This window comes from Dendrobium catenatum, unplaced genomic scaffold (genome assembly GCF_001605985.2).
Source record: "Dendrobium catenatum unplaced genomic scaffold, ASM160598v2 fragScaff_scaffold_719, whole genome shotgun sequence".
NCBI classification, from domain to species: domain Eukaryota; kingdom Viridiplantae; phylum Streptophyta; class Magnoliopsida; order Asparagales; family Orchidaceae; genus Dendrobium; species Dendrobium catenatum.
Window position 1 is genome coordinate 156 of NW_021319181.1, and position 144,179 is coordinate 144,334.

General features: G+C 34.6%; 2 protein-coding genes and 1 long non-coding RNA gene across 9 annotated transcripts; all 3 read left to right on the plus strand.

The window, feature by feature from the left end:
* The first annotated feature begins 4,778 nt into the window (after positions 1 to 4,778).
* On the plus strand, positions 4,779 to 20,039 carry LOC110101757. Of its 6 annotated transcripts, none has more exons than XR_003701270.1 (10): positions 4,779 to 4,887; positions 11,649 to 11,753; positions 11,855 to 11,938; positions 12,019 to 12,114; positions 12,219 to 12,422; positions 14,006 to 14,116; positions 15,916 to 17,002; positions 18,529 to 19,436; positions 19,544 to 19,662; positions 19,767 to 20,039. It is a non-coding gene; the product is annotated as an uncharacterized LOC110101757 (long non-coding RNA). The 6 variants fall into 6 exon arrangements; XR_003701268.1 differs by having other exon boundaries at positions 18,529 to 19,047; positions 19,335 to 19,662; XR_003701271.1 differs by having other exon boundaries at positions 18,529 to 19,047; positions 19,491 to 19,662.
* Positions 20,040 to 30,995: 10,956 nt separating this feature from the next.
* Positions 30,996 to 109,650, plus strand: LOC110101739 (pre-mRNA-splicing factor cwf23). Of its 2 annotated transcripts, XM_020829778.2 has the most exons (12): positions 30,996 to 31,168; positions 31,443 to 31,834; positions 32,076 to 32,413; positions 47,143 to 47,220; positions 47,429 to 47,531; positions 75,896 to 75,984; positions 105,550 to 105,661; positions 107,010 to 107,063; positions 107,317 to 107,365; positions 108,391 to 108,491; positions 108,604 to 108,716; positions 109,191 to 109,650. In XM_020829778.2, the coding sequence occupies exons 2-12, from the start codon at positions 31,472 to 31,474 to the stop codon at positions 109,522 to 109,524; spliced, it is 1,734 nt and encodes a 577-aa protein (XP_020685437.1). In that variant the 5' UTR covers positions 30,996 to 31,168; positions 31,443 to 31,471; the 3' UTR covers positions 109,525 to 109,650. The 2 variants fall into 2 exon arrangements, with proteins under 2 accessions (XP_020685437.1, XP_028552067.1); XM_028696234.1 differs by lacking the exon at positions 30,996 to 31,168 and having other exon boundaries at positions 31,693 to 31,834; positions 32,096 to 32,413.
* A 20,103-nt stretch (positions 109,651 to 129,753) lies between these two features.
* LOC110101764 lies at positions 129,754 to 138,966 on the plus strand. The gene is made up of 2 exons (XM_020829826.2): positions 129,754 to 129,777; positions 138,868 to 138,966. The coding sequence occupies exons 1-2, from the start codon at positions 129,754 to 129,756 to the stop codon at positions 138,964 to 138,966; spliced, it is 123 nt and encodes a 40-aa protein (XP_020685485.2).
* The last annotated feature ends 5,213 nt before the right edge of the window (positions 138,967 to 144,179 follow it).

A 144,179-nucleotide genomic window follows, 5' to 3' on the forward strand; every position in this document is an offset into this window, starting at 1 on the left:
TTATATATGAAAGACACAAAAAAACTATCCAGAAAACTAGAAATTTCAATTTAACCATCAAGGATCATACAGGATGATCACACATCATACGTACGATCAATTCAAAAATTTCTCAGATGATTTTATACACTGATTAGCATATGTAAGAACTAACATCGTATAGTATGATCAATATAAAATTGAACTGATTCAACTAATACAATTTTATACCAACTAATTTCATATTCTGGATAGCATATTGTACAAAGTTAATATCATACAGTATGATATGTTTAACAAAAAAAATGCTTTTTTTGGTACAAAAATAGATTTATCCATTTCGTACTATGGACATCATCTCTACGAACCTAAGATCGTACAGTACGATCAATTCAGAAAATTTTGAGTTCATTCGGGATGGACTAGTACGTAGCCATTTAGTACAATAGATATCGTCTATATGATTATAACTTCTTACAGTACGAACATGACTTAGAAATTTTTTTCCTAACAGGATTCGATTAACTTCATCCTGGAGGAACAATTAATCAAATCACCCTGTATGATCCATGAATGTATAACATGATTAGTTTTAAAAATACAAGTTTTCTACACTCCCCCAGTATGTGTGTGCACGATTATCCAATTACAATCACACTCTCAAAGACTTAAAAAAATATAAAAAATATAGACTTCAATTATAATAAACCCTAATCTAATATGTCTTGAAGTTTTCAGCAATCTGGAGGATGATTTTCCTGAAATATTATTACGCGTAAACAACAAAATAATATTTCTAATATATGTTAGGAGAAATTGTAGTCAATTTAATAAATTTTTGGAATCATAAAAAACACATGATATAAAAACATAGTTATGAGAACCAAGTTGGAACAATCTCTCCATATTAGATAATGACAAAAAAATTATTATTTTAGTCAACATTTAAAATGAATTTTTGCCTTAGCTCCCCCTAAATGAATGACCAATTTAATAATGAGTTCCCATAAAGATAAAAAAAACAACCCTTAAAATTAAAAAGAAACAATAACTACTAAAATAAAAAACAACTCGAACAAAAACACAACTCGAACAAAACATACACACATTCACAATACAACATATACGAACACACAACACACAACATCTAATAAACAATCAAAAATATTAATCATCAAATAATATTATGACTCCCCCTTTTAATAATAATACAAAGGGATGAAAATTTTAAAATGAAAAGTTTTTTTTTTTAAAGATAAATTAAAAGAGTTAACGAAGAGGAAGATTTTAAACTAATTGCACATACAACATTAACTTTCCAATGCTAACAAGAAAAATTCATAGTTCAAATTAAATAACAACTAAGATAAGAAAAGTCAGTCAAGTTCATTTTTCATGTTAGACAAAATATATATATAAATAATTATTACAAAAAGGACAAAATAAAGATTAAGTAGTTTCTACTTTATTAGTGAAGATGATTGTCGATTAAATGGATTTGAATTAGAGATATAATGATAACAGAAAGAACAATACAAATAACTTTTTTTAATTAGCAACATTGCACATCTTTTCAAATGTCAGTTACAGACTTTATGCATCTTTTCTATTTGGGATAATTTTGTGCCTCTTTTCACTTTGTTAACTGTTGCGCATTTTTTCTATTTTTATATGCTTTGTGTATTTTCTTTTTTTTTTTTCAATTTGGTTCAATATCAATAATCTTAATTCAAATTCCACTAATAACAAAAATAAACATATTGATAAAGAAAATAAATATAAATAATACATCTATTTTGCAATAATTATATCAAAATAATACTTGTATATACAAATATGAAATTGATCTCCTAATCTATATCTAGTTATAAATTTAATTTAAATTTTAAAAGATTATATTTTTATAAAAAATTTAATTTATAGGATAAAATAATTCAAAATTTCATTCAAGAGATCAACCACAAATGATTTTTCTAATGAAAGAATTGACATTCCAAGAAATAAAATTTAATACACGTCAACAAAATATTTCATCATTTCATTGATCATTTAAAATACATACACACATTTTTCTTTTCATCATAATCATACATAACATAATCCCATAAACAATACATGAAATCACTAACACACAAGATCACTAAAATTACAGGAATATAAAACAAACACAAATACTCATAAGTAATAACAACAACACAGAAGTATATCTAGTAATTAGAGGGCCTTGATCTGGAGGAGGTGATTGATTAAACATTAAAAAATTACTACTGATCATAGCAACATTCATGTTCACCGAGTTAAACTACCCTCGGATTGAACCCATATCTTAATTATATATAGCATCCTACTGATTTAGCTGATTCATAATTTGATTAAAGTGTTGATCAAAATGAGTTTCCATTCTGTCAAAACGCTGGACCATTTCTTGATAGAAATTCTAGTCAGGTCCAGGTATAGGTACAAGTGCATGAGTAGGAGCTCCCCCTTCTTCCTCATAATCATCTCCCTTAAAGCTTTGATCTCGCCCAAAAAGTGCCCAAAAAGAAGCATCATTAAAGTAAGTAGGGAGTTTAGTGGGAGGATCATTATGGATAAGATTATATCTCATTTCTAAGATATAGGCAACTAGATGCCCTAAAGTCATATTTTTCTTTCTCTTATTATGAGGAAGTCTAATATCATAAAGTTTATAAATAAAATGCATGATAAGTTGGGCTTCATCAAAAGATTTTTCAGTCATTATCAAATAAGTGACTGTGGACGAAAGAGGAGTCATGTTTATGCGATCACTAGCTTTTGGAATAATTAAGGTTCTCATAACATGCTAGATAATCTAAGCATTTTGATTGAGAGTGTAAATATGAGACAAATGACTCACTTGGGCAATACCTCTAAGAGTTTGATTTATTTCAGACTAATGAAAGTCAACTCTAGAGGTTAGGGTGTGTGCTCTTATTCTTTGGGTTCTTAGGTGGAGGAAGTTGTCTAAGTACTCCTTGGTGATTTCTACTCATTGCTTGAAAACATAGGAGGTAATCCTAATGTGGTCCTGATTTACTTTCAGGTTAGCTAGAAAAATTTAGAATGTCTCTTTCTGATAGGTATAGATGATAATCAGGATAAATGAAAGTTGGGTTGAGGCGAATAGGGGCATGATAGAGAAATGGATATCATTCTGAATGAGGAGTCAGGAAGTGGTAATTTTCACAACAAAATATCTATAGAAAGCATCCTCATTCTCTTTGGACAGAAAGTTGCCATCCCTACTAGTTCTAGAGGATGATCCCTTAGAGATGCAGGGTCATTTTCTACTGCTTATCATTTCTAAGATTAGGACTCGAGAAGGTTTGAAAATAAATGAGAAAGTGATGAAAAACTTATCCAAAGACCTTTCAATTTAAAGAAAAATGACCTATCGTACATTACAAAATTGAGATCATACATACTATTACAAAATCGTATGAGACAAAAATAATTTTGTACATGCGAATATATATGGACAAAAAATAAATGGCTTTCTATAAAATGCCATTTATGAGGCATCATTTAGTACAGACTTTTTGACCATATGATCATATAGATGAATATGTATTCATCTAGGATGATCAGAATATTAAAGATCATTTAATAACGATTAGGTTCATCCCCCACAAAAATAGACAACAGGATCGTACAGATAAAATGGGATTTTGTACGTATGATCTAAAATCAATAATTGACATTAATTGGAAAACAGCCCACACTCATACAGATGAAATAACACATATCGTACAGGATGATGACATCATCATATAGTATAAAATTTTATGAAAAAACTAAGTTTTATATTCTTAACTTAGAAACCTACCATGTACATGTTACATAATTCATACAGTATGAAAAAATTTCGTATAGTACGAAAAGAATACTTAGAAAATAAGACATGATTAACAGAAAATCTTTTAAAAACCAATCACTTTAAATCCAATGACATGCAAAACATTGAAAAATAATACCAATGATAAAATACTAAAAGAAAAATTAAACAAAAATAAATAAAGTGAAAACACACAAACATACAAAATCTCACAAACAACCTAAGAAAAATAAACAACACATGATTACATAATAAATCAAGTTTGCATAATTTCAATTTAAACCTTAATATCAATCACACCTAATATGGTCCTTAAAATGCTAAATGTGTCAAAAACCAGTGATTTTGTAAAAATGTCTGCAAGTTGATTATCCATAGCAACATGATGCAATTCATTTTTTCTCTTATCTACATGATCTCTAATGAAGTGATACCTTATGTCTATATTCTAGATTCTAGAATATTGAATAGGATTCTTTGAAATGTATATGGCACTAGTATTATTACAAAAAATCAGAATTATGCTAATAGAAAATCCTAAGTCAATTAATTATTATTTTAATAAATAAAACTCTTGCCACATAACTACCTAAGATAATGTATTATACTTCAGCAGTAGATAGGACTACTGAATTATATTTTCTACTTGGCCAAAAAATTAAAGAGTTCCCTATAAATTAACAAGTTCAAAATATACATTTCCTATCAACCCTACATCCTACAAAATCTTATACTACAAAAAAAAAATTATTTTTAAAGGCATATTATTATGACCCTTTTATTTAAATGCCTTAAGAAATATTTATTACAGCAAATTTTATTTCGTGCTAAGTAACAGTGATTTGGCGTGAGAGGTTTGGCGTGAGGATGAAATCGTGCGATAAGTTATACTTACGGAGCCCGCTTCTTCTTCTTGTTCGCCGCAATCCTGTTCGACTCTTGTTCGCCTCATGTTCGCCTCTTTCACTTTTTCTAAGGTTCTCTATTGCCCGCTTCTTCTTGTTCACTTCTTCTTGTTGTTCTCCTCCTCCAATCGTTGCAGCCCGCGTTAGGTAAAATTCTTTTAATTCCTTTGAATGTCCAATGCCACTGTCTAGGGTTCAGAAATTTTTTTTTTCTTCTTTTGATTTCTAGGGTTCTTGAGATTATCTTCTTTTGATATTTAGGTTCTTAAGATTCTCTCAATTTTGAAACAATCGAATAAAAGGCGATTGTTTGTAATTACTGAAAGGTAAATATTTCATTAATACCCACCCGAATGCTGGTCAGGTAAATATTTCGTTGGTCTTAATACTCATCCGAATGTTGGTATGGTTTTATTTCTCTTAGTTTTCTTGTTCGATTGCTTCCTGTTTATATCAACATGTTGCTTTAGAGTTTATACTTTGCTTTACTTGACTTGATTACAGTTTCATGACATCATTACATTAATTTTTTTTCGCTTACAATTTAAAAATACCCTTACAACTAAAAAAAAAAATTCACTTACAAAGGATGTAAAAATATCCTGGTGGGGATAAACAATTTAAAAATCCCCCGGCTATTACTTTTTATTGAGTTTATGACTTTGAAGGATTTTTTCATCCTCTAATTCAGGGATTCTTCAAATGTTTATATGGGATGGAGAATTTTATTCTTGGTGATTTGGAATATGATCACAATATGCTCTGATATGATACCCAGTCTTGGATCTAGGAATGAGGAGTATGAATGTGGAAGCCCTTCTTCTCTAAACATGGATAAAAAGGGGTATATGTTTCAAGCATCAAGATTATAAGTTTCCTTAGACTTGAATCACTAATAGGTTATAGGATTGGTAATCAAGGCTACAAGGAAGCCTTAATTAGAAAATGAAATGTGGTGTGAAAAATATAATCCTTAAATTATTGGGTTTAAAGGAGTCACTAAATGAGAAATGCTGATTTAAGTTTTCCTTATTTTTGGGTGATCGACCAAATTGCATGAAAATGAGGAATATTGTGTGAAGTAAAACAAAGAGGGGAATTATGATCCAAGGAATTAAAAATAGTATATGAAAGACCAAATAGGAGATGAGACTTGTACACTTCTGCCCTTTCCCTTGTGCTCACACTCTTGATTTGCTTTTTGACATCAATTAATCTTGATTATTATGAGTTATTAAACCATGAACTAAGAAAATCATAAGTTTCTTTGTATGTTATATAACATTGGCACAGTAAAAAAAGAGTTTCTTTTATGTTGTTACTATGTATTTTACATTGTCGATCCCCGCCAAGGTATTTTAGAATTTAAAAATGTCGATACCTGCCAGGGGGCGCTACCCCCTTGGACCCTCGACCATATAATAGTTTAAAAAACCAATTTTGAGAATTTACTGAAATGTTATATTTAAATAGAATCACATTTTGTGCTAATACACTAAATGCAAAAAAAAAAGACTAGCTTACATCCTTTTTCAATTGGGGGTTATAGTCCTAAAATGATTCATAGGATTAGAACCATTATGTAGAGCTCAATACAAGTGATCAAATAAATAAGTGCAACACATAGTGCAAAGCTCAGTATAAGTGACAAATTGAATAAATAGGAGAACTAGCCTCAAGTCACCTATTGATAAGTGCGTACAGTTATGAAATTAAGTTCAAAGATATATGTTTTTTTTTACTTGAAAGTTGTTTTAAGAAACAGTAAGAAAGTAATCACAAACAAAGCCTTAGTTATCATGACATCAAAGGAGACTAATTGTTTATCAGAGCCCAAATATGAATAATCACCAAGGTAAAATAGTTAAGTCAAGCAAAACTACATTTTGAAAGAATTAATCCAAGCATTGAGAGCATAGAGTTCATTTCAGGGATGTGATGAACTAAAAAGAGTTATAATAAGAGCAAATACTCAAGTCTACCTACTTTCTCTCAAAATTTTAGCAAATGAATCTTCCAAATAAATAGGCTAACATACATGTTTTTAAGTTTATGAATATCCAGATTATTGAGATTGAATAGAAGTAACACATTGTTCAATTAATGTGTTCCACCATAATCATCCTTAAAAATCTATTTAAAATTATTTTTTTACAGAATTAAAGAACTTTATAATAATAATGCAATATATTTGACAATAAATAAAAAATCACAATATATAGAACATTCCAATGTTTTAAAGGCTTCATTTTCTACTAAACTAATTACAAAAATTGTGTTAGCGTCTTCTGAATTAACTACGATGATTCAATGATATTTCATTTAAATATTATAAAAATTCCCTTTTTTTCTTAAAAATATTACAACCTAAAAATAAAGGAATCAATCAATAATATAGTTTTAATAATTAATAAATTACATTTTGTATTTCCTTTTATTTATTTGTTTTTTGATAATATAAATAAGGGATAGAGGTTTAATAACAACATCAGATTCGTTAATGAGGAGATCGGGGGATAAGAGAATGATTTCACTCTATAAACTATCTTTGATCGCTAATTTCTTGCTTCCTTCAACAACTTTCCTTTTTCCTTTTTCATTTTTTAAAAGGGTAACTTTGTTGGCTAACTTTCCTCTTTCCTTTTTCCTTTTTCATTTTTTAAACTATCTTTTGATCTTTGATCGCTAAAATTCCAAAAATCTAAATGAATTGTATGGCTAAAATTGTGTACTTTCATGCTTAAATTATAATGATGATTAGGGAGGACCTGAATGCTCAGAGACACAAATTTGAAAGAAAATTTAAATGCAAAAGCATATGTTGAAGCATATCTAGAGAAAGAAATTGAACAACAAAGTAGAAATCCAGCAGGAATCATCAAGAATTTTCAATCCCCTATTTAAAAGACTAGACTATGATTTGCCAAAATTTATTATCAATGTTATTATATAAGATTTTATTTTTTCATGAAGAGTTTTTTTAGTCATTGCTTAATAACTTATTTATTTATAATGCAAATCAAATAGTTTACTTTAAACCCTTTGAATATGCATCCACTAGCTCTCATGATTTCTAATATTCCTTTCTCCTTTCTTATATGAAGGTTATAATATGGAAATGGATAGAAGTTGGATGTATTGTTCGAGGAGTAATATGGTTTTTAAAGGAGTTAAAAACTTTCTAAATTTTGCATTCAATAATGGAAGTTCAAGTGGAATGATATTATGCCCATGTAGAGATTGTGGAAATGGCATTTGTAGGACAAGAGATGATGTTGAAGCTCATTTTCTTTGGAGAGGATTCAAACCTGGATATTACCATTGGACTACTCATGGGGAAACTTCATTTAAAAATGACATTGGATCACATTCTCTCATTGATAATGATGTTAATGATGACATGGAAGGGTTATTAAATGATGCATTTAGGTTTGAAAGTAATACTGCAGATGAACGAGAAGAAATTAATAAACCAAACGTAGTTGCTGCAAAGTTTTACAAGTTCATAAGTGACTCACAACAAGAATTATTTCCCGGATGTAAAAAAGTTTTCAAAACTTGATTTTCTTGTTAGGCTACTTTAGCTTAAATGCCTTGGTAATTGGACTCAAAAATCATTTACTATGTTGCTTGACTTGTTAAGGGAAGCAATTGAAGATATCCGTCTACCAAATTCTTATTACGAGACAAAGAAGATAATTCAGGATTTGGGCTTGAGTTATTAAAAATATGATGCATGTCACAATGATTGCATTTTATATTGGGCTCCTCATGAATTTAAGAATTAATGTGATATTTTTAATGAGTCAAGATGGGTTGCAGAAGATAGCACTTCAAAAGATATATCAAGTAAAAAAAATAAAATGGTTGTAGGAAAAGACATATGGCACTTCCCATTAACATCAAGATTGTAGAGATTATTCATGTCATCTAAGACTGCATCATATATGATTTAGCATAAAGAAGATCGTATAAAAGAAGGTTGCTTGAGGCATCCGACAGACACTCCAGCTTGGCAGCACTTAGACTATTTTTGCTGTATATCCTATAAATGTATGATTGGGTTTAGCATCAGATGGATTTAATCCATTTTGGACAATGAATTAAACTCATAGTACTTGGCCTATTGTATTGATGTCATATAATTTGCCACCTAATTTGTGAATGAAATCACAATACATGATGCTTTCTTTGCTTATTCCTGGGCCAACTCAACCTGGAAATGATATTGATGTTTATTTACAACCACTTGTAGCTGAGTTAAAAGAGTTATGAGAAATTGGTGTGCAGACTTACGATACATGTTCTAAGGAGAATTTTCAAATGTAAGTTTCATTATTATAGACTATAAATGATTTTCCATGTTATTCTAACTTATCAGGTTATAGTATAAAAGGGAAGTTTGCATGCCCTATTTGTCAAGAGAGTACATGTTCTGAGTGGTTACATTCCAGTCATAAAATATGTTATACGGGACATCGGAGATTCTTAGATCATGATCATCCTGATAGAAAAGATAATCGATCTTTTAATGGTTCTGAAGAATATGGGACAATACCAACACCAATTAATGGATCCAAAATTGTTGACATGCTAAGAAATATAAATGTGAAGTTTGGAAACAAAACATCTGCTAATCCTAATTTTCCTTCTAATTAGAAGAAGTTTAGTATATTTTTCAAGTTGCCATATTGGGGAAAAAATCTTTTACGCCATAACTTGGATGTTATGCATATTGAAAAGAATGTATGTGATAAGATTTTGGGTACGTTGTTAGATCTTGATTGAAAGACAAAAGATCATTTGAATGCACATAAAGACATGGAAAAAATGGGAATACGTCCTACATTGAACCCTACTTGTACTTCATATGGACATACTTATTTACCTGCAACATGGTTTACAATGAACAAAAAAGAAAAAGAAATTTTCTGTAAAGTATTGAAAAATATTAAAGTGCCAGATGGATATGCATCTAATATTTCAAGACGAGTGCAAATGAACCCATTGAAAATACTTCGTTTAAAGATCCATGATCATCATATAATAATGCAATAATTGTTTCCATTATGCTTAAGACGAGCCCTGCCTAAGTTAGTTCACTCTCCTTTGATTCATTTAAGATGTTTTTTTCAAGGCTTGTACTCTAAAGTTCTTGTCCCAATTGAGCTTATTAGATTGGAAAAAGAAATTGCAACTACACTTTTCCATCTTAAAAAAATATTTCCTCCTGCTTTTTTTGATATCATGGTGCATTTGACAATTCACTTGGCCACCGAGCCAAGGATTGGGGGTCCTGTATATTATCGTTGGACGTATCCTATTGAGAGGTTAGAAATTATTTAATGTATTATTATTTAATTTATTATATCTAACTTTAATAAAAAAATTATATCATTTATTAAACAATTTTTTTAGATTTTTGGGTAAGTTAAAGTCATATGTTTGAAATAGAAGTCGTCCAGAGGGATCAATTGCAGAAGGTTATATTGCAGAGGAATGTTTAACATTTTGCTCTTTATATTTTGCTGAGCATGTGGAAATAAGGCATAATCAACTTGGAAGAAATGAGTTGGATGAAAATATTTTGAATGAAGGACTTAATATCTTTAATACAAATGGTCAGGCACTTGAAAAAAGATAGGTCAATATCTTCAATGATGACACACTCATAAAAGCACATCGATATGTCCTTTTCAATTGTGAGGAAATAGAGTCATATGTTAGGTAAAAAAAATTAGTTAGAGAATACATATTTTCTTTTTTCTATATAATTATTATTTTTATATTCTTATAAAATTTATGATTATATACAGTGAACATTACACTATAGTTAAAGAAATGATAAGACAAAAAAGGTCTCGCTATGGAGAGCATGAAGCTAAAAGAGTGCACAATGAGGATTTCATTTCTTGGTTTGCTAATAAGGTTAGTGTTATAATGCTAATGTAATTTACATAAGAATTTTTACTGATTACATCTACTTTATTTTAATAGATTGCTTCAATTGATCCATTGAAGGATGATACTATTTCTACTGATTTGAGGAGCTTAGCTAGAGGTCCATCAAAGTTGTCACTCTATACAAGAAATACCTTATAAATGGTTTTAGATTTTATGTTATAGATTTGATGAAAAAAAGAAAAACACAAAATTATGGAGTGATGGTTAAAGCTCTAACTTCAAGCTTTGCAAGTATCAAAGATAAGAGCCCTATTTCAAGTAACTTGACATAGTATGGGATCTTAAAAAATATAATTGAATTGGACTACACAGCAGAGCGAAGAGTTGTTTTATTTGAATGAGATTAGGTTTCTAAAGGGAAAAGACTTAAGGAGGATGAGGATGGCTTCATCTTGACTAATTTTAATAAAATTAAATGACATCAAGAACATTTTGTGCTTGCTTCTCAAGTTCAACAAGTTTTTTTATGTGGAAGATCCTATTGATCCTACATGGTACATTGTTGTTACAACATTTCCAAGAAATGATATTAATAACATTCACATAAGCACGGATGTTGATGACTACTTGCAAAGTAAGACTTCTACTCAACAATATTTTATTGATGATGAAGTTCAATGGACTTGAGATGAAGTTGATGGCATACTACTAGAGTAATTTATTTGTGTAATGTTTATTTTGTAATGTTAGACCTTTTTTTTACTTATATCATTAGATCCTTATATCAATCTAATTACTATGTAACATGTTGTGGTTTTATGTGTTTCTTATGTGTGTTTATCTGAAGGTTGCATTTAGTTTTTATGTGGTGAACCTTATATTTTTTTTGAATATATTACATACTTTATTTTTCTCCATAGATTATGTGAGCAACATGGGAGATAAATTGCATTATTTATCTTATTAAACTTTACTCATGTATATGTTTTATAATGATTTTTAAGAAATGGCACCACACACCAGAACACATGTTAGAAATACAGGATATAGAGAACAAACTGAAGTTGAAATAGATGTTCCAACAAATACCATCGAAAATTATGTTGCAGGTATGCCTCTTATTTAAGATATTATCAAACTTTATATGCTTAGCTTACATTTACATTTATTTTACTTACAAGACTTTAATTTCAATATATTTTTTTCATAGTAGGTACAAGCAATGAGGACCAAAAACAAAAACGAGGTCCAACACATATGTGTAGTATTTGGGGATATCATGATACCCGACATGGTGGAGAATGACTTCTTGTTAATTTTAACAAATATGGACAACCTATTGGACAAAATAAATCATTATTGTCGATTTTTTAGGAACTATTGCTCGGAATGGGAAATCTGCACCTATTGATATAAGAAGTTGGGATCAAATGCCAAAGTCTTTAAAAAAATATGTTAGAAGTTGTTCAGGTATTTATCTTCATAATATGTCTACTTGTTTTGTTTGATTTTAGTTTCATTTATAAAATAACAAAATTCTTTGGATATAATATTAAATATTTTATTTTTTTCAGGAGAAATTTGAGATTACTCGTGCTAGTGATGTATGGGTTCTTCAATCAATTGGGAAGAAATGGAGGAATTGGAAAGCAGACTTTAAATCTTGATATTATGATCCAAATATGCCTACATAATTACAACTATGTAATGTGCCAAGAAGGATACTCAAAGATCAATGGAAAAATCTTCTTTCATATTGGAATTCAGAAGAATCAAAGGTATATTATCATAACTTATAAATTTTAAAGTGTTATTCATATCATATTTTTTATTAATTCGCATTTTGTATTTAGTGTATAAGTGAATGAAATAAAAAGAGTAGGTAAAAAAAGAGTTTGATGCACTTAACTGGAAAAAGGAGTTTCGGTCAAGTGCGTGAAGATCAGGTAAATTATATATATGTTTCTATCAGTGTGTGTGTGTTATACTTAAATTTTGAAGTCAATTATTCTTTTATTTTTATTAATTTTTTAAGGAAAAAAGCATAGGTCACTCACCAACAAGAGTTGAAATGTTTGAAAGGAGTTACACAAAAGAAGGAATTATTAATAATATTGATTCTTGTGAAGCTTTGGTAAGTACTTATAATAAACTATTGCATAATACAAAAATTTATATGAAAGAGTTAATATTCATTATATTTAGGAAAAAATGAAGGAAATAAGAAGTCAAAAATCTCAAATAGAAGATGTTAGAAGAGATGATATTTTCTCAAAGGTTCTTAAAAATGACAAGGTTGGAAGAGTTCGCATGTATGTATTTGGTGTAACTCCTTATGTTGCGTGGGGAGAAATCCCAAATCGAAGTAGCGCTTATCTATTAATAGAAGGTTACAAGGAAGCATTCAAAAAAATGGAAAAACAAGTCCAAGAACAAGGTGAGGTAATTGCTAAAATGAAGTTGGATATGCAAAGTACACAACATGCTACTAATAGCACCTCATTAAGAGCAACTCAATATTCTCAAAATGGTGATGTACACTCTTTCAATGATAGTGCTCATATTCAAGTAAGCAAACTATTTACTTATGAACTTATAGAGCCATATTTTAATCTTTCAAATGTTATTACAAATTTTAGTTAGATCTTCTAAACTTCATATGTATAGGTTGGAACTAAAGTCTCAGTCAAAAGTGTTCTTGATTCTATTAAAATTATGGCAATTGGATATGTTCAAAGTATGGATCCTACACATATGACTGGTAATTATCCATTAGGTCCTAATTGGTGTTCAGTTCATATAAGCATTCCTGTGAATTGGGAAGAACACTTGATTAGATTGTATAGTACTTTAACAACAATTGGACATGCAATTGGAACTTATGTTGCTTGGCCTCAAGCTTTAGTAAGTATTTTTTAATTTTAAATTTTTTTATTAAATAATCAAATTACTTATATTTATGTAATTAATTTAATTCAGGTTGTTCGTGAAGAAGATTAATATACACCATGAAGTATTTCTTATGAGTTCACTTTGATTTGAATAGTCTTACATATACTATAAAATTTGTTTATATATATGTTGATAGAATTTGGTTATACGGTTACTCTTTCTTCATTAGCATTTTTATTTTGCATATTCTTATGTAGTATTGACACATGAAACAAGAATCATTATTAGAAGATGTTTGCAAAAATTTAATTCAGATTGTTCGTAATGGTAATTTTTTACGTTATTTGCTTTCTATTGCATGAAGATTGGGCTTTATGCTAATATTCTTTGATGTTTTCTCATTTGCTTTTTCGATATTCTTTGGATTACTGTTTATGCTATTTCTCAACTGAAAATGTCTAATCCTTAGACACAAATGTGAGTGGAGATGTCTTTTGAGGATCAAGCAGTGAGAGGAATTTGGAGGAAGCTTAAAGTGGAGATCTCTGATGGCTGTGCATTTAAACTATTTTAAGTTTCTGTGAGTTGATAATTCTTCTTTTGTCCAAATTGCTAAAATTTCTATGACTGACCATGATACTTTGGAGAATGGTTTAAATAATACAACAAAATTTTATTATGAGTATGAAAATATCATGGACGATGTTTCTAAGATTGATAATTAAAAAATGGCATCACATTGTTCATTTAGCAAAGTCACAGGAAGTTCTAAATTTTCTGCTTTTAGACATAAAAAAATTTAATAAATCTACCAGGTGGGCATGATTATACTGTAAATCAGCATTCCTAGTATGGAAATTGGAAATGACACTATTGTGAACGTCGAACCTATGTTGCCTTTCTCTTATTCATTGATTTTGATCTGTTACCTTTTTTTTCTGGCATGGATACATGCGTAGACCCAGATTGGTAGGATGGATGTCAGCTGCTCTTATCGGATTAATGGTTTAATATAAGACAGTTGCAATTTTAGGATGATTGTTCAGCCTTCACCTACTTTGTCTTGGATGGTTCTTGCAGTGTTTCTTATAAAGAAAGCTATTATAGTTTAGGAAGTGGACAATGTTAGAATGCTTTGAACCCCCATAATGCATCAAACTATTTCTTAAGTTTTTAATAACTCACCTGGTGATAGATTTAGCTGTTGGTATTTGTTTAAAGTTTATTTTCCAAATTGCCGCTGCATTTGTATTTGGATACAACTTTCTTGCTGCTTTTAAGAAATATCTATGATAGAGGTTTCACAATTAGATCGACTAATGTGGTGATTGTAGAAAATCTATCATCTAACATATCTATAATATCATAGTAGTTTTCAAAAGCTCTACTTTGCCCACAACAAATTTTCAATAAATTTAATGAATGTATGCAGCTGTCCCAAGCCAACCGTCAAATACACTATCTGTTGGTGATGGATCCTCTATTTTTCTGATATGCGTTGTTTGAAAAATATAAGGAGAACTTAAGCTATAGTTTTTAATGTCATTTTCTTATGCTATAAGCTAGTTTCCCCTACAATCATAGGGGATTTTACATGGGATGTGCAGGCGTTCTTCTCCTAACTAATTATTTTTTATAAGTATTTCCTGGAGGGAAAGTATCTGAATTTATTAGTGGAAAGGAACCTAGTGATTTTTCAACAGACCTTTCCTTTGATTTCTCCCATATTTGTTGCTCTTAGAGTTTAACCTGGTGTTTTTCTCCTAGCTACAAATCTTGTTTGTTGAAATGATAATGCTGACAGGTTCAACATTGTTCCTTGTTTTGCTCTACCTGTTCTTCATAATGATTGTCATTTCTAGCTAAGATGTATTGATTAAACACATTATTATTTGTGTTGAGTTCTGAGCTGAAGCATTCTACTTCAAAAATGCGAGGAAATAATGTGTTCAATAGACAAAATGAGAGCTATTGTTTGAACATTGGGATATTGATATTGCAACGTTAGATTTTTGCATTATGGTTCATCATGAGAATTTGTGAGACCGCTAAATTTTGGGCTCATTTTGATTGTAACAAGGATATTGAGGAATGTAAAATTTCATTATATTGTTTCATTTTTCACTCAAATTTGTGTGTACTTTTAAGATTCAAATTCTTCGAGTACGATACAAGTGCTGATTTATAACTTCCAAAAAGGATTCTCATTGTACCATGCTATTAGTTTGGCATGAACATTTGGCTTCAAAATAATCTTGTTTCACCTGGATGGAATTTAAGTCCCTAGTACAAGCTTTGTTATACTATGGAGATTTCTCTGTTTGAGTTTTTGTACGGTTGTGGCTGATTTCTTGGATTTTGTCATTGTTTCCTTTTTAGCTCCATGGTTGCCTTTATTTACGAAGCCTGAGGTTCTTCTGTTGCAAAGGATCGGTTTAATGTCTTTAACTCGACAATGATGAAAGTTGTTATTATTGATCCATTCCCTATGACGACCATTTCTGCAACCAGCTTTTATGGAAGGTAGTTTTTCTGCAACCTGACTTCTAGGAAGGCAGTTTTGGCAACTTTGGGAAATTTTATCTGATGTGCAATTTGGTTTGGTATTTAGTTTGCATCTTTTGCATTTTGAATCCAGCTTAGTTGGTTTTTGTTATTACTTTTTTCACCTATGATTGTGCAGTAGCACTTGTGCCGAGTTAAGTTTTATTAAACTGTTTAGTTGTTGGGAGATATGGTGATTGATTCCTTAGAATGCAGACCATGCTTTAATTTTTTTTTTTTTTTTTTGAAACAGTGGAAAATATACAATCTTAATGCACAAGTGATTTATTGCATGGATGTTATTTGTAACCTAATTTACTTGGGAAGAAAAGCTTCCATGGCTAAAATGTTCACACACAATATTGAGACATATAAAGAACCAAACTGTTTACTGAGAACATTTTATTAAGTAAAAGCCTTCAAATTCTTGCTAGTAGTTGATAGATTATCACTAAAACACCAAATAGGCAGAAATCCCTAGGCCCAAATTGATTTATGATTTCACTAACAAGTAACAATTTATATTGACTGTCTTTGTTTATTGAGATTTATGGATTTAGGTAAACCTTACAGAATATGCTGAGAAACACAAAGCAAACATGTTTTACTTATGGACAAACAGGTAAGTACTTATGTTTGTGCAACACTTTGTTTAGGGTTTTATATTTAAGACTTCTTTATATTTTTATTGAACCAAAAAAATATTTTAGTTGACTATAAAATTGTTGTACTTCTTTTTATTATTTTTCAAATTTTATTCTACTACTCCCTTAATTGTTCCTTCTCAAGCAATTCTTTAGCGGCCTCTGTAATTCAGTCCAAGAAAAGTTCTGATGTTGTTTAAACATGGATATTCCAGCATTTATGTTCAGAGAACTGGATAGAAACGTGATGGTTGTGGAATATTTTTCAAGCATAAAAGGTATATGTACTCTTATTTTGTGCCATATAATACTCTTACTGGTATGTGCAGTATTGTAAATGAGAAATCCAAATAAGTGAGCTTTGTCTCTTTCATGGCTTTTATCTTATTGTTAAAACCATAATTAAATTACTTTTATATTTGGGAGTTGTTCATATTTCAAGCTGCTTTTCAAGAGATACAACTAATAGTCTTAACCATTGGAATCAGGAAGTTCTTTAACATGCCACAAGATCTAATAAAGTTATAGTAGTAATGTTTTGCTTAAAATACGACGGGATTTGTATGAGATGAGTAATTCCTTTCAATATGACCTTTGCTAATTTTTGCCTCTTTAATAATCAGCATTTTGATGCTTATGTGTTTCAGAAGTGTCCCGCAGGTCATATGAACTAGGTGCTTATCAATGCTAAACTTACTTTTCTTTATGTGTTCATTGTAAACAAGATTGCAATAGTGTCCGTTTTTTTTTTTAAATAATTTTTTCTAAAATTTGTGACTAGAATCGTATGCTTCAAAATCTCACTTATTCAAGATATAATCACTGAAACTATTGCTTTCTAATTCAATAGTGCGCATACACAAAATCATATGCATTATCATCCTTTATTAGTGTTTATGTTGTTATATTGTTTATTATTGTTGCTGATTCTTTCAAAATTCAAGGAGCTTGTGACAATTATTTGAAATTAAATAACCTTTATTTTGCAATCACGGGCCTTTTGGAGTGTCACTTATTGCAGGTCATGACGAGAATGGGCCTAGTTTGTAAGTACTTAAATATTTAAGTTCTTTTGCATTGAAACAATGTTTATTTTTGTATCTTCCGTAATATAGGATATTAACTTTCATATTAAAAATTTCACTTTAGCAATGTTTGTGTGACTAGTTCAACTCTCAAGTGAATTTGGAGGCCCCATTTGTTGATTGTTTCTGGATTTTTTTTATTTGATTTGGTGCTTTGCGTGGTTATTTTATGTAGCTAATTTAAGCGCTTAGTTTCACTATTTATTAATTTATTTTTGATCCTCATTATTGGTATCAGGCCCCATCAAGAATATTTGCATGTTTATATTAAGTTGATATTCAATCATTGAACTTATGCCCAAATTGATAAATTTAATTCAAATTCAAATTTTTCTATTGGGTGGCATTATCTAGAAGCGACAAGCCTTAAACTAACTCAAATGCGGTGAGAATAGGTAATTGTTTGCTTGGATAATTCCTATAAGATACATGTCACGATTTAACATGAGAATGTCGGTGAAGTAGAAAATGGTTTGCTAGAACGCTATCCACAAGTGACAAATAATGACACCTATTATGATGTAAAGTAGAAAGAGCTGTTATGCATAAAATTAAATTTTATTTTATTAAGTAGATTTTGGCACTTTAAAAGGGAATAAAAGTGAATTAAATGATGGGATGATTAGTTGAAAATTTAATATCACTTGTTTATTAAAAAAAAAATCAAATGTAAATTTACCCATGAGGCTCTTAATAAAATTTGCAAGTTTAATCTTCAGAATGTGCCACTTGCTTTACTAGTTCAGTTTATGAGGGAGCATCGGTCCGAGTGGGCTGATTCAGGTGTTGATGCTTATTCAGCTGCTTCACTGGGAACAAGTCCTAATTATGTCGTTCCTGGTTTGAGGGTCATTAATGGTTTTTTGGGCAGCCATATCATTATTCCTCTTACTCATACTGTGGAAAATGAAGAGGTCTTGGAAGTTCTAACCATTACATTCCAAATTACATTTGAGAATAGTGCCACAGTATATGATTCCATCAGAATATTGCCACAGTATAATATCCAAGCAATTGAAGATCAGTTTTGACCATTGCATTCCAATTTAAATTTGAGAACCATCTCCGTGAAATGTCACAGCAACGGCTCGACAATATTTTTGAAGTGTTGTGGCCTCAGTCCAACGGGTAGCAATGGCAATTTCTCCCTCTAGACTTTGCAACCAATTAAGAATGAAGCATACTCCTGGTTCACCTGAGGATTACACCCTGTTGTTGTGGATTTCTCGAAGTTACTGGTATGTATCATGAGCTCCACATAATGAAATAGAATTACTCAAAATAGCATTATATTTTGTTAAAACAAAACATTTATGTAAAAAAAATTTATTTAACACAAATCATTAATTTTTTTTGTTGTGCGTCTTTATTCCCTGATTTATGCTTGAATACAGAAGTATTTTATTTATGCTTGAATACAGAAGCACCAATTTGGATTTTGTGTCATTCTTTATAAAGTATGCTGTCTACTTCTCTTATTTATTTCTTAATTATTTTTATTCCATGAATGATATTTTATTACAAGTTTCATACTGGAGTTGAACTCATTAGAACCGATACTCATGCTGGTGAAACTCTGAAATTCCTATGTCACTATCATGATGTAATCATGTGTTGTTCTCTCAAGGTAAGCTTTTTTGTTTGTTTTTTTCTTGTTCTTGAACTCAACTTTCTAACCAAGGTACCATATAAACTCTAAGCATGCTTCTCCCTTGTTCACCTTCGCTAACCAAGTTGGACTTGACCTGCTTGAAACAACTCTCGTTGGCCTCCAAGACATTTCGCTGAAGAAGATACTTGATGACACCAGTTGAAAAGTTCTATGCTCTTGGTTCCCTAAGATAATGCAACAGGTCATCTTTTAGCAACTGAAACTATATTTAAAAAGCTACATTTCAATAGTCTTCATGATTTGATTCATGTTTAAAACTACTTTGTTTCTTTATTCTTGTTGCAGGGCTTTGCCTATCTCCCAAATTGCATCTACATGTAGAGCATGGGGTGCCTGGTGTCCTACGAGCAGGCCATCGCTTGGAAGGTCCTACACGAAGATCTCTTTCTAAGATTAATGAGCTGAATATAAACTAAGATTGGCACTTGTTTTCAATTTTGGTTTTTTTATCTTAATTAACATGAAGAACCAAGCGATGTGTTTGGTGACGATTGTAATATATTGATTATGTACATATATGAAGATTGAAGTAGAATTTATGTTGTATTTAAGGTGGGAAATTTTTGTAATTTTATATTTATGAAATATATTTTTTATTTGTAGAAAAATATCATATGTAAGCTGGCTCTCATATGTACGTGAGATATTTAGAAATTTGATTGGAGATTAATTATTTGTAATCAAAATATTATGATCCAACATAATTAATTGATAATTAAATGTAATTAATATTGTATATATTGAGGCATATAATGATGCTATATTATTAAAAAAATTTCATTAAATTGGTGTTGGAAAATCAAATATCTTTGTGCAACTTAAATGTGCCTTATTATAAAACATATTCCATCAAATAAATGTTTTAGGAAAGTTAGCATATTATGACATATAATATTTGTCATATGTATTAATAAATTCCATCATATGAAGGTGTTAGAAAATCTTGTCTATTAGGACACTTTATAGGTGTCATTGAAGATATTATGCCATCAAAATTATATGTCATGAAAGTTTAGTTTTTAAGGCATATAAGAATGCCCTTAACCCTATGCCAACGGCCACCTAAATGACAGCATTGTTTGATGCCCTAATATATAATGTGCCCTAATAGATACATATTAAGGCACTTTAAGGTGCCTTAAAAGCCATTATTTTTTGTAGTGTACGTACTAATCAGAATATCTAATAATTTCATAAGAAGAGTTGTGCTTAGGATACCAAATCCATAAGTTTTAAGTTCCCAAAAGATATCTCATAATTCTTTTAACTACTATCAAATATGATTTATTTCAATTAGATTGAAATCTAGCACACAAATAAATACTAAATATGATATCTAATCTGCTAGCAGTCAAATAAAGCAATGATCCAATTATTCCTCTAAATTTCTTTTGATCAACAAATTTTCTCTTAGGATCCTTATCTAACTACACTAAGGAACTCATTAATGTAGTCACTGATTTAGCATTATCCATTTCATTATTTTTGAGGATGTCCTCAATATACTTTGGCTGACTAAAAAAAGTTCCTTCCTCATTTAGCTTTATAGTAAAATTAAGAAAATAATTCAAATCTCTCATTAAACTTATCTCAAATTAACTACTCATTATTTTTAAAAAATCATCACAAATTATTTTTTTTATAGATCCAAAATGGATATCATCAACATATATTTAAACAATGAATAAGTCATCTCTTATCCTTTTCAAAAAGAGAGTGGTGTCTACACTTCCTTTCACAAATGATTTCTCTAATAAGAAAGTGTTTAACCTCTCATACCAAGCCATAGGTGCTTGTTTCAGTCCATATAAAGCCTTTTTCAATTTAAATATATGATCAGGGAATTTAGAATTTTCAAAACATGGAGATTGCTCAATATAAACATCCTTTTATATCACCTTATTTAGAAAGGCACTCTTAACATTCATTTGATATAATTTAAAACCTTTAAAACAGGCAAAGGCTAACAAAACCCTAATTACTTTAAGATTGGCTACATGGGAAAAAATTTCTTCAAAATCAATCACTTCGATTTGATTATACCTTGGTCACCAATCTTACCTTATTTTTAATCACAACTCCTGAATCATTAATTTTATTTTTGAACGTCCACTTAGTTCTAACAACACTTTGATCCTTAAGCCTTTCAGTCAATTTCTAAACATCATTTCTTACAAATTGATTTAATTCTTCATAAATGGCTAAATCCTAAAATTCATTTGAAAGTGATTGATTTATATTAATGGGTTCAATTATTGATATAAAAGAAAAATGGTTCACTTGTTTGCTAAGTCCATGCCTACTCCTAACACACTCACTAGGTTCACCTAAAATTAAGTCCTTAGAGTGATTCTTAGAAAATCTACATTCTCTAGGCAAATGGTTTTCTTTTTCAACATCTTTTCTAAATTTATCTTTTCAATTCCTTAAGAGGTATTTTCAATATGATCATCTTCCAATCTTAGCTCTTCCAAAATGTCATATTCATCAAACAATATATGTGTGGTCTCCTCAACTATCAAAGTTCTCTTGTTAAAAACTATAAAAGATTTTCCAACACTAGAATATCCAAGAAAAATTCCTTCATCAGATTTAGGATCATATTTTCCTAAAAGAATTTTATCATTATTGTGAAAGAATACTTTACATATAAAAATATACAAATGTGAAAGATTTGGTATTATACTCTTAAGAAGTTCATAAGGTGTCTTATTCAATATAGATATAATATTCATTCTATTTAGAATATAACAAGTTGTACTAACCGCTTCAACCCAGAAATATTTTGAAAGTGAGTATTCTGCCCACATAGCTCTAATGGCTTTAATTATAATTATATTCTTTCTTTCTACTACTCCATTCTATTGAGGGGTCTTAGGTGTTGAAAAATTGTGATTAATTCCTTTCTCTTTATAAAAAACTATAAATTTCTTATTTTTAAATTCACCTCCATGATTATTTTGAATTGAAAAATCTCACATCCTAATTTCATCTGAATCCAAGTATAAAAATTTATAAATTCCTTAAATGATTCACTCTTATGAAATAAGAATTTAACTCAAGTGAATCTTGAAAAGTCATCAACCCTAACAAATCCAAACACTTTATGTGAGACCTCGTTCCCTTACTGTTCCTCTCTTCACTATTGATATCTGGGGCATCACACTTTACCTCCTAGACTTACAGTACTAACTTGTCAAAAAAGATCTATGTAAATGATTTTTAATGGTTTGCTAGTTCTAAGATTCTTAATGGAATGAAAGGAAGACTTCACATGTTTTCATAATTTATATGCATCACATAGGTGATCCTTAGTAAAGTCTAATTTAGGTATTACTTTAACCAATTCTTTTTAGATAGTTTTCCAAACATTTTTCATGCTTGCATGATAAACTCTCCTATGTCATAATCATGATTCATCAGTAATTATTTTGAGACAAAAGATATTAGAATATTTAATATAATTCAAATTAAGCATGTACACATTATTTTACTTAATTCCATATAAAATATCAATATCATTTTGGCTTATTATGCAGCTAGTGGAAAAAAAATTTATACTATAACTTTTATTACATAGTTGACTAATACTCAATAGTTTTACTTTTAGCCTTCTAACAAAAATATATTTTTAATGAAAAAATTATCCAAATTTCTAATCATGCATGTACCTACCACTTTCCTAATGGTATTATCTCCTAGTGTAACATTGCCTCCATTCCTAGCTTCTAACAATATGAATTGTGTCATATCTCCAGTCATATACTTCAAACATCTATTATCCAGGTACCAAATACTCTCATGAAATCTTATATGAGAGCATTTATATAAGATAATCAAATATTAGTCTTGGGAACCCAAACAAGTTTGGATTCTCCTCTTAGCAAAAATAATCTAGATGTATGCTTGATATAATTTATTTTATACATCTTAGGTCTTCACACTAAATGAGTTTTACTATGAATAATACAAGTGTGTGAGATATGTTCAATTAATCCACAAGAAAATAATTTCACTCTAGGAAAAAAGATTTATTAATCTATATGTATTAAATTGTCCTTTCCTAGGTTTTAACATTTTAGGCTTCTAATTAGGATTAAAAAATTATTCACGTGTGGGTGGTATCCTATTTTCCTCAATTGCTTTCAATTCTACTTAAAAAAATGAGTTAGTGATTTTCAAAATAACATTATCAACTTTCAAGTAGTGTTCTCTACTATCAGATTTATTCATAAATATTTTAAAATCATTTTCAAGTTCAATATGTGATGATTTTAATAGTTCATGCTATTTGTTTAACTAATCAAACTCAACCAATAATTTTATATGATTGCTATCAATCAATGTGTGATCATTCTTAAGGATTTCATGTTCTTTTTGTAATTCTAAAACTTCTATGTTCAACCTAACATGCATCTTTTTGAATTTCCTATATATAGTATTAATTTTTTTTAGAAACATCAAATAACTTTTTGCAAGTTAAGTCACATACATCTTTTCGATCTTACTGATCAAGTTTATCGGCCATCAAACACAAATTAGTGGCTTCCTCATCTACTTCTATTTCTGAAGAATCTGAAGCTGAATATGCCCAAAATGCTCTTTGTAATCTCTTCTTGCCCTTCTTTATATTTCTTTTCTCCTCGACATTCTCCTTTATAGGATTGGCTTTAAGATTCAGGCATTCAGATTTGATATATCCAAGCTTCCTTCATTCATAGCAAATTATATTATTATGAGCCTTAGCATTTTTATTGAACTTATCTTTATTTCATTACTAACGTCTCCTTTGCTTTCTCTTAAAAAAACTTATGAATTGCCTTGTCATTAAGGCAATGCCATCTTCATCCTCATGTTGAGACTGATCACTCTCTGAGTTATCCACTTTCAATGCTATATTTTTCTCCTTTTGCTCACCTGTATCAATTTATCTTTGAGTCTCTCCTTGCTAGTAATCAATTAGTGATCTAAGATGATTGTCAATAGAATAAACATTTAAGTCTTTTGATTATGTTATAATAGTTATCTTTGTATCATAACTAGAAGGCAAATAATAAAGAATTTTATTTACTTTTTAAGACTTTATTAATTCCCTACCTAAAGCCTGCAATGAGGTGATTATTTATGTGGAATGAGTATACATGTCAATGATTGATTCATTAGGTTTCATGCAAAATAGTTCATAATCATATAGTAAATTGTTCATTCTAGATTGTTTCACCTCATTAGTTCCTTCATATGTAATGCAATGCCTATCCCAAATTTCTTTTCCAGTTCTACAAGTTGAGACTCGCATATATTCTTCAAATTTAAGTGCATAAAAAAAGTTGTTTAAATATTTACCGTTTATCTGAGCTAAGTCTTTTTCTTCTACAATCTAGTTAGTAAATAGTGTTTCAGTTATAACTCCATCTATAATTATAGTTGGTGTAGTGTAGCATTCATGTACTAAAATCCACATGCGATAGTCAAGCGATTGAAGAAAAGTAGATGTACGTATTTTCCAAAAATCAAAAGGGATGTTATAAAACAATGGGGGTCTAGTGATCGAATATCCTTCAGGTGTGTTATAGTTTCCAAAAAGTAGCCATGATCATTTTCAAAAAGTTGTCTAAACCTTAATTTTTGAAAGTAAGCTCTAATACCAGTTTTAAGTCCAAATAGGTTGTTAGACCTAAAGTAATTATCCCAAGGCTAACTAAGATGGGGGTGAATTGATTATTTAAAAATCTCTTGAAATTTTTAAAAAAATTATTTTATAATTTTAAGCACAATAAAAATTTTATTAAAATAAAATTTTTAATTATAAAATTGACTAGTAAAAAATGAAAATGTAGTAAAAATAAAAATAGAAGAACACACAAATTTATAATAATTTGGTATAACTTGACCTACGTCCACTCCCTGAAGTTTCCCTCTTCATGCATTACACTATACCAAAGTGACTCTCATTTTGCTCCCACAGCAAGGCGGAGAAGCTCTTATAACTAACCTCTCTTTCACCAATCCCTCGTGTGGCAGAGTACAATCATCCTTTTTCACCATCCTAGTGACTGTAGAGAACCAGCATTCTTTCACACCCTCAAAGTGTCGACATAGTACTTTTATTTTTTTACACCCTCCTAGTATCGATAGAGTACCATCATCCTTTCACACTCTCTTGGTGTCAGTAGAGTACTGATGCTCCTTTGAAATTCTTATTCTAAGAGTCTTCAAGAAAGTATGGAAGAACTTTAAAGAATAAGTAAGAGAAACTCACCGTTGGGCAACCTTGTGAATCCCCTCATAATTTCCTCTTAAGAAATCTCTCACTCTCCAATCACAAGAAAGTCTCCCAAACGCTCACCAAGTGTACTCTCAAAAGAAATTCGCAGTAGGAATATGCAGGAGTCCTATGAGAGTCAGTTTTTAGGACTTTATATATGAAAGACACAAAAACTTCCAAAAAATTAAAAATTTCAGTATGTCCATCAAGGATCGTATGATACGATCGCACATCATACATATGATCAGTTCAAAAATTGCTCGAATGATCCTGTATAATTCGATTTCGTACTTTGATTGGCTTATGTACGAATTGAAATCATACAGTACAATCAGTACAAAATTGAACCAATTTATCCAATACTATTCTATAAGAACTAATTTTTTACTTTGTATAGCATACTGCATAAAATTAATATCGGTTTAATTTAGTACTGTATAGTACGATCTGTTTAACCAAAATCATGTTTCATTTGGTATGAAAATGGACGAGTCCATTTCGTATTCTAGATGTCGTTTGTATGAAACTAAGATCGTATAGTATGATTATTTCAAAAAAAATTCAGTTCGTTCGGGACAGACTAATACGTAGCCATTTCTTACTCTGGATGTCGTCTGTATGAATGTAATTTCGTATAATATGAACATGACTTAGAAAATTTTTCCTGGCATGATTTGATTAATTCCATCCTGGAGGAACATTCGATCAAATCGTCCCGTATGATCCATGATCATACAATATGATTAATTTTAAAAATACAAGTTTTTTTACACTCCCCCAGTGTGTGTGCACGGTTACCCAATTACAATAACATTCTCTCATACTCAAGAAAAATATAAAAAAGTATATACTTCAATTATAATAAATCAAATCTTATCTATATTGAAGTCTTTAGCAATCTAGAGGATGATTTTCGTGCAATGTTAGTACTCACAAATAATAAAAATAATATTTATAATATATGCTAGGAGAAACAGCAGTCAATACAATAAAATATTGGAATCATAGAAAACACATGATATAAAAATATAGTTATGAGAACTAAGTTGCAACACCCTTTAGTTGTGTTTCATAAAGTACAGTTGCAAAAAAGCCTCCCAAATGCAACCTTCGCTGCAATGAGTCACTTCTTCGGTTCGTTTGACGAACCCTTCCTGTCAGATCGGAAGTCGCTTCTTCAATTCCTCGGATGACATTTTAATCGGTTGTAACGATGGGAGCTCACTCGCTCGCAGTGAAGGTATTTCTCCCTTTCTCACACTAAAGGCCTATTTGGATGCATGTAGGAATTAATTTAAGTATAATTTCATAAATCCTCTAAATCCAGAATTATTGAATCTAAAGAGGTTTAAATCCTAAAAACTGTTTTGTAAAAAATATGTTAAATCTTGACAAATCTGGTGAGATTGTTTAGCAATGCTATTCAAGATTTAAGACAATTAACTCATATAACATTTGTGTTTTAAATATGAGTAACTTATTTATTTTATTTTAATTAAAACAAATAAATTATAATTATGAATACTATAATTAGGTTGTTATTTTAATAAGTATTTTACTAATAACTTAGTTAATTATTTTTTTGGGAAGTAATTAGTTATTATTTTAAAAATTATTTTAATTCTAATTATAATGATAACTATCTAATTAATTATTTAATTATAATTTAAAATAATTAATCATTAATTACTTTTTTTATTATTTATTTCATTAATTTTATTTACTATTTTAGTAAAAGTTTAATTAATAATTATTCTTATAATTATTTAATAAATCAATTAAATATTTTATTAATATCTAATTAATTATTTAATATTTATACTATTAAGTATTTATTTAATATTGCCATTGCTTGCCTAGGGTTAGCTTTTCATCTTCTACATTTATTTGTTGTTGTTATGCTTGTGAATTCTTGTGAAGTAGAGTTCTGAATGGGTCCAAACTTCTTCGCCTCCTCCTCTAACGTTTGCCTCCTTCGCTAACATTGTTCTTGTAAGATCAGAAGTCACGTCGGGAGCTAGCCGCAAAGTTAACGATGTTTCTCCCCTTTCGCGCTCTTCTTTAGTCATGATTCTTTTTCGCTCGCGCCACACGAATGCCTTAAATCCATCGAACAGAAGGATTTCATAAATCTGGGATTTACCATGAGAAGAGAGAGTTTTTATCAACCACGACTTTGATTTACTGTGAGATTTGGTTTTGCATTTTTGGTTGTTTGGCTGGATTTAGCTCAAATCCGCCCCAAATCCAGCCTAAGGGGCAGTTTGGCAACAAGTGGGATTTAACTTTAGTGGGATTTAGTAAATCTAGATTTAGTAAATCCTGAGGGTGTTAAATCCTAAAAACTATTCGATATTACAAATGTTAAATCTTGTTAATTCCTGAGAAACTATTTGATAACATATTTAAGAATTTAGGATAATTATGGATTTAAATATAAAGAAAATAATTATAAATTCAAGATATTTGCATACAACATAAAAATACAACTTGAATTCATAGAATGTAACCGAAGAGTGGGGAGGTGTTTTCAAAGCTTAATATGAAGTGTATAAAAAGATATTTAAATACCTAGATGCCAAGCAAGAGTTTGAAAAATACCATGATAGGAATACACTGACCATTTGAAGGAGATCAATCATAACCTCAGAGGGAAGTAAGGCGAAGGATGGGGGAGGATCTAGAGGGACTGGACATCAAGGAACTGCGTGGTCTTAAGCAAAATATGGATTAAGTTTTAAAGCTTGTACATAATAGAAAATATCATAATCAGTACCCAAACTGACACCTTCAAGAAGTTGTAGAACTTGTTGAAACTTGTTCAATATGAATTAGGTTGTTAGACCTAAGCTTATATCCCAGCGGCTAACCAAGAGGGGGGGGGGGTGAATTGGTAAATTAAAAATTATCCCTCTTTTGAAATTTAAACCGAAAATAAATTTAGTGAATTTTTGTAGAAAAAGGTTTTTCAACCACAAATTAAGCGATAAAGTAAAGTAAAAACAAAAGCAGCAGAAAATAAAAAAACACAAGATTTAAAAATAGTTCGATCAGACACGACCTACATCCACTCCCCATAGGCACCCTCTGAGTATTGCACTAATACCACTAGTGACTCTCCTTTTGCACCCATATCAAGGCGGAGAAGCCTTCACAAAAACTATCTTCCACCACTATCCGGTGAGGTAGAGAACCGTCGTCCTTTTATACTCTCCAAGTGTTGGTAGAGAACTATCGTCCTTTTACACTCTCCAAGTATTGACAGAGAATCGTCCATCCTTTTACATTCTCCAAGTGTTGGCAGAGAACCGTCCATCCTTTCACACTCTCCAAGTGTTGGCAGAGAACCGTCCGTCCTTTCACACTCTACAAGTGTGGGCAGAGAACCCTTCGACTGTTCACACTTTCCAAGTGTAGGCAGAGAACCCTTCGTCCTTTCACACTCCACGAGTGTCGGTAGAGAACCGGATCTCCTTGATAGATCTTCCCATGAGAAATCTAGAAGGACGAGAGAAAAGAGTGAAGTAATCAAAAATCACAATTGGAGATTCTTACCTTTGAGAACCAAATGAATCATTCACGCTCCAGTAGTAAGAATCCTCCATCAAACACTCTCTCACACTCTCTCCTTCACTCTCCCTTCAGTTTACACGAAGATAAGTAGGCAAAAATATTACATGATAGTTTTAAGTGGACCTTATATAGGAAAGACATGAAAAACCATCAAAAAAATTGCTGACTTTCAATTTTGTACACAGTCGATTGTCCTGGACGATCGTCAAATTGTCCTGTACGAATAGTGTAAAAATAGTTGCATATGAATCTAATGTATATTGGTATGAACTGACTTCAAACCCGATTATCTTTCCGTACGAACTAAGTTCGTCTTGGGACGAACAGTTATATCAAGGTTTCATTTGGACGAAACTGTAGGACGGTCCCAAATTTTCAAGGAACAGAGGACATCGTCCTGGGATGAAGATGAGTGTTCGTCTGGATGAATAGTTCATGTCATGTGTCCAGAGAACTTCGTCCTGATACGAACAGGATGAATTGTCTAGACTATCAGCACAAAGGAGAATCCAGAGCCAATCGTCCTGGGACGAATTATACACTTCGTTCGGACGATCAATACAAAGTGAGAAATCCAAAGTCCATCGTTTAGAAACTAATGGTACACTTCGTCTGGACGAACAGTTCAAAGTGAGAATCCAGAGCACATCGTCCCTGGATGAATAGGGAAATTCGTCTGGACGATCAGGACTTAGAAAAATTTTCTCACTTCCTGTTCGTTCCATTGCTCTTCCGAGGGAATAACTAACCTGATCGTCCCGTACGATAAATATGATTTTTTAAAGATCTCCCCAAGTGTGTGTATGCTAAGCTACTCAATTACAATCACAATATCTCAAACTCAATAGAATGAAAAATATAGACTTCAATTTACAAACTATGATGTGCTGAATTTGATTTGAATTCCTCAGTAGTCTGGAGTACGATTATCCTGAAATATTAGTCCACACAAGAGCAAAAATAATTCTTCAAAAAAATGTTAGGAGAATATAATACTTAAAACAATAATATTTGGAATCATCAAAATTATACAAGTTGCAAAAATGTAAAACATGCAAATAGCAACTCTCTTAATAGAACTCCCAAGAAACACACCGAAACTTAATGCGCGAAATGGTAGTTGTTGAGGACCATACTTGCTTTGGGTTCGACGAGCAATTATGAGGGCGTTCTTGCCCTCACAAATGAAGGGTCTCACATGTATGCCTTTAGTGTGCAGCCTAGCTAGACAAACCTTCATGAAATGGGATATTGTCTGGATGATCTTCGTCTCGCTTGATATATGCATAGCAAGTGCACGCGAACAAATGCATTGCTCCATGTTCACAAAGATATATGATATTTGTTGTTGACATCCAATTAATGTAGAGCTAACTGTAGCTTGTTGTTATTTAAGATATAATTCTGTGACTAAGTGCTTATGAAACATGCATTAAATGTTTGTCCTAGTAAAAAAAAATCATGATAGGAACTTCTCATAGGGTGTTAATAATTATATAATTAATTAGTTAATTTTTTAAATAATTAATTATTTAACTAATACTTCTATTGATAATTTAATTAATTTTAGTCAATTAATTTATGCACTTATTATACTATTAATTATTTAATTAATTTACATAATTAATAATAATTTAAATTATATTAATTAAGTTAATCAATTACATGTCGTTGCTGTTTGGCTTCGTTGCCTCGCAGGAGGTGTAGTGATTTCCTGAGTCTCTTCTTGGGCTCCTTCGTTTCAGTTCGACTTCGCTCCTTCGACGACTTTTCCTTCCTGTCGCGGTGTTGGATCGGAAGTTACGACATTTTGATCGAAAGCAACAACGGGAGATCGGTGGCTGTGAAGGTAACTTTCTCCCTTTCGCGCTCTTCTTTGGCCAAATCCCGTAAATCCGCCGAACTAAAGGATTTAGTAAATCCGGGCTTTACGGAAACAAGAGGGAAACGCAGGATTTATTCCGCCGATAGATTTACGGGGCGCTCAAATCCCGTTTGGCGGGATTTAGCATAAATCCTGCTCAAATCCTGCATAAATCCTGTTGCCAAACGGCCCCTAAATCCTGCATCAAAAAAGCACCTAAATCTTGCTCAAACCCTGCATAAATTCTGAATTCAAACAGCCCCTTCACCTTGTTCGCATCAAAAAAAGATGGGTAAGGATCGGGACCGCAAACGCAGAAGACGAAGAAGCTTGGAAACCAGTAGCTCCTCCTCCTCTCCCTCTTCTTGCTCTGGCAGCGAAAGCGAGGATGATAAGAAGCGGAGGTCGCGGCGAAGTCATAAGTCGAGTCGGCACCGGGAAAAGAGTAGGCATCGAACAAAGGAAGAGGGCGCCAGAAGAAGCTCACGAAAAAAGAAGTGGAGGCAGCGTGAAAGGTCGCCGAGCAGCGTCAGCGGAGATGTCTCCTTTTCCTCTGGTCATGAATTGTCTGAGCTTAAGGCTATGAAGCCGGAGGCTGTTATTTGTCTTATCTTGGAGAAATTCCCTGATGTTGCCCATGATCTTGAACAGGTATTTCTTTCTTTGTTGTTTTATTTATTTCTCTAGTTGTCTGTGCTAGTGTGTTTTGTTCTTTGGTTTTTGTAGATTTTGATATCAGACTACTCAGGAAGCATAGGACAAATAATGGTTTTACGTCATGTGCATTTTTCAATTACTTTTTTTTTTCTACTTTATTAATGAATTATAAGATAGGTAAAGGTATGCGATTGTGATATACATTTTTCTCTTGATATGCTGTTTTTCATTTCAGCTTTTGCAACTTGTTGACAGCGGACAAGGTGTTGATATAAATGGAATTTCAGACAAGTCATTTGTCAGACTCTTAAAAAAACTTTTCTTGTCCTTGAATCTCAAAGAAAATGGAAAAGGGGTTTTCTCGCTCCCCTCAATGGCAGTGCCTATATTAAAGCTCATTGGATCTCCGTTATGCTCACATATTAAATCCAGAGAAGATCATTCTGCAGTTGCTGGATCACTGAATGGGCAACAAACTTCTCCTTGTAAAAAATCAACTGAGAATCGAGAAATCAATGATCCAGACTTGATAGAACAAGAAGAGAAAGAAGATTATTTGGTTCCTCGTAAAAGGTGATTTTTAACTATAGTAGATCTGATATTATTTCTGTATTATATGGATTGTTAATTGCACTTTTTCATGACAGTGGTAGACTTGTTGCTTGATATTATATTTATTTTACACCTATGCATTTGCCCATCAATATCTATGCGGCTTTCAATGCAAGTTGATCATATAGGTCTTCTGTTACATATTTTTACTATTTCTATGTTGAATTTTTGATGGATTTATTTATTTATTTTGATTACTTTTTTTTCTTTTTATATTATGCTTTTATATTTTGATGTATGAATTGAGGTTGATTTATAGCATTCCAAACCCATATGTGCTTATGTAATTTCAGTTTCTTATAGGAAGTGTTGCTGGCTATGATCTACACATTGATATAAAAAGACCGAAATCCGTTGGAAAATTTAGTAAATGAATTCCATGTCTAGATGCATAATAATAAACATAAACAAAACCTATATATAAATGGGCTACACTCACGAATCAGGATTGCTTGGCACCGTTAATTTCATGTTACAAAGCATTATGAACATGAGAGTGAGAATGAAAATATAAAGAAGATCCAACTCGAGGTGGCATTCACTAAATAAAATTTTATCATATATGGTGAAAAAATCAATAGGAACCTGACGCGTCTTCGAAGTAAAACAAGTAGATAAGAAGAAAAACGCATCAACCAAATATTAGGATTGATTTTTGATTATTTTTTCAACAAAAAATGAAAGATACATTTGATCTACTATTTGAGAGATAGATCGACTCTCTCACAAACCTTAGGCACAGCTAGGAACAAGTCCAAAGAAAAACTACAACATACACAATCACATGATGAAAATAAAACCACCCAATTAACTCTAATATAAACATTCCTACTTCCCTCCCAAATCTAAATTCAAATTAGACTTCTTTCCCTAAATAAACATTTCCTAATTCTCTCGAAAACAAATCAGCCCTCTTTCCCTAAATAAACCTTTCCTAATTCTCTCCCAATCAAATCAACCCTCTTTCTTTAAATAAATCTTTCCTAATTAGTTCCCTCTTTAATTCTTCCTTACATAATGAATAATAGATCCCCTATGCCCCACAAGGGTGTATCAAAACTCCCTCCTAAAGACACACCATGTCCTCAAGATGGAAGGATGTGATCTATCTCCTAATCATCTTGTATAGTGATAGGAAACAATCCACATAATTCAATAAAACTGTAGAATTTCAGCAATATCCAGCAATAACAATGCAGGATTCACAAATTATGTAGGAAAATTTGAGAGAAAAACAGTTAAAAATCAATAAGGGAAAAATTGAAACAACTCGATACAATGAATCTTCGATTCGAGAGGAAGATTCCACTCTTCAAATTTCTAGCTGAAGCCTAGAGCCCAAAACCAAGCTTTAGATCTCAAATTCAGGTTATAAAACTCAAGATAACCCTAACCCTAGCAAGGCCAAACTAATTAAAGCAAAAGGATAAAAGTTTAATCCCTAAATAGCCCTAATTTGAAACTTGTTCAGCATAGTTTTCTTTTTTAGGGCCTTATAATCCACATAAAATCTCCAATTTTCATTCTTATTTCTCACCAGTAGAATTGGGCTGGAAAAGGGCTCACACTTCGCCTGATAATCCCTCTGCATCGAGCATGTCTATGAACCTCTCTATACCATCCTTCTGAATTTGTGGGTATTGGTATGGTTGAATATTATAGGAGAAGCTCCCTCTTTCAAGGTAATGGTTGGCGATAATCCACTAGGTTGCTGAAAAACCACAGGAAATTGCTGCAGAAGTTGATGTACACACTTAGGGACCTCAATCGACTCTGAATCTTGGACCTCCTCAAGGCTCTGCAACTCCACCAACTAACCCAACCTACTCCCTGTATCGCCTTGACCATGGTTTGAGTGAAATCATGATTCTGTACATGCTGACATCTCCTCGCAGCACCACCCTCTTCCCTTCCACTTGGATCTCCATAGTTAAAGATTTCTAGTCCATCTTCATCTCCCCGATCATATGTAACCACTTTATCCCTAGGATCATATTAGTGCTCTCAAAATCCAAGGGAAGAAAATGCTCAACTATATGTATGCCTGAGTGTCAGCACCAACCTTCTGTATACCCCCCTACTCTTCACATTCCCTATCCCCATCATGACTTCAAAGCTCCCTGCATCCTACAACTTCATTCCCAATTGCTCTGCGACCTAATTTGATATGAAGTTGTGAGTAGCCCATTATCCACCAAGACCACCACTGGTCGCTCCATGATATATCCCTTCACTTTCATGGTGTGATTTTGAGTAAATCTCACCACTGAATTAAGGGGCACTTCCACCATATCAAGGTATAGGTGCTCTCCTTCCGCTTTTTTTCCTCTTCCAACTCTATGTCGGTCTCCTCCCCATCATAAAGTATAAGGACCTGGAGTGTGCAGTTTTTGCATCGATGACCTGGTGTATACTTCTTATCACATCGGAAGTACAAACCCTTCCCTCTCTTCCTGCATCTTTGCCTCTGTGAGGCACTTGAAGTTGAACCTAGGGTGATTTCCCCCACCCTTCTCCCTCAGCGCCTCGTGACAGTGAAGTCGAGGCACTTCTGTTGGAGCCTCTCGTGACTCCGCTCCTATAGGTCTTCTCTATCTGGCTCCTATCCTATGTTTTCTGAGTTTGCTCCATCGTCCCCCTGAACCCCTTCGGTCTCAACAATAGGAGGTTTGCCTGTATGTTGGGCTTTAGGCCCTTCATTTAATTTTCCTCCAACGTTGCCTTCGAAATCCCCCGCAACCGTCCTAACAGCAACTCAAATCTCTCTCTATGCTCCAAGACACCCTTCTCGAGTCAAGACACAGAATTGCTCGTGCATGTCTTCTTCTCAAATGGCTCAGAAACATTCCAACAAGCAATCCTTAAACTCCACCTACGGGTGGATCAGATATCTAGCCTCCCTTCACTGCAAACCAAACTAGGGCTTTCCCCTCCAAAAATAGCCTTGCTATCATAAGCTTCTTCTTCTCATTCAAACCAATCACCGCGAAATACCTTTCCACCTGATACACCCACCCACGACCACATCCTCTTCAAATATCTGCATCTTCAATTTCCTTACCATAGTATCTCCATTTCAACTTCCTTTCCATCCAATGGTTCCCCCCATTTATCAAGGGTGGGAATCCCACCTTTCTTTCCTCTTCCTTGTATGGTCTGATCCTCCTGGCTCGGCTCGATCCCCCCTATTTCAGGTTGCTCGTTCCCCTTACTCAAAATGCCTCCCATAGTGGTTGGCCACCCTACCACCAAATTCCCTCATTATTGTCCCCCATCCAGAAACCCTAATTCCACCCTTATCGGTGCCCTATGAGGTGGCTCTTGATCATACTTGTTGACAATAAATGGTGCACCACAATGCAAAGGTCTATTTGATGTCATAGCGCATAGTACACGACGCGATGCACACCATTTTGAAAATGACAAAAACTATAAAATAATGTTGAAATATCATTAAACTAAAATATCACTATAAAAAATTAGGTATGAATATAAAATATCATTAAATTGAAACACAAACTATCATACTAATGAAAGGCAACCATAGTCATGCTTAAGTTCAACTAAACATCATTTCAATATCTCATTATTCAAAATATTGCAATTATTTTTTTAAAAGATAATGATTTTATAAGAATTTACTCTACTTTTTTTGGGAATCATCTTCATCAACAAAGACCAAAAAAGTTTTATTATCTTTATAAGCATTTTCTCCTATTTCATAATTCTCTTCATTACCCTCAACCTCATTCTCAATAGCAACAATGTCATGCCTAGATGAAGATTCCTTTTCTTTGCCTTTAGATCTCTTCCGAATGTTGTAGCTTTTATCATAAATACCAGTAGCCTTAGCAACAATAGTCCATGCCAAATCTTCCTCTCCAACAATAAATTCATTTTCTTCATTCGACTTATCATCCAATTTTCCTGTTAGTCACTCATTTGTACCATCTATCTCAGTCGAAGAAATAGGGTCAATAACATCATGGTGATTATATCTCTGAATCAATACTCTATTATATTTTTCATAAACTAAATCTTTTGGGCGATGATGATTCATTTTGCTTTTTCATTTGCTATGAAACTGCAACTAAAACATCATTACATTATTATACTATGAACATGTATAAAAAAAGTAATACATACTCCGTAAAAATAATTACATATTCGAATATACTCCAATTGCGTTCACATCCAAATGAATATGTTAGATTAAGGACTTTGATAACAAAATTTTGTAAATGAGGAGCTCCTTGGTCATATGCCAACCACCAATCAGCCGGAAGAAATGAAACATTTATTTTCTATTTTTATAGACTTGTTAATCCATCTTCATTTTTTGCAAATAATTATACCTGAAGATCGGTAGTTTTTTGTCTTACAGCGGAAGGAATATTAAACAGATCTTTACCCCTAATGTATAAATTTAATTAATTACTGATTTTGTTTTCTTCTTCAACATTTTTTAGGTAATCTTCCAATACATAAATAAATACCATCAACTATTTCTTTATCCTTGATAATATTAGGATTATTAAAGAAATATTCAGGATTTATATAGAGGTTTGTGGATTTGCACTTCCCATCTTCTATAAATATTTTTAAAAATTTGATCATATTTATCACTGTTACTGAAGCTTATAACAATTGTTTCTTTTGCTTTATCCATTGGTTTATATATATAAGCTATTGGGGGATTCTTCTCTCCATTAACTAATCTATGAATCTTTAATAAAGGACCATTTATTTTTTTAGGCATACACAATAGTGTTTCAGAATGATTGTTGCATGTTGCATGTTGAGATTGTTTTGCCTTCATCTCTTTCGCATAAGGAGCCAAAATAAACTCTTCACAACTAAACATTTTCTTCAAATTCAGTTGCGATTGATGAAAATGTTGTAAAGTCAAGAAAGCTGTTACAAAACGAGTCTTGACGGGTTTGATAAGCGCTCTTTGATCTATGCACCTTTTTTATCCAAGTGAGGCCTAGAATATATAAACTGTGTACTGCCACTGTTTTCTCAAAGCATAGCCTTAGCTTTTGAATTTTGAAAATATCCTCCATTATTAACTCCAAACATTGCATAGCCTTAGCTTTTGAATTTTGAAAATATCATCCATTATTAAATCCAAACAATGAGCATCATAAGGATTCTAATAAATGTGTGGATATTTGTCCATTCATAATTTCCCTGTGATGTCATTATAATTTACAAGGCAAAAAATAATTATTTATATGAAATAACATAGATTTAGATTGTGACAAGCCTATAAGGTCATTTTAAAATGCATTATCAGTAGATATTTAGATCACATTATGTGGTCAAAAAATCTCAATTATGCTTGTCATTGGCGTAACATAGCTCACGCTATGACACACGACTGGGTGCGGTGCACCTACGATTCTATTCGTATGGTGCGGTACACATATTCAAAATGGCACATACTATTTGCGCCATGTACTTGCAATGACGCATGACACATGGCACAAATATTGTGCACAATTTTATTTTGAGATTTTTAATATAATTATAAATATTTATATTTTATTTTTATTTATAAGATAATGTTAATATTTAATTTTAAAATATGATTAAAATTGTTTAGTTATGTTTTATTATTTTGCTATCCTAACCCTCATGATTCTTGAGTCACGAACAAACGAAGACTGCTCCCAAACTGTTCGACGCACGCGAAGGAAGTGATTGCGAGCCCGAGCCTTTCATCTGATTCTGCCGCCCTCTTCTTCCTCTAATTACACTCCTTCGTATGTCTGTTTTATTGATTATATATAGGTTGTTAAACCTAAGCTATTGTCCCAAGGCTAACCAAGAGAGGGGTGGGGGGGGGGGTGAATTGGTAATTTAAAAACTTTATATTGGATTTTTAAATAGAAAATCTTATAAACTTTTTTAGCTATTTGATTTTTAATTTAAAAATAAGTTTTTCAACCACAGTAAATAAATTACAAAAAATAAATGCGAAAATTTAAAACAGATTTATAGTGGTTCGGTCAAACACGACCTACATCCACTTCCTGAAGACTTCCTCTTCAGGTATTGCACTATTATCAAAAATGATTCTCTTTTTGCCCCCACAGCAAGGCGGAGAAGCCTTTACAATTTTTCTCTTCCATCAATCCTCGGTGCGGCAGAAAGCCGTTGTCCTTTCACACCCTCCAAGTGTCGGCAGAGAACCATCGTCTGTTCACACCCTCCAAGTGTTGGCAAAGTACCATCGTCTGTTCACACCCTCCAAGTGTTGGCAGAGTACCGAATCTTTTTCAAAAATCTTCTCACGAGCAACTAGAAAGAAGAAAATAAGAGTGATAACTAAAAACACAAAGAGATCATTTCCTTTGAGTAATCTTGTGAATGCTTCACACTCCGCTTGTAAGAAATCTCTCTCAAACAATCTTTCACACTCTCTCTTTCACTTGCCCTTGAAAAATCACGAAGAACAACTCTTATCACGACAGTTTTAAATGACCTTTTATATGAAAGATACGAAAAATCGTCCAGTAAACTGAAAATTTCAATTTTGAGCATTTACGATCATACTGTACGATCGTATGTTCGTACGTACGAATAGTTCAAAAACTGTTGTGTACGAACTTGTTATAAATCTATACGAAATGACTTCGTACATGATGATCGTTCAGTACGAATTCAGTTCATACTGTACGAACGGTTAGAAAATTTTTCATTTTTGTCGGGACGAAGATAGACCCCTCATTTTCGTACTCTGGACGACGTACGTACAACGACGACATCGTATGGTACGATCAGTTCAGAAATTTTAGAGTTCGTTTGGACGAAAATGAACCCATCTAATTTGTACTCTGGATGGCGAACGTACGATGACGACATCGTACGGTACGATCCATTAAGAAAATTCTCAAGTTCGTTTGGACGAAAAGGGACCCGTCCAATTCGTACAATGGACGACGTACGTACGATGACGACATCGTACAGTACGAACAATTCAGCAAAAACTTTGAATTCGTCGGGACGAAAAGGGACCTCACATTTTTGTACCCTGGACGGCGTACGTATGAAGCAAAATTCTTATAGTACGATCTGAACTTAGAAAAATTTTCTATCTATAGTTAGTTTGTGTGCTCGAAGGGGAAAATAACTGAGCATATCGTCCCATACGAAATGGGTTCGTACAGTACGATTAGTTTTAAAAAAATTACAATTTTAAACAATCCCCAGTGTGTGTGTGCGCACATTACTCAATTACAATCACACTCTTTCAGACTCAATAACATGAAAAAAATACAGACTTCATTTACCATAAATTCTAGTTAGATCTGATTTGAAGTTTTCAACAATCTGGAGTATGATTTTTCTGAAATGTTAGTACACACAAGCAACAAAATAATACTTCCAAAATATGTTAGAAGAAATTGTAATCAAAACAATAGTATTTGGGAATCATAAAAAATATACATGTTGCATGATATCAACAATAAAAAAACTAAGTTGCAACTATCTCAACATGTTTCTTCCATCACGTGAGTCCATTGCTGTTGGATCCTCGTTCATTTGATTCCGCCACAGTTTATGGTTCTTCTGTCTGATTCTTATGCTGCTAGATGAGTCGTCATTTTGATTTGGCATGAAGGAGGTACGCTGAAAGGTAAGGATCTCCAATAAGCTTTTTATTCCCTCCGGCGTATCCTCTGGTATTGCTTAATCCGTTTGATTCCGTCGCTGTTGGATTCTATGTTAGAGTTTTGGACAAACTTAGTTTTTTCCGTTAAATTTGGATCCAAGATGACATTTGGGAAGTAGTAGTCATTTGATTGTTGCGAGACAAGTTGGTTTGAACAATGTATTCTATTTTTTCTGTTTTGGGAATAATATATTAATTATTTTAGTAGAAATCTTGGACAAATTTGAAGCTCACTTTAATGATGTGAAAGTTCTTGTTTATTATTTTAGCATAAATCATATTTTTCAGTTTAATGATATTTCGTATTCATGCATATTTTTTATAATTATTTTATAGTTTGTGCCGCGCCGTGCACTATGCGCCATGGCTCCAAAGGGACCTTTGCGCCGTGGTGCACCATTTGCTGTTAACATGTATGATCTCAATTTACTTGCAAAATATTTAAAACATCACAGCATTCTTGGAAAAAGAACTGACATCTATTGATTCTTTAAATGTGGTACCTCTTGGAGGATTCACATGAATAATTCAGCTTTTTTCCATTCCTCGATGTCCATCCATCAACCATTAGAGAACAACCATATCAAACACAATCTTCTTAATAATGCCGTAATAGTTCATGTGTTTGTCTAACCGTTTTTTTGAACAAGTAACTTGTACCTCATGATAATTAGGAGGTTTCATTCAAGGTTCAAACTGTCCAAGTGTCTCGACCACTGCAAAGAAATTTTCATATTTCACTGCATTGAATGGAATACATGAATCTTACATTAATCTACAGAAAACTTGGAATGACCCTTCCCCTTATTTTCTTTTTAGCGATGTCCATCTCTTTGCTAAATTAACCTTTTCTTTGCCTCACCACATCTTCAGGATTTGGTGTAAGATAAGTATCTTACTGTCCTTTTGGTCTTAATGTTTTGAGGGTTGATGTTGACGTGAAACTCTGACTAGAAGTGTTGAATTTATTTGTCTAAAATATTTTGGATGGTCCAACATCGATAATATCATCATCTGCCATCACATCAAAGTCGTCTTCTTCGTCAAGAATGACATTTGATGTGCCATTAATCTTTTCTTTCAAATCCTTCTTCTTTAACATGGAGGCCTGAATTTCAGCCTTAACATGCTAGGGGCAATTCGAGCAAAGTCTAGCATTTCTAAAACCCTTAACAAGGTGTTGTTCGTGGCGTGTAATTCCTTCTTTTGTTATTTTGCCACAAAAAATACATGTCACAGTGTTGTTATCGACTTTATTAGTCAATACTGTATATTTTCATGCTGGATCTTTTTTTAAAGATTGAACTAATATGATATTTTATGACAACCTATAGGCAAGCAGATCCAAATAAATAATTTTTTGGTCTCCCTTAGATGAATGAAAGTCAGTCTCACATGCTTGAAATCAATGTAAAGTTCATCATATAAATGACAAACATAAGATTGAAATGAACGACTTAACAAGATAAGGATTCATTGTATTCATAATTTGGTATTGCCTCATTTACCTCTCCTTTATTGCCAGGTGTTCATCTTTATTTCCAGCCAATTAGATTCGAATCTAAAACAGAAGCTATATGTAAGGTAAGCACTGCGACAATATACTAGACTCTTCGCAGCATGTTACTGATAGAATGCCTGACGATTCCATATAGAAATGCCATATTGTATCCAGATTTAATGGAAAAAAAAAGCTAAGTTAAGCACATAAATATATGAGCCTACCTTCCAGCAAACCTCCTTCGTGCTGAATCAAACGGACAAAGAAATATCTGGGAATCGGGCAAATTAAACCAAAGAATACCTTCCAGCTACTTAACAATAAACAGCGCCTGAATCAGGCAAATTAAGCGAGGATACAACTAAAAGACTAAGAAGGAAACAGACGAAATCCATCTGATTCATGTGAAGGAAGAATCAGATGAATTGTTACCTTCCAACAAATCTCCTTCCTGCTAAATTAAACAGACTAAGGATCTTGGAGCGGTGGAATTAGACGCACAAACCCTTAGCTGCGACAAACAACAAATCGATGAAGGATCTAACAACGACAGAGACTCACGTTAAGTAAATGGACTAAGGAGAGGAATACTCAAGTGAAGGAGACTGACGATGGAGCAGAATCATACAAAGTAGAGGGCGGCAGAATCAGATGAAGGGCTCGAGCACTCGCTTCCTTCACGTGCGTCGAAGAGTTCGGGATACAGGCTTCATTTGTTCGTGAGGGTAAGGGCAGCAAATATCTTAGAAATTAATTATCAGAACTAATTAAACTATTTTAAGAAAACCTAACTAGACTAATTTAACCATTACAAATAATTTTAAAATTACTTGTTACAATATCTCAGAAATAAAAAATAGATAAATATCAAAAGTTTTTGATAATTATATTAAAAATCTCAAATAAAATTGCGCACGCTATTTGCGTCATGCGCCATTATGCGCACATGACACAAATAGTGCTTGCCATTTTGTACATTTTGCGTCGCGCCATAGAGATAGCGCCGTAGGTGTGCCGCACCGTGCTGTGCTCCATGGTGCAATTCATGACGCATTATTTTGCGCCATTGACAAGTTTTCTCTTAATGAAAGAAACTCTCCTCGTTGAACTCCTTTCGTTCGATCTCCTTTCCCTTAGATTCGGTAAAGGGAATCCTGGTCAAATCTTGGCTAAGGTTAGCAATCGGAACCGACAGTGGAGTTTTGTATTGCATCTTCATAAGCTTCCTCATCATCTCCTCTATCTCATTCTCCATGGCTGAAAACTTTTCTTTGATGGTTGAGAACTTCTCTATCCCGGATTTGATTTGCTCCACTACGCCTTCCAACGCATCCACCTTCTTTGCTGCCATCTCTCCAAAACCTCACTCTAATACCGATTTGATGTGTCTTGGAAGTAGAGCAACAAGTGGATAAGAAAAAAAATCCAGGAACCAAATATTAGGGCTGTTTTTTTATTATCTCTTCATCAAATAATGGAAGATACAATTAATCACCTATTCGAGAGCTAAATCGGCTCTCCCACAAATCCTAGGTGCCGCTAGGAATAACTGCAAAGAAAAAACTACAGCAAACACAATTACATAATGAAAATAAACCACTCAATTAACCCTGATATAAACTTCTTACTTTCCTCCCAAATCTAAATTCGAATTAGCTAAATAAATCTTTCCTAGTTCCGTCTCAATCAAATCAGCCATCTTTCCCTAAATAAACCTTTCCTAATTCCCTCCCAATCTAATTAGTCATCTTTCCGTAAATAAATATTTTCTAATTAGTTCCCCCTTAATTTCTCTTTCTTGCATAATGAATAATAGATCCCTTGGGCCCCACAAGGGCGCATCAGATTCTTCTTCTTTTAATGATTTTTGCAATGCTTGATGAAAGTGATTTTCTAGCTTACGTTTGTCTCAAATGTCATCCAAATGGATTAATGCAAGGCACGTTCCTGCTGCTTACATGCCACTAGTCACTGTCCGATTGCAGGCTTCCATTTTTATCTCTTGGATTTGATGGGATTGGTTTCTTCTTGATAACATCTTAAACCAAGGGCTCTGATATGACCGATGACGATAGATGTGCAAAAGAAAGAAAGAAATAACGACTATATCTTCATAAGATTAGACACACAAGAGTTGGACATTAACCGCCAACCCAAACAAATTTAGAGAAATTAGGATTACAAGATTAGGAAGACTATATCACAACCGAGATGGCTGTCCTACCAATTTCTAATGCGGGCTGATGAATTTTGCCAGGTAAAACGAATGGGATCTGTGACTGCTCAGACGGTTGTTGCCAATCTCCAAAAAAACCTGGTAAAGCCCATCCCAGCCAGATATGCAATTGTTCTTGGCATGGCTGGGGATGACTGCTGTCTTCCATCCCTCTGCTTATTAGAATCTGATAGCTACTGGCAAAAATTCTTTGAGTCCTAAAAGTAAAGAGGAAAAAGGGGATTGTTAAATGCTCAGTAGCAAGCCAACCAGTTAATAAAAACTAGGACAAAAGAGAACTTGATATTAGGAAATATTTAATTGTTGGTATTCTTCTTCCAAGAGATTTATCAAAGCAATTTTGGCTGAACTTTACAGCCGCTCTTTCAAGATTTGGCTGGATAGTAGTTTTTCCAGTAGCCCTGTGACCATCTATAATATGAATTAGGTAGTTTAATTGCTCAAGGAATACGAAAGTCCATTTAATTAATGACTGAAAAACAGGGAACCTGTGGCGAAGTCTCCTGGAGTCAAGATGTTTTCAAAACTGTTCAAGATTTAGAGGGTCAGCAACCTGACACAGAAACCGAGTTTCTAGCTTGCTTAAGTGGACGATGATGTTCCGAATTTCATCATCCAATGCCAATAAGATTTTAAGAATCTCTTTTTGTTTTCCTGCAAGAAAACCTGCCACCTGTTGAAGCTGAGTGGAGCTCCTCTTTGTTGTTGATTGCAGAATTCATTTTTCCTACCATAAAGGTATTATTGATTCTGTATAGGAGTTTGTGGTCATCTATGACAGCAGGGATAGCCACCAGCCAACCCTTTTCAGCCGCTGAAGTCAGAATCTATGCCTAGGGAGGCCAAGGGAGGAAGCCTTAGGGTTCTGGATATTGATTGTGGTGGAGTCCTATACACCACTATGATCTCTCTCCTCGCCTCTACAAGAATTGGTAATTCAAACTAAACTCCAAAACTTTTCTCCTCTCTAGATGGATGGTTATGAATAGACTAGCCTCTTTTCTTAACACCCATACACTCTTAATTATCAAACTACCCTTAGTAAAAAAAGGAAAAGAAAACTATTCCATTAATGAAAATTAATTACAAAAGGACCCCCTGAATACTATGTCATAGAAGGGATTCAATCGATGTCAACTGTAAAATTTTAGGTTGATGCTTCTGATAAATAATGTCTTTCTTCTTGGCATTTGTTAGGGCTTTATGTGATTTAACTATCTGATAAGATTCATGATGAGGACATCCATAGAAGATTCCGGCACACGTACCATCGGAGGGGTTGTTGAGCGACGGTCATGATTCAGAGTCTTTATTTTTGATGTTTTATTTTATCCATGTCATTTATATTTCCTGTTTTCCATTTGTACCCCTATGAGGGAGTTTGTGTTTATTGTAGCCCAAGGGCAATGTCGTCTTTATGACTTTTATTTTCGGTTGGTCTATATATAGGCTTTATCATTGTATTTGAAGTTAGTTTTGATAAATGAAAAAAAAAGTTGCTCTTTGTGAGTTCATGAATCCTCTAAGATCTCTTTGTGAGTTCTAGAAGAGGAGATCGTCGTAGATCTCTTTGTGAGTTCTACCGGTGGTGTGGTGCAAGGTTAGTAAATCCGGCAATTTCAATTTCCTCGAAGCCCTTCCTCTTTCTTCCCCATCCCGCCGACCCCTTCTTCCTCCCCTACTGTCTTGCCGCCGTCCCTACTGGACCGGCTAGACCGCCGGCCCCCTGTCAGCTACCACCGGCCGGCCCCCCCTACCCCGTCCCGAGCTCAGCTCCTTGACTTGGCCGCCGGCTTCCTTCTCCCCCCTCTTTGAATTTCAAAACCTCCCAACCCGCCCAGACCACCGGTCACCAGGCTGCCACCTCCCACCGGCCAGCCAACCCCCACACCGTGGCCGCCCCCCCTGCCCCCTCCTCTAGTTGCCGGCCCCCTTCCTTTGAATTTCAAATTTGAAATTCCAAAGTTTCATGAGCCATTAAATGTTTCGTAATTTGACTCCCTAATTTATGCAATCAATTTAATTGAATTTCAATTTCGAATTTGAAATTCAAATTAATCCCATTGATTGTCTTCATATTAGGAATCTCCTCCTCTTTAGAAAACTGAAATTTAATTTCAGATTTTTGTTAAAACTGAAATTAAGATTGTGGTCCCCACTCAATTGAAACTCAAGCTCCTCTCTCCTATTCATGTGGTCGGCCCCTTCATGGGCTCTTTCTCTCTCCCTAATTAATTCTAATTCCCCACAAAATCAGCCCCAACTCTCTCTCCTCATTGCCGCCCCCCTCATTATTGAAATTCAAATTGAATTCCACAATTAAGCCCCTTCCCTCTCTCAAAAAATCTGAGAAAATTTCAGGATTCCTGAAATTCTCTTTTGTTGATCTCTCAACCTAACCTCCCCCTTCAAGCCTTCACGCCGGCCCCATCCCGGCTCCTCTCTTGCCACCACCACACATTCTCGTCCTCCCTTTGGTGCTCATTCTTTTCCGGCAATGATGCATGGCGAATCCTGAGCTTGAAGGCGGACTTGTGTTTGACGTCTACGGGAACATTCACATTCTTCGATCCCCCTTCTTCGACGTGGGGTTTGACCACGACGACGACACAGTTGGAGGTTACTTGGATCGAATCCTCCCCACCCTTGTGCACGTCATCGACGGCAATTTGCAGACTACGAGTGGATCATCAACGGTCATCATTCCTTGCCACCTCCACATCCTACGCCTCCCTCTCCATCTCTACGGATCACCGACACCGTCTACCTTGGAGTGATCTCGTTTCTTGTGTGGTTCTTCTTCCTCCGACAATCCTAGACGTAGAAGAGTGATTTTGAGCCTCAAGGTGAGACGATCGCTTTGTTAACCACCGGATTCTAGTTTGCTAATCATTTTCATTACTTTTGATTGAGGTTGTTATTTTATAGATCTTGCAAACTTAGTTGTAACGACTTGCCTAGGCATTGTTAACTTCTAAGATCTTTATTGATTTGTCTAATTTGAGAAGCATTAAATTGTCATATCATTGCTCTAACAAAATTCTATTAATTTCTAAGAAACAATTCCTGGTTTCACATCAATTCATCTTATAACAAGTAAATGCCTACCTCACTTTAGTGCTTCCTAATTCACTTCTTGCATGGAAAGGGATTAATTTTATATATACTTTGCAGGCCTCATTTGCCAGTTTTCTTTTTGTAAAAATCTTCAAACAGTATGCTTTGATTTATTTAAATTCTATGGTGTTCTTGAAGAGATCGAATGATTGTAGGATTATTGGACCTGAAATGCCTTCTCATGAGTTACTGGCTGCGGCAGCTGAGCTAACAAGAGCAGAGGCTGAACTTAGGTATTTAGTTTATCTATTTATTCTTATTCATTGGAATGTTTCTGTTGAAGTCTGTTAATAGCTTGTATGATATATTCTCTCTTCCTGAACTTTATAGGATTCTCTATGGGTCTTGAGTCTCTTGACTACATGTTTCTTTGGATGTTTTGATTATCTAGTAGAACCTTTTTTATTTTTATTTTGAGGTTAAGAAATTACATTTTTACAGAGATGCAAGTTTGGAAGTTGACAATGATTTGTTTATTGGCCCTCCACCACCTGCTTTGGTGGCTGAAGTGGAGTCAACAAATGAAGCTGAGAGGTTTGAAGAGGTAATGAAAATCTGACAGTTCACTAGACAGTCTTTAATCTGAGCCATTTCCCTTGTCAACTCTATTTGTAACGCTCATTTGTTCTACTTCTGTTTTCCAGATAAATGAATTTTAAACTATTTTTTTTTCTTAGTTTTATTCTCCGCTTTTTCTTCAATTGGAATTGTGCATTCTGTTTTCTGTTTAATAATCCAAATTATTATTTTTTCTTTTATCCTTGAAATTACGTTTACCATGTGATTGATCTCAAAAGCTACGCATTTAACTCTTGCTTAGTGCCCAAAAAATTCTTTAGTATTGTGACTGCATGCGATGTTTAAGATGCTTCTTTTCTATATGCTATACAGCCAGGAATGATGCGTTTTCGCTGTATGATTGTGTGATTTCCTCCCAAAAAAATGAGGAGTTCCTATGAATTAATTATCACAGATGTCGCTTGTGCATTTAAGGTTCCATGCTATTTCTAGACTCCTGGCACTCGTCTGTATGGAAACTAGCATGATGCTATTGGTCCATTTCAAGGATATAGTGCAATCATAGTCTTGACTTAGTTCTTTATTTCATAATGGATATGCTAGGGTAATTTGAAGCATTAGAGTAATAATATTAAGCAATGAATTCTTGCGAGTGTTGCACAAATGAGGATGCTCAGGTGGATGAGTGGCTTTACTCTTAGAGATAGGATACAAAATGATCATATACGTGAAAAGGTTGGAGTAGCTCCAGTGGCAGATAAGATTAGAGAGAGTTGCCTTAGATGGTTTGGTGACATAAAACGGCGGCCTTCCGATGACCCGTTTAGGAGATTTAACCTATGTTAAGAAAGGTAGAGGTTGAACTAAAAAGATTTTGTTAGAAAATATTAGAAATTACCTTTCTTTATTAGATCTAAATGAGAATTTGACTCTTAACCATACACAATGGGGAAAAAGGATTCATGTAGCCGACCCCACGTAGTGGGATAAAGGCTTCTTGTTGTTGTTATTGCTGTTGTAATGAATTCTTGCGAGTGATTGTGCAGCTGTGGGTTTATTGCTAATTTATTGCATGTCATTTGGGTACATGATTATGTGGCAAATAACATTGTATTTTTGTTTTCTTCTTGAATATTCTTATTACATATAAATTAGACACCAAGTTTTCAAATTACTTAAAAAGTTTTGGTATTCTTGGCATTATAATCTTTAGTTTTTATGTGATAAATCTTCAAATCATCATGAGTATAATCAATCAATGTTTTAAAAGGCGAAATTGGTAATCAAGGTGTTTTGCCTAAGCGAGGCAAGGCGTAAGCCTCGAGGTGGATCAAGGCGTAAGCCTTATAACGAAAAAAATAAAGTACTTAAAAATTATAAATAATTCAAAAAATGATAAAATGTTAAGTAAATTATGAACATATTGATTTATTTGAAGATAAATATTACTAGAATATAAGATTCAAAATAAATACTCCCTTAAAATTTAAACACGTCATTAGGATCAAGTCCCAAGACAATCTAATCATCACTTTGGCTGCCTTTAGAAGAATCATCATAATTTATATCAAAGTTATCTTCCAAATTTTCTTCATCTATAATATTTTTTTTCTTAATAAATTAATAAAATAAAAAATAATTCATTATATTAAGATTACGTTTAATTTTTTTTGAAGTCCCAATCCCAATTTGTTTCTTTCTTTTAATATACTTGGGAAGTTGAAGATAACCCTAATTCAGTGGACCTTTCAATATCTACAACAATGTTGACCTCCATGTAATGTCCAAAGGAAACAAAAGAATTTAAAATACCTCTGCCACAACCTGTCGAAGTCCATCCCGTCATAGCTACAGTACCTGCTCTCTGCAACGACGCCGAAGAAACATTATATCACGCGTGTTATGCCCCGCTCCCGCTCTTGTCATTAAAATCCAGATGCACGAAGACTTCCCTTCTTCCATTCGCAAACCCCGACCCTTATTCTTCTTGTCACACCCCAGTTTGACTCACCCTCTACCACGAACTGGAGTATAACAGAGAAAGATTTCAACGTATCAAACTCCACACTTAACAACAGGAAGCATGTAATATACCTTATTGAACCTCAATATAATTAAAACAAATACAGAGCTCTACTAAAACTTTTAAAATTCATTCACATGCTCAAAAGTCTTTACATCTAGCATTCAGATCTCGCTTTAGATCTCTTGCACCCCAAAACATACTTACATCAAAAGGACGGTCATCTCTTTTTATTGTCCCAAGGGCTCCTTCCCCCTTTCCTACAGTACAACCACTGCTAATGAGCTTGGCTCAATGAAATACGCAAGCAAGTTATAAGAAATAATAATGAACCATTAAGAAATACCATAACTATGCTAACATAATTAAAACACATATTGAAATGTCATATTGAGCCTGAAAGTGCCTAACAGTATTATTTATCTTACAAAAACTATTCCACATCTTTAAATAAGTTATAGAATGGCTATAAGCTTTTGCACCATTCAACTTTCCTATTCATGGTTGGGTCTAATTTCCCAACTTTTAGAATGGAAGTTGTTCTCTCATTTAGGGTTGAGTCAAATTTCTCAACTTCTTGAATTAAGAGTGTAGGCTTACCTCATCAGGTCTTTTACCTTTACTTGTGCGGGCCTATCCCCCATATATAACTTATTTCACTTTTCATATAGTCATCCTTTTTAGAGCTAATGACATATGCTTTTGATGATATAGTTGCACTTTAGCTGCTCTTCAGTTACCCTTTAGCTTCCCTTTAGGTGCCCTTTAACTGCCCTTTAGTTTCCCTTTAGGTGCGCTTTAGGTGCCCTTTAGGTGCGCTTTAGGTGCCCTTTACGTGCGCTTTAGGTGCCCTTTACGTGCCCTTTATTTGCGCTTTACTTGAGCTTTAGGTGCCCTTTACGTGCGCTTTATGAATATTTACCTTTCTATGCTTACTAAATCATTTACATTGCTAAAGATTATCCTTTACATAAATAAATTCATACATAAACAACCATATTCATTCAAATAACCAAAATAAAGTAGAATACATGTGATCATAAACATAATGAAGATGGAGTGCGATAATAAAACATTTATTAATTCTTATAACCTTGTTTGGGTATCGCACCTCGGTATCCCGATTCTTTCTTCTTTTCCTTTTGTAAACAACCTTCACTAAACTTCCTCATTCAACACAACACCTTTACTTCTCTTTCTGTAATACATTTAGCAAACCAATTTCAACAACCCCTTTATTTCAGCAAATCGCAGCAGTAACTATTACTTACTTTCAGCAAACAACAATACCCTTACATGCATTTAGCTTTTCCTCCATTATCCTTACTGATTTCCACATTCAGCATTCAAAAAGAGTGTCAGAAATCCACAATTTATGCATTCTTGAACTGCAGCTTCTCCAACACTAATCGTAGATTCAGCATTTGGTTTCTCCAACTTCCAGCAGTCGAATCCTTTACTATTACTCAGCTTGCTTGCCCGCTGCTTCAATTCCTGGTGATGGGCAAATGAAGTAATGAAGGGGACTTATAGGTCTACTAGTACTTTACCGTAATATATAATATTATTATAAGATACTAAACAGTTATTTAAAAGATACCTATTCATAGACATTTAAGATATATTGATACCAAAATTACTCGAAATTCAATATCAAATTTGATGAAAATATTTTTGATACTTTCTATATGTGAGAGAATATAGGGGAAATTTGTATGTTTACCTTTTTGTACCAAAATTTTGGGTATTATACTTCTTCCTCTGCCGCAAGCTCCTTTTCCTTCCTCTCGCAATACTTTGCCCTAGCCCTCAAATACCCGAGCTCCAGTCGACCTTCACATCCGACGACTCCTCCCTATCCTCCCATCGGCCTCGCTTGTCTAACCCCGAACCTCCTCTACCCTAAGCCCTAGACGCTCCTTCAATGACGTTCCCTCATCCGGTCAGAGTAGAAGTTGCGACATTTTAATCGCAACTAGTGACGGAAACTCGCTTGCTGTGAAGATAACTCTCTCTCTTTCACGCGCTTCTTCACCTCCTTCATTGCTAGTCGACTTCACTCCTTTGACGACGTTACCTTGTCGTTTTTTTTGAAGAAAGCAATCAAATTGCTGATGCTCTTATTAAAAAGAAAACCTAATTACAAACTAAAGACAATAGATTCCTCCTTTACAAGTTTAACAAACAAAGGAGGAACATTATTTGAAGTTAAATCTTCCCAAAAGAAATCCCTAAGAATAGCATAGTTAGCACAAAGATCTATTCTCCCAATTGAAAAAAATAAATTTGTGATCCTTGACAAATAATAGTTCATCTCTCCCATTTCCCTCCCAATTCCTTTAAAATCTTGATAACATTGTAGTTGTTATCTTCAACAATGATACCTTGATAATCAAGCATCCAATCTTTCATGACTTCCTATATAACTTCCACCTCCATGAATTCTAAATTAGATATATCCCAATGAATGCATGATTTACCATATCCCAATAAAAATCTTCCTTTGCTGTCCCGAACTAGTCCTCCAATACCAACCTTATATGATTGTAACAAAAAAGCATCTACATTGATCTTGATCCAATTGGGAGGAGGAGGATACCAACGATCTGACAGTCTCAAAGACTGATTAGTACCCCAGTGTCCCAATCTTTCATCCTTCATATAACAAATGGAAGCACAACTTACGACATTAGAAGCTATAAGCATAGAACTATCTTCCTTTCCGTCATGTACTAATTTGCTCCTGGATCTCCAAGTTAGATAGACAACATTACAATAAATATTAATGAGGAAACCATGATTTTTACTATACTTCTCCATCCACCTCCAGCATTCTTGAAAGGATTCAAAAAACTGCAATCCAAATCCCCATATGTTTAGATAGCCAATAACTTCGGAGGTCGACAGCAACAGGGATTGGGTCGGAGGTTGACCGAGTTTTGGGGAAGGAGATTCAGCTGAGGTAAGGTTGGGAGTCTTGCGAAGGGATCGGAGGCAAGGCTTGCGAGCTCTGTGTGCGGGAGAAGCAGAATCGAAGGCTTCATTTGGTCTTCATTTTATTGATGAGAACGGGGCAGCAATCAAGAGCAGAATTTGCGCAGGAATCGCGGGAAGTGATCGCAGATCAGAGCAGATACGCTGGATATTGGGCGGGATTCGCGGGTTCGAGGTATGATTTCATTTTCGTTTGGTGGTACATGAAACTTTTGGAAATAAAAAAGATTTTTATTCTCAGAACAGTGCAAAACTTTTAATTAAAAATTTAGGGATTTACCCCTCATTCTTCAATAGTAAGGTGACGACCTTTTTTCAAGTGTTTGCTGCTAGTAAACCATCAAAATAAACATGTAAAATAAAACTTATTATACTCATGCAATCCACGGATCAAACATAAGCCAAATCTATAAACTACCAGACGAACGTTAGTTTTTCCACTTAATAATAGAAATTTGATTTAAATTGAAAGAAAGGCCATACATTTGGTTAAATGTTTGTTTCCATTTATCAAATTCATGTTAGCACAATACTGATTCTTCTACATTAAAAACTTATAAATGCAATAACAAATCAATAACCATCCTTTATAACATATAAAATGTAAATGCGTTTGTACCACAGAGATCTTGTAAAAGTGATAGTTTGCCATTTAATCAGTCTTATCTGTGCTGATATAAGTCAAATTAACTGTATATCCTTAAACTAAATATAATGCAACAATTCTCATGCCAATTAAAATGGGCCTTGAAATTTGATTTAAATTGAAAGGCCATACATTTGATTTAATGGTGTAAAATAGAAACTAATGAAAATATGATCAAGGAAACAGACAAAATCTGATGCCAATTATCAATTGCAATAAAACTAAGAAGCCACAACAGTAAGAAATTAAGATTTGAGAAGACAAAAAAATAATGAAATCAGGATTTAAATTCAAATTCAACGGATCACCACGCTTGGTCGTTTGAATAATAAAACTCTACTTCTGCCGAAGCAGGTGAAACAACGCTTGAAAGAAAAGAAGTTTGTCTCCTTCGTTCTTCATTGTTGATATCAACTGGTTCAGTGCTATACTTCACACGAAGCAAACAAAGCCGAAACAAAGCTCAAACCTTAAGAAATTTCGTCACCTTTGCCGTGACGGGATATCAACTCATTCAAAACTCTATTTCATACGAAGCAAGCAATGCCAAAGAAGAGCTCGAAACAAGAAAGGATCTTTACTTTTGTTTTTAGCACCTTGCTGATTCGATAGTCGTTGCCGAAGAAAGCGAAGGTGGAGAGCTTCTCTTTTAAAGCAATAATTTATTCTCGTAGCCGATGTTGAAACATACACAGTAAAACTTAATATACATGTGCAATTGTAAAAAAGGAAAAAAAAATTGAATGAGGCGGTGCCTCAAATAACCTCGAGGTGTTCCGCCTCAAGTCGTGTGCCCCATTCTAAAAAAATCGCACGCCTTGCCTAAACGAGAGAGGCTTACGCCTTGACGCGCCATGAGTTTGCCTTGAATTGAAGTTTCCTCAAGGCGTATGCATTGAATGCCTTTTTAATGCATGTAATCAATCTTGGGAGAAATTAAATTTTAAGATGGAAACAATCACAACTATAACCAAAATCATTATTACTTGTTAATGGTATGCTGATGTTGTACTTTTTTACTTTCCCACAAATAAAGTTTCCACAGCTCTAATAGAAGTGGATAATCTGCTTTATTAATGTGTTAATTATTATCATGAAGTCGTATAGGATGTTATTATGGGCTTTAAAAATTTAAGTGGAAAAACTAACGAGAATTGCGGAGAGGTACTGAGCGGTATTGAGTTCCCGTACCAAGCGGTATAGAGTTCCGGTATCGAGAGGTACTGAGTTCCGGTACCGAGCGGTACTGAATTCCGTTACCGAGTAGTACTAAGTTCCAGTATCGAGCGGTACCGAGTTCTGGTACCGAGCCTACGATTAAGAAAACGAAGAATGAAGAAAACGAACTTTCACTGCTCACGTTGCCTTCACTGTTCGCGTCGTTAAGTTGCTCCGTCGACGAATGATGATCTTGTCAGCTTTAATGCTTGCGTCATCAAGCCTATTCGTCGACGAAGGATGATCCTGTCCGCTTCTATGATCGCGTCGTCGAGCCGCTCCTTCGACTATAACGAAGAAGACGAACACCTGTGCGGAAATGAAAAACCTAGCTCGTCTAAATATTTAAGCCGCATAAATGAATAGGGCGAATTGTGGCTTCATTTTTTTTATTTTTTTAATAGGACACGTATCCGATACGTGTTTCCAGGCAAATTTAAATAATATTTTAATTGGACACGGCAAAGTCGTATCCGACATGTTTCCATACCGTATTGGAGGCGTATCCGTTGTGTCCGATATAGCATGCCTCATAAATAGGAGTATTCGTGCTACATAAATGATGATATATTATCCTGAAGGGTGAAAATATCATTTTCTTATGGACTCAATAATAAAATTTACAATTTTAACATAGATTCCCCCATTCGATGTTTGGTCGAATGAGGTTTATTTTATTCAGGGGTACAGACGTTCCATAGAGGCAAGCCTCTATGGTTAATTACATCTTAAGCTTTAGTGCTTGAGAAGACTTTTTATTAAAACTAGTAATTTTTTTCTTTTCTTTTGGAAGTCATTTAGATATTGGCTAGATTTGATTTTTGAGAATCCATGAAAGCCTTGCTTAAAGGTTTTGGCCTTTAGAAATTTCAAGGAAGAAGTGATCAACTTAGAATCAGATTTTGAAATGAGAGTCAAAGGAGGTGAAATAGGAGCAATTGATTCTGAGAAAATTTCTCAGAGGCGCATAGACTATTTTATGTCGGGCTTTATATTTTAGAAATCCAATTTTTATTTAAGTTGACATTTTGATTAGATGGTCGGAGCTTACATTCCAACAATACATGTTGGAGGAACTGCCCGAAATGTGAGGACTTGTATGGTGATTGAAATCAATCATTGCCTCGAATCCTAAAACTAAGGTGAGGACTACCGAGAGGTAGTACCTCGAATCTAAGTCTAACAGAATGCAAAAGAGACATAAATTACGCCTCACATGAGGCATAGCCAACCCGACCCTTAGATTTATTATCCTCCCTGGAAAGGACTATCAACTAAACACACCTAATCGCTTTAAAAACCATTTTTTCTAGTCTCAATGCATATGAAGAGTGGAGGGTTATTTTTGTATAGGAAGTAGGACTTATAACTTGGCTTTGAGGCCAAGATGCCCATTTATGTAGGGTATGCATAATGCTGACTCGCAAATGCAGACTTTTTGTTATCTAATCCTTAAGTGAGGACTTTTCTACATGACATATATTTTTTTGGTTATGTATGATTATTTTCAATTTTTGAAAACTTGGCTCCTTGAAAGGGAGCCATGCAATTTTCTTTTGTTAGAAAATCATGCAATTTAATTTCATTTTTTTAGATTGCTTACATTTTAATGAGTAAAAAATTTATTTTTGTCCTAAGAGCTTACCGCATCAAAATTCTAAGCCACCCCCAAGCAAACAAGAAAAGAAACCTAAAAAAATGCATGCATTTTTATTGCACAATAAGGTAAACAGATCAAGCTTGAATACACAAATCAAACAAACTGAATATAATTCATAGAGTCCAAGTGATTACAACCAGATTTGACAGCTAAGTTGCCTGCCATTATACAACACAGTCAGATTTTATTTACAGACTCTTACTTGTCGGGTCTTCAAGCTTTAGCTTCCAAGCAGACCTTAGACCTCGCCTTACACAGGTACATCCTTCTGGTTCACTTCTTTCTTTTGATCCGAACCCCCACAAGTTTGATTACATCCTAATTCTATCAAATTCATATTTGAAAAGAAAAAGACTCAAGCTTGCAAAACAATGGATTAAAAGCAATTTATATAATGAAATATCACATCCAAGATTTTATTTAGCACTTAGAGTATCAAATACCTGCTTCTACCTTATTGGCCACATTACTTGGGGGGTTTTATGTAGCACCTATCATGCAAGCAATTTACTATTTATAATTTATAGCGCCTCCCTTTTAGATATGGACACCTACAAAAAAAATATGTATATTTCTATACTATCCACTTAAGGGCAAGTGCCCACAATGCAGATAATCTAATAAGCAATCACACCACAACATTAAACACATGCGCAGAAAAAGAAAAATCTTAATCCTAGCATACCCAAAGGGCTTTGCATCTAGGTATGTGAGGCTTGTGTGACATATCACACTAAGGGTATTTCACATACAGTTTGGATCTAAGGAAAGGGTGTCCAACATATAGCTTTAGGCTAAATATTGGGGAACTCTCCCTAGCTTTTGGAACCAGTGAAAGGAAAATGGCACTTCTCTTAGCTTTGAAGCTAAAGAAGAGAAAGAGGTGTCCAACATATAGTTTTAGCCTAAATGTTGGAGAACTCTCCTTAGAGCTTGGAGCTAGAGAGAGGAGATTAATACTTATTTTAGCTTTGAGGCTAAATAAGAGGGAGATAAATTGTCCAACATATAGCTTTTGAGCTAATTATTTGAAGATTCTCCATAGCTTTTGGAGCTAGAGGGAGACTGTATGAATTCAACATTTAGCTTTTAGGCTAAATGTTAGAGATCTTTCTCTAGCTTTTGGAGCTAAAGAGAGAAGAAATCTCCTACAATTTTGAAGTTGGAGGAGCGTAGAGGGGATATGTAACTTCTGAGTTATAAATTCATGAATGTTTTTGAAATATTTTGATGTTCAAAGAGATGGTTGCACCTGCACCCTTCCAACTTGTGTTGGAAGGATGGATTGGAAATAGGACTTTTGAATCCTACTTTTGGGTTGAAACTACTTGTTGCTTTTGGTGCAACAAAAATGTTGATTTGGAACAAGGTTGATTCACTCAACATGAGTTGAGTGAATGAGAATTTCATACAACTTTTGAGTTGTAGAAAGGAGGGAATTTCTCTACAATTTTCGGTTTGTAGAGAAGAAATGGGGATAAAATGCAACTTGTGAGATGCAAATTTATGGATGTTCCTATGAGTATTGGATATTCAAAGGAAGGAGGTGATCTACCCAACTTGTGTTGGGTAAATAGGAGAAGGTGATAAGCAGAGTTGGACTACAAGCCATCATGGATTCTCTTTGAACTTTTAGATGCCCAAAGAGAGAAATTCACTCTTCCAAATTGGGTTGGAAGGATGAAATAGGGATATTTTCTACAATCTTTGAGTTGTAGAAGACTGAACTTCTCTACAATTTGGTTTGTGGAGAAGAAGGGAGAAAATGCAACATGCGTGTTACAAGTTCACGAATATTTCATGAACATTTGTTGTTCAAGGGTAGACATACATTCTCTTAGATTTGGCTTAGGAGGATGAGATAATTTCCTACAACTTTTGAGTTGTAGAATGTGAGAAAAGAAGATGCAACTTTGGGTTGCAAACTTCTGAACCCTCTTTGAACATTTGGTGTTTCAAAGAGAAGGAATACACTCTCCTGATTTGGGTTTAGGAGAATGATGAGATTTCCTACTACTTTTGAGTTGTAGAAATGAGAGAAGGAACATGCAACTTGTGGGTTACAAATCCATGAATGTTCCTTGAACTTTTGATGTACAAAGAGAAATGTTTATTTACCTAATTTGGGGCTAGGCAAATGAAGAGAAATTTAAAGGCTTACTACAATTTAGGCTTGTAGGAAAAGAAGTGGTAAAAAATGCAACTTCGAGATTACAATTTTGAAGAGTTTCTTTGAGTGCTTGGTGTCCAAAGAGGGGATTCATCCCTCTAATTTGGGTGGGTTGGAGGGATGGAGGAGAAGGGATGCAACTTGAAAGTTACAGCCTCATGAACATTCTTTGAACATTACATGTTCAAAGAGGGTTGTACATTCTCATAATTTAGAGTCTTAGGAGAATGAGATAGTTTCCTACAACTTTTGAGTTGCAGAAAGGGAGAAATGAAGTGCAACTTATGAGTTGCAATTTGGAGGAATTTCTTTGAGTATTTGATGTTCAAAGAAAGGGACACACATTCACTTAATCTAGGCTAAGTGAATGGAGAGATTTTCTACACTTTTTGTTTGGTAGGAGGGAAGGTATAACTTAGAGGTTGCAACTTGGGAAAAATTATTTAGACATTTGGTGTCCAAAGAGGAATGTGCATTTGCCTAATTTGAGTCTAGGAAAATGAGGGGAAAAATCATATGTTGGTTTCTTGCTCCAACAAAAGGGATGAGAGAAACTTAGAGTTTGCTTCTAAGTTCAAGAACTTACGACATGATGTATTATAGGATTTTAGAGAAATCCATAATGCAATACATGATGAGGATGGGTGATAGCTCCTAAGATAGGCTACGAGTCGTGCAACGAACTATTTGAAGCCTTGAAAAAGCTTCAAAGGTCATGCATGAAAGGGGGATATAATTGTTTGTTGATTTTGTCTCAACAAACAAGAGGTGTATGACTTAGAATTTGTTTCTAAGGTACAACAACCATGTAATGATATTAGTTGGAGCTTTTGGAGGCTCCAAGTTATCATACATTAGAGGATATGTGTTGATTTTATGTTCTAACAACAAGAGATGAAAGAACATGGGGGGTTGGTTCCAAGTTTCAAATGATTCATGCAATGATATGTTTGAAGCTTTGTGGTGATTCAAATGTCATGCATAAGAGATGCAATTTGCAGTTTTGGAACTACAAATTGAGAGCCAATCATCAAGTTTTATACTTAATGCTGCAAGATCATCTATCTATGTAGGTTAGGCAAATGAGATAGGCTAAGATTGTAATCCTAAGCCTAAGGAGGATATCATTCGTTGATCTTTGTGTTTCAAACGAATGAAAGAGGGAGCTTAGAACTTGGCTCTAAGCTCCAAAATTTTCATATAATGATATGTTGGAATTTTGAAGAATTCCAAATCATTATATATGAGAGGAGAGACACCTTCATTTGCTAATTTTGTGTTATTAGCAAATGAAAAGGGGGATTTAGGATTTGTTCCTAAAGCCTTAATGCTTAATGTAATGAGACATTCAGAGCTTAGAGAGGCTCCAAAATATCACATATGGAGGTGTGTATATGTTTGTTGATTTTTGTCACAACAAAAGGGGAGTGACTTAGGATTTGGTCCTAAAGTCTTGATGTTTAATGTAATGCAATATTTAGAGATTTGAAGAGGCTCCAAAGTATTACACATGAAGGGAAAAGAATGCTTGAAAGCTAGCTCTTTATATTTGTTAAAACCCATGCAATATAAAACTTGGAGCTTTGAGGGAGCTCAAAGCACCAAATTTGAAGGAGGATATGAATGAGTAAGAGAATTTCCCCATTCCTCCATGGATATTTTGGACTCATGGAAAGAGGAGGCGCGCACTTGAAAGGAATTTCCCTACGTCTTTTAGAGTGTTTTGGACTCAATTCGAGGAGGGAAGATGATAGGAAATACTTGAGTTCGCAAGTAACCCTAAGGTAATACTTGAGTTCGCAAGCAACCCTAGTCAAAATCAGCCCAAAACAGTGAGCAAAACTGCTGTCCCAGCAGTTTTACAGCAGCTCCGCAGCAAGAAATGCACCCAAACAGAGAAAAATAAGGAAAAGAAACAAGGTTTCCACTAGCAGATGCAAGAAAACAAAGAAAGATACAACGTCCTTCGATTCGAGAAAAAGAACAACTCTCCACAAGTCTCTAGCAAACCCTAGAGCCCAAGCACACAATGAGATCTCAAACTTTTCATTCAAATTCAAGATGAGGACCTAATTCCCCCCTTTCCCCCTCTTTAACTCTCATCCCCATACAAAATTCCTAAACAGCCCTTCTATTCAAATTCCCCCCCTTTCCATTCAAATTTTCCCTCCAACCCTTGAATTAACTCCATGTGGGGCCCGCCTAGAGTAAGTAAGGACCGGAGGAGCCCGCCTAACATTACTCCCCTCCCAAAGACCCACCTTGTCCTCAAGGTGAAATGAAGGGAATTGATCTTTCATTCTTTCAAATGGCTCCCACGTAGCATCAAATTCGGGGAGCCCTTTCCATGCGATCAACACCTCTTTGTTTCCTTCCTGGTCAAGTCTCACATCTTTCAGCTCCAGAGGTTCTAGGATCACTTCCATCTCCTCAGTTAATGTGGTTGGCAGTTCAACACTGGTTGCATACTCCCCAATGGCTTTTCTCAGCTGTGATACATGAAATACTGGATGTATAGTGGCCGAAGGTGGTAATTTCAAACGGTATGCCACTGCCCCAATTTTATCTAATATCTCATAGGGGCCAAAATACCTTGGGGATAACTTCTCATTTCTTCTGTTGGCCAAGGTCCTCTGTCTGTAGGGCCGTAGTTTTAGAAATACCTTCTCACCTACTTCAAATTGGATATCCCTTCTGTGTGCATCCGCCTGTTTCTTCATGATCTGTTGTGCCCTCATCAGATGTTTCTTCAACTCCTCCAGCATCCTATCCCTTTCTTCCAAATGCTGCTCTACTGAAGATACGGGTGTGCTGCCCCTTCCATAATGCACCAAATGTGGTGGATCTCTTCCATATAGCACTCTAAAAGGGGTCATCCTGGAAGCTGAGTGGTACGAGGTATTGTACCAATACTCTGCCCAGGCCAACCATTTGGCCCATACCCTTGGTGTTTCAGAAGCAAAACACCTTAAGTAAGTTTCCAAGCTCCGATTTACAACCTCTGTTTGCCCGTCTGTTTGCGGATGGTAGGCTGTGCTCCTTTTGAGAATAGTCCCCTGTAACCTGAACAGCTCCTTCCAAAACTGGCTGAGGAACACCTTGTCGCGATCAGACACTATCGACTCTGGAATTCCATGTAATCTAACCACTTCCCTGATGAAAGAAGCCGCCACTGTCACTGCAGTGTAAGGGTGTCGAAGGGGTGTGAAATGTGCATACTTGCTCAGTCTATCAACCACCACCATAATAACAGTGAATCCCTCCGATCGTGGTAGGCCATCCACGAAATCCATGGACACTTCCTCCCATACTCTATTTGGAAGCGACAAGGGCTGTAGTAACCCCCCTGGAGCCATCGCCATATACTTGTTTCTCTGACACACTTCGCACCTCGCCACTGTCTCCTGCACTTGCTTATGCATTCCTTTCCAGTATAATTCTGCGGCCAGCCTCCGGTATGTCTTTTCTACTCCAGAATGACCTCCAATGGCGCTCCCATGAAACTCCTGTAATAGCTGGGGAATGTGGATGGAATTTTGTGGTATCACAAACCTTCCTTGGTTCAACAATCTCCCCCCCTCAAGGGTGTAGCTTGGGTGGCTGCTCTTATCCTTCAATAGATCCAATCGGATCTTCTTCAATTCTTCATCATGCTCACTCTCTCTCTGGATTTCCCCCCAATCCACCATTAGGGGTACCGACATGGTTACCGCCTGTAGCTCTCCCCCACACCTGGATAAGGCATCAGCCGCCTTATTCTCCAACCCTGGTCGGTACTGGATCTCAAAATCGTATCCCAATAGTTTAGACAGCCACCTCTGATGTTCCTCTGTCACCATCCGTTGTTCCAACAGGTATTTCAGGCTCCTCTGATCTGTCCTGACGACGAAATGCCGTCCTAGCAGGTAGGGTCTCCACTTCTGAATTGCCAATACTATGGCCATCAATTCCCGTTCATATACAGACTTCAGTCTTGCTCTTGTTGCCAACACCTGACTGAAGTAGGCAATGGGTCTATGCTGCTGCATCAGCACCGCCCCCAACCCATACCCGGATGCGTCTGTCTCCACCACGAACGTCTGACTGAAGTCTGGTAGGGCCAAAACTGGTACCGTGGTCATTGCCTTCTTAAGCTTCTCAAAAGCTTGAGTAGCCGCTTCTCCCCACAAGAAACTATCCTTCTTTAACTGCTCTGTCAAGGGCAAGGCTATGTTGCTGTACCCTTTCACAAACCTCCGGTAGTAGCCCGTCAGTCCCAGGAATCCCCTCAGCTCCCTCAAGTTCCTAGGTAGAGGCCACCGTTGCATGGCTTCGATCTTGGCTGAATCAGCTGCCACCCCTTCCTTAGATACCAAGTGTCCCAGATACTCCACACTCTTCTGGGCGAAGCTACACTTCTTCAGATTGGCTTTAAACTCGTGCTCCCGTAGCACTCCAAAGACCACCTTCAAATGCTCCTGGTGCTCCTCCTCGGATCGACTGTACACCAGTATGTCATCGAAGAAAACTAGTACAAACCTCCGCAGGTACGGCCGAAACACCCTGTTCATCAAGGATTGGAAAGTGGCTGGAGCATTGGTAAGCCCAAATGGCATCACCAAGAACTCATAGTGCCCCTCGTGTGTCCTGAATGCCGTCTTCGGAATATCCTCCCCTTTCATCCTGATTTGGTGGTAGCCCGACTTCAAATCCATCTTAGAGAACACTACTGCTCCATACAGCTCATCCAGTAGCTCATCGATCACCGGAATGGGAAACTTATCCGGCACAGTTTCCTTATTCAATGCCCTGTAATCCACGCAGAATCTCCAGCTACCATCCTTCTTTTTAACCAGTAGTACAGGACTAGAGAAAGGACTCACACTTGGTCTGATGATCCCCGCGTCCAACATCTCCTTAATCAGCTTCTCGATCTCGTCCTTCTGAATTTGGGGGTAACGATAGGGTCGCACATGATCCCAAAGGTGGTGAACATCCAATGATATCCCAAGGAGGATGGGGGGAAAGAGGCTCGGCCAAGGTGGGAGAAGGGGTGGGGCGGCGGGTTATGGGGAAGGGAGTTGGTTTAGATGAGGGGAGAGGGAGAGATCTAACCAAATCTGAAATTATTTCAGATTTTGATTAATTTGGGAGGGAGGCTACTTAGAATTTGAATTTCAAATCCCATATGATTAATGCCATAAAGTGGCAATCAATGGGCATTAATCCCAATCAAGGCCGGCGGCCAATAGGAGAAGCATGAGGGATTAATTCCAATCCTGAAATTAAATTCAGGATTAAGTAAATTTGGAGGGGAAATTTATTTGAAATCCGTTTGAATTTCAAATTAGAAGTAGCATTAAATGGGGCAATCAATGGGGGAGTCCATGCTAGGGCCGGCGGCAAGATGAGGAGGAGGAGAGGGAATTTAGTAGAGAGCTAGGTTTCCATTTGGAGGTGATGATGTGGCGATGGAATGAAGATTTCAATTTGAATTAAATTGAAATTAGATTTGTCATGAAAAACTTTCCAAATTTGGAATTCCAAATTAGGAAAGATTTTGAAATTTGAAAATTCAAATTTCAAAATTCAAAATAGCCGTGGGATGGGGTGGCCGGTTGAGGTGGGGGTGGCCGGTGGGGTGATCGGCCGGAGCTAGGGATGTGGCCGGCGGGATTCAATGGGCGGCGGCAAGGGGAAGTGGACGGGTGGGCTGCTGTGGACGGGTGGGGAAGTAGGGGCTGGTTTTGATGATTTGGGAGGAAGGCTTTTGATCCAAATAGGATGTTGAATTTGGATCGAGGTGATGCTATGGATGCCGTCGGGTAGGGTGAGGGAGGATGTGGAGATGAGGAAACAAATAAAATAAAAGAAGAAAACCACGAGTCGAGGACTCTTCCAACGACTGGTGGGCCTTGCGATTTGCTCCCCTTGAGCTCTCACCCTTCTCTAGCTTTCATGCAAGAAGAAGAAGAAGATAAAACACAATTTCATTCAAATATTCATTAAGCATCAAAATTACAATATGAAGGCTATATATAGCCTCTAACAAAGACATAAAATAAAAAGGACTCAAATGCCCTCAAGGGCTACAAGACAGATAACTCCCCACAGGGGTAAAATGGGAAAAACAGAAAATAACTAAGACAATAATCATAACATCTATATCAAAAGTAGAGACGCTGAATCGTGGCCGTCGATCTGCGGTTTCGCCGGCGATAAACATGTATGTAGCGTCTGTCGATGTCCTCATCATATACATATATACACACACACACACACATATGCCCGCACGCACATAATGCAAAATTATCTATGCCTATTAGGGGTGTAAACGAGTCGAGTCGAGCTCGAGTCATACCTAACTTGAGCTCGACTTGTCAGCCAAATCGTGAGCTCGAACTCGAGTCGAGCTTGAAGGACGAGCTCGAATTTGGCTCGTGGAAATAAAAATGAGCTCGCAAGTAGCTCGTGAGACCATGGAAAAGCCAGCTCACCTGATACTACCTGAATGGAAGAAAGTATGCCGCCGAAGAAGAATGTGTTGTCGTCGCTCACGTTTGGCCGGTGAACTCCCGGCTATTGTGTGAGAAGAAGATGGTTATTTTTTAATTTATTTTTTTGAAATCGGTGAAATATATGATTTTTTTTTTTTTTACTTTTTTGAAAAAAGTTTCAGCCTCACTAATGCATAACCTCTTTTTCCTTGAAAATATAAACTATCTTCAAATGGTAGCAGTACTTTTTTGAGAATAGGCTAATAGCTAGTTGATTTTCTTAATGGCAGTCAGATGAAGATTTAATTGGGGTAAAAATTTTATTTGCAAATTTGTTTAAAAAAAATGATTATTTATATAATTATGAGTCAGCTTGCGAGCTTCCAAGCTGAGCCTCATCAGGCTCGAACTCGAGCTCGCAGCTCGATAAGTTCGGCTTGCCAGCTCGTAATTGAGTCTAGCTCGAGCCGGCTCACGAGTTGGCTCGGCTCACTTACACCCCTAATGCATATTATTTTCATGAAACCTTTTGCCTCACATCTGCATCTTGCCTCTAGTTTTTGACTCTTTTTTCATTTTTTATAGAATTAAAAAAAATAAAAAACATCAACATAAATCCAAAGAAAAACCATCATATAACATCTCAGAAAAAAAAGTCTTGAATTAGGAAATTCCAAGCATCAAGAACATGACAGGCCCAAGGAAATCTTTTATCAAATTTACTGAAACAAAAGAAGAAAATGCTATTGAAGAAGATTATGGAAGATTAGAGATGAAAAAGGCAAATGAAAGAGGCAGCAACAAAATAATATATCTGCAAAAAGGAAATTAATGCAATGTAATGTAACTGGATTTTTTTTCTTAAAAAAGATTTACCTTTTTAATTATGATGGATTAAACGCTTAAATCTGCAACAATGAAACTATCAGGGGATACTGTTTTCTACAGTTCCACTGATTAAAAAAAAGAAGAAGATATTTTCTCGGGTGAAATAAATCTGGACGAAATGTTGGTTCAAAAGGGTCTTGTAAAATTGATAAGGGACATTGATTACTGAATTAGCTTCTTGATAGGAAATACTTAAGTTCGCAAGTAACCCTAAGGTAATACTTGAGTTCGCAAGCAACCCTAGTCAAAATCAGCCCAAAACAGTGAGCAAAACTGCTGTCCCAGCAGTTTTACAGCAGCTCCGCAGCAGGAAATGCACCCAAACAGAGAAAAATAAAGAAAAGAAACAAGGTTTCCATTAGTAGATGCAAGAAAACAAAGAAAGATACAACGTCATTCGATTCAAGAGGAAGAACAACTCTCCACAAGTCTCTAGCAAACCCTAGAGCCCAAGCACGCAATGAGATCTCAAACTTTTCATTCAAATTCAAGATGAGGACCTAATTCCCCCCTTTCCCCCTCTTTAACTCTCATCCCCATATAAAATCCCTAAACAGCCCTTCTATTAAAATTCCCCCCCCCTTTCCATTCAAATTTTCCCCCCAACCCTTGAATTAACTCCATGTGGGGCCCGCCTAGAGTAAGGACCGGAGGGGCCCGCCTAACAGAAGATTGATTTTCCAAGGCTTTAGAGAGGTCTCTAAATCGATTTTGGCATGATCTAGAAAATTTTTCCTAGCAAGAGATATAAGAAACATGATTTTGACTCATGTTAAGGTATGAAAACACATCCAAGGTCTCTACGAACAATCCAAACAATTTTGTCATGAATGGTGATCGAGGGTTTTCTAGGAAGATCCTAAAGATCAATTTTGATAAGACTTGGTTTATTAAAATATTGATGCGAGGTTTCAATCTCTAAGGATTTTCATCATTGCATTCAATGATTGGATTTGAAAAAATCATACAAATGGAGTTAAGTAAACTTGAGCATGAGGGCTCATGGGTCTTTGAGGGCCCATGCCATATCTTAAGCCCACTTTAAGGTTAGATAAGCCCATTTAGTTAATTTTCAAATTTCAAATGTGGTGGTGTAAACCAACAATGATCATCACCTGCGTGCTCTAAATTTAGTGAAAAGATCAATCATGAATTTTGTTGGTCATAGACATTGTGGGGTTTACAACATAGGCCTTTGAGGGTCTATGGGAAACTCCGCAAAGATTGGTTGTCAACGATATTGTTTCCAACCAAACACATTCATTCATTCACTAACTTGTAGAGGCTATCAGTTCCTAAATGCAAACTCTCCAAAGTTTATATCAATTTTTTCATGACATAAAAATTAGATAATTTGCATGCTAGAGGATCATTCAATATCATCCTTATCCATGAGAATTAAGAGATGCAAAACATGTTTTAGTAATTCAAAAACACACAAGGGTTTGGCTTATGGGTCTTTGGAAACCCACATCTACCCCATGTTTGTCACATAAATCAAATGAACATGCTTAACGGTCTCCCAACAATTCTAAAAGCATGCAATCCTTAGAGAAAGAGACCTACGACATTTTATTTAGATCAATTTTGACATAATCTAAATCCTAAGCACCATACAATTGATTTGGTCAAATGTATAGCCTCCAAATTTGGATGTTATGATGACGAAGCCTAGGTTTGTTATAGGCGACAGTTTGGACACAATATGAATGCTATTACATGCATTTGAGAGGTGTTTGGATACCAATCCAACACCCCTACACATATCGGCATGCCTCTTTGGCTCTCCCAAGAGAGAACAAACGGAAATCACTAGATTTCCGTTGTTTTGCGGAGAGGACAGCAAACAGGGTTTTGGGGAAGCAGAAACAAAGCTTCTAAGGGACCTAGGGCTTGGGGACGTCAACCACACGTCAATTGGCTAGGGGGCCTTAGGGCTTTTCCTAAGTTTTAGGATTTTACCTCACCTGGGCTGTCCAAGCGCTCCAATCCAAGCTCCAAATCGCTGTCCAAGCTGCTCCGTGGGAAGAAGACTATTGTCCTAGCTGCTCCGGACGTCATCACTGCTGTCCAAGCCGCTCCGGATGCCTTCTTTGCTGTCCAAGACACTCCGGATGCCTCCTTTGCTTTCCGAAGTGCTTCGGAAGGAGAATTTGCTGTCCAAGAATGCTCCAAACAGCAGTTTCACTGTTTGAGTGTTTCCGGAAGTCGTTGCTTGCTGTCCAAATGTTCCAAACAACATTTTTCACTGTTTGAGTGCTTCCGGAAGTCATTGCTTGCTGTCCAAATGTTTCAAGTCCTGTCCAAGCTCCTGAAGACAAATATGCTGTCAAAGGGGTACCAAACTGCTATCCAGAACGTCCTAGATGCTGTCCTCGCTGTCTTGAGGTCGTCGGAGTTGATTTAGAAGGGAGTAGAGGCTTCCTACCTTCCCTTGGCTGCAGCGAGGGCTGATTTAAGCACACCTTTTCCCTAGACTTTGGAAGAGAAGATCACCAACAGCAGCAAGAGGGAATTTCTACTCTTCAATTGAAGGAAGAAGGCAATGGCAGCAAGAGAGAACTCCTTTTCAGCCCAAAGAAGGAGAAGACAACAGCTAGATAACACAAAATCTCCTCTTCTTTCAGTTTTGTCTCCAAGAAATGCATGCAAGGAGGAAGAGACTTGGCCGGCCCTCCCTCCTGGATAGGTCGCACACAAGGAGGCCCCCGTCGGCCTCTTCTTCTCGCTTGGACGGACTGCACGCAACGGACCTCCCTCCCTCTCACGCTTTCACCTGGGACGGGCGGAGGCAAGTTCTGCCTCTCTCTCACGCTCTTACCAGGGATGGGCCGCACGCATAATGGAGAGCTTGCCCCTCTTGTTCGCTTGGAGACCGCAAACGGTAGAACCTGCCGCCCACAACTGCCCAATCGGGCTTCCTCAATGCGCAAAATGAAGGATTTGGGGCGGGATTTCACATGAAATATGAGCCCTTGATTTAGAAAATTTGATTTGAAAAATTAATTTAGCTCCAATTGATCAATTATGGTAGAAATTGAGCCAGAATCATATTTGACCCGAACCGATTTGGGTCGGTTTGGGTCCAATTGGGTCCGATCAATTTAATTTCATGAAATTAAACTTGAATCGGTGTTGAATTGCATCGAATTGCGTCGAATTTGGCTCGATTGGATTTGATTCGAATTTAATTTAATTAAATCGGGATTTGATTTGGGTCAATTTTGCTTTGACGACGTTCGATCGAATTGAATGAGTGCGATCGCGTCCAATCGGGGTCGGGTCGATACAAAAATATTCGTCAACATCATGTAAGTGTAATGCATGTATGAGGGGCATTTTAAGATATTTAGATCCAGTGCAAGGTTTTTTTGTATTTTTAAACGTAGCCGGCTGCATAGGTGACTATTACTGCCAAATGCGTGGGGTTTTATTTTGAGCTTTGATGATGCCTTATGTTCACTTGTGCGAATGTTGCGGATTCGGTGGCGTGGCGTCGTGCTTCAGCGTCCCATAGTCTTAACTTTCGATTCCATGCTTTCACTTATAGGTGAATTGTAATGTTGTCACCCGACTACCACGAGGTACTTCATTGTTCTGATGTAGGGTCCTGTTTCTTATTCATGGAAAATCAGATCCACGAATCAATCGATCCTTACTTAGAATTGGTAAAGACATTTACACGACATGATGTCGTTTTGTGATGGATGAGGTATCCTCGAGCCAATGAGACCAAAGGCTCGGTTAGTATATCATTATATTGCTTTGTCTCTGACTCGACACGAGGATAATAAGACATTTTGTTGAGGGGCTTGATCTCCGAGTTTTCAGTCGAATGGCACAACATATTTTCGAGGGGCCCAACATTTCTACAAGGATAATAGAAGGAGACATCTTCTCTTTTTTTGTTCAACTGTTCATTCTTTGACTCACATAAAACGACGGCTTTCCGATGACCCGGTTAGGAAAGTAGAGGTTTTAGATTTGACTTATGTTAAGAAAGGTAGAGGTAGACCTAAAAAGACTTGGTTAGAAAATATTAGGGATGCCCTTTCTTTATTAGATTTAAATGAGAATTTGACTTTTAATAGGACACAATGGAGAAAAAAGATTCATGTAGCCGACCCCACGTAGTGGGATAAAGGCTTGATGTTGTTGTTTTTGTTGTTCATTCTTTAACTCTATAGAACTATTCATGAAATCATTCAACTTCGTTTCGTTAATGCTGCAATTGAAGTCTCCCATTGGTAGCAGGTCAACGAGTTTTTAATAATAGTTTGCAGATACTTGCAGTTACCGGAAGTCCTCGGTATTTTTATAAAGGTGATAAGATGATACACCTCTTCAACTAATCATTCTTTGACTCTACAGAGTCATTCATGAAATCATTTAACTTCACATCACGACGAGAATCTTCCTTTGATGAGGATTTAATGGGCTTCCTCATTACATTGAATTATCTTTATACTCAACATACTCACAAGATCTCGATCATCAATACTATAGGTGTCCGTTGTACGCATTCATCATTGGCCATCAGCTATTTGTTATTTATTGTAGGCAGGTTTGTATATTCATCTGCATGCTGACACCGACTGTTATAGGATCGGTGCAGATGCCTAGCTGTTGGACGGCTGTTTTCTGCAATGATCTAATATTTGTGACACATTGTTCATCGTCATCTGTAAATGGACTATTATGCACAACATATATGCTATAGTTGCCAAAGGTGTTGTATGTACTTGTGTCCATAGGTGATTCGCTATACTTGCGTTATATCTACTGTTGTTATCCACAAATGGCTTATCATGCTCACATTCCATAACTTTAATTGCATGCAACTGTTGTTGCTTGCCAGTTCAGTGCATTCAACTACATGGGGATTATTGTAGGAGTTCGTTACATTTATCATGTATTAATTACCATCATTTTCTATTTTCCATACATTCAAGCATTGATGATTGATATTTGTTTGTAATCGTTCATATACTATAAATTGATTATCATTCATTGCTCGTGTGCATCGAGGTCCCTATTATTCATGCATGTTTGTTTGAATGACTTAAATTGTATTTCAGGATTTGCATTTTTAAGTTAATTGTGCTTTTTAATGTTTAGGGTCCTGTTCCATGTGTTCAATTAAAATTCCATGCTTGTTCAGTTCAAACTTAGTTCCCTATTATTCGTACAATTTTTCTGTGCATTTGTCCAAGTTTTGAACACTGCCGTTGCTAGGTCCCAAGTCCTGGATGAGAAAAGTGGAGGGTTGCGTTAGGTAGTCGACAGCCAGCGTAAAACTTGTCGAACAATAATGACATGAATCCTTTAAGAAATTGTGTTAATGCTAGGTTGTTGTATTTGTCCAAGTTTTGTGCAATTCTGTTCAAGTACAGGTCATTTGTATTGTTGCTCAAGTTAAGTCTTCTTATTGTTCATATTCTGTGCATTTCAGTTTGAATTTCGACAGCATCCGGGCATATACCCTGTTTGGAAAAAAATTTAGGGAGTCATAGCCTTTCCGCCACGTCAAAAAAGACGTGCACGATCGGTGTCTGATAACACCACGGCCGTAGTCTTCAATCCCAGCATGCCAAGATAGGAGGCGTGCATGAGTCTTCATGGGTACCTATTTTGAAATGAAAAGTTGTTAAATTATTTCCCCGTCGTGCTAAGAAAAGCACTCACGAGGATTACCTGCCTCGTCGCAAGCACTGTGACTTGCTTCCTCCCCTCCCACCGTGTTAAGAAAAGTTTGTATGGGTAGTTGCTTGTCGCACTGCAAGCGCCGATGATAGGATTTGAACTTTTATACCTGTGTAGGGGTCATCGGCATTGTCGTCGGCTGTGTCGGGGTGACGACGGCAATGTCGGCACACAAATCAAGGTGAGAGAAGTATTTCTTTCTTTCTCTTTTCTTTCTTTTATTAATTAATTATAGTTAAATATAATCAATAATAATTAATTAAAAAAATTATCATAGTTAATTATAATTAATGTTGGTTAATCATAATTAACTACAATTAATTATGATTAAAAATTATTAATCATATTTAATTAAAATTTGTTATAATTAATTATAGTTATCCTAAATTTAAAAAGAGATTTATGCTGGATTTGAGCACGATTTGCATCAGGATTTATGTAGGACTTGCATCAGGATTTATGTAGGATTTGCTTCAGGATTTATGCTAAATCCCATTAAACAGGATTTATGCTAAATCCCATTAAACAGGATTTAGGGAACTTTTAATCTCACAGCAATTTACATCCTTTGTTTCCCTCTTTTGCAATGGGCTGTTTGACGACAAGATTTAAACTGGATTTAAACACGATTGAGCTGGATTTAGCTATACAGGATTAAGGGATCAGTTATATCTCACAGGCTAGTTAAATCCTCCGTTGCCCCCACCAACCCCCCTGCCCGCCCACCTGCTCTTTTTTTTGCCCTAGGGATCTAACAGAAGAAGCGCACACAAGGAAGAAAAGATGGCTACCTTCGCATCCATCAAGCTTCTGTTGTCGATTTTTGATCCAACAGAAGAACAATGAAAGGAGGTGTGTAGTCGGGGTTGGCATGTGGTTTGGTTGGATCAAGGCGAGTTCGACCAAGTATTACAGGGTCTAGAGGTTGGCGTCGGCACAGAAGAAGGGCTTGTGGTCAGCTGGAGATTAGAAGTCAGATAGCTTGTGAATTGGACAATGGGAAGAGTCAGATTTGGGAGTTCGACCTAGTCGGAATGGGAGACCAATGCGAGAGGGGGAAGAAGAGGCGAATAAGGTTCTATATGTGTCTCATCATGTTAACATGATCTAGACGGGATGCGGAGGACATGCAAAAGCATTGCAAAGCTTATCGTTGACCAGAGATGCTCGTAGCTAGATGTCCGGAGTTCGTGCGTCGAACATGTACGAGCTTTGAGATTTTTTTCTTTGTTTCTCATGCGTGGAGCATACAGGTCAACAAATGCCCTGTAACAAATGGGATACGCATCTAAAGCGAACCACATTTGTTAAATGCTGATTGACCCTGTGGATCTCCAAATATTTTTTTTAGATGTCACACTATAGCTTTCATCAAGTGTATCTCCAAGAGCTTGTATGAATGTCATGTTGGGGTTTTCATTTAGCGGATCTTCAAGAGCTTGTATGGATGTCTCGCTAGTTTTCTGTCTTCATGGATTTTTTTACAGGTCAGCGTTAATAGATTTTAGCATCTCTTATTCCATTCTACCACCGTCACTTTAGTTTCTAAGCCATTCATACCAGCTCAACATATTTCTTTGCAGTAATCATGCATAGATGTAATATTTATGTTGTATAATTGCAAGCATTGTCTAGAATTTATTAGAACTTTACAGATTCATCAGCTAGTGGGACTTTGCTGCCTCTAGTGTGGATTGTGTCTTGCTTAAATTATATTTTATGCTGATCGCACATTTAGTTTATGGAAGATATTTAATTCTTCCCCATTTTGCTGTATTTTTGTAAGAAATTTTAAATATTTATTTGGGGATTTCGACACGCGGCGTGATTTTGATCCAAATAAATATTTAAAATACCCTCAATATTTAGGGACATTTGTAGGCGTCATTCAGGGTCCTTTCATAGCTTTGGCTTGAGTTCTGAGACTTTGGTTCCTTCTGTTCCGTGCTTTGAGCGAAGAACTTGGTGATGGATCACCTGATTTGTCTTTACTGACATGTCCTCATTTTTTATTTGTTATTTTTTAGTACCGTTTGAGGTGTAAAAAATATTAGCCATAGATGACGTTTATGTGAATAGTCTCCAATTGCATTTATCAACATTGGTCTTCTAAGGAAGTTACTGTTGAAAAGAGAAATGTGGAGTGGACTAGTAGAGATGGAAAATACATGGGGATTTTGAAGAATATGAAGAAGTTGGAGGTGAAGAAGAAAAATAGGAAAGTAGGGGAGAGAGGACATTGCCACTTCAACCAATGAATAAGAAAAGAAAGTTGAGAAGAAAGAGTAGAAGGATGATAAATGAACATTAAGAAGGCATGACAATGGGTTCAAATGATACCCACTTGCATATTGTAAGCCTTTATCAGGCTTCTTATATTACTAGTTAAGCATGTCAGGCACGACTTTCTAGAATACAGAGATAGGTTCTAATATGATGAAATAGTATGCTTATAATCTATGATGCACCGACACTTCTCCTCAAAGAGGCGTGCAGCGTCCGACACGTATCCTACACGACACGCATTCAACATTCCTCCAACATGTGTCGGACACGTCGAAAATGTGTTAGATTAAAAAAATATAAAATATAAATTGGACACGCGTGTCCGACACGCCTATCTTAAATATTTTATAATTTTTAAAAAATATAATTTCTTGTATTTAAAATTTTTACTTATTTAAAATATAAAAACTAAAATTCTTATTTCATATCCACAACACTAAATCTATTCCCCGCACTTAATACCAATTCATCGAATATTTTCATTTTCATTTCTTTTTGGCTGGTTACAATCTTGATTTCACAACAATGCCCGATGTCATCTCAACATTGACGACTGACGTCGTTATAACATCAACATTTCAAAATGATATCCATATCAAAGTCTGAAACCGTCTTTATATTGATGCTTAGTACTAACAAATTCTACACCCACAACTTGACATCTCAACATCGATGACCAACTCCCTCTCAACATTGATGATAAACACTCTTAACATTGACACCCAATATTTACTGCATAACATCAATGCCCAACTCTCGACAGCATTGTTATCTTCTCTCTCGATGACTCATAAATGACGCCAACGCCCGACTCTCGACATCCTAATATTAATCATTTTAAGCACAAATTCTATTAAATGACTTATTATTTCTAAATTATTTTTTAAATTATACTTATTCAATTTTTATACACTATTTTTAAAATATAAAAATTATAATACCGTATCCAACCCGTATCCGTGTCTTATATTTTCAATTTTTGACATGTACCGTGTCCGTGTCATGTCGTATCCGTGTCGCCGTGATCGTGTCTTATAATTAATATGCGAATTCAGATATGGTCACAAAGTCTTCATTGCAATGCAGGCCACTTACGGGTCTAGATCTCAGATAATAACAACATTGCTCTAAATGTACAAGTTGATCAGTAAAAGGAAAAATTGGTAACTCAGCTTCTCACCTGATCTGGGTAGGCTTGAATTATGGGCGGCTATCTCCCATTTATTTTCTTTTGTCTAATCTTAAATCATTTACATTGGAATGAGTAGTTTAAACTCAAACCAGACTTGCAAAAGTAAGAGGGTGGCTCCAAAAAAAGTAGAAATTCATGTCGGAATTGTCTATGTGAAGCAAAATGATACTGCACTCAAGTTTCATTGGCAAAGCACTAGTTAACAAAATTATTAATATTTAATACAACAATTTTAATTTTTAATTTTCTTACATTTTTCTAAAGCTTGAATGTAACACACTAACCTGCTGTAGATTGTTCGTGGACTTTCCTACTGTTTCAAAATGACTGATAGATGTCTTTACTCTATAGAGCTTATCTTGGTACGTTGATTGTCGAAGTAATTGATCAATAATTCACTTTAGTCATTAGATGGTAACCTCGGGACCAATATCATCAACAAAAGCCTTGAATAAGTTTATTAACTCTAGGATTAAATTATCAATCACTTGGCTTCCCCAAATGGCAAAATACCCATAGAATTAACCCCAACAACCCATAATGAGCTTGTCAGCCCCATAATTGATTAATTGATGATTTTCTGAGAATCCCCAACAATTTATAGCCTGCAAATCTGCCCAATTGCTCACAGAATTTGGTAGAAAGCCTCATATGAGTCCTCAAGTCTTGATGTTCGATATTCAAACTCAATTCTACAAATAATTTCTCTCTCTAAATTAACACATTAGGACATTACATATCTAGAAATGCATTCAGAACCAAAAAGTTCAAGAAGATTTGTCTAACATTTTAACTTTGCATCTATTTTATTAAATGCAAGAAAAGGGGATGTAGTAAAATATTGTGAATTGTCATATTACGGAATTTAGGTCAAACTTATTGGCAATTGTTTTTTCATTGATATTATTCGCGTGAAGCTTGAAATTTTCTTTAGACCTTTTTTAATGTTATTAGCATAATTATTTAGCCAAGTGAATATATTAAAAATGGAGTTATGATGGACGCTTTATTTCGGTTTATTATTGCCTCACAGTGTTGTTTAACATTGTTTTTTATTGATTTATTTGTGAAAAAGCTCTAGTTCATTTATTATATACTTATGCTTTTTTGGCCATTCCGTTTGATCCTATCAGGTCACACGAATTGTATTTGCTGAGGCGGCCGAACCATATGATGTACTTGGGGTTAACTGGAAGGCTTCATTTGATAACATTAAGAAAAAGTAAGAAAAGTCTTTATTCATTTTTTTAGTCAGTCCACTTCCACATTCTTATTTATGATAAGTCTGAATAAATAAACACTATTTTACTACTTTGCATTTATTTCTTGAAGAATCCTAATTAAACTGTAGGAGACATTGTTTATTCTAATCTTTGTTCTGACTGATGTTCCCTAAGGAGCCCTCTGCAACTACCACCTAACCAACAAATATAGATTCATGCAGACATGCACAAAAGGGTTTAAGAATGAATAAAATAACGTGTATAGTTGAGAAACCATTCATTAGCATCTCATTTACAATCTTTATGGATCATTAAAAGAACAAGTAAGCCTCTTGTTGTAACATGAGTGGACATCTGCTCTGATATTTTCAATCAAAATATTTTGCTTGTTGTGAAAAGGATACTCAAGTGCACAGGCAGAAGTTCATATAGATCTCAAGATGTGGAGCTAAAAAGGAATTTACTGTTGTACAGAATGGATGCAAGTGCGAGACTGCTCCACCATTAGGATAGAGGGATGGTGTGCCAAACCTTGCATTGTGGAGCACAACTAATCTTGTTTGATTTTGGTTAATATTTGAATCGGATAAGGACTAAAATGGGCCCCATTTATTTGAAAATTTCATTTTAGTCTCTTGACATTCTAAGTAGGGATCCAAATTATATCACAGAAGAATTAATTTGGTCCCTATTTAAAGTGTCAATGGACCATGTTAGAAATGAAAATTTGAGAGGAATAAGAGAGAAAAATTTAATTTTATTGCATACAACTATCCCTATTTACAGATCTATACAAGATGTCTTAACAAAGAAACAAATAACTTCAAATTGATACGTAATTGCCTCAATATGATCCTTCCTAATTCAGCAACTCTACATTGGAAAGAAATCATCGGGAGAGTAATTATGGCGGGATTGAGAACTTCCCATGGATCATGCTTTATGGCCGTGGGATTTCTTTTAGGTTGAACAACTAGGATTTTAACACTCCCCCTCAAGCTAGGGATTATGAATTTGTCATTCCCAGCTTGTCAATTATTCTGAGAAAGACAGAGTGAAAACGTGATGGAACATTTTGCCCTGTTGAGAGCTTTTGATACTCAACAACTTCTGTGAAAAAAGAATCACAGAAATCAAAACATTACCCTTTGGTAAGGATATCTACAAGTTGATCCTTTGATGATATACATGGTTGATACATATTAGACTATTGTCTAATTTTTCTTTTAAGAAATGTCTGTCCACTTTTATATGCTTGGTCCTGTCGTACTGGACTGGATTTTGGGCTATGCTGATTGCTGACTTGTTGTCATATGTAGCTTCATGGGATCATTTCACTTGATCCTTAGATCTTCTAAAAACATCTTGATCCACAATAACTCACATATTCTTAAGACCCTAGCTCTATATTTTGCTTCCGTACTAAATCTTGCAATCACATTTTGTTTCTTGCTTCTCCATGTAACTAGGTTTCCTCTAAGAAATGTGTAGTATCCAGAGGTAGATCCTCTATCTACTAGTGATTTCGCATAATCAACATCCGTGTATGCTTCTAGGGTTATTTCGAGATCTCTTCTAAAAAGAATCCCTTTCCTGGTATTTCCTTTTTAAGGCAGTGCAATATCATGTCTACCACTTGCATATGAGCATGCTTTGGATTCTACATAAACTGACTGACCATGTTTACATTAAATGCTATATCTGGTATGGTGTGGGAGAGGTATTTCAATTTCCCTACAAGTCTCTAGTAAAACCCTTTATCTATATCTATATCTTCTTTTACTTCACCCAATTTAAGATTTGGTTCTACTGGTGTTGGTGTTAGTTTACAAGCTAATTTACTAGTTTCTTTTAGAAAATCTTTAATATATTTCTATTGTGAAATGAATATTCTTTTGCTGGAGTGGGCTACTTCAATTCCGAAAAGTATTTTAGTCTATCAAGTTCTTTAATGTCAAATTCTTTGGTAAGACTTTTCCTTAAACTAACTTTCTCCTCTTCGTTATTTTCTAGTCAAGATAATACCATCCGCATATACTAATAATATTGTGACTCCTCCTGAGTCTGAGTGTATAAAAAATAATGTATGATCCTCTTGACTTTGTTTATACCCATTAAAAAGCATATATTTTGAGAATCTTTTGAACCAGACCCTTGGTGATAGTTTGAGTCCATATAGAGCTTTTTTTAATTTGCACACCCTATTTCCTTTAATTTTTTTTTAAACCCTGGTGGTAGTTCTATAAATATATCTTCTTCCAGATTCCCATGCGAGAATGCATTTTTTTGCATCCAATTATTCCAGATGCCACTTGTACTCAACTGCTAGTGAGATTAGTATTCTGACAGTATTCATCTTGGCTATATGTTCAAAGGTTTCTTGGTAGTCAATGCCAAATGTTTGAGTGTACCCTTTTGCCACTAGTCTTGCCTTGTATCTTTCTAGTGTGCCATCATCTTTGTACTTTACGGAGAACTCCCATTTGCAACAGGCTAATTTTTTTCCTATCGGTAGATTAATGATCTCCCATGTATTGTTCTTTTCTAGGGCATGCATTTCATTTATCATGGCATTTTCTTCAATTTTTATCAGATAAGGCCTTTAGAAATATCTTTAGGAATATGGATATTTTATAGTTTAACCAAGAAATTTTTGTGTGAGGATGAAAAATTATTGAAGGATATAGAGTTGGTCATAGGGTATAAGGGAGGTGGTGAGCTTAACTTATTTGTAGATGGTTCAGATTCTTAGATCTGCTTTGGAGCACAATCTGAACTTGTACGCCTGGAGTAAACATTCTCAAATCTAATGATAGCTTTGTGTTTTGTTTCCCTATTTTGGTTTTCAGGTGGATTGGTTTAAGGTGAAGGAAGGTCAAAAGGTGCTAGTTCAATTTCCTCATCTTCCTCAAGTTCAATCTCCTCCTAAAGATGAGGCTTAAAAAAATAAGAATTTTTTTCATCAAAGGTAACGTTAACAAAGATAAGGGTTTTTCTTGTAGGTATATGATAACACTTGTAACCTTTTTGGGTAGTTGAATAGCCAACAAAGATGCATTTAGATGCTCTTGGATCTAGTTTTTCTCTATTTTGGCTATGAATATGAGCATAGGCAGTGCATTTAAAGATTTTTGGTATAAGGTTATGATGGGTTCGAAACTCGGGGTAAAATGAGGATAAAATCTCCATTAGAGTTTTGAGTCCTAGGGCTATTGAAGGTAGTCGGTTTATGAGATAAGTTGTAGTTTCGAGGGCTTCCCCCCAAAAAGATTTGGGTGTATTGTAGTGGAATAGAAAAGCTCAAGTGGATGCTAGCAGGTGACCATTTTTTCTCTCTGCAACCCCACCCCATTTTGTTGTGGGGTTTGAACGTAGGACTCATGGATGATCCATTCACTTTGGAAGTAGGAGGAAAGGGTTTTGTTGAAATAGTATTTAGTATTATCAGAGCGAAATCTCCTTATTTTTACTCCGAATTGATTTTGGATCATGATATGAAAAATGGGAAGAATGATGCTAAGATTGAATTTATTTTTGAGGAGATAGATCCAAGAGACTCTATTGCAATTATCATGAATGATACAAACCAGCATGCCCAGAGATATTAGTGATTATTTAGGGTCCCTATATATCACTATGAATAAGGTAGAAAGGAATATCACATCTCTCATTTTCATCTGGGAAAGTTCTTTTATGCTTGGCTAACTCACAAGTTTCACAATGAAAATATTTATTTTTTCATTTTTGAAAAAGCTGTGGGTACATGTCTTAGGACATCAAAAGATAGGTGTCCTAACCTATAATGATGAAGTCAAATAGTGGAATTCTTATCAATTAGGGATAACATAGAGCATTTATTTTTTTAAATTGGTTTAGTTTTTCCAGGTAGTACAGTCCAGCTTTCTTCTTAGCAAGTTCAATCTTCTTTCCCGATCTCTGGTCATAAAATAAGCAAGAAGTATGGTTAAATAAAGCTTGACAATTATGATCATTAATAAGTTTTTGCATTGATATTAGGTTTGCGGATAATTGAGGTACGTTGAGCATATTTTTTATGGGGAGTGAAGGAGATAATGTTGTCTTCTTGGACTGTTATTGTTGTAAGAGAACTATCAACAGTGATGATTTTCTTGTTGCTTGGGCAAGGGGTATAATTAATGAAGTGGGTAGGTAAGTGGGTCATGTGATTTGTGGCTCCTAAGGCAATGATCCATAATTCCTTTAAATGATTTCTAGAGGTACTTAAACTAATAGAAATATGAAACTTACTTGAGAGTGAGTGAAGAAGATGCATTTGATTTTTTAAGAGGTACCAGGAGTTGTTTTAGTTTATCAATATATTCTTTATTGAGATTTCCAAGGCTGGACTGTGCTTCTGGTTTGGGCTAACTTGTAATTTTGTTGGCATGCGATGTGCTCCTTGTTTCAGTTCTTTGATTCAAATCCTTACTGGGGGTTTTTCATGTATTTTTCATCATGTTTCCTTTGTGTTTTGACTTCTTGCAATAACTACATCAAAATGAGTCTGTCTTTGAATTTTGAGGAATCTTTACCTTTCTCCTTCCATGACGATTCTCTGTTCATCACCATTGCTAAAATTTCAATGACTTTTGTTTCTAACATCACTCCTCGTCGACCTTCTTCCGCGTGGATGAGAGAAATGGTTTCATTAAGTGACGGTGTCTCCTTTTTGTCGAGGATCTAGACTCTAACATGATCAAATTCTACATTTAATCCTGCAAGAAAATCATAAACTATATATTTTTTGATAAAGTTTTTTAAAATCGCAGCATCTTTCGGGCATCTGGTTTCTATGCATTTGTCGTGATCAAGTTATTGCCATAGATTTTGTAGAAGGGTGACATACTCCGTACGGTCTTGCTCCCTTGTTTTGTGCTTCCTACTTTAACTTTAATTTGAAAGATTTGAGCCGCATCCCGAGCTTTGAAGAAGGTTTATTTGGCAGCATCCCATATATCCTTTGTAATTGTAGGCTCCGAAAATTCAGCCCCGCCCTCTGCTCGCTTTTGCTCTTCTTCGAGGGGGAGTTTTAAATTTAAGTTCCAAGGTAAATTTTGGAATGCAGATGAGTTTATAGATAAGACACTACTCAGAGATTTCACCCTCATTTTGCAAGGACTTTAATGAGAGTTCTTGTTTCCAATAGGCACAAGCCCCTATAGTTAATTACCCCTCCCGATAATGAGAGAGAACTTTTGATAAAGGCTAGTCATCAATCAGATACATAGAGATACGCGTTATCTGGCATATAGTAGCAACATTGGGCTTGGAATGTTGGAAAATGGTTGGGAATTGAAGAGTTTGTAGGTTTGGTATTTAAAATAAAAAATTTTACCATCTTGCACTTAAAGCGGATGGTAGGGGAATGGATGATGAACCTGATCAAGATCCTATGGTTCCATCATCCCGGGCCATCGTGATCACTGGTCTACTTAGTCAGAGGAGGTAGTCGACCCAACCTGACAGAAGGATCCTTGTCGGCAGCCATGGGTTACTTCGTCTAAGGGTACCTTATAGACCTGGGGGAGTGTTTGTCTAAGTTGACAAATTTGAATCCACCTTAGCTAATAGAGGGCTTTGTGACCTATCAATCATATCCTATTGATTCATATCTCAAAGATTTGACGCCACTAAGGAACGCGTTGGCTCTGGCCATAACCGGTATTTCATGGTGCCATTTGGCGGCAAAACCACTCGGTTCATAGAGCCCCAGGTCATAACCGTTTATCGTGCGGCGCCATTTGGCGGCAAAACCATCGGTTAGAGGACATGTACCATATGCTTACTGGCAAGAGATTGTTTGAGAATGAATCATAGTGATATTTTCGACTAGGCATTAGCTCTATGTGGGTTGAAGTAAATTTTAATTTTTCCACCTCTGCAAATTGTTGCGGAGGGTGGATGGATTTTGCTTTAAGTGGTTGGATGGTTGATTTTCAAATTTTAAATATTTGGAATTGGATATTTTTTGGGATTTTGGTTGAAACTTGGGAGGCATTTAAAAGCATTTGTGAACCCCTCCAGTTGGGATGAACATTTAACACGGCCATCATCGGGGTAAATATGGGGTCATTCCCATTTATGGCTTGAATTTTGTCAACTCGACAGAGGATCGGGTGTCGTAGGCTTTATTCATTTGCTAGTGAATTCTCTTGATTATATGTCTTGAAGGCCTAATATAAATATATTAAAACAAATATACCGGTCACCACCACCGTATATTTGTTTGATGATTCGAACCCTATCGATTCTTATTGATCCGTATAGAAGGATCAGATTTGAACTTGAATTCACTTATTGACCCACATAGTATTCCTTGATGTTATGTGTATTCCCACAACACGCCACCGTGGCCCACACGGGTGTTTGATTTGATAGATGAATCTTCCTTAAAAAGGGCCTTGAAGGCCTAATATGAATGTATAATATAAATATTCCGGTCGACCTCGTGACCCTATATTTACTTGATGGTTCGAACCGTATCAAGAAGGATTGTGTTCGAACCTAGATTCATCATTTAGCCCCCACAGCATCCCTAAACGTCACGTATGTATCCATAACACGCTCGCTGGGGCCCATGCGGGTGTTTGGGGGGCATTTTATAATTATTAGTTGAACTTGGTCGACTCCTATCTACTTGCTTAGGAGGATCGGGTTCAAATTTATTAACCCGCACAGCATCCCTGGACGTCACGTGTATTCCCACAACATGCTCGCCGGGGCCCATGTGAGTTTTATGATTGCACTTGCCCTTTTTTTGTACCTATGTGTATACAAATTACCGTGCATGTGCAGGGATATTTTGAAATATTTGTAAATGCCTTCTGTTCGCTTGCAAGGACGTTGTAGATCCGATGGCGTGACGTAGCAGCTTTTGAATAAAGTTGTTTGCTGTTTTGTACGGATAGACTGTCGTGCACTACTTGTTATTTTCTACAAGTGGATTATAGTGCACTAATGAATCTCCTGCTATACGTCTATAGATACTTGCATCCATCATAGGTATTTCATATTTGCCCGTAGACAGCATGTTGAATATATAATGGGTCTCTTTCGGTGTCATTGATCTCTCGCACAAACTCTTGAACGATCAAGAGATTCATCCCATCGACAGCGTATCTCCCGTTGTCACTTGCATACATGTCAATGTATTCATTTCAATCTTGATGTTGACTGCAGGCTAAACTATGTTTCTCGAAAGTCCCTTTATGCTTATCTGTACCCTACTTAAATCTTGTAGGACATTTCTCTTTCATGGTGTTTGCAAGCGAATGTAGTTGGAATTACTGCATCTTTCTTCTGAGGTTTGTCTCTTGGAACATAGCTAGCAATATTTTTTTTTTTAAATTCACATTGTAGATGGAGAGCACTACAACTTTCTTTACGCCATAGTTTCAAGTCAATGTCCGTTTCAATGCTCTTGATACTGTAATTGGTCTCTCCTAGAGAAGGATCTGATTTGATTTCATTCTTTCCATGATTCACCATTAAGCTTTGTGTTCTTTCCTGTAAGCGTTCCACCAGAAGACTGCCTAAAGTATTCACTAGAGATATTGTAGGAGTCTTTGTTATAGTATTGGATGGATCATTACACCACAAATCCTTTGTTCATGCTTGTATTCATGACATGCATGCTTGTAGGTGAAATAGCAAGTTTTCCCTTGTCTATGTTTTGTTGGTGAACTATTATCTTCTTTGCATGGAGAAACTGCCATAATTGCTTATTGGCATTTACTTTTCAACTTATGCGGTCATTATAAATGAGCTGTAGTATTTCAAAGGTCTTATGCTATCGTCATATTCTCTACAATTTTCATTGGTCATTTCTTATGCATGAGTCGCATTGAATATCACCAATTTCACAATGCCCTCAAAGATAGCTTTTGGCTCACATAATGAATTTGCTTGTTGATATTTGTGTTTTAGTTAATATAAGAACTTGTTGATTGCAAGTGTGTCGTCACATTTTGCATTTGCCTTCGCTTGCAAGTGAATTACCATATTTGTTACACCTTTGTTGTCATCCACAAGTCATTCGTTGTGTGCATCACATTTGCTGACTTTTAAGAATTTCATTGTCTTGCAAATCGCAATCTTTATTTTAAATATTAGATCTGGTTTCATGTTGTTTTGATTACAAATTTGATTCCTTGTTTAGTGGCTTAGGTTCCACTCATTGGTCATTGTAGTTCCCATTCGGATTCAACTCTAAGTTTTTTGTAGTCAAATTGCAAGTCCTTCCTTGTGTTCAAATCTAGTTCATGTTCAAGTACAAGTTCAAGTTCTTGTCAACTATGCTTGATTCAAATCAAGTCTAAGTATGGTTTGCTATGTCATATTCAAGTCCAACCTCAAGTAGTCTCATTCAGCTCAAGCTCTTTTTAATCAAGTTTGATTTAGGTTTTGTTCATTTATTCAACTTTGAGTTTAGTTCATTTAATGTTCAAATTCGATGTCCAAGTCATTGTATATTTAATGTCAAGTCCCATTTTTTGTTGAAGTCCTCAGCATCTTCAAATGAAATTTCGGCAGCCTCCCAGCGTCGCCCCCGTTTAGGAGAAAATTCGAGAGACTAGCCTTCCCCTCGTCGCTACTTGAGCGCTTCGGGTAGGTGTCTAATGACACAGCGGCCGCAAATTCTTCAAGCCCCACCCGCTACATGAGTGTTTAAGGGTCTTCGGATACCTGTTGAAAAGGGCACGAGGGTTTCCCCACGTATGGGTACTTAATTTTTCCCCCTCACGCTACATGAGCGGTCCGGGGATTACCCACCTCGTTGCAAGCGTCGCACCAGTTTCCCACCCTACTACGCTACATGAGCGCTTGCCGGCCCGTCGCAAGCCACGAGAGAAGGATTTTTTTTTTAAGTTAGGAGTTATACCTTTGCAAGTGAATCGATGATAGAATTGGCATGCGAATTAATGTAATAATCAATTATAATTAACTAAAATTAATTATAGTTAATAATTACTAATTATAATTAACCATAGTCTATTATATTTAATGCTAGTATATTATATAATTATTTTGAATTAATTATAAATATTTATAACTAATTCGAAATAATTATAATTAAATAATAACTAATTATAACTAGCTATAATTAATTATCTTTAACATAATTAACCGTAATTAATATTAATTATAATTAATTGTAAGTAATTATAACTAATATTAATTACTTGTAATTAATGGGTAATTAATTATAACTAATACTAAGTATAGAGAGAGGAAAACTGAGAGATAGAAGGTGGGCTTGCAGCTACCTAAGGAATAGAAGCAGGGGTCGTCATGTTAGGTCTTGTTTGCGGCAGAGGTGAGAGGGCTCGGGTATAGGTGAGGTTTGGCGTGGGTTTCGGCCTGGGTAGAGGAGTTCAGCCTCGAGGAAATTGGGAAGAGGGGGGCGATGACCAAGTATGGAGAGGTCTATCTCTCTCTCTCTCTCTATGTGGATCGGGATGACCAAGAGGTCGGGCAAGGGGTGGATGGAGGTGGAGATGGGTTAGAGGGAGTTAAGGTGAGGCTAAAGGAAGTCTTCGAATGGGGCGCAAGTTGTAGACTTTAGCTAGGGATTTCGTTTGGATCTATTGGTTGATGTTAGTGACATCGGAGAGGAGAAGGTAATAGGTGAGAGGAAGCTTTGCCGGCTGTTGGAAGAGCCAGCTTGATGAGGTAGAGTAATGGGAGGTTGAGTTTTGGGCTTGCAAATGGAGGTCAGATGCTAGGCAGTGGAGGTTTGGGAGGGAGATCGGATGTGCACTGGAGCTTGCGAATGGAAAGAGCCGAAGTCGAAGGTTTCATTTGCTCGGGTATTTAACAACGGGATGGACCTCAAGCGGGGTTTGAGCATGAATCGCGGAGAAGCGACGCAACAACGTCGAGCTATAGGATTTCAGCGAGATTTTTGCACAAGTTTGACAAAATTTCTGGTACAATTTAAGCCTCCTTTTCATTTCTTTTTGCTGTGATATGGAGGTTAACAAATGCCCCCCAACAAATGTGGTTTGTGTATTGAGCGAATCACATTTGTTGTACGCTGATTGATCTTGTGGATATCCATATTTTTTATTTTGGATGTCACACAAAGGTTTTCATTTAGTGGATCTCCAAAAGTTTGTTTAGATGTCAGTTGTCATACTAAGATTCTCATTTTATAGACCTCTAAGAGTATATTTCTTTGCCTTTGTAGATCATTTAGAAGAACTTGTAATCATTAATATGATTGATACGTTGGTTTCAGTCAAGTAGAGATCCATGGGATAGTGATAGAGTACTTTATACTTAGATTTCTAGAGTGTTACTTCGTAGATTAACGATATTATTTAGCACTGTTACTTTATGTTCTTTTTTTGGCACCACTGTCATTTTTAGTTTATAACATTTCTGTATATGCTCAACATTCATCTTTGCCATAATTATATATGGAAGTGATATTTCTACCGTATATGTGCAGGCATTGTTTAGAATTTATCTGAGCTTTGTAGATTCATCATATGGCGGGACTTTGCTACCTCCAAAATGATTTGCATCTTGCTCAAAATATACTTTATGCTGGTAGCACATTCAGTTTACGGAGGATTTTTCCATTCTTCGCTCCTTTAACTACATTTCTGCAAGAAATTTTAAATATTTATTTGGGGATCTTGGTAGGCAGCGCGATGTCGACCCAAATAAATATTTAAAATGCCCCAAGCCTTTAGGGACATTTATAGATGTCATTCAGGGTGTCTCTTTTCATAGCTTTAACTTGAGTCTTGAGATTTTGGTTCTTCTGTCTTGTGCTTTGTGCTGTGGACATTGATGGAGAATTGCCTGATTTGCCTTCATTGATTTGCCAGGTAGTTGTTTCGTACCTTTTGCCCTATGTTTTTTTGCTTTGGCAAGCTTGATAGAGTAGATGCGGGTGACCTAAACCCTTTTGGTTTATGCTACGTTGGTGGTGATTAGTCATCGGTCCAGAGCTTTGTGCATAGCGGACTTATTGATGACGAAATTCTCTTAGTTCAGTCATAAGCTTTTCATGAACTTTGGGATAATTTCTTTGGTCCTTTGCTTTGTGCTTTGGTGGACTTATTAATTTTTTTTTTCGATCCTCGCTTGAAGCTTTATGAATTTGTTAAAGGATTTGCAGGTCTTGAATTCAGTTGATAGTACCAAATGTGGGTAGTATCTTGATCTTTAACCACTTGAGACTTTAATTTTAATTGTTTGAGTTCATCAGATTGGGAGAGCTAGTATTTGACAGCTCTTTGTTATCTGGTTACTGAAATAGAGGTTCCTCTATTATAACCATTCTTATGGCATGTTGAGTAAATAGAGCTGCCAGCGATCCAACCACATTTGGGCTTGTTGGATCCGACCTCTTAGATCCATTCAGGATTCAAACTTGAGCTATGGGAATTACGCTTCCCAATGTTGATTTGCAAGAGGATGTACCTTGGTGTATGCTTTTTGCTGATGATATTCTTCTTGTTGATAAGACTAGAGAGGGAGTTGAAGGTAAACTTGAATTATGGAGGTCAACCTTAGAGTCTAAAGGTTTTCGCTTGAGTAGATCTAAAACGGAATATATGGAGTGTAATTTTAGTAGTAATAGATCTAGTGAGGGGATTGTGACTTTGGGCGATCAAGTCATTAATAAGAGTACACATTTTAGATATCTTGGATCTATTGTTCAGAGTGATGGTGAAATAGATGGGGATATTATCAGCAGAATTCAAGTTGGATGGTTGAAGTGGAGGAATGCATCGGGCTTGTTATGTGATAGAAATGTACCCCTCAAACTTAAGGGAAAATTCTATAAGATGGTAGTGAGGCCTGCAATGCTTTATGGTGCCGAATGTTGGCCTTTAAAAGAGAAGCATAAGACTAAGTTAAGTGTGGCAGAGATGAGGATGCTCAGGTGGATGAGTGGCTTTACCCTTAGAGATAGGATACGAAATGAGCATATACGTGAAAAGGTTGGAGTAGCTCCAGTAGAAGATAAGATTAGAGAAAGTCGCCTTAGATGGTTTGGTCACATAAAACGGCGGCCTTGCGATGACCCGGTTAGGAGAGTAGAGGTATTAGATTTGACTTATGTTAAGAAAGGTAGGGGTAGACCTAAAAAGACTTGGTTAGAAAATATTAGGAATGACCTTTCTTTATTAGATTTAAATAAGAATTTGACTTTTAATAGGACACAATGGAGAAAAAGGATTCATGTAGCCGACCCCACGTAGTGGGATAAAGGCTTGATGTTGTTGTTGGTAGATTTAGAGTCATCCTTTGTGTTTGAAGATTTGAAGCCTATGTACATTTAGCAGTTGTTCGCGACTCCTTCGTATTGGAACTTTGGTTCTTCAGTCAATTAAGAGAATTTGGTAGTCTACGATCACTTGAACTTGTCAAATCAAATTAGCCTTCGTGCTTCCTATAGTCCCTACTGACGGGTTGACGAAGTGGAGGTTCTGCTAATACGGCCTTTCTTATGACGCATAGTACGATGTTAACCCAAATAAATATTTAAAATGCCCCGTCTTGCATGAAAATTTTGAATAGATTTTTTATTTTGAAATTTTAAATATTTATTTCGAGATCTTGGCATGCAGTGGGATGTTGAGCTGAATAAATGTTTAAAATATCCCTAATCTTATGGGGGATTTTGAAATGCATTCTTGCTATACAAGAGAATTTTAAATTTTGAAATGTATATGCTAATAAACATGTATAAAATACATAGCACATTGACCATAGCATTTTCTCGGGCAATTTCATACGTAGTATTTCTTCGAGTATCGGTCATTGATTGGCAGTATGGGCCTCTGACCATTCAGATCGATGAGTTGATTGGCTCCCCCTTGGTTCACTTTCTCAATGATGAAAGGTTCTTCCCAGTTGGGTACAAATTTGTCACAAATTTTTCTATGAAGATGATTGACCTTCTGTGCACCAGGACCATTTCCCCTTCTTGAAATGATCAAAGATGCACCATTAGATCAAATGACTTTGTCATTCTCTCTCGATAGATCTCCAAGTTCTGTTAAGCTTGCAACCTGACTTCATTGAGTGCATCAAGCTCTTCCATTCTCAATCGGACATTTTGTTTCTTAGTTAGCTCATTCTGAATAGCGACCCGAAGAGATGACAGTTCAACTTCTAGTGGCAGCACTGCTTCAACTCCAAACACTAGAGAGTAAGGAGTGGCTTTGGTCGATGTTTTTTAAGTTGTATGATACGCCCACAACGCTTCTGTCATCTTCGTATGCCACTCTCTTTTATTCTTAGTGAGGATATTCTTTAATAATTGTACTAGTATTTTGTTGAAGGCTTCTGCCAAGCCATTCGCTTTGGATAATTTATGGAAAAATATTGTCAATTGATTTTATGACGATCAACGAATTTGTAGATTTTTGTACTTTTGAATGCCGTACCATTATCCGAGATTATGCGTCGTTGTACACCAAATCTGTAAACAATATTGTGGGTCAAGAAATTGATCACATGATCGAATGTGACCTCTCTGAATGAAGCCGCTTCCGATTACTTTGAGAAGTATGTTGCTGCTAGAATAAAGCGGTGTTCTGCTGATGACAGCGTATCTATTGGACCGATTATATCTATGCCCCAGCATTTGAAAGGCTAGGACGCCACTGTTGGGTGTAGTGGATTTGGAGGTTAACGTGTAACATCACCATGGATCTGACATTCGTGGCATCTCTTTGCGTGGTCAATACAATCTTTGACTATGGTCGGCCAATAATAACTCATTCTCTTGATTTTAGCGGTCATTTTGGGACATGACTATTGTGCTCCACAAAGTCCTTCATGGACTTCTGTCTCTACCCTATCAGCTTCCCTAGTCTCTAGACATTATAGCCACATTTGATCAAAAGCCCGACGATATGTGTCATTAACAAATGCGTATCGTTGTGGGCTCCGAAAATTCAGCCCCGGCCTCCGCCCGCTTTTCTTTTTATTCGACGAGGGAGTTTTAACTAAATAAGTTCCGATGTAAATTTTGGAAGGCAGATGGGTTTGTACATAAGACACTACCCAGAGATTTCACCCTCATTTTGTGAGGACTTTATGATCTGAGTTCTGGTTTCCTATAGGCGCAGCCCCTATAGTTAATTACCCCTCTCAATCATGAGAGAGAACTTTCGATTAAGGCTAGTCATCAATCAGATACGTAGAAATACGTGGTATCTGTCACAGAGTAGCAGCATTGGGTTTGGAAATGTTGGATTTGAATTTGGGCATTTGAAAAGTTTGATATTTAAAATGAAAATTGCACCATCTTGCACTTAAAGCGGATGGTGGGGGAATGGATGATGGACCCGATCAAGATCCCATGGTTCCGTCATCCCGGGCCATTGTGGTCCCTGGTCTACTTAGTCAGAGGAGGTAGTCGACCCAACCTGACAGAAGGATCCTTGTCGGCAGCCATGGGTTGCTTCGTACAAGGGGACCTTGTATACCTGGGTTGGATGTTTGTCTAAGGGGACAAATTTGAATCCACCTTAGCTAACAGAGGGCTTTATACCCTATCGATCATATCCTATTGATTCATATCTCAAGAATTTAACACCATTAAGGAGCGTATTGGCTCTGGCCATAACCGTTATCTGTGGTGCCATTTGGCGGCAAAATCACTCAGTTCAGAGGGCCCCGGGTCATAACCGTTTACCTACAGTGCCATTTGGCGGCGAAACTGCCGGTTAGAGGACACGTACCACGTCCTTACTGGCAAGAGATTGTTTGAGAATGGATCCTAGTGATATTTTCGACTAGACATTTAGCTCTTTTGTGAGCTGAAGTAAATTTTAATTTGTCCACCTCGGCAAACTGTTGCGGAGGGTGGATGGATTTTGCTTTAAGCATTGGGATGGTTGAATTTCAAATTTTAAATATCTGGACTTTGGAATTTGTTGGATTTTGGCATTGTGGGTGGAGTTTGGAAGACATTTGGATATTTGGGGGACATTTGAAAATATTTGGGAATCCCTCCGGTTGAGATCTGCATTCAACACGGCCATCATCGGGGTGTTCGGGGTCATTTTCATTTAAAGCTTGAACCCTGTCGACTCTTTCTGGTTGTCGACAGAGGATCGGGTTTCGTATGCTTTATGCTCTTGATAGTGAATTCTTATTGTTATAGGCCTTGAAGGCCTAATATGAATGTATTAAGACAAATATGACGGTCTCCATAACCGTATATTTGTTTGTTGGTTCGAACCCTGTCGACTTTTATTGACCCGTATAGAAGGATTGGTTTCGAACCTGAATTCACTTGTCAACCCGCGCAGCATCCATAGACGTCACGTGTGAACCAATAACACGCTCGCTGGGGCCCATGCGGGTTTGGGGGCATTTTATAATAAAACCCTGTTGACTCCTTTTATCTACTTAGAAGGATAGTGTTTAAATTTAATAACCCGCGCAGCATCCCTAGACGTCACGTGTGTATCAATAACACGCTTGCCGGGGCCCTTGTGGGTGTTGATTGTATTTACCCCTTTAGTGTACCTATGTGCATACAAGTTAAGGTGCATGTGCGGGGATATTCTTGGAATAGACGCCTTCTGTCTGCTTGTACGAATGTTGCAGATTCGGTGGCGTGGAGTAGCATCTTCTGGATCAGTTGTTTGCTGCTCTGTACAGGTAGACTGTCGTGCACTATTTGTTGATTTTTGTAGGCGGATTATAGTGCACTAACTAATCTCCTTCCTTCGGTTGTAGAAGCTTGTAGGAGCTTATATTCTTTATGCATTCTGCTGTGATTTTGGTCTTTACAATACAGCCACTACTGCTAGAGGTAGATGTATTCATCCTTAGACTTAAGTTGACTACAGGATACTGCATTTACTGTAGTCTTTATGTATCTACACAGGGGTGGATGTTGTACATACATTTGTATTCGTAGAGGATTCATATTTATTGCAGATCTTCTTACGGCAACCTATGAATGTTTGTATTTGATGTGTATCGTCTTCCTTTACTTGAAATGGACTAGCATATTTGTTGACTATTGAATGATGGTCCTTTGTATTTTCTTGTCTCCTGATGCTAAATATATATATGTATTTGCAAGGGACTCATGATCCTTGTAATTTATTAATCGTCGTTGATTACAATTGGATAGCATTGTTCATATGCAAGCTGTATTGGTTTCACACACTTTAAATACATCTTGGTTGATAGTTCATCCCTACTTTGATGCACGAGCCAATGGTTGTGTACATGAAGAGTCCTATATCATTGCATATAGGCACATTATCATACTCCTCGTTCAATCGTTGCATGGATATCAACTTGATTGGAGAGCTTGAGTTAGTTTAGTTTGATCACTCCTTGCCCTAATTGATGATTCCTATTGAACATACATCTTTCATTTGATCTCAATTGGGTAAGCATGAATGTGGATTGATACTTGGATGATGATCGTTTGCTATTTAATTGCCTTTTCATTGAATTCTTGTTTGCATGTAAATTGATTTGCTTGAACGATTCGAGATAATTCCACCTCATAATTCCTTGATCATATATCTCTTGAATATTACCTCTTGGTGAAATCATTTTATGATTTATGACTTTCACTTCCAAATATTTAGACTTTAGGTTAAGATTTAGATCATTAATTCAAAGTCCAGTTCTGACTTGAGCCTAAGATCAAGTCCAAAATGAGTCTTCTTTATTATCATCTGAAGTGCAAGTCCTCTATTGTTCAAAAGTTTGCAAGTTCAAGAATGAGTTCCTTTCTTTGTTCGAGTTCAAGTAATAAGCTCAAGTCCAAATCAAATTTGAGTCTTTGTTGAAGTTCAAATGAGAGTTCAAATTGTTCAAATTATGACTGCTTGAGTTAAGCTTCTTACACATTTTTATTTGGGTTCAATTGTTTATTAAGTCACTTAGATCTTGTTCAAAAGTCCAAATACAAGTCCCATTTTGTTCATTTGATGTGCAAATCAAGTCCAAGTACGGTCCATTTTCACCCGAAATTTCGGCAGCCTCCCGGTGTCTCCCCCTTTTAGGGAAAAACTACGAAAAACTGGGCCTTTTCCACCACGCTAAGAAAAGCGTGTATGGTAGATGCCCTCTTTCGAGGACACCGCGGCCGTGTATTTTTCGATCCCCCACCACGCTAAGAAAAGCGTGTATGGGTATTTTTTGAGAATATTTTGCAAGAAAGTATTTTTTTATTTTGCAAGAAAAGCAGTTATTTCCCCGCAAGCGGGTACTTATGGGTATCCCCGCTTCGTCGTGCGTATCGCACCAGGTTCCCTTCCCACCACGCTAACAAAAGCGTGTATAGGCGGGGTTTCCAAGGCGATACGAACTTCGAAGAAGGGATTTTAAGTGATTACCTGCTTCGTCGCAAGCGTCGTGATGTACTCCCTCCCACCACGCTAAAAAAAGCGTGTATAGGTGGTCGTTTGTCTCGACAAATATGTTGAAACGGGTTCTCGGAGTTTTAGGGTTTAGGAGTTATACCTGCGCGAGGTCGACAGCGTTGGCTCGAGGATTGAGGTGCAATTAATTATAATCAACTAAAGTTAATTATAGTTAATAATTATTAACTGTAATTAACTATAGTATATTATAATCAATGAAAATACATTGCATATAATTATTTAGAATTAATTATAAATATCTATAACTAATTCTAATTAATTATGGTTAAATAATAACTAATTATAATTAGCTATAATTAATTATCTTTAACATAACAAATCATAACTAGTGTTAATTATAATTAACTGTGAGTAATTATAACTAATACTAATTAACTTTAATTAATGAGTAATTAAATATAACTAATATTAATTAGTTATAGTTAATTAGTCTAGAGAGAAAGAATGACTACCCAGGCTTTAGTGGAAAGGGCTCGGGTTAGAGAGCTCGGCTCAACTTAAATGGGTTCGGCCTTATATGCGTCGGGTTAGAGCAATGGAGGCTCGGTTAGGGCTGTAGGTGGGAAGGGGTCGTGTGGGCTTGAGGAGTTCGGTGACTTAGAGATCGGGAGAGAGCAGAGGCGGCGGGACGGGGCATCGGCAGTGGAGTTTGGCTCAAGTAAAGCTTTCCTTCCCTTCTCTCTCTCTCTCTCTCTCTCTCTCTCTCTCTCTCGGCCTACTGGAAGCAACGGCGGGATGTGGGGGTCGGGATTGCGGCTATGGCAGGAGAGAGGAAGTCGGGAACAGGTTAGGGCGGAGAGAGGCGGAGGTTTGCTGGAGAAGAGAGGTATCAGGAGAGAAGGATCACGTGGGTAGCAAACGGGAGAAGAGTGGGGAGCCGAAGCCCCTTCGGCCTTTATTTATGGGCGCTGAGAGGAGCGGAATCGAGGAATTATAGCAGGATTTCCGCCGGATTTGCGGAGACGTGATGCGAACGGCGCCGATTTCAGCCAGATTCGCGGATCCGATGGGTATGAAGTTTGCACGTTAGATTTCTTTTCTTCCTTTTTTTGTTCTCTGTGTATTGGTTAACAATCGTAATGCTCTTTTTCGGATTTGTGCGGCTAGAGATTTATCCATTGGGAGCTTGTTCCCTTTGAAATAGTCGATGAAGGGTTACCTCCAATCACCTCCCTCACCTCCCTCCTCAACATCGAGGTAATGCAACCACGGTTTTGTGCTTCTACTAGTCTCACGTCTCTTGACTACATGACGTTTTTCTGGTTTATTTTCAATAATGATTTGTTTGGGAGGTTGAGGATCGACTGGGGTTGCATCCTGCTAGCTTGAATATGGTATTCCCTCTGTCTACGGGAATTGCAAGATTGCTGGATCTAAGACTCGACGGCCATGAACCATAATTGTTTAGGCATCTCCACGTCGGTGCTTGCCACATGCTTGGCTAATTTGGCTAGGCAATCTGCTTTGGCATTATGACATTGAGGGACTCGAGCTATTTTAACATTTGACACTTTCTTCAAAGCTCGAGAGCTCGTCGATGGTAGTGGGCCAATTCAAGTTTGCCAACCTTGTAAATTCTAAGGACTTGATTTATTACGAGTTAAGAATTGCAAGAAATTTGGAGATTTTGACTTCTAACATTGATCACGATCTCCAGTCCTCCTATTAGAGCCTCATACTCAGCTTCATTGTTGGTTCGAGTTCAGTCAAATTGAATGAAAACCTCATTATGCTTCCCTCAGGTGCTACGAAAATGAGACTGATGCCGGCTCGGACCCTTGCAATATTTGGAGGTCGAGCAGGTTTAATTGACGATGCCCCGTCGAAGTACGTCTTCTAAAATTATAGTTTTTCATCTTTCTCGACTTGGATGATTTGCTCGTTAGTCAAATCATCGTTGAGTGGAGAGTCTGCTGGAATAGGATGTGCGGCGAGAAAATCTACCATGACTTGTCCTTTCACCTCCTTTTGTGGTATGTACGTGAGATCATACTGCATTAATAATATTGCCCACCTAGCCAGATGACCTGTAAATGCTGGTCTTGTCATCAAGAACTTCAGCGGATCGATCTTTGATATCAATGTAACTTTGTGAGAGAGCTTGTAATGTCGGAGTTTCTAAACTATATAAATCAACGCTAGGAAATGCTTCTTAATTGGAGAATAGCAGATTTTTGCTCCGATCAACCTCCGACGGGTGTAGTAGAGTGCATTCTCCTTGACTTCTTCATTATGTTAGGCCAATAATGCTCCGAGGGACTCTTCTAGCGCTGTTGTGTACAGTATAAGAGGCTTCCCCGAGATTGGTGTTGCGAGAATAGAAGGATTTAACAAGTATCTCTTAATACTGTCAAATGCTTCCTATCATTCTTCGTCCAACTTGAAACGAACATCTTTCTTCATCAACTTCGAAAATGGTTGGCACCTTCCCGAAAGACCCGATATGAATCGTCGAATGAAAGCCAGTTGTCCTTGCAAGGAATGAAGTTGGCGGAGATTTCTGGGAGGCGGCATCTCCATAATTGCTTTGATTTTGTTGGGATCGATCTCGATACCTCAATGAAGAATAACGTATCCTAAGAATTTGCTGGAAGAAACCCCAAAATCACATTTGAGAGTGTTCATCTTCAGATCAAATTTTCTGGTTCTCTCAAACATGATTCTCAGATCACTTAGGTGGTTTTTTCGATCCATGCTCTTGAAAACAAGGTTGTCTACATAACACTCGACCTTTTGATGTATTAACTCATAAAAAATGTGTGTCATTGCCCGTTGGTAGGTGGCACCAACGTTCTTCAGGCCAACGGGCATAATCGTATAGCAGAAAATGCTGATGGGCGTTTTGAATGATGTGTGCTTTTTATCCTCAAGCTCCATCTTGATTTGATTGTATCTTGACGATCCTTCCATAAATGAGAACATACCATAATTTGATGTGTTGTCCACCAGGAGTTCGGATACGGGGAACGGAAAATCGTCTTTGGACACGCCTTATTGAGGTCCCGAAAGTCAATACATACACTAATATGTCAGTTCTTCTTTTTGACGGGAACAATATTAGCGATTCAATCAACATATTTTTATTCACAAATAAATTCTGCATCTGTAAGTTTCTTTGTTTTTGCAATCACCTATTATTTAATCTACAATCTCATTTACATTGGAGCTTGTTTGACGGGTGTTGCATTAGGTTTGATGGTTAATCTGTGAACTGCTACATCAGGGGATAAGTTGGGCATCTCAGTATATGTCCAGGCAAAACAGTCCCTAAATTCATAGAGAAACTTCTTTATTTCTTCCACTTGCTCTTATGGTAGGAGAGAACTAATGAAGGTTGGGCGAGGGTCCTCCTCAGTTCCTAAGTTAACTTTTTTTAGCTCATCTATAGTGGCTATCTGTCCACCATTTTCAAGCTCTTCTGGTGCAGGCCTAGCCTCTACAAGTTGGTTATCATAATTATCAACTTCGTACGTCTCCTCAGCGTCAATGTCATCAGATTCAATTTCTCTACATATGATGGCTCGGCAAGTCTCCTTCCGGAGGTACTTTCGTTTGATGAATCCAATACCTTGTACACAACTATATCCTTCTGTCGTAATGGACACGAATTCTTTTCATACCAGAGGCCCAGGCATGTACGAAGTTGTCGTTTGGTGGTAGGAATATTTATTTGCTTTCGTAGCATTCTCTGAATACCCTTGGTATTAAACCTAGATAGCCTCGTAGGAAGTAACTCTTCAGAGTCGAGGAGCATACAACACCAATCATTATTCTCTTTTGCGTGCATTCCCGCATAATATAATACATTCCCTAGCACAGTCCCATTTTTAAGGGGATGCAGATAAAAGGTGGCGAGTTCTTCAACCTTATACACATCGCGCGGAATGATTTCATTGAAGTGTTGTAGGGGGATACGCATGAATAGAGTACGCTATCTGAGGTCGACATGCTGTCTATTTTTTTGGAGAATACACCTGCATTGTATTCATGTAGATAGAGTCGTAATCATAATCGTCATTTGAATATTCTGCCACCCTACTCCATTTGGCCGTAGACTGACATACTTTTCGGGATTTAGTTGGAGTGACATCATCTTAATCAGTATCACTCCCTAGATGAGGCACACAATTTTTCTCTTTGAGAATGGTCGGCGCTTTGGGAAGAGTCGGCGTTACCTTCTTTCTCTCCACCCACTTCTTCTCATCTTCCTATTTGGGATGCTTTGCATCTTTTGAACTTGATGCCTTAGCCTCAAGGGAGCTCGACGTCTTTCATTTCTTTGGCATGAAGTATCTGACATCTTCATACATCTTTACCTCATGTACTGTGATGGACTGGATGTCGCCAGAGATTTTGAATTCTTCTCCATTTATGAGTTACTTCATACACTAGTGTAGTGTTGATGGGACAATGTCATATTCATGCAACCATGGATGGCCTAGTAGCGCCTTGAATGAAGTGTCCGTATCAATTATATGGAATTTGGCTTATGTATGAAGTTCTTCAAATACAATAGGGAGCTTGAATGATCCAATGTTTTTCTGCCCTTTCTCATTGAAATCATGCACTATCAGCTTATCTGGCCTGAGGTGTTTTACATCGAGACAGAGTGATTTCAGTACTCTAAGGTTCATGAGATTTATGTAAGATCCGGGATCGATCAGTATTTGACTTATCATCATCTTATCGCTCTCTGCAGTAACATATAGAGGGCGGTTATGATTTATGGTTCCAAGCATCATATCCTCTTCAGAGAAGGTGATGAACGTCTCATAACGAGCTTGTAAGACTTCAATCAGATTACGTTCAGCAAAATATGCCTTGTATCTTTCGGGGTCTTTTAGAGCCTGAATTAAAGTCTCCTGAAGGTCCTTAGACATTACATGAGCATCGTATATGCTGGGTTGTGCAGGTATTTTTCTCAGATGGGATAAGATATTATAATCAATCCCCTTGGTTAAAGTATTCGCTTTTCTTAGTATCTTCAGGGATAATATCATCATTGATAACTATTTCTTTCTCTTTGTCTTTGTTGGGCATCCCTTTCTTTGGTGAAAGAAGTAATATCTTGCCGCTTCTCAACTGCACTTGAGCGATCTCCTCTAGCTCGAACTCATTTGACAACATATTTTCTTCAGAGTTAGCCATTATCACGTCTATTGATTCAAACTCACCACCCAGGTTTATATGTCCCATTTGTGATGCGATGTCAGGGTCTGATTCTTCTGTCTTTGGAAAATACAGATCCTCTGAATTGTAGTCCATTGGTGACACCATTATACGAGATTTAGAGGCTGCCTCTTCAGTGCATTCTTCTTTTATCAGCATATTTGGCATCATTGAGACTATCCGACATACTTCTACAGGAAGAGAATTCTCATCATCTTCTTTGGCTTCATCTATCTTAAGCTCTGACATGAAGTCAGTGAGCTTGATAGGTCGCCTCATAGTTTGATAGTATTCATCCAAACTGTCGATGGCTCTCTGAGTAGCAGTCTTTTTCTCTTTCAACTTCTTCAATTTGGTTTTCTTCTTGGAGGGCTTCACCTTTCCAAACTTCGAAGTTCCAGCTTAGTTGGAGAATTGCTTAGAAGTAGAAGCTCGTGCCATAGGCTGAGCTTTCAAATTTAGCATTGGCTCCGTAGGAGATTTTCACTTCACCCTTGGAATTCGTTCGAGCTGTTTCAACATTTTCACAGTTTTGTTAGAGGCTGCAGTCTCCCACTGTTATTCTTGCGCTGGCTTCTTTTCATTTTTTTTCTTTAACCGCGGATACGGAAGAGGACGTAACCACCCGAGTTGATTCTTTTCTAGGTTGAGTCAACACATTATCTTACAACGTGAGTTCTCTCTTTCGATATTTTCTTTCGATCCAATACTTGAAGATGTAACAATCTTCAGTAGGATGACCGAGTACTCGGTGGTATGGGCAGTAATTCGGGTCTCTCATATGTTTCGATTCCTCGGGTCTCTTGCTTTATGGCAGTTCTAACTGTTTGTCGAAACAATTTGGCGACGCTCTCTTTTTTAAATGAATATTCTTTATTCATCTTATCTTTGAGAGATGAGAATGTTTTATTACCAGTTCCTATTGCTTGCTTCGGGCGTTCTCCACCAATATGGTAAGTTCGTGGTTTATCATTGCCCTCGAATATAAGCTTCGATTGAGGGTTAGGGTTGTAGACTTGCTTAGGCTTTTCTTGATATTACATCGGCTGCTTGCATTTGTCTACATTATAAGCCACTTGTTTCCCCTTATCAGCTATGGAGAAAAATGTGGAGTCAGCCTCACCTCTTATAAAACCCGAGGCTTTAACCTTCTTGGGCTTATCAGAGTGGCTCTCTGATCTTGACAAATTTAATTTCTCAAACTTGGCTACCCTGTCCAGCAAGTCTTGAAATATGGTGATTGTAGCCATGCACAGGAAGGGTTATATCTTGTCATCAATGTTGCCCATTAACAATTGCACGACATGCTCTTTTTCAAGTTGTTGCTCACTGACTCATCCCTTCTCCTTTTCTTCAAAGCGAGGTCAGCGATCGTTATCTTCTCAGTTGCACTAGCAAATATCTTCACGAACATAGTTTCTAATTATGCGAAAGTCTTCATAGAATTGTTCGGTAGTTTGACATATCATTCGAAAGCAGCTGCTGTCAAACTGCTAATGAATTGTCGGAAGAGTAAGGCGTCATTGCCCCCTGTGTTCCCACAAGTAGCTTTGAACTGTGCCAGGTGCTGCTGAGGATTTTTGTTTCCATCAAAATTACTGAATTTTGGTACAGAATATCCTTTCGGATATGGAACCTGATCATACCCTGTCGGTTACAGACGACCCTTGCCCACCAATTTCTTGGCCTGATCAACGGCTATGATAGCCTTGATCTTCTCAAGCTGCGCAGCAGTCATAAGTTCAGGCGTACTTGCAATATTTTATGGGGTGGGTTGGCGGACGGTATTATGAACTTCATGACCACCTTTAGGAGCTCCCCTTATTCCTGATACTTGTGGCACTTGGAAGTTTGGAGGATCCGGAGGAGGGTTGGGCATAGGACTGACTGCAACATTTATCTGTATCATCTACATCACTGTCGTCATTTGGGCCATCATCTCAGTCATATTCTCATTTAACTGAGAGATTTTCCTATCCTTTGCCCTAATTTGTTGTCTTATTTGCCGTCGCATATCGTCAAGTGTGGTGTTTTCATCATCAAAAGGATTCTCCTCTACTTCCTCTTCTCCTTAGGAATAGACACCTATGCCAATGGTGGACCAATCTTCGTGGAGGCGCCGGTATACTTATCTAGGTTGCAGCCGCCAATCGTCATCATCTTCACCGTCATCATAATCGGCGCCATCATCAATGTCTATATGTGTCACCATATAGACAACTTCCATATTTATGACGTTATTAATTTCTTCCTTTTTTTTCTTCTATATATTCTTCTTCTTCAACGTTTTCTCCCCCTTCTATATTTTTTTCCCCTTCTATATTTCATTTTTCTTCTCCTTCTAGTACTCGAATTTCCCAGCGGCGACGCCACTGGATCTTCGGTTCTTGGTTAGGCAAGGAGATTTCTTCGACCAGTGGGCTACAGTAAAAGTAAGTCTCTTCCTTTGGAGAGGATGGCGAGCGACGAGATCCCCTGGAGGATTCTCTAAGGTGTCGACTTTCGGGAGGGGTGTCATTGTGGATCTTTTTGGGACCCATTCCTGACGTTGTTTGTAAATGGTGGCGGATCTCCGAGAAGTCATACCGGATGTCACGCCCAGATTAGTTCTTCTTTCTTCTTCTCTACGAGGCTTTGGCTTCCAAATTTCTTTTCCTTTCCGCTGGGACCTTTCGGCAGCGGATCCCTGAAACCGAGGTCAGGTGTCACGCCTCGATGCTCACCGCGCGGGACATATTTTCTTTTTTTTCTCTCCACCGCAACAGATAAGTGTTCTCTTGGTGGAATTCTCTTGGTCTCGACCATTAGTGGCCTAGAGAGTTTCAGGCTCCTTATTCTGAGGTGCTTGCACTTCAGGCTGCTGGTCCCAAAATGATCTCTTCAGTACCAGTGGAGCTATTTCTCTTTACCCATTTTAATTCGTGAATCCATTCCTGGTAGGAATGGTTGCTTCTAGCTCCCGGGCCGACCGATTGGATGGTTGCATTGGCAGTAGTTGTTGCTGGGCTCGTAGCTCAGCATTCTTCTTTCTCCTTTGCCTTTTTGTGAGCCTTCCTCCAGATGAGGAAGCCTCAACATCATTCTTCTCAGGTGCAGGTAATCCAGTTTGCAGTGATGTGGTGTTTGCAGCCACCACAGAAATCTTTTGACCAGTCACAATTCTTTTGGTCACTGGGTTTCAGGCTGTGACAATCTCTCGATCATAGAAATCTTCCTATGAGGATTTTCGGCAGTAGATCGTTGTGCCGACAGATGTACACGACGCGTGGCAACTTGGGATTACAGGCCTTTCAGTACTCAGGCCATTCTCAGGAAAGAATTTCAGGTACGATTTAAGTCTCTTTTTCATTTCTTTTTACTGTGATATGGATGTTAACAGCGGTGGAAAAGAACATGAATGTATCGCTAATTTTTGGAGTCATGGAATTCCATAACCATGACATAATCATGGAGTCTGCTTCATCCCAAGCCCAAAAATTATGATCTCCTTCTCTTGGTCCTCCGAGAAGGCGTTGCATTTTTCCTTTCCCCTTTAAATAGGCCTTCATAAATTGAGACCAATTTAGATAGTTCTTCCCATTGAAACGATAGGAAGGATGCATGCTTTGGAGGTCGCCTCATCCTTGGGGCATCATGGAATCCTCAAATTGGTCAATGTTCGGAGAAGAATTAATTTCTGACATTTTTGGGCAAAATGATTGTAATGAAGACTATATGTTTGATTCTGAACAACAATGAAGGCTTGCAAAGAAAAAAAGTAAGATCCCTCCGATCTTTAATTACGGCTATAAAGGCCGATGATTTTTTTTTTATTTTCTCTTTTTATTTTTCCTTATTTTTTTAATTTTATCTCAAATAACCAGTCGGTCCAAGTCTTAAAATGACTTGGATCGGATAGCTAGGGCGCGACTTTGTCCCTCAAGTCGCGTTCTCAGTCCTTCCAGATGGGAGTGGGAGTCCTGTTCTTCTAGTTTCGGCGTGCTTTCTCTGGTAGAGTCAGCGTGAGGGCAGTGTTTGTAGCGTACCGGTGTCCGTCTTCGGCGTCTGACGGTAAAGCTCCACTTCGTCTTTCTCACGATAGACTCTTGTCCTTCAGATCAAGGCTTCGGCTTCGGATGGTAAGGCTTCGTCTGCTAGGCTCTGGCTCCTTCGCCCTTGCTTGAGCTCGGATGGTTTCCTCTTCTCTTTACTTCTTTCGTGGCTATGATACCAATTTAGAAGCAAGAATTTGAGAGGAATAAGAGGGAAAAACATAATTTTATTGCATGCAACTATCCCTATTTATAGATCTATACAAGATGTCTTAACAGAGAAACAAATAACTTCAAATTGATACATAATTGCCTCAATATGATCCTTCCTAATTCAGCTATTCTACTTTGAAAAGAAATCATTGGGAGAGTAATTTTGGCGGGATTGAAAGAGCTTCCCATGGATCATGCTTTGTGGCTGTGGTATTTCTTTTATGGCTAGGATTTTAACAGACCATATTGATATTTATATATAGTTAGAGACTATTTTGATCCTTTAGAAAAAATTAGGAAACCAATTTGATATTTTTCTCATATTTGAATATTCCTAAAAAGAAACACCATTGGTTGATGTAATAATGCCTTGATTTCTCTAAAAATTGCAATGTGTCTTACAAATTGCATTGTGTTTCTCATATTGTTTTCTAGGTTTTCTTTTTATTTGATTCTGAAGTCGTTGCCTTGCCCTAATATTCTATGAAATGAAGGAAACTTGACTTGCGATTCAAGATGTTTTTCACATATTGATCCAAGCTAATACTAGAATAGGTAACTATGGGAATCACGTGATATGCCACTGCATTTTAAGCTATCTAATCTATTTAGGTGAGCTACATGTGATTGATGGACTCACATAAATCAGCATCAAGCCAACTAAGCAATTACATACACTATTAAGAGGGGACCACCATTTGCCATGTCATTCCATGTGATTATGAAAATTCAATCTTAGCTATGGTTGCAGGCCAAGGAGCAAAGAGATGATAAGATTATTATCCTCTCCTCTTTCTCTCCTTGTCATTTTGGATGGTGAAATCTCTTGTAGCTATCATATTTTTTAAAATTTTAATATATTCATTTTGGATGTTTATTTCTCCGCATGAGTAATAATACAATTTAAAGTTTCCTCCCTCAAATTGAGCATTTGATTGACTGGCTGTGGGCTTCGAAAATTCGCGCCCCGGCCTCTTAGTGGACACCTTTTCTTTTTTTTTTTCTTCTGGTAGTCGAGGAGAGTTTTAATTCTAAGGAAAATTTTTAGAAGGAAGATTGGGTTTTGAATAAGGCATTACCCAAAGATTTCACCCTCATTTTGCTAGGACTTCATAATCTAAGTTCAGGCTTCCTATAGGTGCAAGCACCTATAATTAATTACCTCTCTCGATAATGAGAGAGAACTTTCGATTAAGTCTAGTTGTCAAACAGATACATGGTATCTGTCGTATAGTAACAACATAGTTTGGTATTTGAATGTTTAATATTTAAAATTAGAAATTTTCCACCTTGCACTTTAAAATGGATCATAGGGGGAGTGATGATGTACTTGATCAAGATCCCATGGTTCCGTCATCTCGAGTCATCATGGTCCCTAGTCTACGTAGTTAGAGGATGTAATAGATCCAACATGACAGAAGGATCATTGCCGACAGCCATGGGTTACTTTGTCCAAGAGTACCTTGTGGTGTTGGTCGCCGATTTCAATCGTTCTCACCCAATTTGATTGTGAGGAGCCTCTTCTTAGGAAAATTTGACGCTTTGATCGTAACGACGCTGCCCGTTTGGTGATCGGAGGTCGTTTGGCTCTTCAAGTGACCCCCAAGCCTCGCGCTGACGCTCGCGTCACTTAAATTGCTGATTTCCCTCTTTTCATGTGTATTTATTGTAGGGGTCAACACTGGACTTCTCCCTTATTCCATATTATCCTCCTTTTTTTCACCTCTCTCTCTCATAAGCCGTAGTGCCAATGTTAGAGTTCGTACTCTTCTAAGTAAGATCATTCTAGATTGATATACCCTGTTCTAGCTGTAGATTCCTTTTTCATGATATTGCATGTTGGGTATTATTTGGGAAACCCTAACCCTAGACATTAATGTTGTGATCATCATCCACCAATTAAATCTTCTAGGTACAGCCTTTGTCTTCGTTAAACTCTAAGCCACAGAAACAACAATTAAGGTTGTGTTATGAAGGGTTACTCCACATACAGATCTTGACCATCAACCCATCAGTATTTACCTGAATTCAAGAATTGTGGAATATCAAGTTTCTTGTTTTGGAGTTGGATTAGGTAGTTAAACTATCTTCAGAAATCTGGATTTCTATTCCCTTTGATCGACTGCTAGTAATGCTAGACAACAGTGGTTGAATTTTGGATCATACTCGGTATTATAGCATTAGAACTTTTCTACCAATTTTAATGCATATTTGTCTGAACTTATCCAAGTTATTGAAATATTAATTTTTTTTTTATTTGAGTTTCTTTCCAGTGAACTAAGAGCTAGTTGGGAGTAAGGAGTTTAATTCCCTATACACACTTTCTTGCTGAAAGTGAAATTGAGAACTCAGTTCGGGCATTTCTGATGGAGGTTTTCAGAACATTCTCATATGCACGAAAACTCCTATCATTGTTGGCACAGCAAACCCTGCTATGTAAAGAAAAAATTTTAAGCGGTCTTAACTCTTATTTTTAGTTGTGCTTTCACAAATTGTGGCTACTATGCTTTTTATGATGTTCCGTAGCAAAACAAACTTTCCTATGAGTAAAGAGTTGTATTAAATGAAGTTTCCAAGATTTTAAGAGGTGAATCATTTCATGTATATTTTTTTATTCAAGTTAGAAGCATGAAAATATTACCACTATTGTTTCTATTACTATACCCAATTGCTTTTTTACATGTACACCACTCGCAAGGGTTATGAAGTTCTTTTTGCTCTGAACTTGATTGATTAGGTATTGGAAATTATCTCTGATGGTGCATCCGGATAAATGCTCTCATCCACAGGCTCATCAAGCATTTGTGATACTGAATCAAGCGTTTAAAGATCTACAAGATCCAGAAAAGGTGTGTTATTTATATCTTCATGGATTTATTTAAGTAAACTATGTGAATCTATTTTAAATGACAAATATAACTACAAGTAATTTGGAAAATATAACTCTAGGTGTGTTATTTGTTGCTTTTAAATGTTACTCCATGAGGATAATTACAAAGGCTAAGACTAAAATCGTATTTTAAATGTATTAGTTCCAAATTTAATATAAACTACCTATCAAATATGTTGACCTAATTTTAAAAAAAAATAATAATGATAAATCTCCCTCAGCCCACGACTCTCCAATCCCTCTCTCACATCATCAGTACCCTCTCGTTCTTCTCCTTTCAAATCAGCACAGAACTCCCCATTCCACACCTTCGCAAGCCTCACACTCTCTCCCAACCTCCCTCTTGCATTCTCCGTTGCTCTTGTTCTCAATCTCCCTTTCGCTTGTGTCCTTATTGCTTGTGTTGATCCCAACACCGTACCTTCGCATCTTAGCCATTTGTGCTTCTCTCACACACGTCTATGCTTCGCTTCTGGGCACCCTACCTTGGGCTCCATTTCACCCTATCTTAACCGTCATTGTTGTCACATATTTGACTAGCCACAGTCATCGTCGCTTGCATGACCGGCCTTTGTCACCGACCCTCCTCTCCCTCTATTTCTCTCTCTCTCTCCCTCGTTTTGTCTCTCTTTAAAGTTTCTTTTTTCACTCACTTTCTCTTTCGTCTCTCTTCCCTCTTCTCTCTTCGATCCCTCTTTGTCTCTCTCTCCCTTTCTTTTTTCATCTCTATTTGTTTCTCTCTTTCTTCCTCTATCTCTCTCTCTCTCTTGTTCTTTTTCTATCTCTTTCTCTTTCTTCCTCTTTTTTTCTCATTCTCTCATGTTTCTCTCTCTAAAATATAGATAATATGTTATTCCTTCAATAGAGATAATATGCTATTCTTTCAATATAGATAATATTTAATATGCCATTCTTTCAATATAGATAATATTTGATCCTTTAGTATTATTTTTGATAGCTTTAGGTTGAAAATTTATCACCGTCAAAAAAGGAATGGAATGCTAAATAATATATCCTGTTTATCCTAAATCTTGTTATTTATTTTGTTTCTACCCATATCCTTGATCAGTATCTAATGCGGTAATTGTACAAAATTTCTATATCTGTGTGTGATCTTAAATGCACCTTCTTTCCTTTCTTTTCTCTGCAATTGAAAGCAAAACCCATAGAACAGATTTCTCAACGCTCCTTTACTCTGTATTTTTATGCAGACAATGATGTTGCATGCATGTTAACCCAACTTTACATGACTCCCTCTTCTAAACTTTTATTAGTGAATGACACAATGCTGTTATGTAATTTTATAGAGGAAAGCTGTTGATGAGAAGATAAAGCTTAAAGAAGAACAGGAGGCATTCCAGGTAAATACCTTTATGTATAAGTGCTTTTATTCTTATTTACTGCATTACAAGCAGTTTCTGATTGATGGAGAACTTGATTGTCTCTTATTTTCAACTAATCCTTTTGAATGTTCTTTGAGTTTCATTTATCATCAAAATATAAGTTGTAATATTGCTGATAAAGCACATTTTTTCCTTCAGCTGATTTTATATCATAAATGATTATTGTTATAGATTTTTTCATTTCCTTATAGCATTTTTTATATCACTGTAGGCTGAGCTGAAAGTGCTGCGTGAAGCTGCACAGTGGAGACGTTTGCAAGGTTTGTACTTATTGCTTTATGCTAAAGATAAGGAATATCCTTTTTTTATCACCCCTTCCAGTTTTTATTTAATATATATATATATATATATATATATTTTAATGAAATTAGTATCTTAAATGTGATAGATAAGGCAGTGTTAAAAGGTGAATGTGTGATAAAATTAATATGGATTGAATGTAACAATTGTGTTATGAGGTTTTAGTTGTTGGGAATCGCATATCATATGGAAGAAGATGCAATGTGAGATGCGTGAGAAGGGAAGGGTCTAAAAGCAAGCAAATTTGAGGTTCTAAAAAGAAAGCTTGAGCTAGAGTTGATTCCACATATCACTCTACAAAAAGAAATGATGAGCACAATTTCAAGAGAGCCAATTCCATATATTTAGGATAAGGGTTAATGATGATTATGATCATTATCCTCTATTTGGACGCTCAAGAATATTGACCTGATGAACATGCTATTTTGAAGACTTGCAGAAGCTATTTAACACTAAACGAGGCACTTACTAAAAGGAATGAGGAAGAAGAGTACACAGAGCTCATATTCATAAATTAAATGTCAAATGTTTTTGAAAAAGCTAATGATGAGGACGATTGTTTGATAATACTTCATTGATTTTTTACTTTGTTGATTTAGAGAGGTTACTAGTCAATTTCTTTCTAGTGCTTTCTTACTGAAAAAATATCACCTTCCAATATTTACTTTTTTGGCTATCAATACAATATGCGTGCTAAGAAATATTTTCTTTTCATGGTCCAAAGGGAAGGCTTAGAGCACTAGTTAGATTGTCTCCACTGTAATATGGACTTCATGGGTTCAAGTCATGTGCACAATCTCTCTTGAATTTGCTGATAAAAGGCAGCAACTCTTTCTTAGATATTGCATTGGGTTATGTTCTTTTTGAAATATAGTGTTTGTTTCCAATATAAGCGTCACTTACAAAATTTCATCTTTTGAACATAATAAAATCTGATTTATTCTCTCCACTAATTTGATTTTGACCCAGCTGCATGAATGTGCAGGTATATCCCTTGAAGGGGATGAAGAACTTCTTGCATTTCCAAAAGAAGAACACAAAGCCAGAAGGGATGAATGGATGACTGAATTGCCTCCAGAAAGGAAGGTAATACCTGATCTATGGTTGGGATTTTTATTTCCATATAAATTCAAAAAATAATTCCATATATATCTTTCTTGTGTTCATCTTCCTTCATTTTTTTTCATCTCCGCCGCAGCCAGGGATGCCGGTACAATCTACATCATTTAGCAAGAGTGGCAAGGAAGGGCGAGGTGATACCAGCATGTGGACTGACACTCCCCTCGATAAATCAAGGCAAGCAAAGCAGAAGTAAGTTAATTTATCTTTGCATGTCAAAAAAATGGTTTCAGGGGCTGTTTGGCTACATGTAGGAATTATTAAATTTAGATTTAGTAAATCCTGAGAGTATTAAAACTTGAAAATTGGTTGGCATCATAATTGTTAATAAATCTTGATGAATTGTTTGACTATTTATTTCAGAATTGAAGATTTGTGAAGAGAAATCTTTGAATCCGTTAAATCCTATGAATGGTGGGATTTAACAAATATTGGGTTTAACCAATTAAGGGAATGAAACTAGAGTGTTATTAAAATAACAGGATTAAAATCTGAAGATTTTCTGAAATCTTCAGATTTTAATGAAACTCTTCCTTCTAATTTTGTTCGTTGTTTATCAGTTGTACTGCTACTTTCCAGAGTTGAACCTTTATATGCTCTCCTTGTTGTATATATTGCATTGCAAGTAGGCTGAGAATCATGAAAATGTTATCGTTGTTGTTGCAGCTATTTAGAAGCTTATAACAAAACCAAAGAACTTGCTGACACAGACCACCAGAAGAAATCTAAAAGCTCAGATGCCGACTTAGTCGATAGATACAACTCCAAAAAACGTTCAAAATCCTTGGTGCAGAAATACCAAGAAGAAAGACAAAAACCCAAAAAGAAATTGAAAGAGACAGAGAAAGAAGAATGGGAAGGTATGCATCCATGGAAGCCATGGGATCGTGAGAAGGATTTGACAGCTGGGCGTCAGAAGGCTAATCTTGATTCTGAAAGCATGGCTCAAGGTCTGTCCTCTCGCTTCTCTTCTGGATCAACTCAGAGGAATTTCTTGTAAAATCTTCTTCAGTTTGTTTTAAGAGTTATTTAACTAATGCGTTATTAGCCTTATAAAGTATATGATCTTCAGAGGCGTAGTTTTGAAGGATGAAATTAATCAAACACTAGTCATAAGCTTTGATATGTATATATATATATATATATATATATATATATATAATATATATATATATATATATTAGCTTTAAAATAAGTTCTTTTTAGACTTCATTTGAGGCGACTTTTTTTAATGCTTTTAAAGCAACTTTCCGGTATAAAAATTTGAATTATAAAGTTGTTTTAAGAAACAATAAGAAAGCTGTTCCAAATGAACGAAGCCTTAACTTGATCATTTTGTACTCTAATTTTATTTTTAAAACAATTCTTATTAATTTTCTTTTCTCAGTTGGCATTTTTATTGCCTTCCTATAAGTTAATCTGATCTTGTAGTATATTTATAAATGGGGTAATTTAAAGAAGTAGAGATATTATTTCAAACAATATTTGTGCATTTTTTTAATTTAATTTGTATCTTATTTGATTCTCAATCCAATTTGGTTTGATTATATAATATGAGGTTTGAATCTCATTCAAGATTTGCTTGAGGTTTATTAAAAGGGCTTAGTGTGCATATGAAATTTCGAAAAAGGTTTAAATAATGTTCAAAATTTTTATTATAACCCCATACTTCAATCATTCTTTGAAACTAAAATTACATCTAATGTTCAAATTTCATAACAAATGTTACAACCTTTTCATCTTATTATGTGAGGAGCTCATGATACACTTTTTTTTCTTATATCTTTTTGTTTTGATTAATTGTCCACCTCTTTTAAGTTGGCCATAATGAATTGACTGGGTACTAAGCAATTGACAAATATTTGACATTACACTTTATAATACATCGAGTTCATTAACTCTATTTGCCTTACAAATCTTAATAGTGTCAACATTGATATAGAATTTACAATCTTAGAAAGTAAGAGCACTATAAGATATTATATTCTTCTTCAAATTTCTTGCATACCTGACACTAGCCATTGATGTAATTATGCCACAATGTGCTCTCAACCTCGTAGTGCTAGGACCTCCAATGTTACATAGCCTAAATTTTCAAAGCCACCTAATTTTGTCTCATATATAAAAAAATTATTTAAATTAGAACACACATGATTAGAACTAACCGAGTCTACAATCCACTACTTTTTACCCATATTATCTTCAATCAAAGAAAGATCTTCTCTAATTTAATAGCATAAAAATCTATAATACTACTTGCATAGTCTAACTAATTATTTTGTTTTCATCATTTGCTTCTTGCTCTCTCTTCTTCAATGTAATATAATTTTTTTTTTTTATGTAAAACTTCTTGTAATAGAAGCAAATAATATTTTTAAATTTATTTTGAGATTTACTTTTTCCATGATTAAACGGTGACCCTCACGCATAATATTTCTCTCTAACCTATAATAATCCTTCAGATGATTTATACCCTCCCTCAATCTTGGAAATCACCTCCATCGGAAAAAGCATATTTTTTTATATTCTATAAGATTTTTGTATCATTATGCTTGATTGAAAAAGTGTTGTTGAGTTTTAAAAAAGATTAATTTTTTTTGGGAGAATTTAATATATTGAATTTTTAGTTTTTAAATCGAACACGTAATTATGAACGATATATCACCTTGAAAGGTGAACATATCATTCTCTAATGGGTTTAAATTTCAAAATTTTTAGTTCATCCTGATTATTATAATCAATCTTAGGAAAGAATCACATATGATTTTGGAGAGTCAAAATAAATTTTTATCAAGTGTTTGTCTATGTTAATCAGGATAAAGAAATTATTAATTTTATAATCAAAATTATGATAATAAAACAATATAACTTCCCGGAGATAGAAAATATCATTTACTATCAATCATTTGAATATGACTATAATGATCGTCGAATTTGATTTTCTCAAAGATAATTAATATAATTTTTTGGAAAATTAAATTTTTGAAAATTTGATCTTGGTTTTTAAATCTCCTACGAGTGTAAGCTCTCGTAGTTAATTACATCGTAGGAAAATCAGAGTTTCCTATGAATGTTCTCGATTAAAATAGTATTAAAAATTTTATTTAAGAATTCAACGTTTGATGTCAAAAGATGTAAGGATTGAAATTTTTAATGAGATTGGATCAAAGTTGAACACTTATTTTTGGAATCAAAGGAGAAAGGGTAGAAGGTGCTTTGGGATTCTGAAATATTTCAGAAGCATCCTAGCTTATCCTAAGTATTGGGCTTAAATTTGGATTGAAAAATATTTTAAGTTAAATTATCAATTTTATTAGAAAGTTGGGATTCAATTCTCGAAGGTTGAGATTTTATAGCCTGAGTCTGCCTCAAAATCTAAATCTAAATTGGGTACTAAAAATCAGTAACCCGATCCTAGCTAATGTAGTGTAAATCTGAACTTATTCTAGCTTGGATTAAGGAGTCAGCTAACCACCTAGGTGTTTTAAAACCACGAGGCCGATCTTTTAAATAAGAGTAGTAAAACTGTTGTTTAATTAAGTTTGAAGAAATGGGTCTGACATCTAGAGTAGATTTTAATTGGCCATTGACTTATGTTGGATAAATTTATGTTAAAACTAAATACAATTAAATTTTTAGACACTTTTAAGTTTATATAATGCAATGTATGTTAGTTGACTTGATAGATACTTAAATCAAAATGAACCTGTTTTAAAAAGGCTTAAAATAGATTTTTTCATAGTGATTGCATAGATTCCCCTTGACAGATCTTTACCCTCATAGGCCAAGTGATCTGCCAAAATCGGAGGTGCCTAACAAAGGAAACAAGGTGCAATAAGATATTATGCGAACCCCCGACGATCCCGAACTTACTTCTTAAAATCGTTATAGTTTCTATCTGAGCTTAAAACATTTTAATTTTAATTAAAGTAGAAATAGTTTTAAGTATACCCTCACGAGCTTCCGATCGGGTTCCAGTAAAGATCAGTATGCAAAATTGCTAAAAAAATTATTAAAAGCATGTAATCATATATCACATTATAAGTACATCAATCAATAATTACAATTAAATTAATATTCAAAGTGAAAGTCCATGTGGCAAGTGCATCTTAATATTATAACTCAGGGTCTGCATAAAGTAAAGTGATCAGGTACCATTGACAATAGGTCGGATTCTATTACTAAACTCAAGTGAATTCGAGAATGAATTCTTCTCAATCTTCATTTCTTCATACTTCTGCGGGCTTTTTGGATCCATTAGGTTCGAATATCCAAATGAAAATAAATTTCCCCTTGAAATGGACACTTTTCCCTTTGGATATTTGAAAGTTATCCAAATTTGAATTTTCAAATGGATAAGAACTCTCCCCTGAGGGATGTTCTTTTCTTTTTCGGTTCCGAATTGGATTTCTATCACATATCAAATTACTTTAATATTACAACTCAATTTAAAATAAATTATATTAAATAAAATTAAAAATATAGACTGGAATAATCTGGAGGGTTATCCTAAGCAGTTATAATTAAATTATCCCAAGTAGTTATATATATGAATTTAAAATACTAAAACCAACAACACTTGGTAATGCTCTTTTAATTTTTAAAAGGGAGACTTAGTGTTGCGAACACCTGTAGCAATTTAATATTTATATATTTTTTGCCCTTTTTTACTTTAAAATATCCTTTATGAGCATGATTATATGTATAAGATTATGTTAGTATTTAAAATGCCCATAACCTAAGAATAAATCTAACACACAATCAATCATATCACAAAATGTAGAAATTAAATAAACAATCACAAAAATTATTTAATTCTAACAATTAACATGCAGTAAAAGCTCAAAAAACTCGGTACAAAGCAGAAAAATAAACACCGGCCTAGCTTAGATCTAGAATTGGTGCCGTAACAAATCATATAAGTGTGTGAGGTAGGCTATGTGGCGTGGATATGTCCTATATTAGGAATTGGTTAAAGTTGTTTAATGTTTGGGTTTATTGAAGGTTGGAGGGTAAATTTAGCTAAAGTTCAAATATTAATATGTTAAGGTTTTTTTTTTAGAATGCATTTTTAAGGTTGATTGATTAAACAAATTTAATTAGTTAGAAATTAAAGGATCAACATTATTTAATTAATTGGATTAGTTACTAATTTTAAATATTAAATTAATTTAAAATTTCCATCAATCGGTTTGTGGCCTTATTTCACCAGCTTGAGGAACTAAGCCTTCTTAAGACACGTAGCCCCCGCAGTCTGAGTTAGTCCAGCCTAAAAACCTAATTGATGTGGTTGAATTAGGAATTTTTAGTTTGATTAAATTATTAATAATCAAATGATTAAGATTTTACACTCTATTGAATCCATTCGTGGCGTTGTGCCACCAGGCTCGATGAACCAAGCCTCCTTAGTATACTTAGCACTCTAACTCGGAGTAGTCCATCCTAAAAACTTTATCTTTGAAGTGTTTGTTGTGTATTAAAGGGTTGGTTGATTAATTTTATTAATTAATTAATAATTTCTGGAATATAGATTAATTATTGAATTTTAAAATTTTCTGGATTATTTTAATCTTTAAATTAAGGGGTTAAATTTTGACTTTTACATTAAGATTGATTTCTAGAAATTTAGTATTTTTATTAAATATTAGACCTTAGAATGAGCAATTAGACAATAATTTTACTGGATTTGAATTTTTCTATAATTAGTTAGGATTTTTCTAAGTTTGAATTAAAATTTTGATCTAAAGTTGACTCAAAAGTTGACTTTTTGATTAGAGTTGAATTATGGAGTTTTGATATTTTTATCAAATACTCAACGTAAACATGAATAATTAGACTTTAAGCTTACTAGAATTGAAATTTTTTATATTTAATTATTAATTTTTAAAATTTAAGTTGAAATTTGAATTGAAGTTGACTAAAAAGTTTACTTTTTAATTTTGAGTGATTTTGATGATTTGATATTTTTATTAAATATTATACCTTTGAGTTTGCTCAATTTAGAGTTTTCTAAAATTTGTTATGATTTTTCAAAGTTTGGTTAATTAATTAATTTTTTAAATTACATAATTAGGAATGTTTTGATTGTTTTAATTCAAACTCATCCTAAACTACAAGGAATTACTCTCAAAGGTCAAGAATGACCCATGGAAGTGTTTTCAGGTGTTTAGAATTTATTTGGAATTTTTAATAATTTTATTTAACTAATTATTGATTTTCACAAAAACTTAAATTAATATTAAATTACAATTCCAATTATGGGATTTATTTTTCTTAAATAGAACATCAATTTTTGGTAAGTTTGATATATTATTTTTAATTTTTGGATTTAATTTGATTTATTATAATTTTTGAAATTTTTGGGTCCCTAAAAAGGCTAAATTTTGACTTACTTAATTTTATGACATAATGACCTACAAATCCAGTGAAATTTGGACCTAAGGTGTAAAATGTCATTAAGTTTGATGTTATGAAGTTTCACCTATATCGAGTGTGTGTAAAATTTTACTAAGTTAGCTAGATCTTATCTTTAATTATTTTTCCTAGGTGTCACTAGTATTCAATTGGGTTAGAAATTTATGTCACCTAACCCTGGGACATATGTAAGCACATCACAATAATTAGATAACATAATTCTAAGAATTTGGAGAGTTATGAATTTTTAAACTTTTGGGTCCAAAATGGACCTATCACTTTGAAAATTCACATCATAGAAATCTATTGAACAACTAAACCTAGGAAATATACAGATGATGCCTAAAATGTCCAAATATGTTTCAACAAAATTTGAGTCCATTTTGATCGCCTGATTATGAGAAAATTACAAAATTTGGTTTTTAAACAAACCCAAATAATTCACTATACAATGATCAAAATAACTTAATTTTAATTTTAATAAGTACTACATTAAAATATCTTTCCAATGAGACCAAAAAACATTTAATTTGGTGAAAAAATTGATTTTTTTATCAATTTAGGAAGTTATAGCTATTTAAATTAGTTTTTAAATTAATTTTTAATTAATAAAACTACGACACATTCATTGGCAATGATTGTGTGTGAAGTGGCTGGCTGTCGCCATCATTTTAATCTGAGTCAGCTCAGATCAGCACCGTTCGATTAACTGTTGAGATATAGGTGGTGGAGATGTAGCCACATGTTCAATCCAGTTCAAAATGGCAGGCATTCAACCCTACGGACTGCGCACTTTTTAGATTTAGCCGTTGTGGCATATTCAGGGCCATCTGATTGTGTAGAAGAAACGATCAGACGACACTGGTTCATCTAGAACCAATTAGTTCAAAATGAAGTAGAACTTTAAATAGTCATAACTTGCAAAATACTCATCCAAATTCAATGAAGTTTGAAGGTTTCATGTGTTGTAGAATTTTTGTAGTTTTAGATTAAAGTTTAGGAGAAAATTGGATAAATCTTAAAGTCATGTAGATGGATTTCGATGTTCTTGGGCTTGTTGAAAGGGTATTTGATCCTCTACAACTTCCTAGAAGGGTCCAAGAGTTGTTGATGGCTGGATTAGAATATGCTATAACAAGTATCCTTTCTCTCTCTCTCTCTTCTCAAATTGGGTTCTAGAGATTTGCAGTAGCTTGGGGAATGTCTGGGAAGGCTTTACTTATAGCTGGGAGGGTGTGTTATCCCTAGAATGGATTGGAGGCTACTGGAATTACAACTTTTGGGTGATGTGAAGTAATTCTAAAGCTTTGAGTGAACTTTAGAATTATTCCATTTTCCCTAATGATTTTTATCCCTAATTGATAGAGAGAGGAGCCTTAGGGTGCTGCTAAGTATTCCTTCTAGCCACCAAAATTCATGGAGGTGTGGATTTATTAGGAAAATTTGGCTTGCCAAGGTGGCATAGCCTCATAAGCATGCAAGTTGACTTTTTTTTTACCACTTTGACTAGCCAACTAAGCATCTTGACTAATGAGATGGCATGGAGAGTGAGCTTTAAGCTGATTTAGAAGGAGTGGAGACCAATGAGTTGAAGCTTGTATGGACATATGAGAGCTTAACTAGGTTTGACCAAATCTAGTTATGTTGACTTGGTCAAGCTAGCTAGGGTTTAATCTAAAGTAAACTTGGAAATGTTTGAACCATGATTAGGACATCCTTTGAAATTAATTTGAGAATTTAGATGGTTTGGTTTGGTTATATGGCTTGGATTGACCCATTTAACCCTAGAGGGGTTATTGGGTCAACCTAGGTTGACCCATGGCCTGGGTTTAGGCTCAACAGATTTGAAATGATATCTTGAGTCTATTAGAGGTGGTTTGAGGAATCAGAATGGTCACCTGGGTCAAATCACCTATTTATGCCCTTAATGGGTCATTGGGTCAACCTTGGTTGACCCAGGAGTTGGGAATAGACTTAACATATTTAAAATAATGTTTTGAGTATGTTGGAAGTGATCCCAAGGTCTGGATACCTTAATTTGATCAAAATGGCTATTTAGGCCCTTAAAGGGCATTTGGGTCAACCTGGTGGACCCAAGGGTTAGGATTGGGCCCAATAAGTTTTTTTTTTTTTAACATTTAGAGTTAGATGAAAGTGGTTTCATCAAAAGATAGGGTCAATTGATTCAAAATAACTAGTCACACCCCTAAGGGGTAATTTGGTCATTTTGGGTTGACCTGGTCAACCAGGCTTGACCAAGGTCTAGGTTTGAGTCATATGCACTCCAAATGATGATTAAGATTCATAGGAAGAGTTTCTAGGGTCTAATTTGAAAAGGCTATATTGGACTTTAGAGAAAACTCCAAAATTGTCCTTTATTTGCATTTTGGGCATTTTGACCCTTGGTCAACTGGGGGTTAAATTGGGTCTACCAAAATACAGTTTAATGCTCAACATATCATTATTAAAGTTTTTGATGAGTTTAGAGGATTTGGAGAAGGCTCCAAGGTTGAATTCCACTGGTGGATAACACTAGTGGCGTAGGATATAAATATTTGAAGGTTTTATAGTATTTTTATTTCAATCAATTTTTTGGGGTTAGAGCCCTTATATTGAGCATAAATTTGGAGGGTAGATCCCAGAGACATGGCTAATCAATATGCAATTGACATATCATGAATCTGAATCATTTGACTAGAGTTTGAAATGTTTGAAAATTCATTAGAAAAGGCTTTCAGGAAATAAAAAATAAAAAAGGTTTGAATATTAGATTTTGGTCTAAATTTTTGGTTTTAAACTTGATTGATCCTAGGGTTTGTGTTGATCTAGGATTTGGATTGGTCCTAGTGACCTTATACAAAAATGTGGTCAATACATTACCATATAATATGAGAGGGAGATAAAGAGAATAAGAGTTATAAAGTTTGAATATGAATTAATAAACCATACCTTCTATGTCAAGTCTACCTAATGGTGTTGTAGTGTCAGGGTCTAGAGCACTGCATTACTCCCTAAAGGTGTCAAGGTTTTGGAGGACCATAGTGCACGCTTTTTATTTATCTCAAAGAAAACTATACATATATAGGGGTGTAAACAAGTTCAATTGAGTTCTAGTGAGGCCCAATTTGTGAGGTAAATGCCAAGCTTGAACTCGAGCTTGAGCTTGAGTCTAGCTCAAAAGGAGAACTTGAACTTGACTCATCCCATTGTAAATGAGATCAAGTCGCTCGCGATCTTCTAGCAATCTTGGCATCTTCTATGCAATGTGATCCACCATGTTTTTGTCCACCTTTTGTGAACTCACAAGCCTCTACAGTCATCTTGTTTGTCCTCCTTCTAAGCTCATGAGTGTGATTGTCCTGATTGTTTACCTTTTGAACTCATGAGCGCAATCAACCTTAAATTTCAAAATTATAAGTGGGAACTATGAAATTGCAGGCAAGAATTTTAAACAACAATTGGGATTTGCAAAATAGTGCTACTAGGTATTTAATAAATAAAATTATAATTATTAAACATATATTAATAGTGATTCAAGATGGCTCATGAGCTTGTGAGCCGAGGCTTATCAAGCTTGAACTCGAGCTTGTTTAATAAATGATCTTGAGCTTGAGCTCGAGCTCGAGCTCAGGACTTGATAAGATCAACTTGCTAGCTCGTTAATGAGTTGAGCTTGAGATGGCTTGCTAGCAGGCCAGCTTGACTCACTTACATCCATAGCTATACAACACCACATTGCTTATGCAACTGGCATTATAACTATATGATTATACAATATATATATATATATATTTTTATGCATATTATGTACAAGTTTATACACGCAGAACTAAACCCAAATAGGTGGAGGACACCTTATACCACCCTGATGAGCCCGACCAATAAAATTGATGTCCAAGGCAGTAATGTAACTCTATTGATCAAGACAATCAAATTTTATATAAAACTTACAAGTATAAGAAAATGTATAAGTCAATATAAGTAGTTTTATTTCATTTGAGCAACAAAATTTATTGTAATGTAATCAATGTACATATATGTATCAGATGTATTGTACCATGCATAATAATATAATGTATCATTCATAGTATGTAATTTATATATCATATGCTATGTATTGTACCATGCATAATAATAATATAATGTATCAATCTTATTATATACCTTCATTATTCATATTATTTATACACCATGTATCATATATAAATTATATTATACCATCACTATCCAATTTATCATATTATATACATATGCAAGCAAGATAAGAGATTTGACAACATATGGTGTGTTGATATTATTTACCTCATGACCTATTCTAGATATTTTGATAATAACAGACATATGTTTGGATGTGCTAATTTGTGTGCTAAGTATTTCAGGTGTAATAATTTGATGGATATGAATGATAATTACTTATGTAAAATTTACACTATACACTTCAGTTCAATCAAAATTTGAGCTGAAAAAACTCAAGATGGACTAAGATGGAAAGCTTGAACATTTTTTTAATTATTGTAGTAGTATGTTAGAGGTCCATTAATATTTATTTGCATGTTTTAGTTTGCTCATACTTTAAATATTTATTAAAATAATTTATATATTATTAACTAAGGATAATAAGCTTGATTTAAAAATCTATAAGTTTCCTTTATTAATTAAACTTGATATGCTTCATAGATTACATAAATATTATCAAATATGGAAAGATAATTAATCAAGGAAATTAATTGTAAAAAGCTTATGTGGTAAAAAAGTATTACGTTTTCATTTTGAATTGAACTTTTTTCATATAAATTTCCTGATGAATAATTAATTTTATATAAATTACATCATATTATTGCATTAATATTTAATATATTTTTAACTACACTAAAATATGCATGAGTTTCTATTTTACTAAATATTGTATTATTTTAATGGAAACATGGATGAATTTTTTTTAATAGATTCCTTGGATTCTGTAGATAAAAATTGATAGGTTATATGAATCATTTGGACTGATATTGAAATTATACTGAATTTTTAAATATTATTTGATTTTAATATTATTTGTTTGGTAGCCATTTTTGCATTATTTTGGATGTATATGAAAACTTTATTGACTTTTTCATGTGACTAGCCATTTAAAACTTATATTTATTCAATATAAATGAATTCTTTATCAAATATATATTATATTATTAGTTGATGAATTAATATTAGATTATTAATTTTATTCAAATTTGATTTTACTTATCCTTTCCCTTTAAATATCCCTCTTTCTCTTAATGTGAGGCAATTCAAAAGAGAAGCTCTAGTATTTTTTCTATTCTTTTTCCCTTCCTTACTTGCTATATCTTGAGAGGAAAAACTTTGTTTTTTATTCTATGAGTCCTTTTCATTTGAAAGAATAAATTCTTGGTTGGAAATATTCAACACACTAAATTTTGTAACATCTCTTAGATCTCTTGAGCTTGATTTCTTTTTCTAAATATTTACTTGTTGATCTTTTAGTTTTTCACCATATATTGTTTTTGAAAATATTTATTATTTGGTCAAAATACTAGTTAAGAATGTTATATTAAATTTTCTAGGTTAAATCTTTAAAATACATAAAAATAGCAAATCAAGTATTTTTATTTTCTTTTACATGGTATAGATTTGTATTTCAAATCTAGTTTATTTTCTAAAAAAATATGTTATATAGTTTAAAGAGTTATAGTTTAAATCAACAAGGAAACTATTTTTACTTAAAATATTATTTATATTTTTATCAAAATATAAATCTATCTTAAAGTGAGCAAATTTTCATATTTTATTTGCAAGTAATGAGTTGATTTAAATTAAATTGTAAGAATACCTTAAAATTTTTGGCCATTTTATTACAAGATAATTTTAGCTTGTATTATTTATATCAAATTATAATTTTATTTTCCTTGATCTAAACTATTTGGCTTAATGAAGTTTAAATCGTAATTAAATTTGGTTATACTCTCCAGTATAGGAGATTACTTAGGTTGTAAACAACTTTTTTGGTTTAAAGAAGTGAGGTTTGCACGGAAAACTTTGGATTAGTGGATTCTAGCCCGAGAGTTAGCTAGTGTGGACGTAGGTAGGATAGGAATCTGGACCGATTCACGTAAAAATATTGCGCCTCTTCATTTCTTGCTAATTTTTTTATCATTTTATAAAAATCTTATGATTGCTTATTATTTTCCAAATAGCATTAAAATTATTTTAATTATCTTTTTTTAATAATAAATTAAAAACCTAATTCACCCCCCCCCCCTCTTAGGGTGTCATAGTCATCTAACAATTGTTATCATAGCCTTTGCTCTTTTTAATTTGGATTAACATCCTAGTGTTGATCTACTTATATATTATGGCACAAGTTTTTTCTAAGGGTTTACTTACCAAAGAATAATCCACTCATCATCCACCATTATTAGGTAATCTTCCTTTTTATTATTGGAAAAATAGAATTAGTAAATTCTTAAGAGGACAAGACTCTCATATGTGGCATATGTATGTGCACCAATATCATACACCCACTAAAGAAATTAAAATTAAGAAATCTTTTAATAAATTGACTACATTAGAGAGGGAATTAGATGAGTTAAATTCCATGGCATCTAATAATTTGCATTGTGCACTTATTTTAGATGATTACATGAAATTTTCATGTTAAATTCAGCAAAAGAAATTTGGGATAAATTAATTATAACTTATGAAGATACTAGTGAGGTTAGAGATGCTCACATAAATATACTTGTTTATGAGTATGAATTATTTTGTATGTCTTCTTTTGAATATATTTTTGATATGTATACAAGGTTTATGAAATAAATAAATACATTATATTCTCTTAGAAGAACATATATGAATCAAGACTTAATCTATAAGATTCTTAGATGCCTTCCCAAAGAATGGGATGCTAAAATAACTGCAATTAGTGAGGCTAAAGATTTATCTACTTATCCACTTGATCAACTTTTGGGTTCTTTGATAGCACATTAATATATTACAACTCAAAGGGATAAGTTGGATAGCTCTTCTAAGAAAGAGAAAGAGAAGGTAAAATCATTGCCTTACAGGTTCATGATAATGATGAACCTAGTTCCTCAAGCTCTAATGAAGATAGTGACGAGGCAGTTATGCTTTCAAAAAGACTTGAAAGCTTACTAAGGAAGAAAAACCAAAGGTATAAGGAATCATTAATTATAAATTTCAAGCTAAAAAATTTCTTGTAAAAGAAGGGATTATTTACTACTATTGCAAGAAGCCTGGACATATAAGAAGAGATTATCCATATCTTATCAATTCAAATAAGAAAGAGATGGATGTAGATAGAAAGAATGCCAAAAAAGAAAAGAAGCATTTAAGAAGAAAAAGAAAGCTCGATGGCCAACCCAGATTCATATGAATCAAGTTCATGAGATAAAGAGGTGAACATTTTCCTTATGGCTGGAGGAGAATCTGATTGTGATTCTCAAGAGGTATGTAATGATATATCTTATGAAGAATTAGATGATACATTTAATGAATTATTTTTTGAATATAAAAAATTAAAAAGAAAATATAATATTTTTTTTTTTAAAAGAGCATAAAAATTTAGATATGCAATTTAATGATTTAAAAAATGAATGTGAAGATTTGAAAAATAAAAATAATTATTTATTAGATTGTTCTTTATTTGTTTGTAAACATAAAAGAGAAAATATTATATTAAAAGTAAGATTATATTTATGCATGAAATCACAAATTTATTATAAATTTCCATCAAGTATAACATGAAATAATAATTCTTTTTATATGTCAAATATACATCATGCTAAGTCTATGCAAACACTAATATTTGGTGTAGTTATTGTGGTAGAAAAAGACATATCTCATTTGATTTTTATGCTCGTAAATCACAGAATGCTAAATAATCATCTTTTGTATGGGTTTCAAAAATACAAGCACTTCATATACCATACATAATAGATATCATACTACTCATTTAGAATATGAACCCAAAAATATTTGAGTTCCAAAAGTTAGCATTTGATTTTCTTTTGCAGAAATGCCTTCAAAGTAAAATAAATGAAGGCATGTGGTACTTGGACAGTGAATGTTAAAAATATATGACGGGCGATAAAGCAAAAATTTCTACAATAGAACCAAGTGATAGAGGGTATGTCACATATGGAGATAATGCAAAGGGAAATATTATTGACATTGGATTCATATGTAAGAGCTCAATTACTTTAAAAAGTATTATTTATTTATGAATTAAAACATAACTTAATATCAATCAGTCAATTATGTAATAAAGGTTTAAATATTTCTCTCTATGCTTCACATTGTATTATTAGAAATAATGAAACTATTTTGTTTATTGGAAATAGACATAAAAATATTTATTAAATTGATTTAGAGAATACCAATGATATTAATTTGAATTTACTTTGCATGAAATCTACAAATGATGATGCTTGGTTATGGCAAGGTTATGTCATGCCAATATCCACCCACACCTTAAATAAAATTTATAAACTTAATTTAGTAGTTGGTTTACCAAAAAATTATTTTCATTTTGATTCTATATGTGATGCATGCATTCATGGTAAGCATACGAAAAGTTCATTCAAGAGTAAAAATATATTTTCTACGAGTAGACCTTTAGAATTATTACATATGAACTTATTTGGTCTAATTAACACAACTAGTTTAGGTGGTAAAAATTATGGCTTTGGTATTGTATATGATTATTCAAGATACACTTGGATATTATTCTTAGCTAATAGAAATAATACATTTGATGATTTTATAAAATTTGTAAAGTATATTCAACGAGAACAAAATTATTTGATTCATAGAATTCAAACATATCATAGTAGAGAATTTGAAAATTATTGTGATGAAAATATAATTAGACATAATTTTTCAGCTCCTAGGACTCCTCAACAAAATGTTGCAGTTGAAAAAAGAATCGTAGTTTGATAGAATTAACGAGATCAACGTTAGATGAATATAAACTTCTAAAGTATTTTTGGGCAGAAGCAATAAAGACTGCATGCTATGTTACAAATTGAGTTTATTTAAGACTTAATTTTAAAAAAGATCCCTTATGAAATATTTTTTGGAAAGAAACTCAAGATTAGTCATTTACATGTTTTTAGATGTAAGTATTTTATTTTAAATAATAATAAGGATCATTTAGGTAAATTTGATAGTAAGTTTGATGATGGTATATTCTTAGGATATTTAATTTTTTTAAAAAAAAACTAGAGTTTTTTATAAAAGAAAATTAATTATTGAAGAATTCTTTCATATAATTTTTTATGAAAATTATGTAGTTTTAATAAGAAATGATTTGAATGATGATGATATTGAGAATATAAAGAAAATAAATTTGGAAGAAAAGGAGGATGATTCACTACCTAAAGAATGGAGATATAATAGAAATCACCCAAAAGAATTAATAATTGGTGATCCTTCTCAAGGTGTTAAGACTATGATAAACCTTAGGGTTGATGTAGAACATTCATCATTTCTATCAGAAATTGAACCTAAAAATATAGATGAAGCTTTACAATATAATTTTTGGATAATTACTATAGAAGAGGAACTTAACCAATTTATATGAAATTATTTTTGAGAGTTAGTCCTAAGACCTCATGATTAATATATATATGAAACTAAATGAGTTCATAAAAATAATTGAGATGACTCAGGAAGCATTATTAGAAATAAAGCTAGATTAGTTGCATAAGGGTACACACAAATAGAAAGAATATAATTTGAAGAATCTTTTGCACCTGTAGCAAGATTAGAGGCCATTAAAATACTCCTTGCCTTTGCTTATTTTAAGGGCTTTTAAAATTTTCAAATGGTTGCTAAAAGTGCAATTTTGAATGGGTATATTGATCAAGATGTTTCGGTTTTAATGCATTTAGTTGCATTGGTTTTTAAAAAAAAATATTGATCAAGATGTATTTGTAGAACAACCACTAGGTCTTGAAAGAATTAATTTTCCTAATCATGTATATAAATTAAAGAGAGTATTATATAGTTTAAAACATGCTCCACATGCTTAATATGATAGGTTAAGTAACTTTTTAATTGAATATAAATTTAAAAAATATAAGATAGATACAACTCTTTTTATCAAAAATATTAGAGATGATTTGATTATTATATAGTTTTATGTTGATGATATAATTTTTGAAAGTATAAATAAAAGTTTGTGCCATGAGTTTTTTTTTATTAATATCAAAAGAATTTGAAATAAGTGTAATAGGAGAACTCATCTTTTTCTTAGGATTTCTAGTAAAACAATTAGAGTCTGGCACATTCGTATGTCAAACCAAGTATATAAATGAATTATTATAATAGTTTGATATGAATATATTCAAATTGAGTAAAATCCTATAATCCCATCAACTAGACTTGATTTAGATGAATTAGGAAAACCAATAAATCAAAAGATTTATAGGAGTATGATGGGTTCACTTTTGTATCTTACTGCTAGTATGCATGATATTATGTTTCTTGTTTGTTTGTGTGCAAGATTTCAAGCCAATCCTAAGAAATCAAACTTAACAGCAATTAAACAAATATTTTGCTATTTGATAGGAACTCCTAAGTTAGCTTAAGGTATTTGAAAATTTTGTTATCATGTAATTTAGTTGCATATTTTGATGCAGATTGTTGGTTATAAAGTTGATCAAAAAAAGTACATTAGGATCATCACTTATTTTTTGGTCTTCTAAAAATTAAAATTATGTCGATTTATCTATTGCTGAAGTAGAGTACTTAGCTATAAGTAGTTGTGTTGCTAAAGTTTTATGGCTAAAACAACAATTAGAAGATTTTGGAATTAAGCTTAAAAATATTTCTATTAAATATGATAACACCAATGCTATTAATTTAACAAAAAAATCCTATACAACATTCATGAACTAAATACATAGAGATTAAACATCATTTTATTATAGATAATGTTAATAAAAGTGATGTGGATATAGATTTTGTAAACATAGATTCTCAAATAGGTGATATTTTTAGAAAACCTTTACCTGAAGAGAGATTTTGCATGTTAAGACGTATGCTTGGGATATTAGACTCTAATATTTAAACTTCTTATATATTTATGTTATTCTTTTTTATGTTGTTAAAGGGGGAGGAGAATTATATATGTTGGTCATAAATTTTTTTACAATCATATTTTTTAGGGGAGAATTATTTTTTTAGCAAATTATGATTCAAAAATATTTCTCAATTATTATATATATTTTTATGATATTTAAAAGTTATGATAAAATGTTAATTTTCACCTTTGTTATAACTATACATAATATAAGTTTGTCATCATAAAAAAGTGAGAGATTGTTGATATTATCTACCTCATGACCTATTCTAGAGATTTTGATGATAACAAATATATACTTTGATAATCTAATTTGTGTGCAAAGTATTTTAGGTGTAATGATTTGATGGATGTGTATGATAATTATTTATATAAAATTTACATTACACAACTCTGGTTCAATCAAAATTTTTAATTAAGTTGAAAGAACTCAAGATGGACCAAGATGAAAAGCTTAAAGATTTTTTTGATTAATGTAGGAGTACGTTAGAGGTCCATTAATATTTACTTGCATGTTTTAGTTTGCTCACAATTTAAATATTTATTAAAATGAATTATATATTATAAATTAAGGATAATAAGCTTAAATTAAAAATCTATAAGATTCCCTTATTAAATAAACTTTATATGCTTCATAGATTACATAAGTATTATCAAATATGGAAAGATAATTAATCAAGAAAATTAATTGTAATAAACTTATATGGTAAAAATTTTTTACGTATTCATTTTGAATTGAGCTTGTTTCAAATAAATTTGCTGGTGAATAATTAATTTTATCAAAATTACATCATATTATTGTATTAATATTTAATATACCTTAAAATACATTGAAATATTTATAGGTTTTTATTTTGCTAAATATAGTATTATTTTGACAAAATTGTGGATTAATTTTTGTTTCAATAAATTCTTTGGATTCTGTAAATAAAAATTGATAGGTTATATGACCCATTTGGTTCTATTTTAAATTTATAACAAATTTATAAATATTATTTAATTTTAATATTATTTGCTAGGTAGCCATTTTTGCCTTATTTTGGATGTATATGAAGACTTTTTAACTTTTTATGTGACTAGCCATTTTATAGTCTTTTGAAACTTATATTTATTTAATTAATATAAATAAATTCTTTATTAAATATAATATTATTAGTTGATTAATTAAGATTAGATTATTAGTTTTATTCAAATTTGACTTACTTACCCTTTCCCTTTAAATGCTCATCTTTCTCTTTATTTGAGGGCTATTCAAAAGAGAAAATCCAGCATTTTTTTTCCATTTTTTTCTTTTCTTTAAATGCTAAATTTTGAGAAGAGAAGCTTTGATTTTCATTCCAAGAGCTCTTTCATTTGCGAGATCAAATTCTTTGTTGGAATGCCTCAACACACTAAATCCTATAATGTCTTTTAGAGCCATTGAGTTGTTTTCTTTCTCTAAATATTTACTTGCTGAACTTTTAGTTTTTCATCATTTATTTTTCTTGAAATTATTTATTAGTTTTTTCTATGCTAAATCTTTTAAATATATAAAGATAACAAAATAAGTATTTTTATTTTCTTTTACGTGGCATAAATTTGCATTTCAAATATAATTCATTTTCTATATATAATTTAAAAAGTTATAGTTTAAATCAACAAGCAAAAAAAAAATTATTTAAAATATTATTCATATATTTATCAAAATATAAATCTATCTAAAAGTGAGCAAAATTTAATGTTACATTTGTAAGAAGTGAGGTGATTTAAATTAAATTATCAGATCACCTTAAATTTTGTTGGTCATTTTAATGTAAGATAATTTGAGTTTGTTTTATTATATTAAAAAAAAATTTCTTGATCTAAGCCATTTGGCTTAGTGAAGTTTAAATTGTAATTAGATTGAATTGTACTCGCTCGTGTAGGAGAGTACTTAGGTTGTAAACAACTTCTTTAGTTTAAAGAAGTGAGGTTTGCAAGGAAAAACTTTGGATTAGTGGATTCTAGCCCGAGAGTTGACTAGTGTAGACGTAGGTTGGATTGGAATTTGGGCTAAACCATGTAAAATTATTATGTATCTTATTTTCATTTCTTGCATTTATTTTTCTTTATTATTTTTATAAAATTGTGTGTTTTTTTTTTTAATTTTAGTAGTAATAGACCTAGTGAGGGGATTGTGACTTTGGGAGATCAAGTCATTAATAAGAGTTCATGTTTTAGATATCTTGGATCTATTGTTCAGAGTGATGTTGAAATAGATGGGGATATTATCAGTAAAATTCAAGTTGGATGGTTGAAGTGGAAGAATGCATCGGGCTTTTTATGTGATAGAAATGCACCCCTCAAACTTAAGGGAAAATTCTATAAGATGGTAGTGAGGCCTGCAATGCTTTATGGTGCAGAATGTTGGCCATTAAAAGAGAAGCATAATACTAAGTTAAGTGTGGCAGAGATGAGGATGCTCAGGTGGATGAGTGGCTTTACCCTTAGAGATAGGATACAAAATGAGCATATACATGAAAAGGTTGGAGTAGCTCCAGTAGAAAAGATTAGAGAGAGTCGCCTTAGATGGCTTGCTCACATAAAAAGGCGACCTTCCGATGACCCGGTTAGGAGAGTAGAGGTATTAGATTTGACTTATATTAAGAAAGGTAGAGGCAGACCTAAAAAGCCCTGGTTAGAAAATATTAGGAATGACCTTTCTTTATTAGATTTAAACGAGAATTTGACCCTTAATAGGACACAATGGACAAAAAGGATTCATGTAGCCGACCCCACGTAGTGGGATAAAGGCTTTTAGTATATATATATATATTATAATAAAAAATATCATATCCACTTAATGTAACTATTATTATACTTATTAGGATGCTTGTAGTAAATCAAAAATGCATGTTGAACTAAATGAGCAATACTAATATGTATATCATGTATTTCATGCCAAAAAGTAATATACATACTCTTAATAATTTTAAATTAAAAATAATACTATTCCTTCAATTAAAATGACATATAAGCAAAACACATGATGAAATTTGAATATAAATCAATCAAAATGCTCATGATAATGATATCTTCTACATATCAAAAGTTACTACGTAGAAAATCATTAAAATGAAATATATTGTATTTTAATCAATTTTAGGTGACAAAAAATTAAGAAAATCAAAATAAATGAAAATAGAAGTAGGATTCAAGTTAGTTGTCACGTTCAAAATGCTTTTTCCTCAACTAGAGTGACAAATGAAAATGACCCAAAATAAACTTTCTCTCTCCTCTCTCTCTCTTCTTCTCTCCCCTTTCTCTCCTTTTCTCTCTTGACCAAGCAAGAAAATGGGGAAAGGGAATGGTTGTTGGTGAGGGTTTTAGATATTTTATTAAAAAATTAAACTTTCACTCTTAATGTCATGGCTCCCAAGGCTCCAGCACCGTTGCACTCAATTATATCACCAAAAACCCAAGAGTTTAATGCCACAATACCCACAAGCCCAACTCTACAGTGCAACACAGACAAATTTTTTAAATTTAATTCATTTAAATTTTTTAGGTTATTATAGTAGTAATGTTTATGAGTTCTTTAGCAACCTTTATACATTTGCGAATTATGTCAAGAACAATCTCTTGGACTTGGTGAAATAGGTGATAGTGTTGAGTGGCAGATGTGCAAAGCTCCTTAGAGGTAATTCTTTGAAGACAATGACACTTCATTACATCATTGATATAATGAAGAAAGATAGCCAAGTCAAAGTAGGAAATATAGTTAGCAGGACACTTCTATTTTTCTTATACAAATCTTCATGAGGGATTTTAAATTTTTCTTTAGGCTTAGCATCAATAATCACCCTTTAGAAATCATTAAATAATAATAATATATTTTTCTTGATTCTCCTTTCTTCCTAATGTAGAGTTAAACTTATCTCCTCATTATTAGGATAATATGCCATATTAGAGATGAGAGTGGAGAGGTAGATGATTTTAAAAGCATTCAAGATGGTTATGTGTTTGGAATGAATAATGAAGGGGGTAAGACCATATTAGATTTTACTATAGCTTATGATTTTCTAATTGGAAATGGCTTATTTAAGAAAAGATACAAGCATCTCATTACTTGTAAGAATAGATATAGTAAAACTTAGATTAATTATTTTCTTATAAGAAAAATAGATTATTTAGATTGCAAAGATTGTAAAGTTATTTTGAGTGGAAGTTTATGTACCCAACATCACTTATTAGTTTTAGACATTAAGATGAATGAGCAAAATATAAAAAATAAAGTAAAATATTATTCTATGATTAGATGGGGGATTTAAACAATACTCACAAAAATACTTTTGGGAGTAAAATTTTAGATCTTATGACTTTTTCTATGCATGAAAAGGATGTGCTTGGAGTTTCAAAGGGAAAAAGCTTTTAATAGTAAAATTAGTTGGTGGTGGAATCAAAATATGCAAGAAAAGATAAAAAATAAGAAGCTTTGTTATAAAATTATTTTAGATGTAAAACTCTAATTATTGAGAAATATATAAAGTTGTATGTAAGGAGTCTAAGAAAGAAATTTATGATGCAAAGATTTTAGCTGTTAATGACTTATATAATAGATTAGAGATTAAGGTGAAAGATATATATAAGTTATCCAAACAAAGAGATCGAAGTAGTGAGGATTTTGTTCAAGTGAAGTGCATTAAGGATGAAGATAAAAAAGTGCTTTTATTATAAGAGGATATTCAGCAAATATATATGAGATATTTTGTTAAAAGTTTTAATGAAGATAGTGAGAATTAAATTGACTTTTGTGACCTTAGCATCCTAAATGAAAATAAATATTTTTTTTTGTTGGCGTATTAGTGAAATTGAAGTTAGAGAGACTTTAAAGAAAATGAAGTGCGAAAAAGGTGTTGGACTTAATGATACTCCAATAGAGGTGTGAAAATGCTTAGGAGATGAAGGAATTTCTTGGCTTACTAAACTTTTTAAAATTATTTTGAAGAATAAAATGATGTTAGAGGAGTGAAGAATGAGCATTTTAATTCATATTTTTAAGAATAAAGGTGATGCACAAGATTGTGCAAATTATAGTATTAAGTTAATGTGTCATACTTTAAAACTATGAGAGAGAGAGTAATGGAGCATAGGTTGCGACAAGATACTAATGTTTCACAAAATTAATTTGGAGTCATGCTGGGTAGGCCAACTATGGAAGCTATATATATTTATTGGATGATTTGATGGAGAAGTGTAGATAGAATAATGAGGATCTACATATAATATTTATTGATTTAAAGAAAGCTTATGATAAAGTTCCAAGAGAAGTGCTATAGAGAGTTCTAGAATAGAAAAAGATTAATAATAATTATATTCAAGTCATTAAAGATATGTATGTACGATTTGTTACTTGTGTTCAAACACAAGGTGGTTTGACTACGTATTTTACTATTTCAGTTGGATTACATAAATGATCATCCTTAAGCCCGTATCATTTTGCCTTAGTAATGGATGTTCTCACTAGACATTTATAAGAGGTTGTACCATGGTGTATGCTTTTTGTTGATGATATTCTTCTTGTTGATAGGACTAAAGTGGGAGTTGAAGGTAAACATTAATTATATAGGTCAACCTTAGAGTCTAAAGGTTTTCATTTGAGTAGGTATAAAACTAAATATACATAGTATAATTTTAGCAGTAATAGATCTAGTGGGGTATTGTGACTTTGGGCGATCAAGTCATTAATAATAGTACACATTGTAGATATTTTGAGTTTATTATTCAAAGTGATGGTGAAATAGATGGGGATACTATTAGTAGAATTCAAGTTGGATGGTTGAAGTGGAGGAATGTAGTAGGATTGTTGTGTGATAGAAAAGTTCCCCTCAAAATCAAGGGAAAATTCTATATACTATATAAAAATGCAAATTATCGACATAAATTTTACGCTAAAAATTGGCAAATTTTTTGATAGATTTTCGGTAGACTTCCAATGGATATCCGAAAAATTTCTTGTGAAATATTTCTGATAGATTTTTTGGTGGGTTTCCCACGGATTTTAAAAAATTTTGGGAAATAATCATATATTTATAGTTGAAAAAAAGAATTAACTAATTAGCTAATTTAAATTAATAATAAACTCAACTAATTAAATTATTTAATGAACCAAATTTACTAAGTTAAATTACCTAATTAACTAATCTAAATAAACAAATGATATTAACAAATTTAAAGAAATTAATTAACTAATTAACTAAATTAAATTAAATAATTTAAATAAACTTATAATATTAATAATATTATTAAATAGTTTAAATTAACTAATTAACAAAATAGCTAATTTAACTTAACAAATTTTTTAATTAAAACAAACTAATAATGTTAATAATAATATTAACTAATTAACTAGTTTAAATTAACTAATTAAATAGTTTAAATTAACAAATTATCTAAGTAAAATTTGTCTTTTTTTGGCGTGAGGACCGCCTCCTGCTCCTTCTATCTTTCGTGGCAATATCAAAGCCAAGTTTAGTACCACATCACTTGTAAAGATATTGAATTTGTAATATAAAACTAAAAATGTATCAGCAGCTTAACTGGTTCCGGCGCAGGAGGTCCAGCAAACAACCTGCTGGTTTAAGCATGTGTAGGTTTGTGGGGTCGGATTAGGCTCGGGTTGGCAGCAGAGGATCTCGTGGACTAGAATGACGGGTTTGGCTACTAGGCTGTGGGCTATCTAGCGGATTTATGGACAGCCGATTGGTTGGGTGCGGTTGGTAGAGTGTACTAGGAGAGGAGCAAAAAAATTTTTTTGTTAATATTTTTATATTTTATGGCAACAATTTACGCCAACAAATTTTTTGGCGGAAATTGCCATAAAAAAATTTTATGGCAATTTTTTCTACTAGTAGTTTTTTTCTTGTGTGATTTACTAGCAAATTTGTTTCCTTCGAAATATTAGAAACCATCATTTTAGTCAGAAATTCACTAATTTCTGCCATAAAAGTCTACCATAAATATAGGCCATTTAAAGAGAAGCATAATATTAAGTTAAGTGTTGTAGAGATGAGGATGCTTAGTTGGATGAGTGGCTTTACTCATAGAGACATGATACAAAATGAGCATATACATGAAAAGGTTGGAGTAGCTCCAATAGAAGATAAACTAGATAGAGTCGCCTTATATGGTTTGGTCACATAAAATGGCTTTCTTCCACTGATCTGTTTAGGATAGTAGTAGATTTATTATATTTGGCTTATGTTAAGAAAGGTAGAGGTAGACCTAAGAAGAATTGGATAGAAAATATTCGAAATAATATCTTTTTTGTTAGATTTAAATGAGAATTTGACTCTTAGCAAGACACAATGGAGGAAAAGGATTCATGTAGCCTATCCCATGTAGTGGGATAAAGGCTTGTTGTTGTTGTTGTTGTAGAAATTAGAGTAGAGGTCAAGGCTTTGGCTCCATAATGTCGCTTTCTTTCATAGTAGAAACAAATGATCCTTCGGGCATTTCCATTATAAGATTGGCAGCAGAGGATCTCATGGAATAGAATGACGGGGTTGGCTACTAGGCTGTGGGATGTCTAGCGGATTTATGGACAGCCGATTGGTTGGGTGTGGTTGGTAGAGTGTACTAGGAGAGGAGCAAAAAATTAATTTTTGTTTAATATTTTTATATTTTATGGCAACAATTTACGCCAGCAAATTTTTTGGCGGAAATTGCCCTAAAAAAATTTTATGGCAATTTTTTCTACTATTAGTTTTTTTTTTCTTGTGTGATTTACTAGCGAATTTGTTTCCTTCAAAATATTAGAAACCATCATTGTAATCAGAAATTCACTAATTTCTGCCAGAAAAGTCTACCATAAATGTAGGCCATTTAAAGAGAAGCATAATATTAAGTTAAGTGTTGTAGAGATGAGGATGCTTAGTTGGATGAGTGACTTTACTCATAGAGACATGGTACAAAATGAGCATATACATGAAAAGGTTGGAGTAGCTCCAATAGAAGATAAACTAAATAGAGTCGCTTTATATGGTTTGGTCACATAAAATGGCTTTCTTCCACTGATCTGTTTAGGATAGTAGTAGATTTATTATATTTGGCTTATGTTAAGAAAGGTAGAGGTAGACCTAAGAAGAATTGGATAGAAAATATTCGAAATAATATCTTTTTTGTTAGATTTAAATGAGAATTTGACTCTTAGCAAAACACAATGGAGGAAAAGGATTCATGTAGCCTACCCCATGTAGTGGGATAAAGGCTTGTTGTTGTTGTTATTGTTGTTGTTGTTGTTGTAGTTGTAGAAATTAGAGTAGAGGTCAAGGCTCTGGCTCCATAATGTCGCTTTCTTTCATAGTAGAAACAAATGATCCTTCAGGCATTTCCATTATAAGATTGGTTCTAAAAAATCTTTCGAGTGTCCCCAGGATCATTTGTGTCATTCTTTTCTCAAATTTTGCAAATTGATGAAAGGTCACAAACTGCTAATTTTTCTTCTTGATAGATTTTTCTTCTCCTCAAAATTTTTCAGCTTCACTATGTATTCCTATTCTAGTTATTAGCATTTTTAATGCTCAATACACCTCTTAGAATATTTAATCCATAATTATTCGTGAATTGCACCCAATAGTATTAAGAATATGTACTAAAAGAAAAAAAAAAAACAAAGAAATAGTGAGAAAGAAGAATTCTCAAGTAAAAAGTTATGAGATTTTTAAAATTTGCTTATTTATACAAAATTGGATAAATTGAGCTCATCCCTGGATCACATATAGAATTAGGTCAGGCTTCAATTTTAGAGATTTAGCTACATAAATGGCGATATAGAAATAACATAAAATATAATAATTTTGCAGTTTGATCAGAAGGTCCAACTTGATGAAGTTGTCTATTGAGCTCTTAAGAAGTCATGGATCTTGAGAAGGTCCAACTTGATGAAGTTATCTATTGAGCTCTTAAGAAGTCATGGATCTTGATTCATATCGATAGTCAAATAACCAAGTAGCCAATTAATAGTTAGTAGTTGCTACATCCAACTGTTAAGTCATACTAGTCAGTTGAGGATGAGTTATTAGATTATAGTCGCCTACTTGAGGTGAGTTGTCTTATAAACTAGCAAGTATCTTTTGACTTCAAAAGAGTTAAATAAGTTATTTTTGTTTAAGCCAACTAAATTTAACTTGAGCCAAGTTGTTTGTGCTGAACCAAATTTCTAGATATATATTTAGATGTGCATTAATTATAAATTTTGTAATTCAAAAACCTAATATGCCAAAGTGAGAGCACATAGTACGAAACTTAACACCTAGAGCCAAAGAGGTCCAAATTTTTCATGCTAGTTAAATAAAGTACAATAACAAAGACTATATACATGTTGCTTTAGCTTATTGTTCTTATTGTTTCATTCTCTCTTATATTTTTAGCCTTTCTCAACTTTCATGATCTTCATCCTTTGAAGCCCCTCCATAACCAAATAGAATCCCTTAATTAAAAAAACTTGACATCAACATTACCAAACATAATATTATTAGCTTAAACATAACATTTTATTAAATATAAGCTCATTTGCTCAAATCAAAGTTCTTTTAATGTTTGATATGTTGGATCTTTATATCCATATATATTCTTTAGAAAATTAAATTGAGACTTTCTCCATTTTAATTTTGTTAATATGTTGGATCTTTATATCCATATATATTTTAAATATAATGTTTGATATGTTGGCACATTCCCTAACATGATCTACATAAAAGGTAATTTATTATTTCCATCTTCTTAGACTATTAACAACCACAATATAAATTTAACTATATATAATATCACATGTTAATCATGCAATTATTTGAAGACTATACTATCATGCTTAGAGATATTTTAGCTAAAAAAATCAATAATTGATGGACCACTTGAACCTTATAGCTTAAAATGGGGCATGGAATTTCTCGGTCAAAGATCATCTTAGTTCAAATTGAGTATATAAGTTAGGAATAAGGAGGCAGATTAGCCATCATAATGACTCTTTGAAGGCATCTGTAACAAGTAAAGGAAGCAGAATCCGGATATTAAGGAAACTATAAACCTAAATCGAGGAGAGAACTTAGCCACTCATTTGATAACAAATAATAATAAAAAAAAACTCATTCGATAACAAAAAGTATAGAAGAAGACTATCAATTTGATACACAGTTTATGTTCAGTTGAATAATTAGTTGGAATTTAGCTGATTTTATAAGCTCGTTTAGTTAATGAGCCGATCTTGAATATGGCCTAAGTCGATCATAGTTGACTCAATAATATTTCAATGGTTAAATTTTGATATATTTGATTCGATGTATGGCAAGGCTTTTCTCTTCATGGAAGGAGAATGTTATTCTCTGTTCGATTTAACGTAAATGACGAATTTTTCAGCTAGACCAAACCTGTGATTTTTCCCCTTTTTTTAAGAAGTATTTCTTAAAAATCTAGTTTTATTCATGTGTTTCACTAACTAAAATCATCTATTATATATATATAAGAGATCATCAATAGATCTTATATTTAATTTAAAATAATTTGAAATACTTGTGCTTTAAAATCACAATTATTTTCACATGTAATCCCATGAATCCATTGAAATAATTTTGACATGTATCATTGTTGATTAATCAATCTCAAATTATTGAAATAGTGAGGCAATTTTGTTTTATGATATTAAATAGTAAATAACTTTGTTTTCTCCTATGTTATTTATAAAGCAGTAAGAAAGTCATCTCAAATAAAATCTGACCTTAATGTTTTTTTATAATAGATATATTAATAAGTCCAAAATATTTGATATTTTTAATAATAATAATTCAATTTACAGTTCTCTAGATAATACAACTGATTTATGTAGCATTGCTAAGAAAAACTTTTATCGCCACCACTATATAGAATCTATATACACTCACTCTATATACTTCACCACCCACTTCATGCACCTTAAACTTCTATTAAATGACAACCCTCCTCTTGCCCACATACTCTTACCCATATCACAGTACATAACAATGATTTTAAAAAAGATAATCCTTAATCATTGCAATGTCCAAAGAATTATGACTTTGCCTATGATGAATGATGCCTTATCACATGTCATATATAAAGTAAAAGCAAGACCCATTAGGCCCTTGAAGAGGCTGCATGGGTAGTATCATAGGCAGCAAAAGATTATTATTGGTTGGTTCTTATTTTTGGCTACTACACTAATCTGGAGTTTTGGGAGAACCTCATAATAGGTAGGACCTTTTCTTTTTTAACCCTTCTCCCTCCATCAAAATATATTTATTTTATGGGACATTTAAGTTATTAAGGCGAACTCGATCACACATATCATATATACAAGATTCGAATTTAAAAATCTCTTGTTAGTAGTCAAAGCTCCCACTAACAAATTAAGATGAGCTACATAATAAATAATTAAATAAATCAAGTTACATCTAAATATTCTTAAAACTACTTATAAGATGAGCACAATATATAAATAATTGAGAAAATTTACATTTGTATAGAGCAGCTTTGACAATATAAATTTTTCATTTAATTATAGGGCACTTTAATGTCACAATCATATCAAAACATATGCATGAAAAAATATAAATTTTTATGTACTTTAAAGATTTATATTTTGTGTAAGTAAATATCAAAATTTAAGTCTTAAATATAAATATATAAGAATTATGTAGCATATATGTAAATATTCTCAATATTTTTCATCAAATATTCTAATAATAAATTCTTTAATTAAGTATTATGCACTTTAATTTTTTTTATTAATTAAGGGTTCCCCTCCCCTCTTTCCTTCCAAGTTGCCTTTTGTTGTTCACAAACAGAGAGACCCAACAACAACAGCTAAGTTTTATGGACAAATGACAGCTAATAATCCAAGCTTGGCCGAGAGAAACGAGAGGAAGAAGACAGAGAATTCTCGCAGTTTCATGTTGTTATTTGAATTCCGGAGGTCGGTCTACTCTTCGACCAGCGTGCTGTGGAGGTGCACGTGAGGTCCATCTTCCTTTTTTTCTTTTCATATTCTGTACGGTTTGCCTTGGGGAAACAAGGCATGCTCCTTCGCCCAATACTCTATGGAAATGTATTTTTTTTATATAAAAAATTATTTATTTATTATGATTATAAATGATGTCGGTTTTAATTAATTTTATTTATATTAATTAAAAGGTCATTTACATACATTTTTTTAATGTATTTATATAATTACAGTTTAATTTTTTCTATTTTTCTACAGTATTTTAATTACATATATATATGAAAAAAAAATATTTTTTTATTTTCTACTTTCTTACAAATATCATTATTTGTTGCACATTCTAAACTTTTTTTTTTTTTTTGCAAGAGAAGATACTTAAACAAATTTTTTTACAATAAAAATTAGAAGGATATTTATTCAAAAAATAAATAGAAAAAAAAAAATGTCTTCAACTTTCTTAATATATGAAAGGATCTACAATCTAATGTTGGAGAAAACAGTTTTTTTATTGTAAGATCAAAACGCATATTTTATGGTTTATCGTTTATTTTGTAAAAAAGAAATAATTTATTTTAATAATTTTTATTCTGTCTTCACTTTATTATCAGCTATTTTTCTATTTATATATTACAGTACCACCATTCACCTAATCCTAATATAAAATTCTCATGAAAAGGTATTCTTTTCTTGCTTTATTGTGTATAAACTGTGCTGAAGTCTCCTTTAGTTTCTGCACCTCACTCCACTAAAGTACAACTGTAACTCAGATTTGAACTAAGATGGTGAAGATGGGAAGCGAGGAAGAAGCTTTCAAGGGAGGAAGAAGATGGAAGAAAGAGGTGGAGAGGAAAGGAAGAGGGCTTGGTGGAGCCATTAGAGAGCAGAGAGCTCGGCTTTATATTATCAGAAGATGCATAATAATGCTTCTCTGCTCACATTACTGATCATTTTATCTCTTTGTAATTTGTATGTTTGTTTGGTAATGGTGGTGGGATTTTGGCAGAGTTATTTCTACCATTTTTACTCTATTGTGTTTTTTTTTTTTTTTGTATATTTATGGAGAGAAGTATGTAGTAGGAATTAATTGATATACATAGTTTGATTTTACATGATTTTTTATATTCCATGTGAGATGGTTGATGAATCCTTTTGGCTTCTCTTTTGGCTTAGGAGAGTGCTTTCTTTTAGAGGACAAGGATTTTTAGTATGTTTTACATATCTCAGTGTGATCATTAACCCAAAGTAACAAAGGGTCACTTGGCTGCCCCAATATTTGTTCTCACAAGTCACGAAAGAGTTTATAAAGATGGCACTCTAAAAAATTCTAATTTTTGATTTTAAGTCTTCTATTTGTACAATATAATTTTCAATTTGATTACTTCAATCGAATCACAGATCGTCTAGGACGATCCAAGTTTATCCAAGAGAGGACTACCGATGATCCCGTATGATCAATAATCATATAGCATGATCCTAAATGAAGTTAGATTTCATTCGACTCATTTATTCTAGGGATTAAATTAGGAAAGTTAATAAAATATTTTAGAGTACGAATTAAGCATTTTTTATAGTATGATTAGTTCAAATTTCAAAATTCAAATTTGCCTAATTTAAGTAATCAAAATTTTACGGCGATGTTTCATAAAATAGTTGATCATCCTATACGATATGATGGTTGTACAATATGATTAGTTATACTCAAATTTTATTTAATCTCATTCAATTAAATATTTCAATTAATTTATGTCTGAATATATCAGACAATATGATCATCATCATATAGTATGAGTTACAAAAAAACATAAAGCATTAATTTTAATCCCTGTTATGTGTGTGTGTGCACGATTGCTAAGTCAACATACACCTAATACATAAATAGATCCAAGAAAAATAAAAAATACATACTGTAATATACAGGCAGACTTTTATACTGAAGATATCCTGTCTTGAGCCAATTCTTCTATTTTTTTCGGTGTATGTTGTACCTGAAATGGTTTATAGCACATAAAAGAAATATTCAATATACAATATAAAAATAAGCAAAATAATAATTCAATAATATTTGTAATCATCAGAATATAAGGTCAGGGAAGGGGTCAAAATCATTTGGAGTGAGGCTCTTAAGTTTTTCAAGTTTTCCTTTAAATTTTCACATTTTAGTTTATTCTTTTGTAGTCAGAAACTTGTCGAGATAGATCATTGGTATATCTGATAAAAAAATATAATCAAAGATTTTGATGTATATGATCTTTAGATTTTCTTCTACTAGACTAATTTATATTGATAAACTTATAGAAGTTATGGTGGATTAAATAAGATGTTGATTCATCATCAAAAAAATTATCTTGACCAGGCACAAATCTTGAAGCAAAATCAAGTCTGAAGCTTCAAGAATTAAAATTGAGACCATCCAAACTATGATTTCTGAAAACTTATTGTCAAACTGAGCGTCTTGGGAACACAAACCCAACGACACCAAAATTGACCCAATTCGAGCCCAAATGAGTCCAAATCAAATGCTCGAAGCACTTTTGGAAGGATCAAACCACAATTTGGGTTACCAAACGGTCTCCAATTGTGACATGCTTATAGTCGAATCGAGCTACACGACGAGATGAATCTAACGAACCAAAGATCATCAAATTTTGATATCATTAAGACAGTCAAAGGTCCATTGAACAGTGCATGATCACTAGAATCAAGATCGACCGTCCATCCGAACCACTCCCAATTTACCCTTGATCTTCAACTTATTTACAAGCCTTTCCGCTCAAGACTTTTATAAATAGAACCTCATTTCCTCTTGAAAGAGAGGGGGGGGGGGGGGGGGGGGGGGGGGGGGGGGCGCGCCAAGAGAGAAGAAGGAAGAGAATGAAGAATGCTCCAGCCACCTAGCTCCTCCTCGACCACCACCGAAGTTCTGCCGCACCACCGCAAGAGTTCTACTCCACCACCACCAGACCATCCAAAAACGTCGAAGTACCACCCAGAGTCGAAGTGACCCTGATGCTGAAGTGTCATTGCAGAACCACCGCCTAACACCGGAGTGTTGCTGTATCACCACCTATGCCCCAAACTTCTACTAGACCACGATCTGACACACGGAGTTATACCGCCCTATTACTATAATATATCTGACCCCCTTCCAACCTCCCTCTCTAGACAATAATCTTTCAGACCCCAGTTTCCTGTCGATTATGGTCTTTCCAACCTCCGTCTCCTACTACGATCCTTCTTCCCTCCCTCCCTAGACAATGGTGTTTCTGACCGCAGTCTCCTATCGAATACGGTCCTTCCAACCTCCCTCGCCAAAAATTGGTCTTTCTGACCCCAGTCTTATGCCGACTACAGTCCTTCCGACCTCCATTGCCTACTACGGTGATCTCCCTCACCAACTATGGTCTTTTTTATCCCGAAATTTTGCCGACTATGGTCCTTCTGACCTACCTTGCCAGGCAATGATCTTTCTGAACTCTATCTCCTGCCAACTATGGTCCTTCAAACTTTTGTCTCATACTACGATCTTTTTAACCTCTGTCCTATCGACTATGGTCCTACCAACTAAACAAATATATCTATATTGATTATTGTAACTCCCACCATGTAATGCACCTTATATGATGTACATTTGTGACATCAATCCAAGGTCTTCTCCCAAGGGTGGGCCTCATTTGTAATCAACTAAAAATACTAGTGGTTTCAGGGGTTTCCACTTAAAAACTCAGGTGTCTCTTATAAATGATGTATCCTCTCTCTCTTTCATTTGCTTGTGTGATGGATTATCGTACAACGCTAAGACGTTAAACTATATACTTCTTTATCATTGAGAATAATCCATGATGCAATAGTTTGGCATCATCTATGGGAACATGGTTCCTGACTGGAGGGCAACTTTTGCTCCAACCTCGAATGGTCATTCATGTTAACGTCCTTGTATTAACTATTGCTGCACCATTTTCATGGAAATTAATTATAAACTGGGCGAAAACCTTGACTATGGTCATGGTTGATAAGATTCCTCTAACTCTTCCAATATCCAAGGCGATATCACAGGACCATAAAGCTTCTAGCAAATTCAACGATGCTTCTAATAAATTTCAAGCTTCATATAGTCCTTGGTTGAACTTTTACTACTTGGGCAAGATCTTAATCTTGACCTAAAAAAGGAAATAATGACATAAAGATAGATCATTCTTTACCTTTGATTTTGGATACACCTGACATTCGTTCCCTCACAATCAAGCAAAAATTGATCCCAGGGAGATTCAATTCAACCTCTTCCATAGAGGTTAACATTATCGAGCAGAGCTTTGACATACAACCCTCGAATAGGTCAGACATCATTGGTGGATTATCTCGATATATTTCACATAAGTTAATGTCATCGAGTAAGGATCTGACATATAACCTCATAAAGGTCATATATCTTTGGTGAATTCTCTCAACCTCTTCCATATAGGTTAACGTCATTGAGTAGGGCTCTGACATACAACCTCGGATAGGTCATACATCTTTGATGGATTCTCTCGACCTCTTCCACACAGGTTAACATCATTAAACAGGGCTCTAACATACAAGCTCGAATAGGTCATAAAACTTGGTGGATTCTCTCGACTTCTTACAAACAAGTTAACGCCATTGAGCAAGGGTTTGACATATAATCTCAAATAAGTCATACATCCTTAGTGAATTCCCCCGATCTCTTCTGTATAATATGTTTTTGAGCATAGCTCTAACATACAACCTTGGATGGTACATCCTAGGCGAATTCTCTCGACCTCTTCCATATAAGTTAATGTCATCGAGTAGGGCTCTAGCATATAACCTTAGATAGGTTATATATTCTTGGTGGATTCTCTTGACCTCTTTTATATAAGTCAATATCATTGAGCATTGCAATGACATACAACCTCATATATATCATACATCATTGGTGGATTCTCTTGATCTCTTCCATATAGGCTAACATCATAAAGAAGCTCTTCAATGTTGACCTTCGTTCTATCGCTGGATGACAGGCCATCATGGGACTTTCATCAGACTTATACCCGACATTGAACTTCCTCCCGTCATTGGACTTCTACCTGTCGTCAAACTTTCATTAAACTTTCATCACTAGACTTCCTCCCGTCATTGGACTTCTACCAGTCATGGGACTTTCATCAAACTTTTAGCTAAGGATAAACTTCCTCCCGTCATTGGACTTCTGCCCATAACAGGACTTTCATCAGACTTTTACCTGATGCTGGACTTCATCATTTGACTTATGTCCGTCACAAGATTTAGTTGGCCTTCTACCCGACACTGAACTTCCTCCTATCGTTGGACATTTACCCATCTTGGGACTTTCGTAGGACTTCTACCTGATGCTGAACTTCTTTCTATCATTGAACTTCTGACTGTCACTACATTTTTGTCAGACTTCTACCCGATGCTCAACTACTTCCCATCACCAGACTTTTATTTGTCACTGGACTTTTGTTGGATTTATACCCAACGCCCTACTTCCACTCACCACCAGACTTATGATCTCCATCCTAATAATGGCCTATCTGCCTATTAGAGTCTTTCCAACCTCCATCGCTAGTAACGGTGGACACAACATCATCCGATTTAGCTCCTTTGCTAGAGCCCCTCTCACCGTCATTCTGGGCAATAAAATATGAATCTCATTTGGTCATCGAATCTCTCGAAGGATGGTGATAGCCTGTCATGGCCTTTATATAAAAAGAGATGAAGAAAGAGAAAAATTCTACTCAATGAGGAGCCCTAGTGCTCAATAAGGAACACCCATTTGAACAGATTTAGGAGAAAGCCTCAGCTTGAGAAAGAAGAAAAAAGAGGGGGAGGTGTAAATATTCATACCCCAAAGAGGAATATTTATAGTTGTGTGAGGGAGAGATGAAGAACCAATTCAAATTAATTAGAATTCATTAATTTTTAGAATTCAAAAGGGTATCATTAAGTAGAATAATGATGAGAAGATGAAGAGCCACTTAAATTTAATGAGAATTCATTAATTTTTAGAATTCAAAAGCGCATCATTAAACGAAATAATGATAAGGAGATGAAGAGCCACTTCAAATTAGTGAGAAATTATTAATTTTTAGAATTCAAAAGGGCATCATTAAATGGAATAATGATGAGGAGATGAAGA

Coding starts and splice junctions, on each gene's coding strand:
- LOC110101764 (XM_020829826.2), top strand. CDS start 129,754: ATGAAGAAAGATAGCCAAGTCAAA. Junction 129,778..138,867: donor AGAAAGATAGCCAAGTCAAA/GTAGGAAATATA, acceptor AAAGAGGTGGAG/AGGAAAGGAAGAGGGCTTGG.
- LOC110101739 (XM_020829778.2), top strand. CDS start 31,472: ATGGGTAAGGATCGGGACCGCAAACGCAGAAGACGAAGAAGCTTGGAA. Junction 32,414..47,142: donor TATTTGGTTCCTCGTAAAAG/GTGATTTTTAAC, acceptor GAATGATTGTAG/GATTATTGGACCTGAAATGC. Junction 107,064..107,316: donor AAGAACAGGAGGCATTCCAG/GTAAATACCTTT, acceptor ATATCACTGTAG/GCTGAGCTGAAAGTGCTGCG.